At 31.6% G+C, this 144,179-nt stretch overlaps 5 protein-coding genes across 6 annotated transcripts in view; 1 reads left to right on the top strand and 4 right to left on the bottom strand.

The window, feature by feature from the left end:
* Positions 1 to 14,828: 14,828 nt before the first annotated feature.
* On the bottom strand, positions 14,829 to 21,886 carry LOC145312620 (uncharacterized). The gene is made up of 6 exons (XM_080151880.1): positions 21,814 to 21,886; positions 21,097 to 21,370; positions 20,450 to 20,605; positions 18,202 to 18,289; positions 17,289 to 17,413; positions 14,829 to 14,995 (listed from the first exon to the last, which is right to left on the bottom strand). The coding sequence occupies exons 1-6, from the start codon at positions 21,884 to 21,886 to the stop codon at positions 14,950 to 14,952; spliced, it is 762 nt and encodes a 253-aa protein (XP_080008006.1). The 3' UTR covers positions 14,829 to 14,949.
* A 23,349-nt stretch (positions 21,887 to 45,235) lies between these two features.
* Positions 45,236 to 68,812, top strand: LOC145312184 (uncharacterized). Of its 2 annotated transcripts, XM_080151374.1 has the most exons (10): positions 45,237 to 45,313; positions 47,020 to 47,112; positions 60,113 to 60,196; positions 61,107 to 61,227; positions 62,668 to 62,709; positions 66,160 to 66,222; positions 67,312 to 67,412; positions 67,731 to 67,855; positions 68,493 to 68,549; positions 68,613 to 68,812. In XM_080151374.1, exons 2-10 carry the CDS (start codon positions 47,063 to 47,065, stop codon positions 68,681 to 68,683), a joined length of 714 nt encoding a protein of 237 aa, XP_080007500.1. In that variant the 5' UTR covers positions 45,237 to 45,313; positions 47,020 to 47,062; the 3' UTR covers positions 68,684 to 68,812. The 2 variants fall into 2 exon arrangements, with proteins under 2 accessions (XP_080007499.1, XP_080007500.1); XM_080151373.1 differs by having other exon boundaries at positions 45,236 to 45,313; positions 68,493 to 68,812.
* Positions 68,813 to 78,422: 9,610 nt separating this feature from the next.
* On the bottom strand, positions 78,423 to 119,010 carry LOC145312867 (uncharacterized). The gene is made up of 21 exons (XM_080152099.1): positions 118,924 to 119,010; positions 115,370 to 115,420; positions 114,844 to 114,888; positions 114,207 to 114,280; positions 108,768 to 108,799; positions 108,624 to 108,679; positions 106,379 to 106,456; positions 104,709 to 104,778; positions 101,616 to 101,727; positions 100,648 to 100,730; positions 100,010 to 100,087; positions 97,479 to 97,517; positions 86,078 to 86,120; positions 85,532 to 85,606; positions 84,074 to 84,141; positions 83,608 to 83,677; positions 82,762 to 82,900; positions 81,802 to 81,830; positions 80,310 to 80,364; positions 79,814 to 79,863; positions 78,423 to 79,048 (listed from the first exon to the last, which is right to left on the bottom strand). Exons 1-21 carry the CDS (start codon positions 118,988 to 118,990, stop codon positions 78,968 to 78,970), a joined length of 1,395 nt encoding a protein of 464 aa, XP_080008225.1. The 5' UTR covers positions 118,991 to 119,010; the 3' UTR covers positions 78,423 to 78,967.
* Positions 119,011 to 119,394: 384 nt separating this feature from the next.
* LOC145312619 (uncharacterized) lies at positions 119,395 to 128,106 on the bottom strand. The gene is made up of 5 exons (XM_080151879.1): positions 128,093 to 128,106; positions 122,516 to 122,586; positions 122,077 to 122,183; positions 121,368 to 121,541; positions 119,395 to 119,592 (listed from the first exon to the last, which is right to left on the bottom strand). The coding sequence occupies exons 1-5, from the start codon at positions 128,104 to 128,106 to the stop codon at positions 119,395 to 119,397; spliced, it is 564 nt and encodes a 187-aa protein (XP_080008005.1).
* Positions 128,107 to 138,651: 10,545 nt separating this feature from the next.
* LOC145312866 (uncharacterized) overlaps positions 138,652 to 144,179 on the bottom strand; it is an 11,987-nt gene continuing 6,459 nt past the window's right edge. The window contains exons 5-8 of the mRNA XM_080152098.1: positions 143,494 to 143,542; positions 142,909 to 142,957; positions 141,487 to 141,580; positions 138,652 to 139,291 (exon numbers count right to left, since the gene is read on the bottom strand). Of these exons, the coding sequence (XP_080008224.1) occupies positions 139,201 to 139,291; positions 141,487 to 141,580; positions 142,909 to 142,957; positions 143,494 to 143,542 (283 nt within the window). The 3' untranslated portion in view covers positions 138,652 to 139,200. The remainder of the gene's footprint in view (positions 139,292 to 141,486; positions 141,581 to 142,908; positions 142,958 to 143,493; positions 143,543 to 144,179) is intronic.

Below are 144,179 nucleotides of genomic sequence, written 5' to 3'. Positions count from 1 at the left end.
GAATGAGGATAACTTTTTCTCACAAACTTTACTGTTAGCACAATTTACCATAAAACTACTTAATTCCATCGGATTAAATTACAGTTTAGTTACTAATTTTATAGATTTTGTTTTAGGATATAAGGACAATACAAAGTATTTTAGCTGTTAGATAACGTCTGATCTCCATTGTTTAAAAAAAATAATATGATATTTATAAATCAAAATATAACATTATGTTTTAACATGTATATATATAAATATGTTTATAATATGTAATATTATCATATTTAATTTGTCTATGATTTGTCTAATAAGAAGAATAAATCATTTAAAACACACACTAGCTAAAAAGCTTTAAACTTAAAAAAAACAAATTTGAAAATTAAAATTTTCAATGTATAATGCATAAATCGTTCATACATTATATTGCTTTTCCCTTTGCCCGGAGTAGCTGAAAAAAGCTTATTGCAATAGTTGGGTTATCTGTCGTACAACTTCGGAAATTAGGGAACAAATGGGTAATCAATTTTCAGTTGATCCTTACATACACTGTTAAAAATAATCTTTTTTTTTAGCATCAGATAATACTATATATTCTTCACATTAATGTATAGTATCAATCCGTACGTTATAGGAAAAAAACCTTATTACAATACATGGAAGATTCAAATACTGTATTGAGCAATACTTAGTGTTCTATGGAGTAACATGTAGTACTAAATAATGTATTTGTCTGTATAGTATTATCTAATACGCTCTTTGGAATAATATTCAATACGGTAGAAGTAAGTTTTTAATACTCTCCTTTGCAATTTTTGATATCCTCTATCATAATTTTTGATACTCTGTAGAGTATGAAACTGTTTTACTTTGGATGAAAGATCAGTTTATAATATATGATTATTATATGTACATATACATTTTGTTATATCAACAAACATACCAAGCAGAGCAATAAAACATTAATTTAAATGTAAATTTAGTAAAAAAATGACTTTAAAGATGTTTAGGACTAAACATGATCCTTAAAAATAAAAAATATGGTCAGTCATAATTACAAAAATCAAAACTATAAATCTGAGCATAAATAGTAACATTTCATCTTTGTCTAAAACGACCAAACAGAAACACTTCCATGAGAGGTATGCACCAATGGTGTCTGTTTCAATTATTCTTTACAGTACGGATTCGTACCCTAGAACGTATGAATAGTAACTATTTTAATAAACCATTCTCTTGCGTATTGACTGATACGCTACAGCGTATGAAATAGTACTAAATTAAAAAACATTTCTACAGCGTATTTTCCAGTACACTAGAGTCTATCAAATAGTACTATTTTAATAAACATTTCTGTAGCGTATTTTCCAGTATTCTAGAGCGTATCAATCGATACTAAAAAATGTATGGGTTCTGTATAGTAATAATTATTGTGTTATATAGTATTACATAGTGTTATATATTAATTATATAGTTGTAGCGTACTTACGGTTCCAATACTCTCCAGAGTATCAATTGATACTAAATAAAAAAATTATTTTTAACAGTGTAGGGTTAGTGCAATTCAAAGTAACTTTACTTAAAACCTGAAAAATAATTGATAAAAATAAGTACATGCCATAAGTTAGAATGAAAAAAAAATGTTGAACCATTAAACACAAGCGGCTACGATCCTAGAGGACTCTAGGTTGAAGGGGGGGGGGGGGACCATCCCAAATTTTCTTCCTAGGATCTATGATAAGCTATATTGTATAGGAGAACTGTATCGGTTCAGCGGTTAGAGAGATTCTTCGATACAAACACAGAGAGAGACAGAGATCCTTTTACTTTAGTATATGGATAACATTAAGAATTATCAATTAAAAAGTCAAAAATGATAATCTGATATTTTGTTGACCCACGTCTCTTTCCCTTTTGGGCAATCGAAATGCCATGAATTTTAATTTTTTTTCCACGGATAAATATTTATAATACGATATTATAAGAATATATTATAGGATTAAACAAACAATGATTTATTAAACCTGAAAGAAGTTATCCTTGGTTGGAAAAAAATGTAATACCTTGCATTACAATTTGATCATGACAGATGACGTTGCCAATTTTTTGGGTCGGTTAGCTGGTTGGTAATGCACTCTTGATGTCATAAGACTATGTTAACCTTATAGCTTGATAAGAATGGCTGACCCTGTAATTTTTGAATTTGGGTTTTTAATGTTTTAAGCTATGTTATTTTTCGCATCCTATTACAGACAGCTTTCTGTGGATATTAAAATAAATAATTATATGATTAAAACCAGTTTTGTTAGTCCCGATTTTTATTTTAATATTTTTGAACAATTGTCTGTATTACGATAGCTTAGAACCAGTTCTAATCCAGCGGAAATTAATCGGTTTCGAAGCCATACTAAAAAAGATTATTCTTATATTAATGTAGCTAACAAAGAAAGAAAATTTAGTAAGGTGTCAAAGTGTCTCAAAAATAAGCCACGAGACGTCATAAAAATGAGGGAGATAAGAGGAGAAGTCACGTGGCTGATTTTTGAGTCACTTTGTCCTCCTACGAAAATTGACATATAAACATTTGTTTTGATTTTGATACTTTTAATTAAATAAAAAAGCAGGGACAAGGGACTAGGATTCTGAAAAAGAAATCCTAGTAAAAATTTTCCCACAACCCACCTACTTCTTTCCCCCCTTCCTATAGCTCATAGCTTGTCTAAAGCACATTAAAGGCCACAGTAAAAGTGTCTGACTATGACGTCAGAAAAAATTAACAATTAACCAATGAGAAGCCAGTATTCACAATGGTAAAATATATAGCGGCCTCTCATTGGTTAGTTGTTAATTTTTTCTGACGTCATAGTCAGACACTTTTACTGTTTTCCACATTAAATCCAAAGAAAATCTTATTTTTGAAAACCTATCTTAATTCAAACTTATGTAGACCATTGAAATAATTAACAATTCAGAAAATAAATAAAACAAGCTGTACCATTGATTTAGGCCTTGTACAAGAAAAGTAATATTAATCCTAGCTTACTATGGCTTCTAAAATCATGATGTAACAGTATTATTTCAATTCAGTAGTAGTCTTATCTAGGCTTGATAATTACTATGATTCACGGGCTAAAAGAAATTATAGAACCCATCCAAATCTAATCCATTCTGGGATGACTGATGATTGGATCCTGGCTTGTCTTAAAATATGTTTCATTCCTACAGGGCCCCTCAAAACCAAATAAAAACAAGGATAAAAACATTAACACTGTAAGAGTGTCAGAACTGAATAATCAGAATATAAATTTATAAAAGTCGAACAAAATTGTAATTTAATTTGTTGAAAAATGCATAAATACAGGATAATGTTTAAGGACATACTTTCATTTTTTTGGACTTGATTATTGAGATGGTTCGCGTCCGGACGGACGGACCGACCATAATTATAGAAAAGCTTCGCTTTTAAAAATGTAACTTAAATCACCCATTTTATATTTTGAAATTATTGGTATTGAACACTACTAGTGATTATTATATCAGATTATGTGTTATCATAAAAAAAGAAAGAGAATATGCAAAAACTTAAAATCAGGAAACCTTAAAAAAAGATTTATGTCTTTGAAAGTTGTAAAAAGATAGGCAGCTAAAAAGCTGATTAAAAGCAGTCAGACTATAATAGATTTTTATACCTAATGCTGGTGCAAAATAAAGGTAATATTGGCCAGAATTTTCAGCCGTGTATCTTTTGTAGGATCCGAGAAAGTCAGTTGTGAAAAATAAAAGCGGCTAAAAAGCTGCTTAAAAGCAGTCCTCCCCCTATGGATGAATTATACCTAATCATATTACATATTGTTGTGAATGTTGACAAGAAGTTTCAGCTTTCAATCTTTTACAGGAGACGAGAAGATCAGTTGTGAAAAATAAAAGCGGCTAAAAAGCTGCTTAGAAGCAGTCTGACCACAATGGATGTTTTATAGTTAATTATGCTCCTTAATGATGGGAATGTTGTCAAAAGTTTCAGCCTTTTATCTTGAATAAAAACCGAGTTTCCCCCACTTTGTGATTGACGGACAGACGGACATATGGAATTATAAATTAGCTTCTTTACAAAAAATATATGACTATATAATAATTTCTTTAAAGTAAATCATATATTCTGTTACCCTGTATATTGTGTATCCTAATATATTGTACACTGGTAAAAAGTTGGAACTAAGGTGTCAAACAGAAACCTATTATACAAAACAGAACTATGGTCTTAGGACAATTCTTTTTTTAGGATTTTACTAAAATTGCAATCCTATAAAGCCTTTATATTTACTGTTATATATAAGCAACTTTTACACCTAAGAACCAGCTGCAAATATCAGAAATAGGTTGGGTGTTGGTTTAGTTCTAATTTTCTTGATGAATTGTTTAGATATCTGTGTGTGTGTGTGTGTGTGTGTATGGTGTTTGTCTGTGTGTTTGCACAGCTCTGACATAAATAATATCATGATTTATTCTCTAACTAGCGGCTACGCCCCTAGTGGCCTCTAGTGGCACTTTAAATGCTTTTTTTTGGCTCAAGTCTCTACGTAACCTCTTTATGTTGCGTTGGAAGTCTCTAGGCGAACATTTCTCTTGGGAGGGTGGTGGTACCCTCCCCCTAAATAGTTATAAATCTTCCTAGGACCTATGAGAAGCTACCCTGTTAAGGAGAACCCGATCGGTTCAGTGGTTAGCGAGATCCTTTGTTACACACAGACGGACAAACAGACAAACAAATCTAGCTAAAGGAAATTAAAATTTTCTATAGATATTCATTTGTTTATTGTCCCCCTGTAAAACACTAAAACATGGAACATAAAAGTTTATGGGATAAAAAAAAGCCATGTCTCACAAATTATTCAATAGTTTTTAATAACGTTTTAATCTCAGACTGAAAAATATATAAAAAAAAAGATGACATCGATTCATCTATTTAATCAAGTCATAAAATGTAAGTATGCCCTGTAGTAGTATCCTATATTTAAGCAGTTTTTCAATAAATTTACTTAAAATTTACTGACAGTCTACAAATGTAATGTTCGTTTGTCCTACCGTTTCAGAGCTTCGCTTTCATGGATGTTGTCATCCTTGTTCAAATGTAAATTGTCGTATCTTAGTATCGCTGCAAGATATACAAGACAAATTAATGGATATTGTCATCCTTGTTCAAATGTAAATTGTCGTATCGCAGTGTCGCTGCAAGATATACAAGACAAATTAATGTATCACTGTCCTTGGTAAATAAAATCCTTTTACAAATTGAAGACGAAAACCTAAATTCGATTTTTTCTTAGTCTAGCAAGTGGATGATGTAACCCCCACATTATATGATAAAGTTTTAATATGGGGTCAAAGCAGACATCTATATTATAGGCATAAGAAAATGCCTGATAGATTGATGCACATCCCCAATGATGATACATAAAATTACCCCTTTGGTGCATTACAATTACTGCTTGAAACATCTGGACACTTAACTTAATGAACCAACTAATCATAACTCAATAAAAGTCCCCAGAGTTGTTAAGCCAACGAATAAGAAAGCGTTATTATAAAACTTTGGGGACTAGTATAAAAATCAGCCGAATGTCCCCTTCCTTTCCTGGCTTTTCTATCTATTGAAAATCAGAAGAGGTAACCGGGGGGGGGGGGGGGGGCTAAGATAAGATGGGGGTCCCAGTCACAAAATCTTGTAGTTAACCCTCAATCTATTAAACTTCTTGTCAAATACATTTTCTTATTATCGCTTGCAAAGATATAAAGGAACAAAATATATGGTTTATGGTCAAATAACATAAAATATAGATAAACAAGGATGATAACATCCATAAAAGTGAAACTCTAGGATCAGAGAGAAGGACAAACGAAAATTAACTCTTGTAGAGTGTCAGAATATAAAAAGCAGACCATTAATTTGTAAGTCCAAATTAAATTATACAAAGTTGCAAAATTGAGTTAATACAGGATACAATAAAAGAACATACATTTATTTTCAGGATAAAATTTTAACAAAACCTCGCTTATGATATTGTACCTTTTTTATACTAGGAGTCATTTTTCCAATAATCAGATGAATAGGATGATTATATCATAGGCTAAACAGAAAGACATGTAGAAGAAGAGAAAAGAAAGAAAATCTTAATTTTTCCTTAAATAAATGTCTTTTTGTTCCGTTTTAACCCCTTACAGTCGGGCCCCTTGCCGCACCTTAATCGGTCGGGGGGAGGGGGGGGGGGGCGTTCAACGCCCCCCCTAATTATCTCAGTTCTTAATAGAGCTAGAGGGCTAATTTTTTTGTGCAAGTCCCCTGTTTGATAGTGAATTTCCGTCCTTTAATAAGTCTAAGTCAATTTTTGCTTTCTTCACCCTTTTATTTTAAAACCTTTGTTTTTAGGTCCTTTTTTACTAAAAAATTTCAAACGGCTGTAATTTTCTTATTTTTGAAGCTAGAAGATCAATTTTTTTCCAGAAAATGTTTATCTTTATGTAAATTTTACATTAGAAATATCAAAATATTAATTTCAGCGGCCGCAGCTGTACTTGACAGCTGCCAGCCGCCGTAGTCGGCGGTCGGCGGGAAAACGGCGGCGGATCTTTATGAAATTTTAATACGTTATGTAGACATATAAGAAAAGCTTAAGTTTAAAATTTGAAGTCTCTAAGTCAAAAATTGCGGCCACAGGAGCCTTTTAAAGATTTCTGGAGACCTGGAGGATCAGGACCTGCATGATCATACCTGGAACCTGAAAGTGACTTGAACTCCTGTATTTTATATAAGGATGTACTACTAGAGGATATTTTAGTATTTTGGTATGATAAAATGCTTTGTTTTAGTCAAAAAATAATTTTTGCTCTTTACCTGGATGACCCTGCCAGGTTTGCTAGCATCCTGTGCCCGCCAGGATGGAGATATTCGAAAAATTTCAACTCTCAGTTATCTCAACCCATACTTAAAAAGTCACGCAGTTTGGGCTCTTTATCTTTCACACACAGAAAATGAGATAGAAAAAACCTAATGGGGGGGCGTTCAACGCCCCTTCCCCCCCCCCCCCCCCCCGACCGTTAAGGGTTAATGAAAACAGTAAAAGTGTCGAACTATGACGTCAGAAAAAAATAACAATTAACCAATAAGAAGCCAGTAAATATATAAAAAATATGGTAAAATATATAGCGGCCTCTCATTGGTTAATTGTTAATTTTTTCTGTCGTCATAGTTCGACACTTTTAGTGTTTTCGTTTCAATAATCTTACTAGCGTATGCACCCCTAGCATCTAGGACCCTTTATTCGCAGGGCAGAAAAGTAGCCTTAAACCATTGCAAAACTTAAATCTAAAAGTAATAGCCTAAAACCATCCTGAGACCTCTGCCTAGGTTCCATAAATGAAAAGCTCAATCAGCTTAGTAGTTTTTAAAGTCCCAAGCAATGTACAAAACTACCTTACTACTTTATTTATGGGGTTTATTTAGAAAACTTACCACTACGTTGTTTTGAAATTTTGGCAAGGTTTCGTGATTATATAATGTATTTTGGATAAAATTTAAGATAATCAATAAAACACAAACATCCTATATTACTTTCTCGTATTCATTCGAATCCGGTGGATAGGAACCGGTTCTCATCCATACGAAAAAAAACTATGTCTAGCATCGTATTATATACAGCTTTCTACGAATATTAAAATGTACAATCATAAGATTAAAACCAGTTTTTTTTAGCCCGTGCCTTCGGCACCTCGGGGCTAAAAAACTGGTTTTAATATTATAATTGTACGTTCTATATCCGCGGAAAGCCGTTTATAATACGATGAAAGAAATAACTATTATATAATTTAATAATGCATTACATGCTACAGTGAAATGTGAAAAACTATTGAAAGTAATACATATTAAAAATCACATTCTAGTACTTATTTTCAATTTGAAAGCCTAAATAAGGTATCTTGATAAGGAGTCAACCAAACTGACGTTTTAATGTTTCAGTCACGTTCGACCTATATTCAACCTGGTTTCTGCTTTGTTGGTTGTAAATAGATAAATAAGGACAACAACGGCCCATAGTAGCATTTGCATAGCTATTTAAAACTTTGTTTATGAATCTATACCACAGTGCGTATGAAGGTGCTTTGACTTTTGTGTCAGAACCTAAATTGGGACATAGTGCATTTCATCACCCGAGGTTAGGTCACTTCATTTCACTTTTCAATAAAATTTAAAATGCAGCGGTTTTTGTGAAAATTAGATTTGAAAATTTCAAGTTCAATTTTCACCCACTAGGAGTTACCGCATAATCATGACAAGAAAAGCGAAGATTATTTATTTAGAATTTTGAACAATTTTGCTTTTATAAAGTCTGTCATAAAACCTCTCTATAAATGATTTATTTAAGGCTGAATTTCCGTGACTTTAGCAAAGCAACTGATAAAAATGGCCATTAATTAACCCACTTCAGGCGTGATTTTATGAAGAACTTTATAAAAGCAAACTTGTTTAAAATTTTAAATAAATACTCTTTGCTTTTCCTGCCATGATTATGCGGTAACTCCTAGTGGGTGAAAATTGAACTTGAAATTTTCAAATCTAATTTTCTCAAAAACCGCTGCATTTTAAATTTCATTGAAAAGTGAAATATGAAGTTACCTAACCTAGGGTAATGAAATGCACTATGTCCCAATTTAGGTTCTGACAAAAAAGTCAAAGCACCTTCGAAAGAACTGTGATACATTTGTAGTTTCAAAAAATTGTGAAAAAGGTAAAATCAAAAGGTGTCCCAATTACAATAGAGTAAAACGCTAGAGTTGTAAGGGGTTAAAAACTATATTTCCCAATCCCAATGACCTTGTGCCAACTCTCAATTGGGTCTTTGAAAATCAACCAATGGTATTGGAAATATTAACTCAGGCAAGTGGCAGAAAACAATTTGTTAGCAGACGAGGAAGATCATTGGAAAAGGGGGGAGGTAGTAATCTGTATTTACATCCATACTATAGATCTTTGCCAATTACTATGATAAACAGTTCTGGCAGTTCACGCACATTGTTAAATGCGAAGGTTTGTATAAGTTGGTCTTTAACGTCTGTCCGTCAGAATGTCACAGTTAGCTCTTTTCGTTAATTTATGCATTATGCACTTGTCCATTCGATTTCAGAAATTAAATAATGATTCCTCTAAGAGTTAGGTATATTTTAGAAAGCGTAGCCTGTACATTAATTTGAAAATGCCGATTAGACTATAAAAGTTGGAAAGATTTTTAATCAATATAATAGATTTGAAATCTGCATAAAATTTTAAGGATTTTTTTATAAAATTCGTTTTTTTATATAATTCTTTATTTAAAGGCGCAAATACGATTTAAGTTAATAAATTTTGACCAATAGGATAGCTGGATTGGAAACTACCTACGCTCTAATTGGTTGAATGATGTACGTCACTTAAGCTTCTCCAATCAGAGCGCAGATAGTTTTCAATCCACCAATCACAGATCTCAAAATTATTTAACTTAATTTGTATTTGCGCCTTTAAATAAAGAATTATATAAAAAACTAATTTTATAAAAAATCCTTAAAATTTTATGCAGATTTCAAATCTATTATATTGATTAAAAATTAAAAAAACTTTTATAGTCTAATGCCGATTGTTTACGTTTTTGACAATAAACTTTTGTATTATATAATCATCTTATTGATCTATATTTTGGAACATTCCTAGGACAACACGATACAATTTTCTGGGCGAAGCATCTATATAATCTAGACCTATAAATGTACAAATATGTTCCTTTGTTTTACCGTTTGATTTTCGAGCTTCGCTTTTATGGTTGTTGTCATCCTCGTTGGTAAACAGTTTGCTCATTAGATAATCTAATATTCTTACTGTCTAAATTTAACTCTAGGATTACAGGGAAGGATACTATAATGGGTTTATTATTATTTAGATCTTACACTAGTTTATCATACTAATAAAGTGAAACTTGTAGCTGGCTTTAATAATGATCCTCCACATCTACCCCTATTACCCCGTCACTTCCCCTCCTGCTGGATGAACGATTAGACCAATAAATGAAGTCCCCGTTAGCAACCTAAAACAAGAACAATTTTACCCCTGTCATAATATCCAGTCATAGTGGCTGATAAGTTTCACTCAAAATTCATAAGGTATTTTATTGAACATTGTTCTATGCCTGTTTCATTTAGACTAAGAATAACAAACTGTATAAAATTAATTGAATGCTTATTTAAATTCAGACAATCTAGGAATGGTTGAATTACAGCTTTTGAAGTTTACATAAAATGAAGATATCAATGTACTGTAGATTATTGAAATATGTGTCCGTATTGCACCTTCTCTGTTTAGTAACTAAATATTAAATAATCATGATAGATTAAAAATGCATTATTCTTTTGATAAATTTTATTGAAGTTTTTAAATTGCCTATAAAAAATGACATCAAACTGGCCTCATGTTGTTCAATCAAATTTTACACTGGCCTGCAATTGGTAATTAGTCTGTGTATTGGCCTAACATTGGTCATTTGTATTGTATGACGACATTTTTTATAGGGACTATCAAGAGCTTCATTTGGGTGCACCAAAACAAGTACAAATATAATTAAAACTTGACCACTCTGGGCATATTTTAAAGTTTTTTACTGTATATTTTCAAATTGCAGTATCAGTCCTCAAACAGCTTAGCTGAAAAAATCTAAAAATTTTTTTTTCTGCTATAAAGGGGTTTATTGGCTTTATCTATAATACAAAGTAGCTTGATGTCTGTCCGTCTGTCTGTCCCTTAAGATCTCGGTAACCACTGAACCGATTGGATTCTACTCTTCAGGGTATATACCTATTGGTCCTGTGGTGGTTTTAAGCTATTTTCTTGGGGGGTGGGACACCCCCAACCCCCCCAAAAACAAAAAAAATCCCGCCCTTTTTTTTTTGTAAGAAATATCCTTGGTCCTTTGTAGAAGATTTCTTTTGTGGAAGATTTCCTTTGTGGAATATTTTTTTTTTTACAAATTTCACCTTACACTTTTTTTACCATCTCTTGGGGCAAAGCCCCTAGAGGCTAGGGGCGAAGCCGCTAGTATATAATAAAGAAAATGCTTAGTATTTGCCTTATTTAATAAAATTTGTCCCTTTAACTAGAATGTGAGTTAATATATACAAATGTTCCCTATACTTCCATCCTAAATCCACTTTGTTGCTTTGTTCATCTGTTACTTACTACGAGGGTGCTGAGAGGACTTTAAAACAAAGTCATTATAAAAGTACACAAATATAATACGTTATATAATTATGATTGTATATCAGGAAAAAAATACTATATAATAAATATTAATATTGGTAAAATAGGGAAATCATCACACCTTTAAAATCACGCAAAATTATAATCATGAAAACTTAAAAATCTAGGAATCAATCTAGAACCGCAATTAATAGACAAATCTTAATGAAACTTAATGGAAATATGAATAACATGAGCATACTCACTCCCTAATAATTTCAACCGTCAATCCTGAATAGGAATTGAGAAAACCATGAAAACCTAAAAAATCTAGGAATCGATCTAGCACCCCATTTCATAAAAAGATATTGATAAAACTTGGTGAAAATATGTAGAATATAAAATTAATTAATCCCTAAAAATTTCAGCTCTTTATCTTGAAAAGGAGTTGAGAAAATCACGAAAACCTAAAAATCTAGGAATCGATCTAGCACCCAAAATAACAAACAGACGGAAAAAACAATGTATATATTAGATGGGCATATATAGTGGGAATCTTCACTAAAAAATTCAGCTGTCTATCTTGAATAGGAGTCGAGAAAATCACGTTTCCCCCAATTCATTAATTACGGACAGACGGACGGACAGACGGACAGACGGACGAACAGACAGATGGACGGACATTGTGAATTATAGAGTAGCCTCGCTACTAAAAACCGGCATGTTTTACTGCAATAAAACTTATTTTCTTTGGACAAAGTGTTTCCATGGTTAACCTACCTACCCACAAAATTGTCTAAAACTAGCCCTGAAAAAATATTAAAGCTTTTTAGAGCCCTACTCTTAACATTATTAAACAATTACCAATAACAATTCTTTCAGTCCACACGATTTTCATGTTCACTAATACAGTGAAACTCGTAGTGGGCAAATTAATTATATCCACCCCCCTACACTCTATCCCTTCCCCTCCTAGTGGATGAACGAGCTGACCAATAAATTAGTTTCATGTTATCAACCTATATTGACTAAAATTCCCCCCTCCCTGTTATAATATCCATGTATTATATTCTATATTCATTCTATGAGATATTTTATAGTTAAAATGTCGTCTTTTATCTGCAATTTATTTCTTAATTGGCGGATTTTCCACTATGACTACTTACTAAAAGCTTTGCAGCTAGATTCCTCTGAGTTTGTTTTAACTTTATATTTGATGATACTTAGATTTTCTTGATACTCAGTTTAGATGAGGGATAAGACTAATGGATGTAGAGTTTTGGTTTTTCTATTTTCTCCATTGTCCCCTTTCTCTACATTTCTCTGATGTGATAAAAGTACCCAAAGTGTTTGTAAAACTTTGGGTACCAGAATGACTGATTTACTAATAGATGCTAGATACAAAGCCTCTAGTCTAATATAATAAACAGTAATAATAAAACAAGGATGACAACATCCATAAGTAGCGAAGCTTAAAACTTATGGATGGACAATGACATACGGAAAAAATGATACATAGACTAGTTTAATACAAATAAAAAATTAAAATAAAATGAAAACGAAACCTTTTAAGATTTATAATGTTTGAACAAAAATTGAACTTATTCAATCCTTTATTTAAGCCGTCTATCTTGAATAGGAGTTGAGAAAACAATGAAAAATCAAAAATATAGGAATCGATCTAGCACCCCAATTAATTGACATATATTAATGAAACTTGGTGAAAATATGAAGAATGTGAACTTATTTAATCCCTGAAAATTTCAGGCGTCTATATTGAAAATGAACCGAGAAAATCACGTTTTCACAAAAAACGTTTCAGATGGACATACGGAAGGACAGACGTACATTTCAAATTATAGGGTAGCTTCGCTACTAAATATGGTTAGTTTAACAACCATAACTTTATTTGTTATCTATTTTGATACAGTCATTTGGATAAGAGCTCGTATATTAAATGAAAGCAGAGACATGCAGTTTAGAACATAAAAAGCAAGAAAACAAGGATGACAACATCCATAAAAGCGAAGCTCTGAAACGATATGACAGACGAACATTAACTTTTGTTGATTGTCAGAACTGAATATACAAAATATGAAAATGTATGGTTTGACAAAATTATACGTAAATTTGTTGCAAAACTTCTTAAATACAGAATTCTGTTTAAGGACATACTGACATTTTTAATACTTGATTATAGAGATGCTTCGCTCATAATATCGTACCTTATTGTAATAGGAATCAGTAATCAAAAAATCTGATCAATAGGATGATTTTATCACATAAAAAATTGTTGTTAAAAAAGTAAAAAAATCAACATGTTTAAAATGGACGTACGGACATTTTGGTAACGATTATAGAGTTGCTATGCTTTCTAAATCGTACTTAACTACAAATCACCATGCAAAGTTTGAAATCGATAGGACAATTCTAACATGCCTAAATTAACGAATAAAAGCTAACTATCTCGGATGGACGGACGTACGGACGGACGGACGTACGGACCGACCCTAATTATAGAAAAGCTTCGTCTCCAAAGTTTTATATACAAGTTCTCTCGTTTGTTGGCATTAGGGACTATGATCAAATTCTTGTATAAACTAGAAATGAACCAACTTTTCCACTAATAATAATCTTTATAATAAAGTAACAGGATGTGTGTTTGTCTGTGTGTTTGTGTGTCTGTACCGAAGGATCTCGCTAACCGCTGAACCTATCGGGTTCTTCTTAACAGGGTAGCTTCTCATAGGTCCCGGGAAGGTTTAAAACGATTTTGGGGGAGGGTATTACCGCCCTCCCAAGAGAAATCACGAAAAAATCGAAAATTCTATAAATGTTTGAGACACTTGAACTCAACATAAAGGGGTACCGTAGAGAAAAATATTTAAAGTGCCACTAGAGGCTTCTAGTAGGTTTTAAATATAGAAGTAGTAATTTTGTTACAAAAGTATTTGTATCAAATACTAAAAGAGGATATAATAACAGAGATTCAGTTAACTTGAAACTGGGCTAAAACCTGCTCCTACTACCCTTTATCCTGTCAATTTTCTAGAAAACAAGTCCATATCACTAAAATGGGAGGGGGGAAATTACTCGTAATTTTATTTGGGTCAGCAAGTATGTAATGGTTTTAGGATGGGGGGGGGGGGGGGGAGGGGATACTTGGAAATTTACACACCGTGTGGTGGTACTGGTATCAGAGTAAATTAGGACATCAAAGTCTTGGATCTTAATAGATAAGACAATGGTCGATAAATAGATGCGCATTCCCAATTTTGATAAAAAATATTTTTTCCTTAGATCAAAATTATTAATTGAAAAGTTTAGAACAAACCAATCAAGCCTAAGATAAAGTGATCGTAAAATTTTGAGTACCAATATAATTTACAGTCTAATGTCCCCTCCCTACCGGCATGAAAATACTTTTTTTTTATATAAAAATGCACTTTCATTATGAACCTTTGTTTCAGGAGAAAAAAATTTTTAATCCTCTTAAAAACTTAATTTTGTGTCTAAATTTATTTTGTTTAACAGACTATACTATTTGATTTTTATGATTATTCTTTTTGTTATTCAAAAAAAAGTAAATATATGTATATTTATAATTTTATTTACAAAAAAGTAAATATAAGTATAAGTATATAGAGATAGATATATATAAAATAATATGATAATACTGATAGTTTTTCAAAATTTTCATTGATTTCCATTTTCATTTAGAATTCTTTTCTGTAATTGGTTTGTCTTCTTTCTTTCATTCGTCTGAAATAAAAATAAAAAAATTTAAAAAATGGTAAATTTTTGTATATTTTGTACAGAGATTTGGCAGAATTTCTTATTTGAAGTAAAAAATCTGCAAGTTCCTCCTCCTGCTTGATTAGATATATACAAAGCAAATTTGTAATGTTTTAAAAAGCGAAGCTTTTCTATAATTAGGGTCTGTCCGTCCGTACGTCCGTCCGAGATATATAGCTTTTATTCGTTAATTTAGACATGTTAGAATTGTCCTATCGATTTCAAGCTTTATATGATGATTCCTGAAGTAGTTAGGTACGATTTAGAAAGCGTAGCAACTCTATAATTAATAAAAGAATGTCCGTACGTCTATTTTAAACATGTTGATTTTTCTACTTTTTTAACAACAATTTTTTATGTGATCTAATTATTCGTTTGATCTGATTTTTGGTATATTGATTCCTGGGACAACAAAGAACAACATTATAAGCGAAGCAACTCTTTAATCAAGTCCTAAAAATGTAAGTATGTCCATAAACATTATCCTGTATCAAGCAATTTTTCAACAAACTTACTTATAATTTTGCTTCGACTCTTATACTTTTATATTCTGATTATTCAGTTCATACACTATACAAGTGTTAATGTCCGTATGTCCTACCGTTTCAGTGCTTCGCTTTTATGGATGTTGTCATCCTTGTTTTATTGTAATTAATAATAATTCTTGTGGTCAGAATCTTTAAAACGGAGACGGGGTAAATTATTTGTGTACTGCTTGCCAAGAATGGTGTTACCAAAGGATTTAACATATTTGAATGTATGTATACACAATGGATATAGAATATACGTGGATATTATGACAGGGAAAAATTGTAGTCAATTTAGGTTGCTAACATGGAGAACATTTATTGCTCAGCTCATTCAAAAGGAGGGGAGGGGATGGGGTACAGGGAATGGATCGTTATTTTAGCCAGCCACGAGATCCACTTTGAAAGAGTACATGACAATCAGGAGTAAGATCCAATTAATAATAAATCCATTGTACACACATACATTCTACATATGCAATCTTTTGGAAAAACTTTTAAAATTTTAAAAATTCAATAAAAAGTTTGATGGAATGGTCTTAGATTCAACAACTTCCACATTTTTGCTTAAAAGTTGGAGATTTGTGGACAATACCTGCCTTTTTAGGAATTAAGAAATATTAAAGAAATAATAGAAATTTTTCAAAAAGTGTTATTTTTGTTGTTATTTTAAAAATTTAATTTATTTTCTCGTATTCATTCGAATCCGGTGGATAGGAACCGGTTCTCATCAAAACGAAAAAACTATGTCTAGCATCGTATTATAAACCGCTTTCTACGAATATAGAAATGTACAATCATAAGATTAAAACCATTTTTAGCCCGTGCTTTCGGCACCTCGGGGCTAAAAAAACTGGTTTTAATCTAATAAGTGTACATTCTATATCCGCGGAAAGTGGTTTATGATACGATGAAAGAAATAACTATTCTCGTATTCATTCGAATCCGGTGGATAGGAACCGGTTCTCATCCATACGAAAAAACCATGTCTAGCATCGTATTACATTCAGCTTTCTACATATATAGAAATGTACAATCATAAGATTAAAACCAGTTTTTTTAGCCGGTGCCTTCGGCACCTCGGGGCTAAAAAAACTAGTTTTAATCTCATAAGTGTACATTCTATATCCGCGGAAAGCCGTTTATAATACGATGCGAGAAATAACTATTAAAAATTGTAAAAAGACTAATTGTAGAAAAATAAAGTTAATATAACTATTTCCCCTCACAGAGTTTATTTGATGTTTTTATTGTAAAGTTAGAATAAATAAGCTTAATTTCTTACTTTAGATTATCCTGTACTTTAAATCTATTTTGAAATTATAAAATCTGTATCAAGGCTGTAATTTAACTGCTAATATGTTTATTTCAAAACAGTTTTTTTACTCACAAATTGATATATTAAAAAAAATTAAACCAGATACCATCTCTTTACTTTCTTTTAATATAAATAATATTGTCTGGGATATCTAAACTCTATAGGACCCTATTTGAATAATGTTGGTGTTTATTATGCAAATTATGGAGATAGGGAACTCTTAATGGTGTATATGAAAATGACGTCATCCAATACAAATGACCAATGATAGGCCACTATACAGACTAAATTACCAATGGCAGGCCAGTATTCATTTAAATTGACCAATGGTAGGCCAGTATGACGTCATTTTTATAGGCTATATGAAAAGCTTCTGGACATAGATCAAAATATTTTTTTGGAAAAACTGCCCTACCTGACAGAGAACCAGATCTGGATAGTTTGTCTGTCGAGGTTGCACTGCTGGACCAGGCGTCTCTTCAGGCCAGCATCTGGATGCCGAGTGTGGATATACACAAACTCCAACATACTTCGGGTCACCTGACAAATTTAAATATTGATTCAACACTCAACAAAGTGTCTCAAAAATCAGCCATGTGACGGCATTAAAATGAGGGAGGTGAGAGGAGAAGTGGGAAAGAAAAGCCCTGAATAAAATGGATAATCCCTCATTTTTATGACGTTACATGGCTGATTTTGAAACTTTGTAAAGTTACATAAAAACTCAATGGTCAATCCCAAATTGATATTTTTATGTTCATAGTTGGTTATTTGAATTCATTTAAAATTAGATTGTTTTGTGATTTAAAACTTAGATTTCAGACTTTTGTTTGTACAAGAAAAATGGCAATATTCCTCTCAAAGTTCCTGGCGGGCACAGAACCCCTTCTCCTTCCCTTTTGAAATAAATTTAAAATAAATGGGGGTGGGGGGGGGGTTCGTGTATTTTACGTTGGGTTAGGTTAGGTTTTATTGTGTAGAAGGTAGCCCCGCATAGTTAGAGTGATGTATGAAAACTATACACTTCTTTAATAAAAATTTAAAATAAGATGTAAGAGTAGGGTGTTCTTTGCTCGCTAGGCACTTTGAGCGAAAAGATTGTTTTGATTTAAATAAAAGAATAGTTATACTTTCATCGTATTATAAACGGCTTTCCGTGGATATAGAATTTACAATTACACAGGCTAAAAAACTGGTTTTAATCTTATAATTGTACATTTTTATATTCGTAGAAAACTGGATATAATACGATGCTGGACATAGTTTTTTTATGGATGAGAACCGGTTCTTATTTACCGGATTCGAATGAATACGAGAAAATAATTTACCTTGTTCAGTTTTGGTAGTTTTCTGAGTTTGTTTCTGGAACCGTGTCCAATATTTGTGGTACCAACACTGCCAACACAAAACTTTTCCCTGAAAACAAGATAGAGTTTAACTTAAAGTCAAGAAAATAAAACATTATGATAACCGGTTCTACCCCATCCCTTATTATCTTCCCCACTTTCAGATTGAAAGGGTGACGCAAATTTCAGACCCCAGATTTGGCGATTTGAGAAAAATTTATCTTTATATTATAACGAATTAGATAATCTAGCAAGCATCGCTTTTATCTTATAGAGAAAAATAGTAAATCAAACGGCGAAAACTGAGATCTGAAATTTGCGTCACCCATACAATATGACGCAAAACGCATGACCGCTACGACCGTGGCATTATTTTAAACCCAATCAAAAACAAAATTTAATCTTTAAAATTCTTTTCATTTCCTGGATATTGAACACCTACATACTTTTATATAATAGATTTTATAAATTTTTATAGTACAAATTTTACTATGAGAGCATAAAAACACATTATACAGAGGTTTCTAGTGGTAATTATTTGTAAATTAGGGCCTAATCTACATCATGTTTAGAACAAAATTTAAAAAAATTAATTTTACTTTTGTGTACAATTAAATATAATAACCAATTGACTGCTTATGCTGTTAGGTGTATAAATTTTTCCCCATAAACCTATCTGTTATGTCTATTGTATCACTTAATACCTTCTAAAATAGTTTTTACTCCCCGTTAAAGGACATTTATTTGTGTATGTATAAATAAATGTCTAGCCTTGGTGGATACACATAGAATTTACAAGAATGAAATATCAATGTATTCACTAATAACACTTTAGACGCTAAAATCCTTAAAATTGCTTTTAGAAGAATGTTGAGATCTTAAAAAACCCTCATTCCCTAAACCTTATTTTCTTGATAAAATAACCAAAAACAGCCATCCTATTATATAAAGTAGTAAGGTTTTTTTTGTCAGTAGCTTAAGATTTCGATAACTATTGAATATAATCTTCTTATGATTGAAATTCTAAGTAGGGGTTTAAGCAATTCAATTATATTTTTTAAGGTTACAAATTATTTTAATAGACATTTAAATTTAATGTACATTCAATTTGTTTCATACTAAAAAGAAATGTTCCATCTAGTATTTTATTTCATTTCAAAATGATTGTACTTTTATACCTCTTTTATATTTCTAAATGGACAGGACACTTTTCAATTTATCTATTACATTCATTTTTCATTCTTTTTCTATTTTTTCCCATTCTATTTAAGTATTTTTAATAATAAAGTTAAACAAACACAATGTTTAATGATAATGCTTTCTATTGTTGTTTAAATTAAAATTCAATTTTAACGTACTTTTATTCTTTTGCTTTTAGAAACTTTTTTTTTAGTAAAATAGCAATACTGGCTTGCTTTATGTTGATTAAGTTGGACTGGAAAAAGTACCTATAAAGTATTTTTTTTTATCTTCAACCCTTTTTTTTTTTTGAAAAATATGTCTTTTAATCTACTGGATTTAAATCCTTGGCAGCCCTGTTCTATTACTTATATGGTACCTAATTACCTATCCCTGTAACCGTGATTAATGTAAGAAAATGGCTGGTTGACAAAGAATTACCTATCCATGTGACCGTGATTAATGTAAGAAAATGGCTGGTTGACAAAGAATTACCTATCCCTGTAACCGTGATTAATGTAAGAAAATGGCTGGTTGACAAAATTACCTATCCCTGTAACCGTGATTACTGTAAGAAAATGGCTGGTTGACAAAAGAAGTAATTGAAACTTAAATGCCTCTTAACTCCCGGAGAATAAATTATTTCTCCAAAATCCTAAATGTATATATCATTTCATTCAATTTCTGTTTAAACAGAAAAGTGTATTGTCAATGAATTCTGCCTTTTAGGATATTATTAATGACCTACTACAGCTCTAAACATTGAAACAATGAAATTAGAATGTTTTGTAATTGTAATTTTTTCCCAGTTTGGCTTCGAAACTGATTCATATCCGTTGGATTAGAACCAGTTCCCAGATATACTGAAAAATCATGTATAACATTGTATTAAAGACAATTTTCCACGAGCATGAAAATAGAAATAATAATATTAAAACCAGTTTTTTTTAACCTAGACCTTCGATTATTCATTTTATTATCCACGTAAAGCTGTCTATAATACGAAGGGATATATAACTATTACATGTTATTTTTTTAACAATTGTTTTACCTGGGTTTTCCAGAAAGCTCTGGATTATTCAACTTGATATTCTCCTCCTCGCTGTGACTTATCCTTAGTAGATGAGAAGGTCCAGGTATGATGAGGGTCTCCAGGTTCATGGCACTTCTGGAGCTTTCTTTTTCGGTGTCAGGTTCAGATCCTCCACTATTAATATAAAAGTTGTTATAAAAGAAAGTAAAATAATGTAGAGGAGTTCTGAGAGCTTGAGCTTTATAAAATTTCTATATTCTATTCAAGGGTCTTAAGGAATAAGATAATGGACGATAAATTAACATTAATTCATAATTATAATGAGCAAATTTACCCTTCTTTCGCATAAAATTATTAGTTGTAAAGTTTAGGCCCTGCTAATGTGAAGAACAAGATTTTAAAAATTCCTTAAACTTTTTTAGCAAACAATTGTTTTTGCCTAGAAAAAGGTAAATTTGTCTTTGCTAAGAAGCTAGTAAAAGTGGCGGCACGGATAATGACGTCAAAAAAATTAACCAATGAGAGGCCACTATAATTTTTACTATTGGTCAATTACATCGTATACTGGTCTCTCATTGGTTAATTTTTTGACGTCATAATCTGTGCCGCCTCTTTTACTAGCTTCCTTTGTTAATATCAAATAACTTTTTAAAAAAGATGCTTACTTATAGTTAAAAGATCTTGTTGTGGTTATGTTGTGTTCTTGTTGAGATATTTGACTGCTAGTCCTGTAGCCGCTACTCTCACTACCCAAGTCAAGAGATTCTTCATTCCTCCCCTCCTCACCCAGTCTATCATCCATATCAAAAGATTCTTCATTCCTCTCCTCACCCACTCTATCATTGATAGCCATGCTCATAAGGCTGGATGTATCTTTGTGTTTCAGAGTCTCAGTGTCTGTTTCAACAACGTTTTCTTCGCCATTAGACTGGTTTCTTTCTAAAATGATAAAACATATATATAATGCAATTAAATATTTTACTTAAAACTTATCCTAATATATAAAGTAGAAAGCTTATTTTTGTCTGTAGAGAAGGATCTCGCTAACCACTGAACCGATATGGTTATCCTTTATAGGGAAGCTTCTTATAGGTCCTGAGATGGTTTTAGAATACTAAGTTTTCATAGATAAGACTAGTTATGGTTTTAGGCTATTTTTCTTCTCTTTTATGTCCCTTGGCTTCGAATAAAGAGCCCCTAGATGCTAGGGCTTAGCCGCTAATTCATTATATAAAGTAGTAGATTTTTTTGTCTGAAGCCTAAGATATAAATAACTACTGAATCTTGGGATGGTTTTAAGCTTTTTTTCTACCCCTTCTCTGTCCTTTAGAGTCCCTATATATCTTAAAATAGGGTAAAATAATAGTTGTAAAAATTCTTACCGTGTTTGTAAAACTGCATGAATTTAAAAACATTTTCGTTCACTAACTTGAAAGGATCGTACTCAAAAGACATATTAAGCTAACACAAGTGTATAATACAGGCCTGATAATACAGAACTAAATTAAATAATTAATCTGCAGCCCACACAGACACAACTATGAAGGTAGTGAGACTAATATGAGAGATAAGAATAAATTCTAATTCTAATGTCTCAGACACTTAACTTGATTATTTGTTTACTCTAAAATGTTACGCCAGAAATTTATTTTAATCAATAGTCTAATTTTCATATACTTAGCATTTCTTAATTTTGGATGTGTCCGTCCGTCCATCTGTCTAACGGGTAGCTTTTTTAGCGAACGTTTAAATATGCGATTCCTGTAACAATTAGGTTAATGTAAGTGCAGTAACTTTAAAATTAGTAATTTTCAAAGAGTCACTTCGTCAATAATATTATAAATATGTTATTTATGATGATGATGACTTGGACGTTTCAGCAAAAAGTTGTAAGCATCTCTATGATGCTATATAAAAAACTACCGACAATATTTAAAGTTATTGATATTATATTTGTCGATTTTTTTGAACTTCGCTTTCATTGATGATTTTTATCTTTTTTTTCTTAAAATATTTAACTGTATGACTTTTTTTGTACTGGTAATTATTTTAGTAGCGATGCTACTCTATAATTCAAATGTCCGTCCGTCTGTCAGAGACAGAAATGAGGAAACGTGATTTTCAATCAATTAAGGTGCTAGATCGATTCCTACATTATTAAGTTTTAATGATTTTCTAAACTCCTCTTCAAGATAGACAGCTGAAATTTTCAGGGATTGTAAACTATTATCAAGTTTTATTGAGATTTGCCTATTGGTTCGGGTGCTAGTGCTAGTGATTTTCTTTATACAAAGTTTCATTAAGATTTGTTTATTGGTTGAGGTGCTAGATCGATTCCTAGATTTTCACGTTATAAATCTTACAAGGTTGGTGATTTTTTTAGTTAAAGTTTTTTTTTATGAATCTGCTCTATAGTACATTTTTCCGAATATCCATCCATAATGTTTGGGCTTCGCTACTTATTGATGTTATCATCCTTGTTTATTAGCAAATACCTCAAAGTGATATTGCAATAAGGAAAATTATTGTTGAGTTGAAGTATAAAATATTTTAGCTTTTCCAGGGCCCACTTTACATTTGTATTGACAGGGAAGACATAGATAAGTATCCTATAGTAGAAAGTTGTGTGTGTGTATTAAGATCTCTAAACTGATGAACTGAACTCTATTTTTCAGATAAGTTTCGTAATATTTAGGGATCTATCGGGATTAGACAATGGCCAATAAATTTATTCAAATTTCTTATGATGATACACAAAATTACCCTTTCTGTAGATTATAATTAGTGGTTGAATTGTTTGGACACTCAACTTAGTCCCCAAAGTCTAACAAATAATAAAACGTTATTGTAAAACTTATGGGATTAGTGTTATAATTAGCCCAATGTCGCCTCGATCAAGTCAGGTTTGAGGCTGTTTTGCTTGGGGATTGCGACACTCTTTCTAATCTAAGATATATGGTCAGCTATGGTATTTTTCAGAGCCAACCAGCCAAAGTGATTAATTCAGCCGTTTTTGAGATCTTATAGGACATATTAATACATGCAAGCAAAAATCAGTTATACTTTAGTAAACAGGATAAGAATACATTTCTATAACTTTTGTGTGTAGGACAAATATTACACCATTATGTACTTTGTCTAAACCATAAGGTCTAGATAACAGATCTATAGTATAGATGTATATACAGATAACTACCTCCCTTTCTTTTCAATGAACTTTTTCATCTGCTTCTAAGTTATTTTCTGCTACTTGGCTGTGTTAATATAAGTAACACCATTGGTTGATTTTCAATGTTCCTATAGAAAGGTTGCACAAGGTTGATGCAATGGGGAGATACAGTTATTTAACTCTGTCTCCTTCTAGTGTTTTACTCTAATGTCTAGATTTCCTTCTTACAAATTTGAAACTGTTTACTTTGCTTTTACAAAATATGGAATATTGATATCATACACTGTTTGAGGTTACTAAATATAAAAATTATATATCATTATAATTTTGTAATTTTATCACCAATATACAACCAAATAATCCATATTAAGCAAAGTGTCATTTTTTGGCCTTGTGCTTAACCTGATTTTTTAAAAATTTATATTTATTTGACTTATATAAAAGTAAAAAGATCTCTGTATATGTCTGTTTATAACTCTTTTGGGGTAGGGTAACACCACCCTCCCAACAGAAATCACAAAAAATAAAAACAGGGGCGTAGCCGTTATTAAAGACATAGAATGTTTCCTGAAAGTAATGATAATGACACAACTACCTTGGCTAAGAAAATAATTTACAATTCATATTAATAACAGGCAATACAAGCCAATTTCAATATTAGGAAGTAGTATACTTACCCTGAAGATCGCATATATTTTTTACCGTATTTTAAAGCTTCAATTCAATCATAAATTTCTCCTTAAAATATCTTGGATAATAGATTTATTAAAGAATTAGATCTTAACAAACTTAGTCCAGATGTCCAAAAATTGCTTTTCTAGGCTTCAAAATTTAGGCCATTTGCCTAACTTAGTAGCAACCTGAACATTTGTTGCCCTTATAAGAAAGAGCTAGGCTTAAGTTTGATACTTTGAGATATGGAAAGTGTTATTTGTTATGTCATAAAAATATATCTAAATCTATCTCTTTTTTAGTGGTTTCCTTTACCATTTCTTCTCTAACCATTCCCTGTTAAACATATTTTGCATGACGTCATACATGACACTTTCTGTATCTCCATGAAAGTGTCAAATTATAGCTCAGTTTCTTTTTATAAAGGCAAAAAATGCTCTGGCTGCTGCTAAGTTGGGCAAATGGCCTAAATTTTGTAAGTCTAGATAATGCCTTAGCTAACCTGCAACTGTGGCTCAACACATAGCGCATCCGCTCATTGTCAGGAAGGTGATAGGTTCAAATCTCCGACCAACACTGCATCATAACTAAAGACGTTAAAAATGGTTTCTACCGCTGTTATGTCACATGCGCGAACATAAATAGTTGGAGTAGGGGGAACTCGTTACCATGTACAGTTGGGACTTCACAGACAAAGGTCGTGCATCACAGAGAGTTGGTTGTCTGTTGGATGTTACTTAACCTAATATCCTTAGGTGTTCTCCTGGATTCCTGGACCAGGACCTGGACAGTACATCAAGTCGATAAGGTCCTGGACTGCAATCCCGCCCGTACTAGGTAATTGAAGGTAATGCCTTAGCCAATAAATTCAATAATATACAATTTTGAACTTCTAGACTCAGTTTGTTAAGTCTAATATTGGGTAATTCAAATGACTCTTAATAAACCTATTATCCAAGATATTAAAAGAAGAAACTTACAATTTAAGCTTAAAACAAATTTCAAAACAAATTCTTGGGACAATTGAAAATGTAGCGTGCTTGTTTATGAATCAGACACATTTCAGACTTTTATGTAGACAATTGAACATTATCTCAGCTTCGAGTCTTATCTCTAAATTGGCTGGACGGACTTGCGTTTTATTTACAACATTCAGACAATCTTTTCTTACACGCAAAGTGTATTCTAGAAGATTTAAAGAATATGTGCATATTAATTGAACTTTATCTCTACAGAAACGTTTCCAATATAATTCAGGCATATCAATTTATTTAAGAGTAAAATAAACATTTAATTATGTTACTAAATAAATAAGTCGTTTGATATGCAAATACGATCTAATTAAAAACTTATCCTTATTAAGCAATAACCTTTCTTTACTTTTAAAAGTTTTAATGAGCTTTATGTTACATTTAACAAAAAAAACATAAATTTGTTTCCAGTATGGCTTTGAAACCGATTAATATCCGCTGGATTACAACCGGTTCTAAATCATGTAATGAATCGTATTACAGACAATTTCCAAAATATTTTAAAATCCTTGGAAATCTGTCTACAATGAAGATGCGATAAATAACTATTAACTATCTATTTCTTTAGTTAAATAAAATAAGTATTTATGTAAATCAATAATGTCTTGATAATCTAATTTCAGAAAATTATATTATTTTACAATTTATGAATATTATTATTCTTGTTTGAAAATTAAGATTATTGGAAAGCTGAATATTCAATATTATTAGTGTTTTTATTCAAAGTCTCAAGTCTGGATTAGGCACATATTATATTTACTAAGAATAATAATTTATCGCATTGAATTATAGACAGCTTTTCGCGGATATTAATATAAAAATGAACAAGATTAGAACTGTTTTTTAACCTCGAGGGGCCAAAGGCCCCAGCTAACAAAACTGGTATAATTTAAGGATTCTAAAAATATTCTTGAAAAATCGTCTTTAATACGGTGCTATACATGATTTTGAATATGGCCGAGAACTGAGCTGGATCTTTAAATGTGTGGCCGTTGCCGTAGCCGTGGCCATAGTCGTGGCCGTAGTCTTTTCACAACTGATTTTCTCGGCTGCAGTAAAAGATAAAGGGCTGAAACTTCTTGTCACCATTCCCATCAACAAGGAGCATAATTAAGTATGAAACATTCATACCGGTCGGACTGCTTTTAAGCAGCTTTTTAGCCGCTTTTACTTTTTACAACATATTTTCTCGGCTCCTTCAAAAGATATACGGCTGAAACTTCTTGACAATATTCCCTTTATTATGCACCATAATTAGGTATAAAAAAGGTGATACGTTCGAATCTCGGCTCAACACCGCGTCATAACTAAAGACGTAAAAATGGTTCGTACAGCTACTATGTCAGGTGCGCGACATTAATAGTTAGAGTAGGGGGAATGCCTTGGCCCAAAACAGGCGCAACTCATTACCATAAACAGTTAGGACTTCTCAGACAAAGGTCGTGCAATCAAAGGGTTGGCTGTCTGATCGGTGTTACTTAACCTAATACCCCGGTCGTTTGGACAGAAAAGGAGACATTTGGCTCACCTTGGTTATCCTGGGTTGTTGGACCATGGCGTTTCATGTCATGGACAGCATCTCCGCCCGTATGAGGTAATTGACGAGGTATGTATAAAATATCTATGGTAGTCTGCTTTTCTTTTTACAACATTCAAATACATAACCTTATTTTTAAGGTTTCGTGATTTTACGTTTTGCATATTCTTTCTCATTCTTTTCTTTGTTATGATAACAGATTTTCTGCTCTATAACTCACTTTGACCATTTGTCTATTTCACAATAGATTTTGTGCTTCGCTACTTATGGATGTTAATCCTTGTTTTTGTCATAACTTGGAAAACACATAAACTTACCACTGTCGAGTGTGTTATTCAAACATTTGTATTTTAAAGGACTTATTTACTCAGCAGCTATGTAAGATATGCGTCTGATTTTTTTTGTAAAAAGATTAATCTCTTTTTTTATATACTACTCTTAGCCGTATATTAAAGCATAAAATATAAGTTTAACAATGTACTGAGGTGAATTCTTAAAAAAACTTTTGCTCCCACTAAAATCAGTTTGCCCCACTAAATTTTTAGTTTGCCTCACTGATTTTAGTGGAGCAAAAGTTTTTTAAGAATTCACCTCTGGTCTGCCGTAGTTAAATATATAAAGAGTAAATAGGTAGTGTTGTAAAAACAGGGTTCGGTTTACCATTCAATTAAGTTTTTATGAACAAGCAAAGTTTGTTCTTGAAGTAGTTTTTTAAAAGCAAAGCTTTGTATAATTAGGGTTTGCCAGTCCGTCAGCCCGTCAGTTCTGTTTATGTTTTGCTAATTTAATACAAATCTATAGTTTAAATCGATAACTTTCACTTAACATCTTTTTAAATTAGGGTCCAAAGAAAGAAAATGGCTGTCAGAAAAGCATTGAGATAACAAAGGAAACAGGAAGGTAGGGGAATTGAGCTGTTTATTACACTATCCCCAAAAATTTTATAATAAAGGTTTCTTATTAGTTGACTTAACAACTTTGTGGACTTTTGTTAAAGTTTGATGGATTGGTTAATTAAGTTGAGTGTTCAATTGTAATCTACAGAACTGGTAATTTTGTGTATCATCAATGTGAATGTAAATCATTATATTGGCCATAGTCTTATCCCTTTAGATCCTTGCTAAGAAATTGTATTTATGAATCTTGAAATGAATGACAATTTAGCCTTATTATCGCGAGCTGAAAATATTTTATCAAAAGACTTTGTAAAGGTTAAAATGTCTATAAAGAAATTCCTTTTAAAAAAGTGATATCGATAATTGAAAGCACTAAAAATATTGAAATAGTAAGATGTTTAAAATAAGGTTCCTTTATCCCAGAAAAAAATCAATGGGGGTAGAGGGAGGGGGGAGAATACTCCTTTAGAAAAAGACAGAAGAGCTGGATCTTTAAATCATTTCAATGGTGCGCAAAATCGGGGTGCGCTGAATTTCAGCCAATCACAGCGCGGTGTTTTGTAAAATGCTATGCTCTCATTGGTGGAAAGTTGGCTCACCCCGATTTAGCGCACCATTGAAATGATTTAAAGATCCAGCTCAGGAAACAATTCCTTTTTGTTTGTTTCTGGTGTAGATAAGGATAAAATACATAGACACAATTTACAAGGACAGACAGGACCTCCCATTTTCAATTTAAAACATAAGACTTTGGATAAGAAAGATTATTTATCTCAATTATAATAAACTCCTCTAGAGGCGTCTAGGAGAACTTACGATGATATGGGCGGTGTTCAATTTGAACCTAGTAATAGTGTCTAACTTTTTTATCTTTGTGACGTAACAAAAATCGAAGGATGAAAAGGGAGGTGGGAAAGGAAACCCCTAAAAAAGAGATGGATTTTTGTTACGTCACAAAGATAAAAAGTTATACATTATTACTAGGTTCGTTCAATTTAAGTTTTAAAAATAAAATAGAAACATTTTCATAGGGAGTTTGTGGTTTTTTTTTCGTGGGGGGCGATTTCTCTTGGAAAGGTTAATGTGGTACCAACCACCCCATAAGTTTTAGATCGTCCTATAGAAGCTGCAATTTAAAGGAGAACCTTATCGGTTTGGTGGTTTTGTAGAAAAAGACAGATATAGAGACATACCATGTCCATCATTGAATGTTATTCTCATAATGATACTAATCCCTATCCTGGTGTGTAAGTTGGAATAGACAGACATATATAAATCCCCGGCAAAGAAGATAAAGTATAGAATAGAATCCAGGTAGAAGATTCTGCCTGGCTAGCCTGAAATAAAATTGGAACTTTTGAAAGCCCTAAATGGCTACAAGGCTTGTAGTAAAATCACATGATTTCAGATATTATCGAGAAATGATATGAAAAATAAATGCCTTTTTTAATAGTATACTAAAAGCCATACAGCCAATCGTCCAGCCATATTTGTCCTATTCACAATGGACTAAAACCTTATAGTATGAGCAAAACTTTAAACAAAAATTCATTTCAACATGAATTTAGTAAAAAAAATGACTTTAAAAATATTTGGTTAAGAAATAATGATCAAGGCATTTGTATTAGGGTTGCGCATGAATTTGTTTACAAAAAATCCTTAGCAGTTAATTTTTAATTCTTTCAAGGTCTGAGAGTAAAAGATGTTTATATCCAATTATATATTTTTAAGTATTTTAATTTCAATTATTATCATAAATTATTTTATTAATTGTTGAGTTATACGCAAGTTACGTATACATTTCGTAATCGAGTGATTACGCAAGTTGCGTAATAAAGTACATTGACAGTGGTAAAATGTAAACAATATTATATAAACATAAATTTAATTTCTATGCAGTAGAGACATAAAGTTAGAGGAAAAATCTAATACTTTTCGATATATTTTCATTAAAAAGATATTATTTCAGTTTTGTCCCAACTTGACATGTGTACCATTAAAGTTTCATATTATGTTTTTATTGCGCAAGCGCAACTTTTCTTCAATATTCCCTAAAATATTTGAGGTTTTCATTTCTATTCCTCCTTATTCTAAGATCCCCGGGTTAAATTCTACATCATTAAGGCAAGATAACCTTTTTTTTCAAGGTAAATGGATAACAACCAGTAATACAGGGGTAAGACAATCAAAGATAAATTGACATTTTGTTCAATTTTTAAGGAAGGTATTCCTGTTTTATGTTTAGTATTGTCCGTCTATAATGTTTTTGGTCTCCGATTTCCCTTTACTCCTCCGTCACTTCTCTCCCCTTTCCCATCTCTTCTCCTTTTCGTTTTTTTATCTTCCCATCCTCAACACTGACTCCTATAAACATTTTTTAAAAGTGAGAAGTTATTTATAAATATCAAGGGTGTGCAAATTCTTTTGTGCGACTTGTGTTAAAAGAAGAAAAATACTTCTCATACCGTTAGAACTGTTATATACTCTAGTTTTTGGAAATATAAAAATTAGGCAGCTACGTGGTAAAATGTCCCAACTGAGTAAAACTTAAAAGGTCTGCATTTTTTTGCACACTCTTTATTTACATATGTATATTGAAATGTGAATACAATTTTTTGAAAATCATACTTCAGCATATGAAATCATAAATTAAAACTGAATTACAAACAAACCCCATTGAGTAAAATGCATTTTATTTTTTTTTCATTAAATATTAAAAAAAAATATTCTAAAACATGTAAATAGTACATGCAAAACATATATTGATAATATAAGTAAAGTTAAGCGTCGTTTTAACACACCTTGTGGTATACTGATAACCCCCCTCACCCTTATTTTTAAATTAATTGAAAACAAGTATGACAATTGACAACATCCATAAAAGCGAAGCTCTGAAATGGAAGGACAAACGAACATTAACACTTGTAGAGTGTCAGAAACGAATGAAGAATGAGATGAATAGGATAATTCTAACATACAAAAATTTATTGTCAAAAAAGTAATAAATCAGCTTGTTTTAAACGAACGTACGGATTTCAGTTAGAAATTATAGAGTTGCTGCGCTTTCTAAGTCGTACCTAACTGTTACAGAAATCAGCATACAAAGTTTGAAATTGATAGGACAATTCTAACCTGTTTAAATTAACGAAAAGAGCTAACTGTAACGGAGAGGTGGTTGTTCTTTCTTATTACTTTAGGTTGTCAGGTTAATAAGATATTTCCCTCCCTACCAGTATATTCAACTTATTTTTAATATAAGCGAGGGAAGGGTTATCTGTGTTCCACAGGCACTTTTGTGGAAAGCACCAAACATGCTAAACATATGTAAGCAATTATTATATAAATTTACAGTTTCTTTGTTACCTATTTGAGATGTAATTATCAGTTCATGGCAGCCGCTTATTTTAAGTGTGGTATATAGATGTATATACAGACATCTACCTCCCATTCTTTTTTGAAGACCTCCTTTGTCTGCTTCTAGATTATTTTCTGCTACTTGGCTGTGTTAATATAAGTGACACCATTGGTTAATTTTTAATGACCCAATGGTTGCTCAAGTTGGTTGCGATTTAACCCTTTCCCCTTCTAGTGTTTTACTCTAATGGTACAGTTTCGGATACATGATTTGTCAAAAATTTGGCGGTAAAAATGAAGACTGTGGTACTTTTTTTTAATGAAATGTCAAAAAAGAATGTTTTGATGGATGCTGATACTAATATAAGGCCGCGAAGTACTAAACACGCGGCCGAATTTAGCCGCGGCTGTGGATGCCACGATAATAATGACGATGCTGTAATGATGATTCCGTTAATCTTTTTGAGGAGTTAATATAAAACATGTGTAGAGGATATAATTATTCAACACCAATTTATGTATTTGTTTTAGATAAACGGAAAGGTATTGGAACGCTGGAAAGTAACAAGTGCGACGTCTTAAAAAAAATACGTCTAAAAAAAAGGATTGGAGGAGAAGTGGGAAAGGAAACCTCTAAAAAAGATATGGATTTAAAAGTATTTTTATGACGTCACACATGACATTTTTCAGCGCGGCGCTTCGAAGGTAATCTGTATAAAGAATTTCCTTTGATAAGAGTAATGGGAACTCTCTATGTGTGTATGTCTGTCTATAGCAAAGGATCTTGCTAACCACTGAACCAATATGGTTCTCCTTTACAATGTAGCCTCGCATAGGTCCTGAAAATGGAGGGTACAACCCTCCCAAGCAATAGCGTCCCTAGAAAATAGATATCCCTCCCAAAAATTTTATTTACTTTTTCTTGGGGGGTATACCTTTGCCCAAACCCACTTCAAATTACCAAACATGCCTCTAGAGCCCCAACCGCAAGTAATTAAGTGTCTTAAATTTTCAGTCAATTTGCCTATTCCAACAAAACCTGGTTCAGATACCTGTAATTATTGCGTCTTTATATTCAGTACATACTACTTTATTTAAGGATCTAAAGGGATAAGACAATGGCCGATAAATTTATTTACATTCCCAATTATGATATACAAAATTACCCCTTCTCTAGATTTAACTAAATAAACTTAATAAACTATCCAATGCAAATTTAGTAAAAGTCTCCAAAGTTGAAAAGCCTACGAATAGGAAAACGTTATTATAAAGCTTTGGGGACTATTGTAATAAACAGCCATTGTCCCCTCTCTCTCTGACTTTTTTTTAGAAAGGTCTAGTATGAAGCTATTCATAAAGTTATTACTACACCTTACCTTACCACTAACACTTCATTATATCAACAGATCTATAGTAAATATATATATATACAGATTACTACCTCCCTCCCTTTTTAGTCTGCGATGGGGAGGTACAGTTATTTAGCAATTTCTCCCTCTAGTTTTTTACTCTTTAATATTATAACTAGCATAAAAAGGCCTTAAACTCATGCAAAAAACACAAGTTCTTAAAATATACTATAAATCATAAATGAAAATTAGTATGTTTTTTTTACATAGATAAATTCATATCTGTTTAGATTTTCACCTTTATTTAGGTCAGATAAGATTTATGATAAGAGAAGATGTATCATTTGTGATTAATTATACTATACACAATTAAGATAATCGTATAAAAAATTGCGTTTTAGATCATATTTGTTAGATAAAATATATACATGCATAATATATAAAAAGATTTTATGCCTTAAATACACATTCAATGGTATGTATATTAAGAGATATAAGTTTTCCGGAATTTTAATGTAGGGAGTAGATTTGAAATCTGCATCAAATTTTAAGGATTTTTTTTATAAAATTCGTTTTTGTAAAATTCTTTATCTAAAAGCGAAAATACATTTTAAGTTAATTAATTTTGACCAATAGGATAGGTGGATTTTAAACTACCTGCGCTCTAATTGGTTGGATGATATACGACATCCAATCAGAGCGCAGATTTTTTAAATCCACCAATCACAGATGCCAAAATTAATTAACTTAATTTGTATTTCCGCTTTTAGATAAAGAATTATACAAAAAAAGAATTTATAAAAAATCCTTAAAATTTGATGCAGATTTCAAATCTACTCCCTACATTACAATTCCGAAAAACTTATATCTCTTAATGTATATGTTCATTTAGATCTTGCAATCAGCTTGGCTATTGCTTAACAACTAATAGATAATGTAAATTCAGGGTAAACCAACAAGCAAAATAAATCTAAAATAATACTTGGGGGGCAGATTTGAAGGTATTCAATTCTACTATTTGTTGACCCCCCAACGACAGCTAAAAATCACGTATAGGTTTCGTGTTTTTTTGGAATTAATTTCGTTGCTGGTGTAAACTGATATAAATCATATGTATAAAATATATCAATAAAATAAAATAAAATTAAATATGTTAATCTTTTAAGGTTTAAAATTATTAGGTTTATTTACTGTGCCCAGGGGCGTCCAAGCTTTTTTTTTGGGGGGTTAAAATTTTTTTAAGGTGGTGTTAATTTGTTTGAAGCGCGCCGCCAATTTTTTTACCCCTCCCAAAATTTGTAAAATTTGCTTGGGGGGGGGGGTAATTACCTCCCCTGAAATCTGTTGGCAGGGGTAAATTTTGTTTACCCCCCCAAAAAAAATTCACCCCCGGGATAAAATGTTTGGGGGGGGTAATTTAAATTTTATTAGATATTTAGTATTAAAAATACGCGCGAAGCGCGCAAAAATTTTTTTGTTAGAGATTTTTTATTTTAGGGGGGTATAGTTTTTTTTTGGGGGGGGGGGTAAATACCCCCTCCTAAATGGTTGAGGATGCCTACGGCACCCCCAGGTTAGGGGTTATTTTAAATGGGCGGGTAAAATGAAAATTTTTTGGGGGGGGAGGTAATCGCCACTTTACCCCCCCCCCCCCTTGGACGTCTGTGCCTACTCGTAACTTATCTAGCCAAGGAACGTCCAGAAGGGTGATCATCCCCCCCTCTTCCCAACAATCATTCAGAATTTTTGTCACTTGACACTCAAAATGTAGGTTTTTACCCCCAAAAACATTTAGGGTGATCATTTACTAATTACTCCCCCTTTCATTTTCAACCTCTAAGTAAACATTTATGTTTTGTTTTTAGCCCTATATTTACTACCTTTCTCCCTACAAACATAGATCTCCTAGATGCTACAGGCGGAGCCGCAGGTATTTTTAATTTTAAGATAATTTTAAATGAGTGAAAGTTAAATCTATGAATTTTGTGTAACCTTCAAACATTTTTAATTCTTTTAATAATGTAACAGGAGAAGACATGGATCAAGAACACTTTTATCCATAACAGGTTATTTATCAGACTTTTTAAATTATCTTTTGTACAAAGTAGAACGCTTTCTGTCTGTCAAAAGTGCTTTAAAATTTCTCTGATCTTCGGACCTATTTGTTTAGGCTTTAAAGAGGCTAGGACTAGATAAATTTTAAGAAAAGAAAAAAATATAATATATTTTGGTCTAATATAATTCTTAGCGCACATGTCATAGGAAAGGTTTTTTTGTCTATCTTTCTACTATAACTCAAAATTTAGTATATTTTTTTTCTCTAAAGAACGTGTCCTAACTTTTGTGATTTTGTTTTAACCCATTCGTGACGAGCTCCCAAAGTTCAAAGTTTTGATTCACCGGGCTTCAACAAAATAGATTTTTTTTCAATAATTACTCAACAGTAATTCAAAAAGTAAGGTGTCAAATTAAAGTTCTTAAAATTTTTGTTCATAAAGACAATTTTCTTCTTTTTTCATTGCGTTTTAGTACCTTAAACTTATTTATTCTAAAAAAAACTTAAATTTCTTCAAAAATAAGAGGTCTTAAAAAAAACCGATTGCATATCTAAATTATATGGATCATTTTCATCTACTACTTACTAAAAACACCAACTAGCTATTTAAAAAAAATAACAAAAGTTAGGACATGTTCTTTCCCATTTTTTAAAGTCTTTACACAGTTACTCTCAGCACAGCAAACAGTCACTGTGAATACTCTGCACTAATCCTAAAACCTAAGCATAAATGAATACGCTTTGCATGTTAAAATAATAACTATAGACATTTAACATAACATAATTGCAATTAACACCTGTATGATCGTAGTAATCCTTGAAAACAGCTATTTTTTTTGGAGGATTTTTTTTTTCTGCAGGTTTTGATTAATAGTAATTAATTTGCTTACTTTTATCCTATGTTATTTCGGAATATAGGTTTACTTATCCCCAAATTAGGTATACACATCGAAGCTTTTTACACAATTTGGTCTTTGTCTATGACGTCATTATTTATAGGAACTATAAAGAGCTTCTCCATATTTATTAAATATGTAAACGTTAAAAAGTAAAACTATTGCTCAAAAAATAATATAAATATTTGATTTTAGCATAAAGGTATGGACACTTACTATAAATCGATAAAATATGAAACAGTTAGTTGTAACTATTCTACGTATTCCTTTACGCAGCAAGTCTTAATAGAATTACTATCAATAGTATTCAGTATTCAGTAGTAAAAGTGATCTTAATAGTTCATCATGTTTGTGGAATTGAAAATAAAGTTTTTAAAAGCGAAACTTTTCTATAATTAGGGTCGGTCCGTCCGTACGTCCGTCCGAGAAAGATAGCTTTTATTCGTTAATTTAGGCATGTTAGAATTGTCCTATCAATTTCAAACTTTGCATGATGATTCCTCTAGTAGTTAGGTACGATTTAGAAAGCGTATCAACTCTATAATCATTACCAGAATGTCCGTACGTCCATTTTAAGCAGTTGATTTTTCTACTTTTTTAACAACAAATTTGATTCCTGGGACAACAAAGAACGATATTATAAGCGAAGCAACTCTATAATCAAGTCCTAAGAATGTAAGTATGTCCATAAACGTTATCCTATATCAAGCAGTTTTTCAACAATTTTACTTACAAATTTTCTTCGACTATCATACTTTCATATTCTGATTATTCAGTTCAGACACTATACAAGTGTTAGTGTCCGTTTGTCCTACCGTTTCAGTGCTTCGCTTTTATGGATGTTGTCATCCTTGTTCTATAATTATTTGTCTGTCTATAAATGTATAAGTATAGATGTATAATCAAAGCAACTATATGGCCCAAGTGCTAACAAATTGATTTCTGTTCTTTTTTAAAGACTCGACGGCTGTGTTTGCATTTTATACGCTATTTCAAAGACCCAATACAAAATCGAGACAGGGTCCCCGCCCTGTGGGCAGAGTTTCATATATCTCACGTCCCTTCTAATCTTTTACTTTAATTGTCTCTCGACAAAAAAAGATTAGAGCAATGAGGTCGTACTATTTTATGGCTGGTTAAGGGCGTCCAAGCTTTTTCATTTTGGGAAAGGGAAGGGAGTAAAAATTCAAACTTTAACTTTTTTTTTTTTGGGGGGGGGGTTATCACCCTTTTTATATCTATTTGCAATAATATAAAGTTAAATCAAAACAGTTGAACCTAGCTTTAAAAAGGCAACCTATGTATTCAGTAAACAAGGATGACAACATCTATAAAAGCAAAGCTTTGAAACGGTAGGACATACGAACATTATGTTTCATGTTTAAAATGGACGTACGAACATTCTGGTAACGATTATAGAGTTGCTTCGCTTTCTAACTTCTATAGAAATCAATAGGACAATTCTAACATGCCTAAATTAACTAAAAAAAACATTAATAAGGTAGTAAGAGAGGTAATTATTTAATACCTTCAAAATGAAAACCTTCAATTCAATTGCAATACTACAAATACATATTTGTATTTTTTTTCTAGACTTTTAGTAGCGAAGCTACTCTATAATTCCTATGATTTCCACTGTCCGTTGTTAATATACACCTTGTTGAGGTTTTAAAGTTTAACTGATTTTTACTATTTTTCTATTATAAATATGTTCGTAAATTTAAATACTTTGTAAGATTTTCTGAAGGGGAGAAAGCAGCCTTGAATTTTTCTTCAATACACTTGATAGGGTTATTCATTCTAGGCTGATTTATATAGTCCTTAAATCTTTATTTAACAAGGATGATAACATCCATAAAACCGAGACTCTAAAATCAGAAGGAAGGACAAAAACATTAATTCTTGTAGAGTGTTTGTTTGTTTGTTTTAAGTTTTAGGATTTGATTATAGAGATGTCTTTATAATAAAATTGGGGTATAGTCTCTTTCGTGACAATGCCTCTTAAGGGGCGTTTCGTCGTATTTTCACAGTAACTTTTTCCCTATATCTAACATGAAGAATAGTTTTGTTAAAATTATTTAGTAAATAGAATACAATACATATACAATCTGAGTCTGACCAATAGCAAAAACATTTACAATTCTATTTATTATTTTCTGTTCTTTTTGTAACAATAAAATCCAGTGAGGGAGGGGATAATTGAATTTCTCGTATTCATTCGAATCCGGTGGATAAGAACCGGTTCTCATCCACACGAAAAAACTATGTCTAGCATCGTATTATATCCAGTTTTCTACGAATATAGAAATGTACAATCATAAGATTAAAACCAGTTTTTTAGCCCGTGCCTTCGGCATCTCGAACTAAAAAAACTGGTTTTAATCTTGTAATTGTACATTCTATATCCGCGGAAAGCCGTTTATAATACGATGAAATAAATAACTATTAAAGTTTACAAATTAATTATGTCATTTGTTAGCTCTAAAACTAAGGAATAGTTTTGTTTATCATAATTAGGGATTCTATTAATATTAAGTCCATTGCCCAATCCCTTAAAATCCTTGATAAAATCATTAATGTCTGAAGAAAGAAATATAATCTTACAAATCTCCTTTAGTTTTAGATAAAAACATTATTCGATCAGGAGTATGGAATAATCTTAGCAATATTTAACCAAAAAGGGTTGAAGCTCTTTATAGTGCTTTTATAAAAATGACGCCATACAATACAAATGACCTATGATAGGCCAATACACAGACTAAATTACTAATGGCAGGATAGTATACATTTTAATTGACCAATGTTAGGCCAGTAGGCAGTATGAAAAGCTTCTAAGGATTTATTTGTTTGTGTGTACAGTGTATGTCCAGCATGATCACATAAACGGCTAGAATTATTGTTTTACAATTTTCAGTATGATATAGATTTTGGATAGGTTTTTTTTCTGATTTTTAGAGGACGTTTATAAAAAAACCTGATTACTAATATGACCACTTAAAAGTTGTACACTCCCAAAACGTTTTTTCTGTAAATTTAAAGTTGAAACTAGAATCATTTGTTCAAAGACCTAGTCACCTCCCTCCCACACCACCCCCAAGGTGGCTATGGGTAATACTCAGTATTGAATAAGAATCGAATGATTACACTAGTCCCTGAGGTATTATAAAATGTTTTCTTATTCGTTTGCTGAAAAACTTTGGGGACTTTTATTGAGTTTGATTGGTTGGTTCATGAAGTTGAGTTTCATCATTGGGTATATATGTACATAAATGTATCGGCCATTCTCTTGTACCTGTAGATCCATTGAATCGAATATATACTGTAAACCATGGTATAATAATACAAATATAATATAATGCAAGAAATAGAAATATAAAAATTTTATTATGACACATATTAATCAATGAATCAACATTCTGTTATGGATTTTTGAAAATTCTGTAATTGACATTTTGCAGGACACAAATGTTTATTTAGGAAAATCCAAATAATAATTTAATTGATATTCATACTTTAACTTTTCAATGATATGTAATTTTTTACTATCGAGAAATTTAAAAAGAATAAGAATTTGTCTCTTAATTAAGGATTTTTTTTATCCTTCCGTACGCAAATTAGGTATATTTTCATACGCCACTAGAGGTCTCTAAAGGAACTTGAAATGTTTGTTTTCTCTTGTGAGGGTGGTGGTACCCTACCCCAAAATAGTTATAATTCTTCAGGACCTATGTGAAGCTACCCTGTTAAGGAGAACCCGATCGGTTCAGCGGTTAGCAAGATCCTTCGGTATAAACATACAAACTCACAGACAAACAGATAGACATCCAGTTCGTTTAGTATAAAGATAATAGGCGGTTTCACTCAAAGTGCCTGGTCGAGCAAAACGACCCAACCCTTAAATTGAAAATAAGAGAGGGGGGGGGGGGAGGAAATTTTTAAGGAGCTTTTTACTTTGTATCAGATTATGGTGGCCCCGCTGGGTTGAAATCAATAACCCCCCCCCCCTTTATTTTGAATTTATTTGGACGGTAGAAAGTTTAGTTGGCCTTCACTTCTGCCTGTTAAAACATCACTAAGGACAACGCATTTTAACAATCTAAACTATTTTCAGAATCTCAAAAGAAGTAAAAATGTTATCGCAACCAAGACGAAGCGAAGGCGACATCCTAAAATTCAGGAAATCTCTCAAAACCTTAATATTTTATGTCTTTTCTTCAAACAATGACACAATGTAATGTTTTTTTTCTATAAAGTAGTATATTAAAGTAAAACACTAGAGTGGGAAAGGGTTAAATAATTGGGCCATTGAAAATCAACTAATGGTGTGGTGTGTATTAACACAGCCAAGTAGCAAGAAATATTGGTAGCAGACAAATAAGGTCATTGTAATAGGAAAGTAGGTAGTTATCTGTATATACATCTATACTATAGATCTGGTAGTAGTAGTATCAAGGATTGCATAGTACACGGATACTCAAAGTTTAATAAACACAGTTCTTATTCGTTAGATTAAAAAGTTGTGTAATTTTGATTTTTTTGGTTCTAAATTAGTAGTTTAAACTTTGCATGCAATCATCTATACATACCAAAAGGGTGATTTTGATTATAATCATTGGAGATACATATTAATTATCGACCAATGTCTTATCTCCTATAAATATTGGTAATTATCATATTGTTTTATGGTATTTGTATGGGTTTTTTAATTAGTTTTATTACATTTTATTTGTTATGAAGCTTTCTAACACAAATTATCAAATGTGTTGATAAAGTCAAACTGTAACTAAATAGGTTATTACACATTTGATTGTGCAAGCATTCAAATCAGGGAAAATGGATATATTATTACTTGGATCTTAAACCAGATTTTCATGTTGTTTAATATGGTGAAACACGCAGAGAGCTAAGAAACTATATACCCCCCATCCACTGTATTAATCCCATCCCCTACTCTCCAACTGGAAGACGAACTGACCGACAAATGAGTTCCATGATGGCAACCTATATTGATAAAAAAAATTTCCCTGCCATAATATCAACGTATATACTACATCAATTTCATGGATGCATACTTTGAAAAATTGGAATATTATGTTCAATAGAAGCGCAGCTACAACAAGCCACATTTATTTTTTTTTATTTAAAACTTAATATATATGGAAGGATGTTTTGAAAATATTAGGTGAAACTTTGTTTTAACTTGATAAATAAATCAGAAAAAACAGTAACTCTTATCGTAGAAATATTTTGTACTTGATGATACGCTCCTTTGGGGGGGGGGATACCCTCCCCAAAGATAAAAAAGATATAAACCTTCCCGGGACTATGAGATGCTACTCTGCAAAGGAGAACCTGATCGCTTCAGCGGTTACCAAGATCATTCTGTACAAACAAGTACACAGACAAACAGACAAACATCCTGTTATTATAAGGATAGAATTTAAAGGGGGTTACATAAAAACTAGAGATTAAAGAAAACCCAAAATTGTACAACTATTCAACTTTTAAGTACTCTAGTTTTAGTAAGATTGACTCCACTTTTTGATTTTACTAATACTTGTGCCTGGCTTACAGAAGCACCTAAAGAGGTAGTTGCATTTGAATTTAGTGAACTGCATATTTTTTTCTATTCAAAATGGTTTAAACTACATTTATAGGGAATATATAAACTATTTTAATTTTTTACCATGTAGTTTAAAAATATTGAAACTTAAAACTATTATTTTTGTTATATATGCAATTTTTATAGCTGGCTTAGTTTCACAAAAACAGCATGACGACTAATTTAGAGATGTCCAATGGTTTGTTATTTATTGTAATACAAAATTAATATATGTTTAATAGTATACGTGTTTCTTAAGCTTGAAATCATTTTCTGAAATGCACTTCATGCAACTATTCCTTTATGGAATGCATACACACTACACAGAACTATATTAAGTAATAGTAAATCTATATTCTAATAATTATTCTCAATTTATCAACATAGGCGTATATAACAGTTAGTTTGAAACATAAGGTGCCCTAGAATATAAACACTAATATTAAGCGATTTTTCTTTTCAAACTTTTGATTTAAAATAATGACGCAACTGCCAAAAAAGTTTATTATTGCTTTTTTGTTTGTTGTTACTTAAAAATTTTATTGTCAAAGTGGTCCTTTCCTTCATAGTGCCTAGCCAACACAAAACTCCCTCTGTATCTTCAAATAAATTTAAAAATATGGGGGGGGGGGGCTATGCTTTTTTTACCTAACCTGTGGGGTCTATATCAGCAGTGCTCAAACCATGTGGGGCTTCCTTCTACCTAATATAACCTAACCTAAAGTAAATTAAAACAATAACACACGGAATACTAACCACTAAACCTCATTTTCAAAAATTTAAAAAGGTGGGTTCTGTGCTCGAATAGAAACTTAGACAGAACCTGCGTCTTTTACTCCAACTTTAATTTAAATGTCTGTGCACGTCCCTACTAAAACAGTAGCTAGATTTAGACTCATGAATTATTCATATATTGTTAGTTTATGTCATATGCGCAAATAATAGTAGGCTTAGAGTAGTATACAACCTTCGGTTTTTATGTAAAGTTTAAACAAAATTCCATTAAATGTGTTGCAAATTGCTTAGGTACATGCTATTGTTTGATGTCATATTTACATTTTTAAGAGATGCTTCGCTTATATTACTTTACCTTGTTGTCACAGGAGTCATTAATCCATAAATCATATGAGTATTATAATCATATAATACAAAAATTGTTCTTAAAATAGTTAAAAAATCAGGATGTTTTAAATGGACGTACGGACTTTAAGGTAACTATCATAGAGTTGCAATGCTTTTAAATCGTATCTTACATACATAAATATACTTAAGATCAGAGTCAGACTTTTGGAACTAAGGAGTAGCTTTACTACTAGAAAATTTGTAATATACCTTGTTTTTCAACTTATAATTCGGGTCGATGACATCAATCTATTAGTGCAATTTATAAACAAGAGTTATTCAACTAATAATTAAATTAATTTATTGACATTGGACTTATGATATTTTGTTCAAGTGTCTTTTTCAATTAGGACAGTCATGTCTAAAAATAGGACAAAGATAGAAGGATAAAAAAACATATTTGCCAGTTTTTGCAGGAAGAAAAGGACAATAGGCTGTTTTCTTTTATTCGTTGGCATAACAAGTTTGGGGAATTTTTTGAATCATGATTTGTTAATTCATAAAGTTGAGTGTCCAAACGTTTCAACCACTAAGTGTAATTTTTGTATCATTATTGAAGATACACATAAATTTATCAGCCAATGTTTTATCTCTTGAGATCCTAGCAGTCATCCTATTATATAAAGTAGAAGGCTTTTTTGTCTGTAGCGAAGTATCTCGCTAACCGCTGAACCGATATGGTTCTCATTTACAGGAAAGCTTGTTGTCAATATATCGTAATGCTTTTATTAAAGAACAAGGCCTAATGATATATTTTTCTAATTGTCTCAAATTTGATTTTTATGTACTTTATGTACTTTTGTTCCATTTTAAAATTATCAGTCGTGGCATCTCAATTAAGTTAAATAATATTTTATGGCATTTAATTTGTAATTTGACCCCAAAATGGCAAGTAATTAAGTTTTTACTAATAGTATCTAACTATGCATTATATGTACATACAAGCTAACTAGCTGCATCTATGTACAACTAGGAGGGATATTGAAACTGAGATAAAACCTATCTGATTCCATTTTTATTACAGTGGAGCTTCTTAAAAAAGGTTTATAACTTTACTCTTCCGAGAACAGATCTATAGTATAGGTTTATATACAGACAACTACCTCCCTTCCTTTTTCAAAGACCTCTTTCGTCTGCTTATAAATTATTTTCTGCTACTTGGCTGTGTTTACTCTAATCTCCCAAGATAAATTGTCATTTGAAAAGTCCCCCCCCCCCTTTATTAATATTTTTCCTTTTTCCTTTTTAAACTAAACATTTAAAGGAAGGGTTGATTGAACCCACCCCTAGAGGCCTCTAGGGATTCTTGCAATACTATTATTAATAAAATTCAATGACAATGATATATTATACTTTATTATCGTCCTTTTATTTCAATATGTTTTAGTTAAATTTTTTTTAAAGACTACTTATTTCTGTGCCTGCATTTAAATGAATTGAAGTAGATTTTGTAAGTTTAGTTTGCATTGTACAACCCCTTTCCATCATCCTTCCCCTTTCTACATACACCTACTTAGTATATTATCTTACCAACCCCACATTCTAAACTATTAACCCTTTTTATACCATGGTGAGGGGGGGGGGGCATGCCTATCCTTACTCCCTTTATTCTACTGCTGCATCTAAATACGGGATAAAGTTAACTGTAAATTAGCTCATAAGAAGTAAAATTAAAATTATGTCCTTTTATTTTTGTATGCCAAAAATTCACATCCCAAAAATTCCTTTTTGGCTGACAAAATCTTTTATAATACATGATATTGTTAATAACTGAGGATTTATTTACTTTATTTTATATCCTTTAATAGGGAAGCAATATGTTGGTTTTTGGACAATAAAAAATAATATTCTTGAACTGATTATTCTTTTGTTAGCTTTGCATATTTATGCAAAAAAGCCAGGCATTACTAGACTTAACTATGGATGTACGGTTCCAGAACAAACGCAGGAGTCCCAAACGTCGGAGTGGACAAACGTCGAAGTGGACACCTAACCTAACCTATTTTAGACCATCTTTTAGGTTTTTAAAATAACTAACCCCTGCGGGGGGCTTATTTGTACATTCATATCTTAACCTAACCTAATCTGTATAGAAATACTAAATCAAATTTATATTTTAACAATCCTGTGTTTGTCCACTCTAACGTGTGGGACTCCTGCGTTTGTCCTAGAATTAACCGTACATCCATTATGTTTATTTACATATTTATTTTTGCCTGGCCACACCACTTTGCAATTTTCCTTCTTAGTATTCAATTCTAATAAAAGTTGAAAATTTCTTCCTCTACAAATTACTTGCATAAAAAATGGTGAATTTATACAAAGAAAGCATGGATGGTGATAAGGGTTTCTGAAAACAAAAATGAAGCTCTTTATTGTGCCTATAAAAAGGGGGTAATTTTACAATGTATCCCGAATGACGTCATAATAGATAAATGGATTATTCTAATATTACGTCATTCAAAATGTTTCGGCCAAAAGTTTTCAAATTTATACCCATTTTCTGGATAGAGCTTCAACAACAATTTATCAAACGCATGACATTCGATAATACGAGAATTATCGTATGGGAAAAGTGTAAAGTACATTTGTTTGCATTGTTCATAGTTGGTTGTTTTAAAAGAATTAAAATTCTCGTTTATCAAATGCCATTTTATTTACTTTACAGTCAAATCTAAATATATTTTTCCTTGTTGAAGTTTCATTATAATTTGCTGAACGTAAAACGCAAAGAATAAGTCTTTTTCGCGCATGTATGTTAACTGCGAGATAACTGTGGATTTTTGTGTAATGACTGTTCCACATTATTTATAGGCCTTCTTTTGTCGGTTAAAATTATGTTCGAAATTAATTTATACGTTCCAACACCGATTTATCGTTAGCAGCTTTTAAAGATAAATTTTTTTCTTCTTCTAAATTTAGAAACTAAATCTGTTTCACTGGATATTCAAAGAGTTTAATAAAAAGTAAAATATTTCAAGCTTGATATTTTGTAAACAATTGGAATGAAAATGCACATTTCTTACATTTTTAAAACACTTTCTACTCTTTGCATTCGTTGGTCTACAACTTTTCTTTTATAACAGTTTGTAAAACTTTTAATTCTTAAAATAAAAGCAACTTTAAAATATTTTTTTTTATAAAAAGTACAACGAATTATTGTTTTGAGAGAGAAAATTGTGTTGTTTCAAGACCAAGGTATTAATTAGATATTAATAGTTATTTATCACATCGTATGATAGACAGCTTTCCGTGAATAGTAAATTTAAAAGATGTAAAATAACATCCAGTTTTGTTTGCCCGATGGGCCGAAGGCCGTGGCTAACTAAGCTGCTATTAATTTAAAGATTTTTAAATATTCGTGGAAAATTGTCTGTAACACGATATTATGTATTTTAGTATAGCTGAAAACTCGTTCTTATCCAACGGATATTAATCGGTTTCGAAGCCATACTGGAAAAGCGACTCTTTTCTACATAAGGAAATTCGTCAGTCTTTACATCAGAATGGTTTGCACTAGAAAAGTATCAACTTTTTAAAATTATTCATACTAACCATACAAAAAAAAGAATAAATATTTGACATTTTTATCATTTTCTTCTCCCAGTGATTTAATGGAGGATAGTTAATAGTAAATTGATGCAAGCCCTCAATTATTATAAACAAAATTACCCCTTTTTTTATATTAAACCTATGTGTAGAAAATTTTGCATTCTTCTAGTTTTTACGTCCAAATTAATTATTTGATAAAAGTCCCCCAGTTTTGTAAACCTACAAATGAGAAAATGTCCTTAACAGTGCTTAACAGTTCAATGTCAACTCCTTCCGTGTCTTTTTACCCATTTCCCCACCAAAAAAATATTAAACAAACATGATTTGAGGTTTTTCATTTATTTCTGACACTCTACAAGAGTTATTGATTGTTTGTCCTTCCTTCTGATTTTAGAGCTTTCATTTTATGGGTGTTGTCATCCTTGTTTTATTTTATTTTGCAGTCACTTTGGTATGTAAATTAAGACTATTATGCAATACAACTTGGATTGAATCTTACTATTCTAACTATCTAACTTTTTATGTACTTCTTTTACAACCCCATGGTGCTAGTTAAATTTGGTTCAGGATTATTTGATATAAAGTAATTTCTCAGTACTATACCTATCTATGATATAAATTCGAAAAAACACCCTCCCCCCCCCCCTCAAAAAATGTAGTTTAGCATGGTAATACCAAAGCAAACAAAATTTGTTTTTATTTTTAAAGAAATTAAGGCATATTTGAATTATATAATTATATATATATATATGTATCTATTGTCATTTTTAGTTATGTAGATTCTTTTTTAACCAGTTAAAAGTAAATAAGCATGAATTGGATTTAAACAAAGACTCCTGAACCCTACTGTTTAATCTTTACAAGTGAGCTTTACACTTTTATTCTACATTTTAACTGCAAAGAAAAATATTTTAGGCTAAGATTTTTTTCTGATCTACTGTTTTCCATATGAAAAACCTCAAATCATAAGAAAAATGGGGTATAGTCCTTTTCACGACATCCCTCCATAAGGAGCGATTCTTCGTATTTTTCACAGTAGCTTTTCTCCTATTTCTAGCCCCTGCGGGGGGCTCTAACCCTGCGGGGCCAATTACCTAACCCTGTGGGGCAATCACCTAACACAATATAACCTAACCTAACCTAAAATAACCTATAAAAAGCCATTTTAAAAATACGAAGAATCGCTCCTTATGGAGGGATGTCGTGAAAAGGACTATACCCGAAAAATGCGCTAAAACCATTTTTAGATGTTGACACCTAAGTTTTGAATTTTACATTTTACTGTACTTTTTAAACAAAAACTGTAATATTTTTTGTTGTTGTATGTATCTCATTGCCTTTATAATACCCAGATCCAAGGGTCATCAGCCGTTGGCAACATCCAAATCTTTGCCGATGAAACCGTCCAGACAGAATCAAGATTCAAGAAATATTCTGGGAGGCAGGTATGTCAATTCTAAAGTTTTATTTGTTAAACCAGGGCTTGGCAGCCGCGACTAAGCATCAAATTTAAACCTGTTTGAAATCTTTGAAAAATTATTTCATAAAAGGGATTGACTTATCTTAGTCAGGTTTAGACTTCCAAATGATTCTTAGGCTTACAGGCGGCTACTGAGCCCTTTAAAAACTTAGATATTGCGTCATTTTATTTCCCTTTTCAAATTGTTATAATACAATAAAGGTTAAAAATACAAAATAAAGTTTTACGCGTTGTGAAGGTTAAATAAATATAAAACTTATTCCTATTTCCTTAAAAATTGAATAAGAAATAGGGTAGAAAATTTGTGCTAAATTTCTATATTTTGAAAATGCACAAAAAGTTTTCAAAGATAAACATTTGTACTTGGGAATATAAAGCTGTTTAACAAGTGTGATAGCATCCATGAAAGCTCAGTTTAAGCTCATTATAATTGAAATTTAGGGGTTTAAAAATTCGCACTTGTGTAATTTTTTTAACATAGATTATAAAATAAATAGGCAACTGAATATAATTAAGAATAGTTATTTCTCGCATCGTATTATAAACAGCTTTCTTCGGCACCACGGGGCTAAAAAAACTGGTTTTAATCTTATAATTGTACATTTTTATATTCATAGAAAGTTGGATATAATACGATGCTCGACATAGTTTTTTTTCGTATGGATGAGAACCAGTTCCTATCCACCGGATTCGAAGAATATGAGAAATACCAAACTAGAATCTGTTAAGATAACTTGTTTAACTCATTAGCTATACCTATTTTAAGATTACTGTGAGCATATATGTACAATACCTCTATATGATCCAGCTTAAACATTTAAACTTAGCTTAGGTTAGAAGTTTTTGAAAATTTTTAAGACTAACGAAAGGTCTAAGGTTTATTTCTGTAAGAAAAAAATTGGCCCAATTCTATAAAAGCTTTTCAATAGGTGTGTAGTATTGTGTAAAAAGTTTTACTACAATTTTATGAAACTTTCAATCAATGAAAAAATAATAGATCTCTTTGTTTCTTTGTGTTTAGCAAGTAATTTATAACATACCGCTATTATTGTAATTATTGTAACCCCTTTTCTAAAAATTACAACCCTCAAGGACATGGAGGGTTATCTAGAATACAAAGTAGAATGATGTCTGTCCGTCCGTCCATCTGAATCTTAAGATCTCGATAACCACTGAACCGATTGGATTCAATTCTTTAGAATATATACCTATTGGTCCTGTGGTGGTTTTAAGCTAAAAAAATGTTTTCTGGTGAACATTAAACTATGGGCGACAGCACCAGTAGTACTTTTATTTTTTTTATATTTTTTAAAATTATTTCTTGGGGCAAAGCCCCTAGAGGCTAGGGGCGAAGCCGATAGTTATACAAAAAGTGGAGATTATTGATAATCCATTATTCTAATAGGACCTCATTTGGGATAAAAATTTTATTCCCTTTTTTTATAGGCACTTTAAAGAACTTCCTAATTTGATGATGTTGTTTTACACTAAACTTATTAGCATAATAGCTTTACAAATGGGAGAATGTGTTTATAAAACTGTTGACTAAGAAAACATCCAACAGACAACCGACCTTTTAATTAAACGACCTTTTTCTGGATGTCCTAACTTTTCATTAAACAGTATATTTGTTACATATCCACCATGAAAAAAAGAAAGTTTTTTTTCCTTTAAAATCTGTTTTTCTACAAGATCATTATATAAAACTTTTTTTTCAACGTACTTTTTGTTATGAGACAAATGAAAAGTTATTAAAAATGTATCCAGGTCATGGAAATGGAAAATTATGCGGGCTTATATTTATCAAGGGGTTAGGGATAAAGTAAATATTAGTCAATGCAACGAAAAAAATATTGAAATATTTTCTAAGTTTAAGCCTTGAAAATTTTTTCAAGAAATGTAAATTGACTGTTTATCATTAGTACTAGCGACTACGACCCTAGCCTCTAGGGGCTCTAAAGTCTAGAGTCAAAGAGGGGCTATAAAAATAGCTTAAAACAAGCCAAAACTTAAATCAGAAAATAGAATGGCCTAAAACCATCACAGGAGTTATATGAAGCTTACCTGAAAAACATAACTCCATCGGTAGTTATTGAGATCTTAGGTTTCAGACAAAAAAAGCCTTACTACTTTATATAATAGGATACTTTAATATACCTAGCTTTGCTTGGTATAAAGTTATAAAGAAAAAATTATTTGTTTCAATAATGATTCCTAGTGCAATCCTGAATATTCTTATAATAAAGTAACAGAACCTCTATCTGTTTGTTCCGAAGGATCTCGCTAAGCTCTGAACCGAAATGGTTCGAATTTTCAGTGTAGCTTCTTATAGGTCCAGGAAATTACTTTAACTATTTTAAACTCCACCCTTAAAAAATTTACCCCCCCCTCAAATTTAAAAAAAAACTTTTTCTCTAAAAAACTTAAATTGGAATGGGAAAAGGTCGACCACTCGAATTTTACTTTAACTTCAATTTAAGGTTCTAAGGGAGTAGCCGCTTGTATTAAACATGAATTAATAAACACCAGCGGCTTCGCTCCTAGCCTATAAGGGCTTTGCCCCAAGAGGAACTTAGAACAAAATGATATTAGTACGGGAATTATTACGTCTTCTATTACCTTTCTAGCCGAAAAAATTGCAAATGGGTCGCTAGTTTTAGTGAATAAATAGCGAATTCGCAAAATGTATGCGAAAAAAATTGAGGGGGGTATTTTATTTGTTTAAGGGGGTGTCCCACCCTCAAAGAAAATAGCCTAAACCACCATAAAACCAGTAGGTATATTCCCTGAAGAGTAGAATCCAATCGGTTGCTGAAAATTAAGCTAATCTTATTCAGAAAAAGTACAATTTAACAAAGTACAATCATGCAAGGAGGGAGGGGACAATTTGGAGTTTATTACACTAGTCTCCAAAGTTTTAGGATAGCGTTTTCTTGGGACAGCGGAAAGTGCCATGTGTGACGTCATAAAAATACGTCTAAAAAGGAAAGTATGAGAGGTGAAGTTGGAAAGGAAACCACTAATAAACGAGATTGATAATATACGGGTTTTTATGACCTCACATTTAACCTTTTACGCTGTTCCCTTTTTATTATTCTTTGGCTCAACAACTTTGGGGACTTTTATTGAATTATGATTAGTTGGTTCATTAAGTTCATGTCAAAACGTTTCAACTACCGCGCCGATTGGAATCTACAGAAGGGGTAAATTTGAGTATCATCATTGGGGATTTACATAAGTTTATCGGCTATTGTCTTATCCCTTCAGATCCCTGACAATAATGTATTAATTGAGTTTGCTAAAGAGTATGGAATCTTAATAAAAAAATATTTGACTAGCTTTTTAAAGAATATTAATGTTAAAAAAACTGTTTAAATCATTTTTCAATTAATTATTTATTTTGCAAGTTATTTTAAATAGAAAATGTCTTTTAATAATTCCCCAAGTTCAATTTATATTTTCAGGTTTTAGAAGCAGTTGTAGCCGCAAAAGTATAATGAATATAAACTTATGACATATACAGTAAATTAGGATTTTATAAACCTAATGTTAGAGGCAATATATACAATAAGTTTTAAGCAATCAAATCTGGTTTTATAATTTCAGCTATGGATAAAAGATAGTGTCTGAGTTACAGACAGAAAAGTTACGTAGTAGCTTCAATTATAAAAATATTTTAAATACATATTTATCGCGTTATAGACAGCTGTCCTCGGATATTTAAATAAAAATTTTGAGGTAAAAACCAGTTTTGTTAGACAAGAGGGGCCAAAGTATTTTAAAAATATATTCATGGAAAATTGTATGTAACACGGTTCTAATCCAGCGGATATTAATCGGTTTTGAAGCCATAATGGAATAGTTATTTCTCGTATCGTATTAAAAACGGCTTTCCGCGGATATAGAATGTACAATTATAAGATTAAAACTAGTTTTTTTAGCCCCGTGGTGCCGAAGGCACCGGCTAAAAAGACTTGTTTTAATCTTATGATTGTACATTTCTATATTCGTAGAAAACTGGATATAATACGATGCTAGACATAGTTTTTTCGTATTCATGAGAACCGGTTCCTATCCACCGGATTCAAATGAATACGAGAAAAAAAATTATGACTGGATAAAACCTAAAAGACATAGTTTAATCCACGGGCGTATTTAAATTCAAACCAATGTCGGCTGCCCACCCCTGTTTTTATTCCCCCCCAGCATACACACGTAGTAATCTATTCATTGTGGCCTTTTTTAATCACAAAATTATTGCAATAAAATTCATACATTTGTGTGCATTGATACGGGGTGGAAAAGGGGGGCACCAACCCCCAAGAGACTTTTGTGAATAGGAGGGAGTTAGATTTTAAATTCAGATATTATGCGAATTAAAATGCAAAGGAATACTCTTTTGAGGGATATAGTATAATTCATCAAAATAGCTAAAAACCTTCCCTTTCTCTATGAAAGGCTTCACTGTAAAGAATAACCGAATCGATTCAGTAGTCAGCAAGATCCTCCTCTATAGACAACAAGTAACTACGCCATAGAGGCCTATAGGGGCTAATGCAAATAGTTATAAACCTTCCCAGGCCTTATGAGAATCTATATTATAAAGGAGAACCATATCGGTTCAGCGGTTAGCGAGATCCTTCGATACAGATACAAAACAACTTTACTACTTTATAAATTGGAGAAGAATACATTCTGTTACTTTCAAATCAGGATATTTTTTGTGATGGTGAACAAATGTATGTGTACCCTTTAAATTTTTGCTATACAGACAAACGTACTAGGGGGACAAATACACTAGTACGACAAATGTACTAGGTGGACAAACACACTATTGTGACAAACGTACTAGGGGACAAATGTACTAGGGGGACAAACACACTAGTTCGACAAACGTACTAGGGGACAAACACACTAGTATGACAAATGTACTAGGGGGACAACACACTAGTACGACAAATGCACTAGGAGGAAAAACACGATAGTACGACAAACGTACTAGGGGACAAATGTAATATTGCGACAAACATACTAGGGGGACAAATGCACTAGTGTGACAAACGTTCTAGGGGGACAAACGTACTTGTGCAACAAACGTTCTAGGGAAAAAAAACAAACTAGAAGGACAACTCTTAAGTGAAAACTACTAGGATTTTCAAATTTAAAAATCTTCCAAAATTAGAGAAAAAAATGTTCTAATTATCGTTTGTATGTACATATGTGTTGTACCCAATAAAAATTGCGACCACGCCCTTGCAAACATTTATACATTAGTGTGCAAAAAAGAAAGGAAAATTCTCTTTCAATCCAACATTTTCTACTTTGGATTAAAGGAAATAATCCTTTTTCTTTTTATTTTTACCACATTTACTATTTTTATTTGATAGAATTATTTTTGTATTGTTAGGGCTTTAGAATAATGTTAAAAGCGAAGCTTATCTATAATTAGGGTCGGTCGGTCCGTCCGTCCGGAACGAATAGCTCTTTTCGATAATTTAGGCATGTTAGAGTTGTCATATCGATTTCAAAAAGCGTAGCAACTCTATAATAAATACCAGAATACATATAATGAATCCTATTAGCCTTTTTTGAATTAGCCTGAATTATAAAATGGTGATGCATAAGAAGATTAGACACAATATGCTGAGCATCATAACGTAAATTTTCATAAGATAAGCAACCAGTATCTATATCAAAAGCACTGGTATATAGTTCATATCGTTGGTTCGTCCGATTGTTGACCTCTGCTTTTATTAATGTTGTCATTCTTTTTAAATTTTATAAGGATCAAAGATGATTTTTCCGTAAACTTTATCAAAAGTTTTCCAGTATGGCTTCAAAACATATTATTATCCGCTGGATTAGAACCTTTTTCCCAGCCAAACTTAAAAATCATGTTTAGGTCGATAATATTACAGGCAATTTTCCACAAATATCAAAATGAAAATTATAAAATTATTACCAGTGTTGTTAGCTAGTGCCTTCGGCCACTCGGGGCTAACAAAACTGGTTTTAAATCTTATAATTTAAGCTGTCTATAATACAATACGATAAATAACTATTCCTGGATTTAAAAATTTGTCATATTAAGCTTTGAAATGAATAATTGGTTGTTTAATCAACAGTACTAACCAATTAGAAAATATAAATTCAAAATAATAATTAGATTTTGTTCAAGGACAAAAGTATTAAAGTAAATTGAAAATAAGATAAAACGAGGAAAATATGGTAATATCTGATGATCCAAGAGGATTTAAAGTAATGATGGTAGATAATTATGCCAATAATAGGAAATATATTTTTAAGAATAACCTAAAACTATTGTGTTAAGTAATGGTTATTTATTGCATCGTATTATAGACAAGCTTTGTTAAACCCTAGGTTCAGAAGGTCCGGTCTAACAAAACTGGTTTTGTTATTTGTTATTCGCAAAAAATTTCTGTAATACGATACAATACATGATTTTTCAATTTAATTTAAAGTAATAAATGGTAGATAATTGTGTTAATAGTAGGAAATAATAAGTTTTAAGAATAACCTACATAACATTAATGTCAAGTAACAATTGTTTATTCCAGCGCATTATAAAATTTAAAAGCTTTTCATGGATATCAAAATAGAAAATTATAAGAATTAAACCAGAGCTGGATCTTTAAATCATTTAGTGGTGAGCCAGATCGAGGTGAGCCACCCCGATCTGGCTCACAACTAAAATGATTTAAAGATCCAGCTTAGCTTTGTTTATAAACTGGTTTTATTTATTTGTAATTTTATATTATTTGCATAAAATAGTCTGCAATACGATGGGATACATTATTTTTCATTGTGGCTTAGAAACAGATTAAATCCAGCGGATATTAATAAAAATATATATATTAAGTATATTAAACAATTCAATTATTAAAGTAATTATAGTATTTTCTATGCCTTTTAACATTTTATAGGTCCTTACTTTATGTTTTAGATTTACTTTTCTACACTTTAAGTTAAAAAAGTAAGGAAAAAAAACTTTAGTTTATATGAAGTTATGTAAAGAGTTGTTGACAAGGCCAGGCCAGGCTTAATATTCTTATACAATATGCTTTGTTTTGCACACACCAGTGCATAATACCCATACTACACTATATTATAATATAGTCAGAATTACTCTCTGTACTCTATACCTAGATATAATATAGTATATAATACCCATACTACACTATATTATAATATAGTCAGAATTACTCTCTGTACTCTATACCTAGATATAATATAGTATACTAGCGACTACGCCCCTAGAAGCCTATAGGGGCACTTAAGGTAGTAGTGGGAAAAGCCGATCTCATCCCATTTAAAAATTGAGTTTCAAAAGAGTAAAAAAAATTTTTTTGAAGGAGGGGGGTGAAGACACCCTCTCCAAAAATAGTTTAAAACCTTCCCAGGACCTATAAGAATCTTCACTGTAAAGGAGAACAATATCGGTTCAGCGGTTAGCGAGATCCTTCGGGACAGACAAAAAACGCTTTCTACTTTATATAATAGGATAATACCCATACTACACTATATTATAATATAGTCAGAATTACTCTCTGTACTCTATACCTAGATATAATATAGTATATAATACCCAAACTACACTATATTATAATATAGTCAGAATTACTCCCTGTACTCTATACCTATATATAATATTGTAAATAATACCCATACTACACTATATTATAACATAGTCAGAATTACTCCCTATACTCTATACCTAGATATAATATAGTATATAATACCCATACTACACTATATTATAATATAGTCAGAATTACTCCCTGTACTCTATACCTAGATATAATATAGTTATAATACCCATACTACACTATATTATAATATAGTCAGAATTACTCCCTTTACTCTATACCTAGATATGATATAGTATATAATACCCATACTACATTATATTATAATATTGTCAGAATTACTCCTATATTCAGTACCTAGATATAATATAGTATATAATATCCATACTACACTATATTATAATATAGTCAGAATTACTCTCTGTACTCTATACCTAGATATAATATAGTTTATAATACCCATACTACACTATATTATAATATAGTCAGAATAACTCTCTGTACTCTATACCTAGATATAATATAGTATATAATACCCATACTACACTATATTATAATATAGTCAGAATTACTCTCTGTACTCTATACCTAGATATAATATAGTTTATAATACCGATACTACACTATATTATAATATAGTCAGAATTACTCCTATATTCAGTACCTAGATATAATATAGTATATAAAACCCATACTACACTATATTATAATATAGTCAGAATTACTCTCTGTACTCTATACCTAGATATAATATAGTTTATAATACCCATACTACACTATATTATAATATAGTCAGAATTATTCCTATATTCAGTACCTAGATATAATATAGTATATAATACCCATACTACACTATATTATAATATAGTCAGAATTACTCCTATATTCAGTACCTAGATATAATATAGTATATAATATCCATACTACACTATATTATAATATAGTCAGAATTACTCTCTGTACTCTATACCTAGATAAAATATAGTTTATAATACCCATACTACATTATATTATAATATAGTCAGAATAACTCTCTGTACTCTATACCTAGATATAATATAGTATATAATACCCATACTACACTATATTATAATATAGTCAGAATTACTCTCTGTACTCTATACCTAGATATAATATAGTTTATAATACCCATACTACACTATAATATAATATAGTCAGAATTACTCCTATATTCAGTACCTAGATATAATATAGTATATAATACCCACACTACACTATATTATAATATAGTCAGAATTATTCCTATATTCAGTACCTAGATATAATATAGTATATAATACCCACACTACACTATATTATAATATAGTCAGAATTACTCCTATATTCAGTACCTAGATATAATATAGTATATAATACCCATACTACACTATATTATAATATAGTCAGAATTACTCTCTGTACTCTATACCTAGATATAATATAGTTTATAATACCCATACTACACTATATTATAATATAGTCAGAATTACTCCTATATTCAGTACCTAGATATAATATAGTATATAATACCCACACTACACTATATTATAATATAGTCAGAATTATTCCTATATTCAGTACCTAGATATAATATAGTATATAATACCCATACTACACTATATTATAATATAGTCAGAATTACTCCTATATTCAGTACCTAGATATAATATAGTTATAATACCCATACTACACTATATTATAATATAGTCAGAATTACTCTCTGTACTCTATACCTAGATATAATATAGTATATAATACCCATACTACACTATATTATAATATAGTCAGAATTATTCCTATATTCAGTACCTAGATATAATATAGTATATAATACCCACACTACACTATATTATAATATAGTCAGAATTACTCCTATATTCAGTACCTAGATATAATATAGTATATAATACCCATACTACACTATATTATAATATAGTCAGAATTATTCCTATATTCAGTACCTAGATATAATATAGTATATAATACCCACACTACACTATATTATAATATAGTCAGAATTACTCCTATATTCAGTACCTAGATATAATATAGTATATAATACCCATACTACACTATATTATAATATAGTCAGAATTATTCCTATATTCAGTACCTAGATATAATATAGTATATAATACCCACACTACACTATATTATAATATAGTCAGAATTACTCCTATATTCAGTACCTAGATATAATATAGTATATAATACCCATACTACACTATATTATAATATAGTCAGAATTATTCCTATATTCAGTACCTAGATATAATATAGTATATAATACCCACACTACACTATATTATAATATAGTCAGAATTACTCCTATATTCAGTACCTAGATATAATATAGTATATAATACCCATACTACACTATATTATAATATAGTCAGAATTATTCCTATATTCAGTACCTAGATATAATATAGTATATAATACCCACACTACACTATATTATAATATAGTCAGAATTACTCCTATATTCAGTACCTAGATATAATATAGTATATAATACCCATACTACACTATATTATAATATAGTCAGAATTATTCCTATATTCAGTACCTAGATATAATATAGTATATAATACCCACACTACACTATATTATAATATAGTCAGAATTATTCCTATATTCAGTACCTAGATATAATATAGTTTATAATACCGATACTACACTATATTATAATATAGTCAGAATTATTCCTATATTCAGTACCTAGATATAATATAGTTTATAATACCCATACTACTTATGTTTTAAACATATAATTATCATTTCATGATAAGATAGATGTTTTTTTAAAAATTTTGCTAATAAAATTTGCTTTTAATTATTTTATTTAAATTTGAGAAAAAACCTGTATTATTTTGAATATATGTGCACTCAGATATTAAAAGTTTACACTATTTTAGATTTTGGTAATATAAATCCAGGTTTCTACTTATAGAAAAATATAAATTTACACATAAAAATTAACCAATAAACCATTTTTTTTAATCTAAAAGAAAAAAAAAACGTAATTATAGTTTAACAAAAATCTAGACAACTGTTCTATAATAATATTCTTTGATTTATCTGATATCTTCATTCAAGGATGCATCTTTGCCTTACTGCACATTTTCATTCAATAATTCTTAGAATTATGCACAGACAGATATATAACAATATATATTTTTCTCAATATAAGGTTGAATATTGAGAAAATAATAGAGATTATAAAGTGTTTAATATTAGATTATTGGGATGTGTTGTGTATCCAAAGTATATTGGTTAATCTTTTGTTTAATTTTCAGCCAAACACTGTCTCATATCTAAAGACGTTTAAATTGTCAATATGCTAAATTAATTACTAGCGGCTTTGCCCCTAGCCTCTTGGGGCTTTTCCCCAAGAGGTTTGATCAACCTTTTTTGTGTTATTTAAAAAGTAGTTTTAAAAAGAAAAAAAACTTTTTTTTTTTTTGGGGGGGGGGGTTATTTTTCATTTTTTGCGGGGGTTGGGTGTGTACCACTTCCCCCAGAAAAAAGCTTAAAATCATCACAGGACCAGTAGGTATATTCCCTGAAGAGTAGAGCCTAATTGGTTCAGTGGTTACTGAGATCTTAAGCTTCAGACAGACGGACAGACAGATAGACAGACATTGTACTACTATGTATTATAGATGGTAGGGGAAGTGTATTAACTAATATCTGTGTTTGACTATAAAATGTCCTGATCATGTCAGTTTTGTATCTTTGTAATAAAAAGAAATAAATGTAATTAAATACATATATTTCTAAACTTATATAAACTCTACGCCAACTTTCACAAAAAAAGCAATCTGCTCAAGGCTGGAGCAAGGATTTATCTAATCTAAGAATCCAAGGTTTTGCTTGAAATGAAATGAAAAGAATTGACCAAAATGTGCACTTAATATTTTTACAATTTTGCACACTAGTCTGACTGGCTTATCTAAAAGTTAAATTCATTTAATTTTGTTGTAAATGCAATTTTCTTTAAATGACCTTTTTTAGTAGAAAAAGTAAATTTAATTATATAAATCAGATGTGTGTATTTAACTCATCGCAATAATTGTTATAATAAAATTGCAAAAGGGTTTTCTAAACATATGTTTCTGTATTTATCACATTATTTATGTGTATGTTGTGTATTTAAAAAGAATATTTTTAATGTATTGCCTTGAAATAAAATTCCATTCATATAAATTTTGTATTAAAGTATATACTATTCAATTCGTAGTACAAATGTATTGTAGAGGAAAATTGAATTAATACTTTTTCAGTAGGGTATCGAACCTGATAAATATCTGATTCTTGAATAGCATCATATTGCAGACCATTTTCCATGAATATTAAAATTGAAATCATAAGTTTAATTAGCACATTTCTTCGGCCCCTCTGAACTTATAACTGGTTTTAATCTTTAAATATAATATAATGGAAAGCTCTCTATAATCAAGAAAAAGGGAATGTGATTCTGACAAACAATTCTAAGTGAAAATTTTCCCTTAATCCACTTCCATTTTTTCTTACCCATTTACCCACTTCCCTTTTTTAAACAGTTTTACTCAAACTTTACTCCAACAAATTATTTATTTTTTGGCAATTTCAAATTGAATTAATTGTCTGAATTTCCCAAGCTATATATGAAAAAATATAAAAATTAAAATTTTTTAAAAAGAATTCAATATCATGGAGTAAATATTTTTTTATAACAATTTAGTGCATAGTTAAGTATACTGAAGTTATAAACATACTATTTTTGACCACACCATTATAAATATAAATTATTTAGTATTTTCCATGAGACAGTTGTACTTATAGCTATAACTATACTTCTTTGACCACATTATTATAAATATTAATTATTTTAGTATTTTCCATGAGACAGTTGTGCTTATAGCTATAACCATACTTTTTTGACCACATTATTATAAATATAAATTATTTTAGTATATTCCATGAGACAGTTGTGCTTATAGCTATAACTATACTTATTTTGACCACATTATTATAAATTATAATTATCTTAGTATTTTCCATGAGACAGTCGTGCTTTTAGCTATAACTATACTTATTTTGACCACATTATTATAAATTATAATTATCTTAGTATTTTCCATGAGACAGTCGTGCTTTTAGCTATAACTATACTTATTTTGATCACATTATTATAAATATCAATTATTTTAGTATTTTCCATGAGACAGTAGGACTTCTAGCTTTGAATATACTTATTTTGACAACACCAATATAAATATAAATTATTTTAGTATTTTCCATAAGACATTTGTCCTTACATCTATAACTTATATACTTTTTTGACCACAATATTATGAATATCAATTATTTTAGTATTTTCCATGAGACAGTTGGACAAATAGCTGAATATGAGAGAGAAGTTGAAGAAGCTGCGAGAAAAATGGAGTTAATTATCAGGTTATCGCTATTCAAAGAAAAAAAGACTTTTTGGGTACTGGTATGGTCCTTTTCGTGGGTAGTAAGTGTTATTTTCAAAATGGCTTTTTATAGGTTACTTTAGGTTAGGTTAGGTCATGTTGAGTTAGTTGATTGCTTCCACAGGGTTAGGCAATTGGCCCCGCAGGGTTTGAGCCCTACTCAGGGGCTATAAACAGGAGAAAACCTACAATGAAAATACGAAGAAACGTCCCTTAAGAGGCGTTGCCACGAAAGGGACTATACCTGACTTTTTATACTTTAAATATACACTAGTGTTTGCGCCCCTAGCATCAAGGGGTCCTGTTTTTAAATGGTGTAGATAAGGGACTAAAAATAGCCTAAAACGATCCCGTGATCTATGTGAAGCTTCCCTGTAAAGGAGAACTCAATCAGTTTGGTAGATATTGAAATATTAAGCTTCAGACAAAAAAAATAAGTATTAAATATTTAGGAAAGTTTTATTTTTTCTAGTTTTAGTTTTAGTACAACCGTTATGGAAAAGCCAACTTATTTTAACTACATACAAAATATTTTTTTTTAAGTTTAAGTTTTCACTTACTCAGAAAATTTAGCCTGAAATAGCGATTAGATAGGTTAAGTTGAGTTAGGTTTGTAATATTTAGTGAAAGTAAAAAATGATAATAATAAAAATACTCAGGAAGGTTGATTTTAATTGATTCTAGTAGTGTTCAAACTTTTTAACCAATTATTTTGATCTACAGAAGGGGTATATTTGTTCATGACGTGGGATTTACAGTAATTTGTTGTCCATTGTCTAATCCCCTAAGATCCTTTGAAATATCTTAGGATTGGACTCTCCGCAGTTAGGATAAGAATTAGGTGGAATTACATGTTTGTAAGTTCTAATGAAACCATAATTTATACCTAGGAAAGAGAGGCAGGCAATTCAAGATTTTGAGAAAAGATTGGAGGAAGGAGAATCCTCTAAAAAGATGGGAACATTGACAAGATGGATTAGTCTTAAAAGAAAGACAGATAAAAACAACCAGGTAAGATAAAATTAGAAATTATATAAAACATTCTCATTTAAAAAAGTAGGATGTCTGTCAGCCTGTCTGTACTAAAAGATCACGTTCACAGTTCACTCGAAGCGACAGTAAGAGAAAAAAATTTCCCAGACAAAAGGCCAACTGTTTCTAAAATGTCCCAATGAACATATAAATTTAGTGGAAAAGGAAATCCTAAAATGAGTCCTTTTTAATGAAATAAAAGTTTAATTTTCATCCCCTAGGAGTTACCGCATAACCATGACAAGAAAAGCAAAGATTATTGATTTAAAATTTTGAACAACTTTGCTTTTATGAAGTCTTTCATAAAACCTCTATATATATGATTTATTTCCGTGACCTTAGCAAAGCAACTGATAAAAATGGCCATTAAATAACTTCCTTCAGGTGTGGTTTTATGAAGAACTTATAAAAACAAACTTGTGCAAAATTCCAAAGAAATAATCTTTGCTTTTCTTGTAATGTTTATGCGGTAACACCTAGGGGATAAAAATTGAACTTGAAATTTTCAAATCTAATTTTCTCAAAAAGGCCTCATTTTAAGATTTTTGTTTTTTTTATACTAAATTTATATGTTCATTGGGACATTTTAGAAACAGTTTGCTGAGGAATGAGAAACTGTCCCAATTTTGTATAACTTTAGCGGAACAAGTTCCAATTACGTCATATTTTTCTTTCCCGAAAAAGGGAGGGGGGGAAGAAAATCTTTCAAAAGAGATGGGGAAAACCCCCTTTTCTCCCATCTCTTTTTTCTTCCCCCCTTCCCTTTTTTTTCTTTCCCCCTTCTCTTTTTCGGGAAAGAAAAATATGACGTAATTGGAACTTGTTCCGCTAAAGTTATACAAAATTGGGACAGTTTCTCATTCCTCCAGTTTGCTTATTATCTGGAAATTTTTTTTCTCTTACTGTCGCTTTGAGTGAACTGTGCGTTATATGCCCTGGAATGGTATGATTTATATGTTTGTGGGTAGATCATCACCTTAAGATAAAAGGCCCTTGCCAACTGAGAATTAGAGACAAAGTTGGAAGAGGTTGAATTATTAAAATAGGATAAATATTGATGTTCTAATCGATTTTATTCATTTATCTGACCTATCCAAGCTAAGAGCAACAACCCGTTTGGCTTTACTTCTTTAAAGATCCTTATAATAAAGTAACAGGGTGTATGTCTGTCAATCTGTACCAACCACTGAACCAAAATGGTTCTCCCTTAAAGAATAGCTTCTCATAGGTCCTGTGAAGGTTTTAAACTATTTTGTGTGTGGGTACCACCACCCTTTCAAGAGAATTCGCCCCCAGAAAAAATTAACCCTCGGTAAAAAAAAAATTTAATAAATTTTTCTTTTTAAATCTAAAATAAAAATTGAATTGTCAAAATCAACATAGTCACTAGTTTATATATAAAAGATATATGTTATTTAGGCAGCTAAAGAAGATATGAAAAGAGCAGCAGAAGCAATGAAAGTAAGTTCTATAATTGAGTTACAGCACTTGCTAGAAATAGCCTAAAACTATCCAAAGACTAAAATATCCTAAGAGTTAAATCCATTCTGGGATGAAACTATGGAGAACCTAACTAATTCATTAGTTATTGGCAATATATAAGTTGACAAACAATAAATGATTCTTCTTTGAATATTAGTTTTTAAAAGAAAAAATGCAAAAGTAGTGAAGCACACAAAACTCATAGGAATCTTCACTGAAAGTTTCAACCGTCTATTTCCAATTGCAGCCGAGAAAATAGCATTAACCAATAGCGTTATGGAGTGATGGACACTGACAGACAAAGTAAATTATAAATTTATGTACACCCCCAATGATGACACATAAAATTACTCCTTGTGCAGATTAAAATTAGTGGTTGAAACCTTTGAATACTCAACTTAATAAACCAACCAATCAAAATTCATTAAAAGTCCCCATAGTACTCAAGACAACGAATAAGAAAACGTTATTACAAAACTTTGGGGACTTTCTTTGTATTTCACCAATTAAAAATTCTATTATTTGAAGCAAACATTTCCATATCGCTGGTGTATTTGCTAAAACCTTTTCCATTAAAAAGAAAATATGACCAAAATTTGATTTCGTAGACAATCATCGTTGCTTTTTACCAAGTTGGAAAATATATTGAAAATACCATTTATATAAGCGTTTATATTTCTTGTTAACGTCATGACGTGACAAAAAATCATTTTGGAACATTTACTTTTATCTAATATTTTTAAAATATATATATATCATTCTATCTATAATACAAAGTAGAACAATGTCTGTCTGTCTGTTGTTTGTTTGTCTGTTTGTTTGTAGCAAAGGATATCGCAAACCGCTGAACTGATATGATTTTCCTTTACAGGGTAGCTTTTCATAGGTCAAAGGAAGGTTTATAACCATTTTGGGGTAGGGTACCACCACCCTCCCAAGTTAAATCGCCCCAAGAAAAAAATACCCCCACCAATTTTTTAAAATTTTTTTATTTTTCTTCCTAAACCTAAAATAAAAAATGATGGGCAGTCCCCCTCATGTTTCCATTGCGCCTCTAGGGGCGTAGCTGTAAGCAGCTAAACAGATTTTTTTATGTACAACCCTTTTGGGTCCAATACATGTGGTAATACAAAACTAAAGTAATACAAAACTAACTTAAAACTAACTATCCCCAACTCCTTTTATTAAAATTCATTAAATCAATAAGGGAGAGGGGATTCAGTGCACACATTTTGAGGGAAACCTGTGCCTCTAGCTACCCTGTTTTTTCATTTTCGTTGCACTGTATTTAAATCCATGTCTGCTTTGTTCTATACCATTTATTCCTAACAAATTATCCATTCTACAAAGTAGAACGATGTCTGTCTGTCTATTTGTAACGAAGGATCTCGCTAACTGCTAAACCGATTGGGTTCTCCTTAACAGGGTAGCTTCTGATAGGTCCCGGGAAGGTTTATAACTATTTTGGGGGAGGGTACCACCATCCTCCCAAGAAAAATAAAAAAAAAATCGATAAAAAAAATTACTTAACATTAATTAATGTCTGCTTTGTTCTATACCATTTATTCCTAACAAATTATCCATTCTACAAAGTAGAACGATGTCTGTCTGTCTATTTGTAACGAAGGATCTCGCTAACTGCTAAACCGATTGGGTTCTCCTTAACAGGGTAGCTTCTGATAGGTCCCGGGAAGGTTTATAACTATTTTGGGGGAGGGTACCACCATCCTCCCAAGAAAAATAAAAAAAAAATCGATAAAAAAAATTACTTACAGACTTTAACGCATTATAGAAAATAATTACATATTTGAAATAAAAAAAAGTGCCACTAGAGGTCTCTAGGGGCGTATCCGCTAGTATGTTAAGATTATGATAAGACAAAATATATGACAGAGTGTCTATGTTTGATTGAAAGTGTTTGAATATGTTGGATATATTTGACTTAAAGTAGTAAGGGATGGGGCAATTTCTGAAAAAATATTTTAACATTAAAAAAGGAAAAACATTTTTTAATAAGCGGTTAGATCTGCGCCCCTTGTTCGGTGTATGTAACAATTTATACATCCACTAAAAAATATTTGAGGTTATTGGCTAACGTTATGACTTGAAAATTTGGGGTATAGTCCTTTTCGTTAAAACGCCTCTTATGGGGCGTTTCGTCGTATTTTCTTTTGATAGTTTATTTTAGGTTAAGTTAGGTGGTTGCTTCATTGAATTAAGCAATTAGGCCCTGCAGGGTTAGAGCTACCCGCATGGGCCAGATTAAGGGGAAAGCAACTGTGAAAATACGACAAAACGCCCCTTAAGAGGCGTTGTCACGAAAGGGACTATACCCAAAATTTGTAATATCAGATTCATTTCAAATAGCAATACCATGCCTTCGCATAAAATAAGTTCATTCAAATGACAAGTATATGCTTTTTTTTGTTTGTTTGTGCTGGCAGCAGAAATATTTTCATACAAATATGATATCCCTTATAAACTCCAATATTTGACATATTTTCTTATGATAACATACAATACACTTTTTTGCTTGATCAACACAGTTTCCCCCCACTTCACAACACTTCCACAAGTTTCTTAGAAATAATAAAAAAGTCTATAAACTTTGGACCGCTATGATTCTCCTCCAAGGTTTGAACTGCTTTTTATTTGCACATTTGAATCTTTCCCCACAACCATTTGACTGTATTTTTGCTCTGCAAAAAGCAAATATTTAGATAGCTTAACCCTTACAGCTCGGGCCCCAATTCCCACCTTAATAGATCGGGGGGGAAAGGGGGGCTCCAAGAGCCCCCCCCCTCTATCTTGTCTCCTGTTACAGATAAAGACGTAAAATTTTTTTCTGGTGGTTCATGTGTATTTTTAGAGAAAATTACTTTTTCTAGTCATAGCAGCCAGGCCGCTCCTTAGCCGCTTTTTAGCGGCCAGCCGCTAAATTTTAAAACAGCTGTAGAGCGGCCAATTTTGCAGCTAGGATGACCAAATTTTAGGACGAACTTTTATTTTTCATAACAAAAAAATTACTTTTTCTGATCATCGCCAAAAAACGGCAAATAACGAAACCGCCATTTTCGGTTATGACGGAGGGATAGACCGACCATAATTATAGAAAAGCTTCGCTTTTAGAAATAACATACACACACACACCAGTACCCATTTAAAACTAAAGTTTTTCTATATTCAAAAATGTAGATAATGTTCATTTTTTGTAAGTTCTATTAAGCAAAATTTTCTTGTTGAAGTTTGCAAAATCACTCATTTTTATGTACATTCAAATATTGATAAAATACATCCTATATATAAAAATTTCTAGGAACAAAAAAATTATGCTACTTTTGATGATACATTAAAAAATAAGGGCTTTGCACCCTAAAAAATACTTTTTTCGTGGGTCATACTGTGTATAAGGATGATTGCTATTTCTAGGCAGCAGAGGATAAAATTACAAGCATAGAAGATATCTTAGAAGAGGAAGAAAAGCAGCTTCAGGTATGATCAAACAATTATTGTATGCGCAAGTTTTTGCCGCGTTACAATAAACTCCAGGCAAAATTCAATCAATTAAACATTTGAAATATAATTATTGTGCTGCGTTCCTGAACAACCTGAGTAAGCATTGACATAATTATACAATTACAATAAAACAATTTTGAAGCTTTTTTTATAGTTGCTTCAAAAATTAAGCAATACTGGCCTACTATTGGTCATTAAAATTGTTTACTGGCCTGCCCTTGGTAATTTAGTCTGCAGTGTATTGGTCAATTTGTCAGTGTTTCTGTAACAATGTGGCTTTTTTTTATGGATATGGGATAGGGTTGTCAGCCCTAAGCCCAATGATTGCGGTGTAAAGTGTCCATTTGCCCATCAGACAGCCAACCCTTTGATTGCACGACCTTTGTCTGAGAAGTCCTAACTGTGCATTAAGACATATAAGTTTTCCGGAATTTTAATGTTAGGGGGAGATTTGAAATCTGCATCAAATTTTAAGGATTTTTTATAAAATTCGTTTTTTGTATAATTCTTTATCTAAAAGCGGAAATGCATTTTAAGTTAATTAATTTTGACCAATAGGATAGGTGAATTTTAAACTACCTGCGCTCTAATTGGTTGAATGATGTACGCCATCCAATCAGAGCGCAGATTTTTTAAATCCACCAATCACAGATGCCAAAATTAATTAACTTAAATTGCATTTCCGCTTTTAGATAAAGAATTATAGAAAAAACGAATTTTATAAAAAAACCTCAAAATTTGATGCAGATATCAAATCTCCGCCTAACATTAAAATTCCGGAAAACTTATATATCTTACTGTGCATGGTAGTGAGTTGCGCCTGTTTTGGGCCAAGGCATTCCCCCTACTCTAACTATTTATGTCGCGCACCTGACAGAGCAGCAGTAGGAACAATTTTAAACGTCTCTAGTTATTACGCGTTGTCTGACCGAGATCGAACCTATCACCTTCCCGACGACGAGCGGATGATCTATGTGTTGAGCCACGGTCGCGGGTAATTTGTATAGTATGACGTCATTTAGTATAGGCACTAATTTTTCCCTGCCTTACTTTTTTGCACTGTAGGCTAGAGCCATGGCCCTGAGAAGAAAAAGTGAGGATATCTTTAAGCTTGTGGATCACAAAAGTCTTGCCGCCAAAGCTGAAAACAATCCAAATCAACTCAGGTTCATTAATTTTTTGTTATTGTTTTTTTTATTTTGCTTTTTTGCAGGGAGAGAGGGGATATTGGGCTTTTTATTACACTAATTACAGAATAATGTTTTCTTATTCGTTTGCTTTGAGGACTTTCAATGAATTTTGATTGATTGATTCATTAAGTTGAGTGTCCAAACGTTTCAACCACTAATTGTAGCCTACCAAAGGGGTAATTATGTGAATCATCATTGGGGATTTACATTAATTATCGCGGTTATTGTCTTATCCCTTTAGATACCTGATTTTATTGGGTGCTTTCAACTAACCCTTTTTATCAAACTGTTTAGAGGATGTCGGGGTGCTGAGTTGCTACTTCGATCAGGTGATGATGGAGAGGGCCTGCCACCTCTACCCTCCCTCCGACCTCTACCACCAAGAAGACCAAACAGACACTCTATGTTTGTTGAACCAGGAATCAAACTTGTTATCATATCAATAAAACAATTGTGATCATGGGAAAAAAACGAAGTAGCGGGTTTCGACGTATTTTTACAGAAGCTTTTGATAGATTATTTTAGGTAAGGTTAGATAAATGTTAATGATTGCCCCACAGGGTTAGGAAATTAGCCCCACAGGCTAGAAGAAATGCTACTTTACATCATCTAACAATTATCTCGACTAAGAACCATTTGACAAGACATTAAAATGACTAAACCTTCTCTCATGTCAAGTTTTTTAGGAGAAGGGGAAATACTTTGACCCATGAGGGGCATCAACTCATTATTATTGATGGTTAGTGTTTTCAGCAGGACTCGGCATTCGCGCGTCTTGTAATCATCAAGGATACTAACATTTTACAATAATTAATTTCAGCTGGAAGGCAAACCTAATCCATATATGGCAATCCTTCTTTTCAATTTTGTTTCAAAGCATCCAAACATGTTTAAATTTAAAGCTTAGCCGGAGCTGACGCTGGCTGCCGAGCCCTGATTTTTATAAAATGGTAATGCTATTAAAGGTTTACTTGCTTTTTTTAGCACAAAAAAGAGCAAAAACCTAAAGAAAGGTTTTAAATCCCAACTAAAAGTACGTAGAAGGTTTGAGTTCAGAAAAGTTGCGAACAGGCTTCAGTGCAGCAGGAACAGGCTTCAGTGCAGCAGGAACAGGCTTCAGTGCAGCAGGAACAGGCTTCAGTGAAGCAGGAACAGGCTTCAGTGCAGCAGGAACAGGCTTCAGTGCAGCAGCTAACTTACAACAAGCTTCTCCAAGACAGGACAGAGTTGAAATAACAGCTCTATAAATCTTGATTCTCTTAACTTTGTTTCAAAAAGAATTAAAATATTTTGAAGTATAACATTTACTTGTAATTAAAACAATGTTATAACATTCTCATACTTTTAATTGTCTAAAAAAACATTTGTATACACCACTTACATTTTTTAACAGATTATTTTACTCTGATTTTTGTTTTATACATTCAATAATTTGAATTAGTATAAAGAAATTTATTTATTTCATTTTGGCATTTTGTAGTGGTGAATTAATTATTTTCCCAGATGCCTCAGTTTTTAGTATATTCTAGTCAAAATTTTGTGTATGATAAAAATGATTTTCATTAAAAGTTTTAAAGAAGAATTATTTTGAAACAGGATGATAACATCCATAAATATCACAGCATAGAAACAATCACACAAATCTTTTTAGAAAAATAGGGAGTTTACGAGGGAAACATTAAAAAAAGTAATTAGTACCATCTTTCTCATAGCATAAAAGTGTTTTAGATCAGATTTTTATTGGGATTATTGAGAAGCATTGCTAAAAAAATTAATTTAATACAGTGTTTTTTATAGATCGATTCTTTTCTTAATTAAATCTTTATATGTTATATTGTTTTTTTACAGAATATTTTTTCTTCAAGTTTCTATTCTAATTAGTCATAAAATCTAATTGTATAGTTTATTCAGATCTATGTATCAGATTTCATATTGTTTTAACTAAATGTAATTTCATACAATAAATCATTAAATACATTTTGTTTTAAATAGTTAAATTACAGTTTTATTTAATTTCGTGTTTTCTGTTTAAAAACCGTAACATGCAAGGTCGTCCAAGCCTTTTTTTTGGGGGGAAGGGGGGGTAATCTTTACCATATAGGCTAGGACGTCCAAGCTTTTATTTTTTGGGGGGGTAAAAATTCATTTGTTCGGGTTATCACCCCTTTACCCTCCCCCCCCCCCATTGAATGTTCTGATAACATGTTTTTAGTTTCAAGAAACCAGATAAAATTATTTTTGTAATTAATTATAATGCTATGTAATTAAAAGTTTAAATAGCCATTTAAGTTTGGAATATATGTTGTAAAAAATGCTTATATACATCTTTCAGTATTAGAGTTATAAATTTTTATTTGAATTAGTTCTTTAAAGAGACAAAGCACCTCTACAACTTTATCACATTTTTTTGACATGACTAATTAAGCATTAGATTTTTAAAGATTTTAATAAATATTATTTTTATTTATTTTTAAGAAGAAAGAATTTAACTTTCTTGGATGTTTATTTATATAATTAATAATTTTTTTTTGAAACCTTAAAATGTTTATTATTTTTATCTCTTTCTCTGTTTCTACATAATATATCTAGGCCATATTGAATTATAAATAAAGGTTGCATCTTTAATTGTAAAAGTTTCCATTTGCACATCAGTTGACAAAACATTAACAGTTAGCTGATAATAAACATTAGGTGGACCATCTCAAAGTTTGCTCCAAAAAAATATACATTCCAGAATGTGACATGGTCTTAATATGACTCTAAAGAATAGTAATAGTAAAAATTTCATTATGACAAATAAATAATTCACCAAAATTTTGTTTCATGTGTAGTTGCTTCGTCCTTAGCCTAAAGGGAGGTTGGAATGGATTATAAAAATAGGTTAAAACCAACCTAATGTTGCCTCAAAAGCACAGCCAAATCTGACTAACAATTTTCGAAATATTTAGCTTCAAACTGAAAAACCTTATTACTTGATTTTAAAGGATGGTACATAATCCAATTTATTTCCATTGGATAAAAAACCGGATCTGAACCCGACTAAAAGAATAAATAGTATTACATTAAAAACATTTACCACGAAAAATAAAGGATTGTTATAGAATGAAATGAAGTATCTAAAGGGATAAGGCAAAGGCCAACACAATGATGTACAACCTCAATGATGATAAACAAAATACTAATATTATGTATATTACAATTGATGGTTAAAACGTTTGGACACTCAACCCAATGAACAAACCGCTTAAAATTCAATAAAAGTCCCCAAATTTGTTAAGCCAACAAATAATAAGAGGTTATTTTAAACTTTGGGGTATTAAACAGCCCAATGTACCCATAATCCTTGGAATGAAATCCTTTGTTAGCAGTGGCGTTCAGTGGATTTTGCTTCTTAAAAAAACAGTTTATTCGTTTTTATAAAATGGTCAGAAACTTTATTTGACGAATAAAAATGTTATGGACTAATATCGAGTCAGTACCATTGTGTGAGAGTTGGTTGGTCAAGATATAAACTTTCAAACTTTCTCCATGCATCTTTTTAATAGATATAGTACAGTGAGGACTTTGAATAGTATTCTCTTTAATATATACAATACAGTGAGGAGTTTGAATATAATTCTATTTAATAGATATAGTACAGTGAGGAGTTTGAATAGTATTCTTTTTAATAGATATAGTACAGTGAGGACTTTGAATAGTGTTCGTTTTAATAGATATAATACAGTGAGAAGTTTGAATATAATTCTTTTTAATAGATATAGTACAGTGAGGAGTTTGAATAGTATTCTTTTTAATAGATATAGTACAGTGAGGAGTTTGGGTAGAATTATTTTTAATATATATAGTACAGTGAGGAGTTTGGGTAGATATTTTTAAGTTGTAAATGAAGTGTCTCTATAATTAAGTCCTTTAAAGGTAAGTATGTCCTTTAACAGTAACCTTTATTTAAACAAATTTATTTTAAATTTTGCTTAGACTACAGACATTTATATTCTTCTTATCCAGTTCTAACTCTTTACTAGTGTTAATGTTAGTTTGTCATACAGAGCTTCGCTTTTATGGATGTTGCCATCCTTGTTTAGCTTTCTAACTTTGTATTGTTTTTAGTTGAGACAAAATCTATTAATCTTTTTAACCAAAAGTTGACCTAAATACCAAAACAAATTGATAAGCTTGAAAATATTTATTCCCTTTCAATTAAGAATTAAAAAGTATAACAATACGTAAATATTATGGGACTTTACATACTACTGCTATATTTACTCAAAGAGATCTAAAGGGATAAGACAATGGCAGATGAATTGATAATATCCTCAATTGTGATAAAAAAATAGCTTCTTCTGTTAGATTACAGTTAGTTGTTAAAACGTTTGGACACTCAACTTAATGAACAAACCCATCAAAATTCTCGAAAAGTCCCCAAACTCGAAAAGTTGTTAATCTATAGATTAAGAAAGCATCATTATAAAACTTTGGAGACTAGTGTAATAAGCAGCCTATTAAATAATTAATTTATCCTCCCCTTCATATCTCTGAAATTTTTCTTTTTGCTACTAATATAACTTTTTTGACTTATATTAATGTACGTATAGCACAATATTAATAATTAATGAAAGAAAGACAATGACACAATCTTTGTTACGCCTGGGATAATTTCTATTATAATTCTGTACAAAATTATTGGCCTCAGACAAAAGTGTATTATTGGCAGACACAAATCATTCACATTGTTGTTTTTTATCTAATATATACCATATCAATTACATGATCAATTCTAATTTTACTTTCTTGTACACGATATGTATTCATCTTTTTTCTTCAAGGATTTGTCGCATCTTTACTACTCATAAACAAACCTTTTTAAGTTAAATTAAAAATTAACCAGATTTTTAGATTATTTGGTAACATTTTCGGTCCCTTTCGTTGTAACGCCTCTTAAGGGGCGTTTCGTTGATTTTCACAGTAGATTTTGATAGGTTATTTTATGCTAGGTTAGGTTAAGTTGGGTTAGGCAATTGGCCCTATTTGCAAATACGATGAAACACCCCTTAAGAGGCGTTGCCACGTAAGAGAACTTTACCCCATTTTTCTTATCACAAAATTACATCCTAATTATTTCAACCTTTTATTTTAATTATGTGAAAGGTAACTTTATATTATACTTTTTATACTTTTGAAATAGAAAAAATAAGCATATTTTGGAGAATTTAATTTGAACCCAAAGCAAATCCTCTAAATAACACTTTTCCAAGGAACTTTTTCGTCTGCTAGCAAATTATTTTCTGCTATTTTGTTGTGTCATTATTCCCGTTACCATTGGTTGATTTTCAAAGACCCAATTAAGATTCGGCATAAGGTCATTGGGATAGGGGAATACAGTTATTTAACACTGTCTCCCTCTAGTATTTTACTCTAATGGCTCACCGAAGATTTTACATTTTAAATATATTAAAGTTTGGGGAAAATTTCATCCAAAAATGACTAAGGCTGCACAACTTTTAATGCAAGTAATCCAGTACGAAAATTGAACAAGACCTTAAACCAGTTATTGATCCTTATATCAATATGGCTCTCTATTTTTGTTTTCATATATCTGCCTGTACGCATAGAAATAAAGAGTAATGAGGTAATTAATTAAAGCAACAAGATGTATATCTTTTTCTATTTTCGATATAAAGGGTGTTCAAAAAAACAATCGTTTATAATTTAAACCATCTTAAGTACTTCAAATCTTGGAGATAGTTAAGAGTTTTTGATGAGGTATGACCTTTCTATAGACATCTTAACCAGATAGATTTCTAAATCAATACTCGTCAATTTGGCATCAAAAATACAAACCCATGAAACATTAAGACATGACGGTGTTCTCCAGGTCTTTCTAATTTTTGCCAAATTGGCTAGGATTGTGTTAAAAACCTGTTTAAGGTGTCTATAGAATGGTCTTTAATGCCCCAACAAGGGCCTATTTAAAAGGTTTTAAGTTTGGTTTGTTCTTTTTAAAAATAAACAAACTTGTCTTAATTTGTAATAAAATCACAGTGGGATCCAGTGGTACATCCAAAAAATTTAAAATTGACTTTTATCTATCCAAGAATTAATAATGGCTGTAAGTAGACAGCTAGAAAAGAAATTTTTAAAAAATATTCATTTTTGGCGGATTTATGCCATTTTTAAAAAAGGTAGTGAAAAATTTCTTTTCAGTTTTGATGATTTTCCTGATTTTTTTACACATTTTTTTCAAAGCAACAAAAAATACATTTATGTTAAGATAAGATAAGATAAGATTTATTTTCCTCAAAGGTACAACATATTTTTATTTGATATATGGCATTTTAAAGGTTACTATGCTTTGATTGGTTTGGTTCTTCTGGTTTGTTTCTATTGGTTTCGAGTTTGAACAAAAAATAGTATAACGAACTGCATAATAACAATTATTTAGGTATCTAGCATGGAATTGGCCGAACTTCTTCTCCACCTAGTTGCCAAGCCAAGTTCATATAGGATACAAATATCATTTTACAAGAAAAATTCCATGCAACATTGTACCAGATAGTTGGCATAACCCTTTAAGGGTTGTGGAGCCACTGGTGTACTTTGACGCTTGCCAAGCCGATACAATGTTATATGTACAGATACAAATCTTAACAATAGATAAATACGATATCTTGCTGCGTGATTCAGACATCCTCCTACTATTAGTTGCAACTCCTCCAAGCGTAAGTTCGGAACAATTAGGGAACCGAAGCCTTCGTGAGAAGTCGCTATTCCCGTTGTGATCCCTTGGCAACCCTGTCTTGACTGGTTCCTGTATAACAAATTGTTTGATTTTAGTGTGAAATTCTATCCGTGTCTAAGGATAATTTCAATATCCCGACAATGGCGGTCTAACCCCGGAATTCTAACGGAAAAACAAATAAACGAAGATAAAAAACGATAAGAATGAAAACCTAGGTAAGGACCTAGGTGAAAAAGGAGTAGGGTGATAATGGTTTCGATTCCTACGGAATCTGAATTTTTATTCTTGGGAAAGGATATAGAGAATCCTTATGTATATAAATACGAGTCATATGCGATTCCTACGGAATCTGATTTTGGTTTTTTGAGATATAAGGGAAGTACAGCATGACCCTCGAAAAAGTATTTTTAAGCATCTGCAGCCCTTATTTCTCAATGAATTATAAAAAAATGCATATGTCCTTGTACTCCATAATATTCCACATAAGTAGATATAAAAATATTTTTTTTACCTCCATTAACACCGGAGATTTTTAGAGCTAAAGTTTTGAAAAAGTGACTGAGGAAAAGTAACTTTTAACATGAAACGACTTTTTTAGCAAAATTAAGGTAGAAATCCTTTTATTTTTGTTACTAGCAGAAACTTTATACAAAAATGAAATAAAAAATTTAGTTTTTGAGTAAAAAAGCATTTTTTTACACATATTTTTTGAGTCTTTTTAGTTTAATGATATTTTGAAAAACTTACTTATTAGGCAAAATTTTTTAAGATTAAAAAACCAAATAAATCTTTATGAATATAGCAGGAAAATTGTTTTAGTTTCACAATCCTAACTTTAATAACAAAAAAGTTATGAAGAAAATAAAATTAAAACATAATGATTTTTTTGTCTAAAAAGCTTAATTAACCCCCTATTAAATTATTGAGATGTCAGAAAAGTAGGCGGAGCAACTGTCATAATTAATCCTTTTCTCAAATAAGGGTTAATAAATAACCTAAAATTTGCAAATTATCAATTCATTCAGTAGTATTTTTTGCCATAAAAAATTTATATTTTTTGGTGGAATAAAAAAGAAATAATTAGTTAACTTGTTTTTCTTTGTGTATTATTATTCAGTTGCCAGAAAAACATAATATAACCATCCAAAAAATTAGAGAAACAAAAAAAATTCTTTTTCTCAGTCACTTTTTCAAAACTTTAGCTCTAAAAATCTCCGGTGTTAATGGAGGTAAAAAAAATATTTTTATATCTACTTATGTGGAATACTATGGAGAACAAGGACATATGCATTTTTTTTTAATTCATTGAGAAATAAGGGCTGCAGATGCTTAAAAATACTTTTTCGAGGGTCATGCTGTATATCCCTTAGTATGTTTGGGTTCGATTCCTCCGGAATCTGATTTTAGTGTTTTGAGAACTGTTCACAGCGTTGCTGTGATGGTAGGACAGACGGCGGGGGGGGGGGGGTGGGAGAGTGGAGGGTAAAGAGAGCAATGGGGGAGGGGGGGGGGCTCCATAATATACTTAAATGTAAGCTAAAATAAAGTTAAAATTAAGATTAAAATTAGATAAAGAAAAAGACGAGAGAAACTCTCTGGTTAATGTGCACCAGAGAATATTTGCCCTAGAAAAAAAATGTTTTATGGAACTCACTATTTTGTATAGAAGGTAGAAAAAAAGGTGTGGTGAAAGTAGGCCAAGGTAAAAAAAAAGTGAGAGTGAATAAGACTGCGGCGCGTTGGCGCGCACATTGTAGTTTTATAGTCAATCATTTAGTAAAGTCTAAACCTTACTGTTGATTTGATTAAAAATGTTCAGAGAGGAGGAATACCAACAAATGTGGCAGCCGCTGCGTGACCACTTAACTGTGACCCATCAGCAGCTTCTCAGTAAAGTGAGCGGTGATGGTGTCAGTGAGGATGTTCGTCGAGAGGTAGCCAAGCTGCTTTACCAGCAGGGCTACCTCGAGACCGAACTAGTGCTCACTCTGTATAATCCAAATGAGAACATGGAATACCATGTAAGTAAGTTAGACGCTATTGCTCAACAAATTACTGCTCAGGAAGGAGCATGCCTCCAGCTATAGCTCCAGAAAGTGTCCTGTACTGATCCAAGAACCCGTACTGGTCAAATTCTCTGCGACATCCCACACAAGATATCCACAAAAAAAGCATTAGTGAGAGAAAAAAATATTAGATATTAATTTTGTTAATTTTGAAACAACTGTGGCATAAATTAAGTGATATTCATCTTATGAAAATGATTTTTGATTGAGGTACTTTTCAGATACCTGTACCAATGTCTAATTAAAGAAAAATTTTTAAAAAATATTTTTTTGGTGGTGTAAATTGACATTTTGTGAGAAAATTTCACCAAAAATATTAAGATTTTTAACCCCAAAAAATCAGTTTTCTCCATTTTACCCAAAAACGGCCAGGATGCCCTGGGTTTTGCAATAATAATATTAACATGCAACATGTATTGTGTTTAAAACAGTTTTCATAACCTGGGGCCTCCCGGCCGTTTTTGAGTAATTGAGCATTTTACATTGCATGGTTTGAACAATTTCGTTCTTGTTAATTTGAAATTTTTCCTCGTTAGAGGGGCAAGGAGTCATTTTAGAGCCCAAAGTCATCTCTGCAATGTTTTCTAACTTTTTGAGGCGGAACTTTCTTTACTTATGCATTATTTGCCTCCGGCCAACCGTTTCGCCGTTATTTGCCGCCGTAGGTGTGATTTTTAACGATTTTTGCCGTTCTCGCGGTTTTAATGGACATTTAAGGGAACAAAAAAAAGATGACTTATAAATACTTTTATTTTAGCAATTAAATTTGCTAAATTTCATGTGTTCTGAAAACAATTGTATTTCTAACTGGTTTTGGTTCAGCAGAAATTCAAATTCGGGGATTAATTATAATATTGCAAAAACATTATATCTGCATCTGAGAGAAAGAGAGAAAAATACGTTTGAGAGAGAATATAATATAAGCAATTATGTTTATATTCTTATACAAACTTTAAATGAAGATAGCTAGACTTAGAATAAAGGTATTAACACAAAATCAAAAGTGTTTTGAAAATTATGTTATTGTTGTTTATATCTGTAAAAAAAAACATTAGAAAACATGCCTTATTAGTGTCCTATTTTACTTATACTGGACCTACCTAAAAATGCCGGGACTCGAACTGGGTGCACCTGACGCTAGATTCATGTTCACAAACATTGTTTGCATTGAAGAAATATTTACATAGACGTTTATTTTGTTAAAATATTCCTATCCTAACTAAAGTTATGAGGGTATATAAATTTTTTAAAAATAGGGTAGCTTCGCTCCTCCAAAACCGCCAGACGTACTTACCAAATGCACATTAGAAGTTAACAGGAGCAAAATTTATGTTATTTTTGAGTTAAAGCAAAAGAAATTACATCATTTCGTCAAATACAAGCTTTTTTATTGATGTTTACTTTTGTCTACCCTTAATGTCCCGTTTTTTGGCAAAAGATCCCACTGTGTAAAATATGTACTTTTTGGGTAGAGCAAATTTCTCCACAAGGGCTAGGTCTCGAGCTGTAGTGCCTAGAAAAGTTGAGTAGATTCAATTGATTCAATATTGTTTTCTTATTGTCATTTCTCGGGCATATTCTTTATTTGTTTTAGACTAAAACTGTAAGCTTAATATTGAAAAAAGTTTTTTTAACACCCTTTACTAGATAAAAAAGGTTTGAGAAAGTAGGTTTAAAATAAATGTAAAACGTTTTCTTAACAATTAAATCGATACATGTGCAGACTTTCAATTGGGTCTTTGAATAAGGTTCCACAACTGGAACCAGGTATTTATCCAGGTTATACATCTATACTTAATACATTTATTATCCCTAGTGGTATTGTCTATACTAATAATTAATGAATGTATTTATTGCCCTAATTAATGTTTTAGATAATGCACTTGTTATAAAGATAACTACTGTGTGTAGTAATAATATTAAAATCTTTTTAATTTGTATTGTGAAATTTTAGTAGCAATGCTAGGTTTGTTCGACTGCTATTCAAGTTAGATGCTTGTGAAGATTCCTCGTACCAATGAGCATCCAGTATATAATTTGCTTGGTCCGTCGGTTTGTCAGTTATGCTTCTAACATATAAAACAATGTTAAAGATATTTTTTTTTAATATTTATTCTTGATTGATGTCATATGAAAATCATACATTAATTAAGGGTTACTATTGTTGGAAGGTACAAAAAATGATTGATTTTGAAAAGAATTTTATTATTTCAGTTGAGTTTCAATTTACTGTAAAGTCTAATTACAGTTAAACAAATAATTTCATTTACCAAAAACTGTATCTAAGAAAGTATCCCAATCCTCTGCATGACTTTGTCCACTACTATTTGATTTAATAGAAGAGGAAAGTATCCCAATGCTCTGCATGACTTTGTCCACTACTATTTGATTGAATTGAAGAAGAAAGTATCCCAATCTTCTACATGACTTTGTCCACTACTATTTGATTAAATTAAAGAAGAAAGTATCCCAATGCTCTGCATGACTTTGTCCACTACTATTTGATTAAATTAAAGAAGAAAGTATCCCAATGCTCTGCATGACTTTGTTCACTACTATTTGATTGAATTAAAGAAGAAAGTATACCAATCCTCTGCATGACTTTATCCACTACTATTTGATTGAATTAAAGAAGAAAGTATCCCAATCTTATGCATGACTTTGTCCACTATTATTTAATTGAATTAAAGAGGAAAGCATTCCAATCCTTTGCATGACTTTGTCCACTACTATTTGATTGAATTAAGGAAGAAAGTATCCCAATCCTCTGCATGACTTTGTCCACTACTCTCCTCTTTTTCTGTATCCACCTAAATCAATTCAAAATTATCATTATTGTAACAAAATGTTTTTTTTTATCATTGATGGGCTAAAATTATATGCTGTTTAAATAAATATTTTATATTTCTTTTTAGTAGTGAAGCTACTCTATAATTTGAAATGTCCGTCTGTATGTATGTATGTCTGTCTGTAACGTTTTGGGGGAAACGTGATTTTCTCGGCTTCTATAAAAGATAGACAGCTGAAATTTTAAGGGATTAAATAAGTTATTATTCGTCATATTTTCACTAATTTTCATTAATATATGTCAATTAATTTGGGTGCTAGATCGATTTGTAGATTTTTAAGTTTTCATAATGTTCTTGATTCCTATTAAAGATAGAATTCTAAAATTTTAAGGCTTAAATAAATTCAAATTCTGCACACTTCTTTAAAGTTTCAGTGAAATTTGCTCATTGTTTGAGGTGCTAGATCGATTCCTAATTTTTTAAGTGTTAAAGCTTTTTTTTCAACTCCTAGTCCAGATAGACGGCTGAAATTTTCAGGGATTGAATAAGTTTACATTTTACATAATTCCACGAGGTTTCAATAAGATTTACTTATTGGTTGTGGTGTTAGATCGATTCCTAGATATCCACATTATATATCATGAAAGGTTTCGTGATTTTATTTAAATTTTTATTCTGTATTTAAATAATCTATAGTTCATTCTGGATGTTCATCCAGTATTTTTTAACTCCGCTACTTATGGATGTTGTCATCCTTGTTTTTATTATAAAGAATGTGTAGGTTACCTTGGGAGTCATAAGCATTTCATCAAATCTAGGAACATTTGGAATTTTTCCTACAAAGAAAGATAAAATGAATAATGGAAACATAAATATAAATTAGAAATATCAAGGCTTCGATTTGATGGCTTTTAAAAAGTACAAATTTATGCATGAACGTTGATTTCTCTGTGGCAATAGAGATAATCTAGAGATTCACTCTCTAAATGAGCCAATAGGAAAACACTAGAGGAATAATCTGGTCATACTATTGGCTGGGAAGTGTACACAGATTTTTCATTCGCATAACGAGTAAGATACAAAATTAAATATTCGCATTACTTAGGATAAAGCTTTGTTAGTTTAAAATTTTGTCGCTGGGTATTTTTAGAAAGAATCGTGTAAATCAAACATAAATAAAGGAGTCTCCTAAAATTTCCCTTTTAGGTTCAACGAATTTTGGGGCCAGATGGACTTTCACAAAAATCAACTAAGTGGCTTTTAAAGTAATAACTATATGTACCTGTTGAGACAATAACTGATCTTTTCTCAAATGAATGTGTGTCCTGGACAGTAACCTATACAATCAGAAAAAAAGATCACAATTAAAAATTATATATATTCAAAACCTATTTTACCAGTATATAAAGAGTGTAATAAAAAGCTTAGATTTCCTTAATTTATATAAAACTAGCGGCTACGCCCCTAGAGGCCTCTAGGGGCACTTGAATTTGATAACCCAATTTCTTATTTTAGATTTTAAAAGATTTTTTTTATTTTTAATTTTAGTTAAAAAAATGTAAATTTTTTTTTGGGGGGGGGGATATTTTTCATTTTTGGGGGGGTTGGTTGGGGGTGTCCCATCCCCCAAGAAAATAGTTATAAACCTTCTCAGGACTTATGAGAAGCTACCCTGTTAAGGAGAACCCGATCGGTTCAGCAGTTAGCGAGATCCTTTGGTACAGACACACACACAGACAAACATCCTGTTACTTTAGTATATGGATTTACTATTAATTTGTATGTAACTAAACTCTATAGCGGTTATAATAATACAATATTTAAATCTCTTACATTTTTGAATACCATTTTAAAACCACTATTTAATTTAAATTGATATATTTTTTAATTGCACGACTTTTTTCTGGAAGTCCTAACTGTGCAAGCATGGTAAAGAGTTGCGCATGTTTATGGGCCAAGGTATTCCCCCTAATCTTACTATTGATGTCACAGGCTTGAAATAGTGGCAGTAGGTACATAACTTTTTAGTAGCGAAGCTACTCTATAATTCGAAATGTCCGTCTGTATGTTCGTCTGTCCGTCTGTCCGTCTGTCCGTCTGTCCGTCCGTCTGTCCGTCTGAGACAAAGTGGGGGAAACGTGATTTTCTCGGCTCCTATAAAAGATAGAAAGCTGAAATTTTTAGTGAAGATTCTTATAACATATGCACATCTAATCTATACATTGTTTTTTCCATCTGTATGTTATTTGGGGTGCTAGATCGATTCCTACATTTTCATGTTTTTCTGATTTTCTCAACTCCTTTTTTAAGATAATGGGCTGAAATTTTCAGGGATTGCTTAAATTTACATTTTACATATTTTACATAAGTTTTATTACGATTTTTATATTAATAGGGGTGCTAGATCGATTCCTAGATTTTTAGGTTTTCTATTCTTTTCTCAATTCCTATTCAGGATTTGCGGCTAAAATTATCAGGGATTGAATATGCTCATATTCTACATATTTCCATCAAGTTTCATAAAGATTTGTTTATAAATGTGGTGCTAGATCGATTCCTAGATTTTTCATTTTTCGTGCTTGAAAGGTTGCGTGATTTTGAAGTTTTTGTCATTTCCCTATTTCATCAAATATATAGGATGACACTGGTATATTGTAAATATATTCATAATATACATTCATAATTTCTGAGCTTCGCTACTTATGGATGCTGTCATCCTTGTTAATTGTTTAATTTGAAAAAAAAATGTGTTATAAATCAATATAATGAACTACCTCTTCGCTTCCAGATTCTTGTTTGTGTTCTGTAAAAAAAGAATAGTGTTAATGGATATACTATTACTTGGATGTAATACCAGATGATATTCATGTGATCTAAAGGAAGTGCAAAAAAAATGCGGACATTTTTAAAATTGAAATTGCGCGGCTTGTGTTAATAGTAGAAAAAACTACGCATACCTTTAGAACCGCTAAGAAGTCTATTTTTAGGAAATATAAAAACGATTCCTGTGCTACGCATAGTTTAGGAGCTACGTGTTAAAATATCCTAACTGACTTAAAACATGACTTGCGAGTAAATTTTGGGATATTTTACCATCTGGCTCCTAGATTATTTGTAGCACAGGAACCGTTCTCATATTTCCAAAAAAAAAAAAACAGTTCTAACGGTATGCGTAACATTTTTCTACTATCAACACAAGTTGCGCAATTTTAAATTAAAAAATGAACAAATATCTTTTAAAATTCACTCGCAAGTCAAGTTTGACACCAGTTGGGACATTTTAACACGTAGCTCCGTAACTATACGTAGCAGAGGAATCGTTCTTATATTTTCAAAATATACCGGTTCTAACGGTATGCATAACATTCTTCTACTATTAACACAAGCCTCGCAATTTCAATTTTAAAAATGTCCGCATTTTTTTTGCACACCCTTTAATAAGGTGAAGTGAGCAGCGGGCTAAAATAAAGGTTCCCCCCTTCCAACCCCTTGACGAAATATCCTACTTTCCAACTAGATGAAAGAACTGACCAATAAACGAGCTCCATGTTAGCAGGGAAAAGGGAATGTGATGGATATAGAATACGTGGATATTGTTACAGGAGAATTTTTTTGTCGTTAATATAGGTTAATTTAGATTTTTTTATTTGCTCTGGCGTAATAAATAGACAAAAACAAAGTATTTAAAGTTTGTTTGATAATATTTAGTTTTATATAAAAATCTAACAACTCACCTGGGTGTACATGGAATAGATCAATAAAATCAGCCTTCTTAGAACCCGACGGAGAGGAGAATGCAATTATGTCATCATTACGGTCATTTTTGGTTGTAGGATTAGTCATCTTAGAGCCGGAGGGTGACGGGTTCATTACCTAGTAAGTATTTATTTACATATCTAAAGAGTGAATTTTGTAACACGTTTTCTCGCATTCATTCGAAACCGATTAATATCCGGTGGACTAGAACCGGTTCTCATCCATACGAAAAATTATGTCTTTTATCCAGTTTTCTAAGAATATAAAAATGTACAATGATAAGATTAAAACCAGTTTTTTAGCCCGTGCCTTCGGCATCTTAATTGGGGCGAAAAAACTGGTTTTAATCTTAAAATTGTACATAATATTAGAAAGAATCACGTGTATAAAAACATAAATAAAAGTGTTTGTCTGCCAGAATTTTCTTTTTGAAAAAGATGTATTTTGGGGTCAGATGAATCATCTAGATATATTATGTCTATTTATTCCCCCACCCCACTAACAAAAGTAGCACTCATGGAAGGTGGGGGCATTGGGCTGTTTATTACACTAGTCTCCAAAGTCTTTTAATAGCGCTATCTCATATGTTGGCTTAACAAACTTGTAGACTTTTATTGAATTTTGATTAATTAGTTCTTTAAGTTGAGTGTCCAATTGTTTCAACCAGTAATTGTCATATACATCTTTTGTGTATCATAATTGGGGTTGTACATCAATTTATTAGCATTTGTCTTATCCCTTTAGATCCCCGAAAAGCACCATTTTTGATTTGGCCTCTCTCCAGACTATCCTCTACGGTTGTGAGGCATAATTCCAGCATTTACCTGTAAACTTTGACCTATGGTAGTAGTAGGATTTGGTGAATGTTCTGCCTGTTCTGTTAAATGGAACTCACTAGAAATTATTAATTCATGAAAATCAAAAATGAATATAGTATTACTTGGATCGTACACTTTATTTTCATTTTATCAATTGAATTATGGGGCTAAAATAACGAATCCCCTCTCTTTAATCCATTCTCTCGCCTCCTTCTGGATGAACGAACTGACCAATAAACGAGTTCATGTTAGCAAGCTAAATTGTCAACAATTTTTACTTTGTCATAAAATCCAGGTATATTATACATCCATTATATCAATTTAAAAAAAAACTAGATTATTTCACTAAATCAGAACTCATACTATCTTACAAAAACCACCAAAGTATTAGTAGCCTGAGTGCAACTTAAGGTTAGAATTAGCTACTCTAAAATAGCCACTTTTTGATGTGGCCACTCTTATCCTTTTGTACCTGTTTTTGAATGTAAATGACTCTTGAATGTGATTAGATTCTTGTGATCTTTCATCTCTATCCAAGTTCTACAAATATATTTCAACTCATTATAATGCTTAATGGGCCAAATCCTATAAAAATTCATTGGCTAGCCTAAGGGATATGGTTTCCTTTTACACGTACAGGGTGCGCTTCATATAACCGGACTTTTTCTAAATTGAAAAATGAACATAAAATCGTCGATTTTAAAGATTTTATTAAATTTTAAAAACTGGGAAGCAAACTAGGTAAATGACTATTAGCACATTGAATAAAATCAAAGCCAGCATCAATCACTGCCTCTACCCGCCTACTCAACCGCCGACAGGCCCAGGTCAAAATGTACCTGTCCAAGCTGGCAAAGTTCTCCTTGATAGTGGCAATGAGGGAGGTCTTTGTGGCATGGACAAGTCTATTGATGCATGCTTCAAAGTATCCCCAGGCCCAAAATTCCATTAAATTAAGATCGGGCTTCTGGGGGGCCCATTTCCTTAGGAGCGTCAGTAACCGCAGGATCCAAATTCACCAAACTTTCAAGCTACCCTTTGACACAGAGGCCTTTATTTGGACAACAGTTGAGCTAGACCAATATTCTATACCTAAAAATGGCATGAAGATTCAGCTATGGATGTCTGTCTAATAGTTTAATGTGAGTTTTTAAGTTCCATATGGGTCTCTAACGTCGAGAAATTTTCACAATTTTTGATGTTTTTGACATCTCTATATCTGCCACATTTCACTTTGCAGGAGTACTACAGCTAAGCCATTTTAGATAAAGATCTCTAGTCTTTTCTAGTGTCTTACATACTTCTATGAACATAAGTGCAGCCATTTCGGAGTACCAGCCCATCTTTGTTCAAAGATTTTTTTTGTGCTTAAAGGTCATTTCCTAAGCTTTTGATAGTAAGGTGAATTGTCCTGATTGGTCAAAATATTTTGATACTATGGTCATTTAAAAAAAGTCCGGTTATATGTGGCGCACTGTATATGTAATCATTTATATCTATACTAGCGGCTATGCCCCTGGGTTGTTTTCTCTTGTGGTGGTAAACCATCCCATGAACAATGAGAAGCTAAATTGTAAAAGAGAACCATATTAGTTTAGCTGTTACCAAGATCTTTTAGTACAGACTGCTGGACACACATAAATCTTGTTACTTTTTTATGGGATGTATAATGCCTACGAAACACTTGTTGGATATTTCATAGGATTGGCCTAATATTATTCAGATCAAAAAAACTTTCTAAAAATGTAAATTAATTTTATTTTTAAATTAAGTAGTGTCAAAGTGTCTCAAAAATCAGCCATGGGACGTCATAAAAATGAGGGACATGAGAGGAGAAGTGGGAAAGAAAACCCCTAAGAGATGGACAATCCCTTATTTTTATGACGTCACATGACTGATTTTTGAGACCCTTTGTCCACTACCAAATTACCTGATTTTGATCTGATGGGCTAAAATTAGAAATGGCATCTGGTAAGAAACACCAATTTTCAGGATAGGAATCTCTTTACAAAGATTATTTATAATTTGATTAGTTACTAGCAACTCTGCTAACTAATTCTTTATGAAAGAAATTGCACGCTTCAAGTGTTAATTTACCTATTTAGTGACACTAACTTGATTTCAAAAAAAGTGGATGGATACAAAGGGGGGAAAGTGTGGGGGGGATGTATCCACGCAACTGAACACACCTTTGCCCAGTTCACAAATAACTTTGAAAGGTCAAGCGATTTTTTATTTAGGTCAACCTAAACAAGTACAACCCACAAATACCTTTATTAAATCGGTCAACCTAAAGCTTCTATAGGTCGACCTAAAATTTCCAGAGGTCGACCTTTGTATTTTGTGAACTGGGCTCTTTATTGTTTTTTTTTTTATAAATATTTATTATTTTTCTTTGGTAAAGTATATTTTTCCATAATGTTTCAATTGGTTTCTTTTGATAAAAAAAACCCTGAGAAATTAAATAATCTTTCCTGTTAGTTGTACTTTTCTCCTTGGTCCTTCTCTCTTTCTGTCTTCTAAATCATGAAAAAACAAGGATTACAAGTACAGAAACATTTATATTATAATATTTAAATCATTATCCTTATCCTATTATATAAAGTTGTAAGCGTTTTTTGTCTGTCCCGAAGGATCTCGCTAACCGCTGAACCGATATTGTTCTCCTTTACAGTAAAGCTTCTTACAGGTCCTGGGAAGGTTTTAAACTATTTTTCGAAAGGGTGTCTAAACCCCCCTCTCCCCCAAAAAATAATTTTTATAACTCTTTGGAAACTCAAATTTAAAATAGGATGAGGTCGACTTTTCCTTCTCCTACCAGTGCAGTGCCCCTAGAGGCTTCTAGGGGCGTAGCCGCTAGTGTTATATGTAGCTCACTAGCGGATTTTTTTTTGGGGGAAAGGGGTAATTTCTCGTAGGAGGTTAGTGGTACCCTCCACAAAAATAGTTATAAACCCTCCCAGGACCTATTAGAAGCTACCCCGTTAAGGAGAACCCGATCAGTGGTTAGCGAGATCATTTGATACAAACAAACAAACAGACAGAGAGACATTTTGGTCTACTTTGTATTATAGATAAATTCATGACATATAGGCATAGCATTAAAGTATATCAATAAAGGGGGAAGGGGGTAAATAACTGTATATGTCCCCACCTCGTGGACTCTGTGCCGACTTTCAAAAAGGTCTCTACATATCAGCCAATAGCGTCATGTATAATAACATAGCCTTGTTGCTACAAAAAAGCTGAAGGCAAGTTGCTTGCAGACGAAAAAGTTCGCAAGCAAACGATCAAGTTAGTTGTCAGGGTTATTTATCTGTACTTTCGGTGCAAAAATTATAAAGAGGATTCATATGTATGCATGGCATGATCAGTAGATTATACCATATCCTTATACTAAAGTATCTGTGTGTCTGTACCGAAGGATCTCGCTAACCGCTGAACCGATCGGGTTCTCCTTAACAGGGTAGCTTCTCATAGGTCCCGGGAAGGTTTATAACTATTTTCTTGGGGGGTGCGACAACCCCAACACCCCAAAAAAATAAAAATCCCCCCCCCAAATTTTTTTTTTATAATTGTTAAACTAAATTAAAAATGAGAGGGGGAAACCCCCCCCCCCCCAAAAAAAAAATATTTTTCGTCCCCCCATAAATTTTTTAAAACTTTTTCTTTTAAAATCTAAAATAAGAAATTGGGTTATTAAATTCGACTCTCTCCTCCTCAAGTGCCCCTATAGGCCTCTAGGGGCGTAGCCGCTATTGTAATTATAAAGGGCATTGTTTCCCAAATTATACCAAAAAATAGTAAAATATAAGATAGAGCGGACAATCGGCTGTTTATGAAACTAGTCCTCAAAGTTTTATAATAACGTTTTCTCTTTCGTTGACTTTCAACTTTGGGGACTTTTGAATATTGATTGGTTGGCTCAGTAAGTTGAGTGTTAAGACTTTTCCACAGCTAATTTTAATCTACTTAAAGGTTGATTCTGTAAATCTTCATTGGGGATGTATTTCAATTTATCGACCTTTGTCTCATCCCTTTAGATCCCTGACAATATCCCCTCAAAGTACAATATTAAAATTGTTGAATAAAATTGAATAATTGTTAGATTAATTTCTTTTACAACTATTAAAGTGGGTCATAAAATGACTGGGTTAGTCAAGAAAAGGAAATATTTTCTATAAGACAAATTATAGTTAACAAAAATATACGTAGATATTTTTTGAAGAATTAATTTCTTTGTTATTTTAAAACTCAGAACAAAAGCCAGAACTTTATTTTTGTATGTAGAGGTTAAAAATAAAAGAAAGTTGAAATAAAGAAAATATTTCGTAAACATAAAAAGTAAAATGCTTTATGTTTACATTTCGAGTCAGATGGTTAGCAGTATAATGAAAAACAAATTGAAAGAAAAATCATAAATCTATAGCACAGGTGTTTTCGCTTTTAGTCTCTAGGGTCGAAATCTTAACCCTTAGCGGTCGGGAGTGGGGGGGGGGGGGTACGTTGAACGCCCCCCCCCCACTCCCGTTTATCTATCTCATTTTCTGTGGGATAAAGATAGAGAGCCATAACTGAATTACTTTTTAAATATGGATATGACATATAACTGAGAGTTGGAATTTTTTTAATATCTCCATCCTGGCGGTCACAGTATGCCAGCAAACCTGGCAGGGTCATCCAGGAAAAAAACATTTTATGTTACCAAAACACTAAAATATTCTCAAGTAGTATATCCTTGCATGAAATATAGGTCAATTTTAAGTCAATTTCAGGTTCCAGGTATGATCCAGCAAATATGATATAGAAATATTACATAAATAAGATAAAAGAAATAGTTTTGTATATGACTATCCCAATCTATGTAAGAAGTAGCTAAAGACCAGCCATTCATTTCCTCTGTGTTACTTAAATCAAGATTTATAACAGTTTATTTATACATTCCCCCCACATTTTTACTCACGTTTAAGAGAGATTTATAATTTAAATCTTTTTTTAAGTATTGCTTAGAATCCGAAAAATATCCGGTGGATTAGAAACGGTTCTCAGCCATACTGATAAATCATGTAGGGTATAACAAAACGAGAAATAATCTTACAATTTATCGTTTTATTATCCGCAGAAAGCTGTAACTATTAACTAGTATATACTAATGCGATAATTAACTAATAACCAGTAGAATATGGCTGACAAGGACTTAAATAAACAAAGAAACTTTAAAAAAAAAATATGTTTAAGATGAAGAATAAAATTATTACCCTGACGTTCTAGAACATTTAATTCTTTTTTTAATCCTAATTGTTTGGGCCATATTTAAATCTCTAATACTGTTTTATAACATAGTTGGGTTTTTGTACGAAGCTTAAGATCTCAATTACTGCTGAGAAAGCTGGATATAATACGATGCTAGACATAGTTTTTTCGTATGGATGAGAACCGGTTCCTATCCACCGGATTCGAATGAATACGAGAAAAAAAGTTGTAAACTCACAATTAGAGAATGAGTATATTTTTATGGATCACTCTATTCTCTAAAAAATTTTAATATTTTTTTTGTTGCTCTTTCCCTTGAATCTAGAGTTTACTATTTATATTCAAGCATTATATACAAATATTATACTATATGTTTGTGAGAGATAAAAATAATAAGAAAATTACAAATGTATTTATAAAAGCTAATTGAAGATAAACATATGTAATCATGGCTCTTTTTTTCTGTGAAACGCCCCTAGAGGCCTCTAGGGAGTGATTTTTCTTGGGAGGTTGGTGGTACTTTTCCCCAAATAGTTATAAACCAGGACTTATAAGGAGCTACCCTGTAAAGGAGAACTATATCGGTTCAGCAGTTTGGAAGATCCTTCAGTACAGACAGACAGACGCACAGAAAGAGATCCTTTTACTTTACTATAAGGATTATTCATCGCCTCTCTATTAACAGAAACAAAAGATAGAGAAAAGAAAAATACTGGGTAGATTTATGAGCCCGTTGAAACTAAGAACTGTTATAACCCAATATCAAGGACATATATTCTGAAATAAAATTTAGTAGCTGGAAACAGTGTCTAACAAGCACTAAGGATATTCCTCATTTCTATGACGTCATATGGCTTAATTTTGAGACACTTTGTCCAGTTACTAAAATTTATACAGATTAACAAAATTGTAAATAAAAAAAAAACAGAACAACAGTTTGTATCAGTGATCTAAAGGAATAAGACAATGGCCGATAATTGGATGTACAAATGACGATATACAAAATTACCCTTTCTGTAAATTAAAATCAGTGGATGAAATGTTTGTACACTCAACCTTATGAACAAACCAATCAAAATTCAATAAAAGTCCCCTAAGTAGTTAGGCCAACAAATAAGACTAGGTTATTTAAAACTTTGGAGAATTGTGTAATAAACAGCCCAATGTCCCCTCCGTCTATTTTTTTATACTTTTTACTGCTGCTGCTGCTAAATTGGCAGAATATTGCAGACCAGGTAAGTCCTTCAACCACTGCGGGACATTTTGGCCCATTTACCGGCAAAAAATATCGAAGCAGCAAGTAACAATAAATCAGAATCCGCAACAAGCAACCTCAAAATGTCCAGCTATCATTACCTGTTTAAAAATTGATGTATAACTTTTAAAGGGAGCTTTTTGTAGTGACTATAAAAAATGACGCCTTACAATACAAATGACCAATGATAGGCCAATACACAGACTAAATTACCAATGGCAGGCCAGTATATATTTTAATTGACCTGCAATGGTAGGCCACTATGATGTTATTTTCTTATATAGCAACTATAAAGAGTTTCACTTTTAAGTAACACATATCGTTTGGAAAATGTATAATAATTCCTAATATTTGTTTCTATTCTTTGCCCAATAAAGTAAGCTGTAAATTGGTTCTTAAACATAACCATTAGAACGGTCATTTGTATTTAGTAGCTAATATTTTTTATCATTTTCATTCTTTTTTTCAGTGGCTTATAATTTGATATTTAAGATCTTCTGTGGCAGGACCAATGTCATTTCAAATGAGCTCTTTTAAAAAATGTTTATTGTTGAATTTTATTTTAGTTACATTACTATGAATATTGACGTCATAGCTGTTTCATTAATGCTTTCTTCATAAATCTTCATTTATTCTATCTTTTCCCCCCCTAAATGTAGCCTTTTTGCAATTAGTTATATTGTAATTTTTTTTAAATTGCAAAAAAATAATTTACTATAGTTATATAATACTCAATTCTTTTTACTCATCTGAATTGATACTGCTGATCTTCAAAAATGAAACATTATCTTTGTTACAATAAGAAATTACTATTACTTATATTTGAAATACGTGAAGGGCTCGGCAGCCGCGCTTTCATGGTACATAAGTCGCCAACTAAAAAACTAAAATATCTTTTGATACTTAATAAAATTTTCGGGTATAGTTCCTTTCGTGCAACGCCCAATACGGGGTGATTCGTCGTATTTTCAAAATGGCTTTTGATATGTTATTTTAGGTTAGGTTAGGTTATATTGGGTTAGGTGATTGCCCTGCAGGGTTAGGCAATTGACCCCGCAGGATTAGAGCCCCCCACAGGGACTAGAAATAGAAGAAAATCTTTTGTGAAAATTCGAAGAAACGCCCCTGAAGGGGTGTTGCCACGAAAGGGACTATACCCAAATTTTCTATATCGGTGGATTATTATGATAAGAACTGGTTTTCACGTTAGGTTAATATTTAGAGCTTTGATTAGAGGATGACTATCTTTACTTTCCTCTAAACATATGGTACGGGTTTGATATTCACAGTTTTATACACCTTGATATATGTACTTAAATGTACTTTAAATATGCTTCATGAAATGTTATTATAATACAATCAATTTTCTATTTACTGTGCAGTAATAAATAATTATTTGTAAAAAAGTTCACTAAACTGAGACAGCGTAAAGTGGCACGATAAAAATGACGTCATACGATAAAATAATCAATGAGAGGCCAGTATAAATTTTACCATTGCATTGGTAAATTACAGTGTACATTGGCCTCTCATTGGTCAACTTTATTGTATGTAAAAGCGTCTTCCTATCAGATTAGTAAATATGATGTTGTGATGATAACATGAATATGTAATTGAATGAATGTTCAATAATCAATCTAGGACAGATAGGCTAAATAAATATACATTCAATCTATAATCCAAAGTAGAATGATGTCTGTCCGTCCGTCCTTTAAGTACATTGCATAGATTATAACATTATGCCTTAAAAAAAATCGATTGCTTGATTTGCTTTCACTTTAAATTGTACAAATTTTAAATTCATTTTTTAATAATGCTATGAGCATATTTTCAGTGTGTTTTTATCTATACTACAAAGTAGAACGATGTCTGTCTGTCTCTTTGTTTGTACCGAAGGATCTCGCTAACAGTTGAATCGATTGGGTTCTCCTTAACAGGGTATCTCATAGGTTTATAACTATTTTGGTGGAGGGTACCACAACCCTCCAAAGATAAATCGCCCCTTAAAAAAATTTACCCCCCATTAAAAAAAAAATTTAAACTAAAATTAAAAAATTGGTCGGGGAGGGGGGGAACCCCCCTTCCCCCCATAAAATATTTTTTTATTTATTTTTTAAAATCAAAACAAAAAAGTTTTGGGTTTCAAATCCCCCTCCTCAAGTGCTTCTAGAGTCCTCCAGGGGCGAAGCCGCTGGTTTAAATGAAAATTATTTGCCAAGTTAACCCTTGTTACCACTGTTTTATATCAACAAAAAAAATTTCAATAAATTATGTCTAAAAAAAAACATTTTTCTAAAGTACTTTATTTTTTAAATTACTTGATAAAGAGACGAAGCCCAATCTGTCCTACTTTTGAGCAAGACGATTCCCTTTTCTCCTATCTCTTCCCCCCCTTCCCTTTTTCTTTTCCCTTTTTATGACGTCATATAGGAATCGTTTTGCTCAAAAGTGGGACAGATTGAGCTTCGTCGATGAAGAACCTAAAGATGTTTGTATTGACAACATGAATGGAATCTAATGAAGAAAATAAGATATTAATATTTTCTGACAGAGGTAAGTAGATTAAGATCGTTTGTGTTATAGTCTATGGTTAAAACCAAGTTGTAAAGATATTATAAAAATATTTTGTGTGTGTATAAATGTTGAGTTGGAATGAATAATTGCTGCAGATATATAAACGTGGAAGTGGTAGGATCTACCACTAACATTTTATCAATTTATACTATTTGTAATTTGTAAAGATCTACCATTTATATTTGTAAGATTTGATCAGTTTATACTGTTTGTACATTATTAGGATCTACCACTAAAAATTGTAAGATTTGAACAGTTTATACTTTGTTAGGATCTACCATTAATATTTGTAAGATTTGAACAGTTTATACTTTGTTAGGATCTACCATTAATATTTGTAAGATTTGAACAGTTTATACTTTGTTAGGATCTACCTTTTATATTTGCAAGATTTGATCAGTTAATACTTTGTTAGGATCTACCATTAATAGTTGTAAGATTTGAACAGTTTATACTATTTGTAATTTGTAAAGATCTACCATTAATAATTGTAAGATTTGAACAGTTTATACTCTGTTAGGATCTACCATTAATATTTGTATGATTTGATCAGTTAATACTGTTTGTACTTTGTTAAGATCTACCATTAATATTTGTAAGATTTGATCAGTTTATACTGTTTGTACTTTGTTAAGATCTACCATTAATATTTGTAAGATTTGAACAGTTTATACTTTGTTAGGATCTACCACTAATAATTGTAAGATTTGAACAGTTTATACTTTGTTAAGATCTACCATTAATATTTGTAAGATTTGAACAGTTTATACTTTGTTAGGATCTACCATTAATATTTGTAAGATTTGATCAGTTTATACTTTGTTAGGATCTACCATTAATATTTGTAAGATTTGATCAGTTTATACTGTTTGTACTTTAGGATCTACCACTAATAATTGTAAGATTTGATCAGTGTATACTGTTTGTACTTTGTTAGGATATACCACTAATAATTGTAAGATTTGATCAGTTTTTACTGTTTGTACTTGTTAGGATCTACCACTTATAATTGTAAGATTTGATCAGTTTACATTGTTTGTACTTTGTACAGTAGACTAGCCCAAAAATATCACGAATTTCTAAATCTTTTACAAATCAATAACGATGATTAAAGTCCCTCCACAGATTATAACATCATAAGATAGAATAGCCAATGAGAGTCCAGTATACACTGTAATTGATTCATGGTAAAATTATTCTGGCCTCTCATTGGCTATTCTATCGTATGACGTCATAATATGTGGAGAGACTTTAATCATCTTCCAAATCAATCTGGTGAAACCTGGAAATTGTTACTAAATTAAAAGTAGACCCTTTACTGAAAACAAGACCTCTTTATATGCTGGCCTCTCATTGGCTATTCTATCGTATGACGTCATAATCTGTGGTGGGACTTTAATCATCTTCAAAATCAATCTGGTGAAATTGTTACTAAATTAAAAGTAGACCTTTTGTGAAAACAAGACCTCTTTACAATGAAAATTGACCTTTTAATTGACATTTTAATTAAAAAATTTTGACCAAACATTACACATGTGTATTGATCTAGAAATGATGAAAGAACAGCCAACTTCGAATGTTATAACAAGAGTTAAAATATGAAGCAATGAGAAAAAGTCAGCAGAAAACGAAAACCATCTTTAAACATCAATTTTATTTAAAATGATAGTTTTCATAAGAAACTCTAATAAATAGTTTTAGTTATTTTAGTAGGAAATAACAAAACACGATTTAGGACTTCATTTGGGTCCAATTGTTTTACAGTTTAACAAATGTGGAGAAATAGTAGTTTACAATTTGAACAGCATAAAGTAAAAATGTAGTTAATTTCTATAAAATATTTTTTGGTTTTGATGTTGTTGGAGTGAATTTTTTGTTGTTGTTGTTAAACGCTTTGCTAAAGTTAAACTGTCTAAAAAATAACCCAATTTTAACGGAAACCTAAATTTTACTAAAAAATTTCCTTGTGAAAAGAGGTAAGAAACAATAATTTAAAGTTTAAGTCTTTAGTTTTTAGCTGAAGACATTTTGTACAACACATTGAAATGAGTCTTAGCAGCCGTTTGGGTGGGATCTATACTTTCACACAGCCACAGCAGTTAGCTAAAATTTTAGATTATTTCTTTGAAAGATTAAACCTTGCTATCACAGTAAAAGTTCTGTCTAGAGAAGCAGATAACTGTTGTCTAACAACATAATGATTAAATGACGTTAGGAATCACTTTCTATCTTCCTTCAGAGAGAAAGGGGACAATGGACTGTTTATTACACTAGTCCCCAAAGTTTTATACTAAAATTTTCTTATGTGTTGGCTTAACAACTTTGGTCTGTCAAGTTGAGTGTTCAAACGTTTTAACCACTAATTTTACACTACAGAAAGGGTCATTTTTGTATCATCATTGGGGATGTAAATCAATTTATTCACCATTATCTTATCCCTTTAGATTCCTGATCTTCCTTCCTTATACCACTTTTTCTAGTAATTTTTCTTTTTGCCCAAATGTTTGATATTGACAGTATTGCTGCAAGATAAAATTCATATTATAGATCAAACAAATATTTGTGTATGAAAAAGTTTTACTCTTTACAATTATTGAGATATATTTCTGTGATTGTCTTTATCTAGTATATAAGAAATCAAAATAACCTAATGTCTAGTATGGCTTTGAAACAAATTAATATCAGCTGGATTAGAACCAGTTATAAGCCATACTAAAAAAACATGTATCATATTGGGGACGTTGCCGTTCCTGCAACTGGCAGAAATACAGTGGATGTATTTTGTCAAAATTGTTTGTCTGGATGTAAATTCGACAGTAATTTGCTATATATCGTAGGTATGTTGACAAATATACATCTACCACAGGCATTTAAACATTTTTATCAATAATAAACAACAGTTAACTGTATAATAGATATTTATAATACAAGAATATACATCATTAATATATTAACCTATCAAAAACTACTATGAAACGCCACTTGTCACGAGAGTGATTATACCCAAAAATTTTAGTATGACTCGGAACTTATTATATTAACACAGATTCGAAGCCATTATGCAATTTTTTCCCTTTAAATTTCCCATAAACTTGTCCATGTCCTCCTAAAATTGCACACGCGTTGCATGTTACATTTGTTAACTAAGTTATCAGAAATAAACTTTTTTATAATATTGATAAATATGACAAATACACATGAATAAAACGTTTATATAAACAATAGTTTTTTGTTGTTCTATTGCATTTACAAAACAAGGAGAGTTCAGTTCATAGCTAATTAGCTTAGAAACAAACAAAAGTCTTTCAATCAAATGGTTAGCTTTGCTGGTAAGAGGTGCCATTGGAAGTAGCTGATAAAGTGTCTTAAAAATCAGCCATGTGACGTCATAAAAATGAAGGAGATGAGATGAGAAGTGAAAACCCCTAAAAGAGAGATGGATAATCCCTCATTTTTTTGACGTCACAAGGCTGTTTTTTTAGACATTTTGTCCTGCGACCCATTAGAAAATCAAAAATCAAAGTCAGTAGATAATTTTTATATCTGTATATTTGACTTGAACCAATTAGGGTTTCCTTAACTGGAAATCCTCTTACATTTACCAGGCAGGCATTTAGCTATTTATTTTTGGAGGGGTAGGTTAGATCACACATCCATAAAATGATTTTATTATTTGAATTTAAAACAAAACAAAAAATAAAAGAAAATTGGTCGACATGATCACCCTCAACATTACTTTGATAATTACTGATCTAGAAGGATAAGACCATGGCCGATAATTGATGCACATCCCCAATTATAAAACATAAAATTATCGTTTTTGTAAAATATAATCAGTGGTTGAAACGTTAGAACACTCAATTAAATGATCCAACCAAAAAAAATCAAGTTCCCAATGCTGTTAAACCAACGAATAAGAAAACGTTACTATAGATCTTAGGGGACTAGTGTAAAAACAGCCCATTGTCCCATCCATCCTTGCATTTATAGACGAGCCACTAGTAAAGAGGTATCAATGTAGAATTACATAGTAGCTCCACTAAAATACACATTTGGCGAAAAGTTTTCCTTCACTGTAAAGTTTGTTTGCTATTATGCAAAGAATTTGTTTTCCAATTCTTCTTTTACAATATTAGGAATATCGAAGATGCAGTTTATTGACTAAATTATTCTCGTTTTCCTGATAGTACCCTGTAAAATTTTGTGTTCAGGTATTATCATATCATAATATTACATTCTATCGACATAATGTACTTATTAGATTAGCATCAATTGGTAGATTTAGGTTTGCAAAGCTATAGATATACATATATTGGCAAAAATTTCAAAATAAGGGTTTTGCAAATTAACACTGACTACAGTCCTGCTTTTTAAAAATGACAATAGCCGACAAAAAAAACACTTTTTCGTTTTTCAATTTACTAAAACAGGGATTACCCTCCCCAAAGTAGCTATAAACCTTCCAGGGACCTATGAGAAGCTACCTTGCTAAGGAGAACCTGATCGGTTCAGCGGTTAGAGAGATCCTTTGGTATAAACAGAGACACATAGACAAACAGATATACATCCTGTTACTTTATTATAAGGATTAAACATGTATTCAAAAATAGAAAAGTAATTTTGTTCATGAACTAACAATAATCTTATTTTATTTTGATAAGTCTTCTATAATTTTGTTTAAATCGTGTTTTTGTCTATTAGGGATAATAGAAACCTATTAGAAGTTGCAAACTGTATTATTTGGACAGTTGGACAGACGTACACACTAGCTGGCATGTAAAGAATATTAACATACCTGTTAGAAAACCAAACTCTAACAACATCCCTATTCAACCTAGACAACAATAAAAAAATTTATAAACATGTTTTTAAATTTTTCATATTTATTACGTTTTTTGGTTTGGTCCAAATATATCCCTCCTACAGGGGAAAGACAAGTTATCATACTTAAAGTTTGAACTCCGTTAATGTCAAACCGCTTGCTCACCCTACCAACATATTCTATCCTATTATATAAATTACTAAGGTTTTTTGTCTGAAGTTTCAGATTCAATAACTACTGCACCGATTAAGTTCTTCTATATAGTGAAGTTCACATCGCCCCCTAGAAGGTTTTAGGCTCTTATTCTGACATCATCTAATATAGAGCCTCTAAATGCTTGGGGCATAGCTATTAGTTTCATATTTTCTGCCCTTAAATTCATAACTTATTTAACATCTTATTAAACCCAACCTAAATCTTAAAATAAGAGGTAAAGATAAAAATAAACATTTAGGTATTTTTAGTTGAATTTGATAAATACTATATGACTCTATTTAACAATTTTTTTTTGAAAGTTTAATTCAATAAAAAAAAACGTGAAAAAATACATATTTGGATCCAACGTGAAGCTACCCTGGAAACTGGTCAGAATTTTATGCAATATCATCCATATCATATAAGACATATGTTCAATATTAAATCCCTTACAGCGAACACAAAAATTGAATGGGCTTACACATGGAAATAGTGTTAAAACACGTGGACATAGTTGCAGGGGCGTCCAAGCTTTTTTTTTGGGGGGTGGGTAAATTATTTTAAGGGGGGGTAATTCGTTTTTTGGGGGTGCCAAGCGCGCCACAAATTTTTTTTACCCCTACCAAAATTTTTACCCCAGGGGTAAAATTTCTTGGGGGGTTTAATACCCTCCCTGAAATCTGTTGGTAGGGGAAATTTCTTTTAACCCCCCAAAATTTACCCCCGGGATAAATTTTTTTGGGGGAGGTAATTTAAATTTTATTAAATATTTAGTATTAAAAATGCGCAAATTTTTTTTGTTAAGGATTTTTTATTTTGGGGGGGTATTTACCCCTCTAAAATTGTTTGGGGGGGGGGGTAAATATCCACTCCTAAATGGTTGGGTGGGGGGTAATCCCCACTTTACCCCCCCCCCCCCCCTTTAACGTCTTTGCATAGTTGCAGAGGATCCATGGATCTAAAGAGATAAGATAATGGCCGATACATTGATGTACATCTCCAATTATTATACACTAAATTATCCCTTCTGTAGAATAAAAAAATAGTGGTTCAAACGTTTGACACTCTACTAAACGAACTAACCAATCAATATTCATTGGAAGTTTCTAAGGACAAGGCTAATAAGAAAACGTTATTATAATACTTTGGGGACTAGTGTAATAAACAGCCTAATGTCCCCTACCTCCCTGGAAAGGATAACTATAAAAACAGCAACTGCTTTTATAAAGTACTAGCGGCTGCGCCCCTAGCATCTAAGGGGTTCGATTCGAGGGGAAAATAGCTCAAAACCATACCAAGACAAAAATCTTAAAATAAAATAGCCTAAAAATATCTGAAAACTAATTTAATGTCCCGATCAGTTCAGAAGTTATCGATATCTTAAGCAATAAACATAAAACTTTAATGCTTTAAATAATTTACTTATGCAATTGTAGGTGCATAACCAATATTAAATAAAATACTTGGGTTTAAATCAAACTGTTTAGGTTTTAAAAAGGAACACGCTTTGTCAGGGATTTAAAAGATTGGACCTCAAAAAAAAGATTTTTCTCTTCTTTTTGTGTGATTATATGAAAACTGATGTCTATATTACTCTCAGTATTTTGTATTATTTAAAAAAAACTAATTGGGATTCCTATCTTGTAATGTAAATACCCATGAGGTACACTTTTATAGGCAGATACTCCCATATGGGCCTCTAGGGGCACTTATGGGAAATCGGCGGGGTTTTAATTGGTTTTAACGACTATCAAAAACCTTTTTTTGTACGTGGACAAAGTGTCTCAAAAATCAGCCATGTGACGTCATAAAAATGAGACAGATGAAAGGAGAAGTGGGAAAAAAAAACCTAAAAAAAAGATGGATAATCCCTAATTTTTATGACGTCACATGGCTGATATTTAAGACACATTGTCTACTTCCCTTTTTTAGGAAAATCATATACTCACCTCCTATATAAAAATTGTAATTATTGAAACGCTACTTTGGAATATATTCATTCTAATAAATACTTTTTATTAATCTAACTCCTTTCTATCCATGAAATTTTACCAGAGAGAGAGGGACATTGGGCTATTTATTGCACTAGCCCCTAAAGCATTATAACAATGTTTTCTTATTTGTTAACTTTACAACCCTTTTAGACTTTTATAAGATTTTGATTGGTTGTTTCATTAATAAAGTGTTTAAACGTTTCAACCACTAATTATAATCTTCAAAAGGGATAATTTTGTGTATCATCAATGGGGACGAACATCAATTTATCAGCCATTGCATTGTCTTATCCATTTAGATCTCTGAAATTTTACCCAATATTTGCAGAAATAGAGTTCATTTGTTCCAGGGTTGGTTTTGTGCACGTTGTAAATACTGATTCCATATATTGCCTAAATTTAAATTCTCTGCATTAAAGAGGTAGTTTCTTCATGTGGGAGAGCTAGAATAGTTATTTATCGCATCTTATCATAGACAGCTCTCCGCGGATATTAACATGAAATCAAATATATATATGATTAAAACCAGTTTTGTTTGCTTCAAGAGACCAAAGTCCTTGCTAACAAAACTGTTAACTTTATGTTAACTGTGAAAAATTGTCTATAATACGACACGACAAATGATTTTTCAGTATGGGTGAGAACCATTTCTAATACAGTGGATATGAATCGGTTTTAAAGCCATACTGGAAAGTTTTATTTTTCTTTCGTTGCCACGTGACCAATTGAGGCAAGAGTAGGGTTTCAGTTGAACATCCAAATTTCAATTTCCCTCAAAATAGTTATAAACTAATTTTGGACCCATAATGGAGCTTCACTGAAAAGCAGAATTATTTTGGTCAAGCGGTTATTTACGGACAGACAGATATCCTGTTACCTTTAGAGAAGGCTTTGATTTGAAAAATATTTATTGTAGAGGCCTTTAAAGGGTTGTAAAAATATATGTTACTTACTTATGTTGAGTGCTAATTTTAGTTCTTTTCCTGGCATAAAACTTGCTTTGGGAACCTTGCTCAGAATCACTCGACGAATTTACCTAAACATTTAGTTTCTTTAATTGTCCTTTTTGTCGCGAAAAATCTTGGAAACTGCTTGATAGTTTATTAACAACTAGCGGCTACGCCCCTAATAACCTCTAGTGGCCCTTTAAATGTTTTTTTTGTTGCTTTCAAGTTTCTACGATACCTAGCCATGTTACGTAGGAGTCTCTAAACGTAAAAAAATTTCAATTTTTAAAGATTTCTCTTTGGAGGGTAGTGGTACCCCTCCCCTCCCCCCCCCCCAAAGAAAAAAATAGTTATAAACCTTCCCGGGACCTATCAGAAGATACCCTGTAAAGGAGAATCATATCGGTTCAGCGGTTAGCGAGATCCTTCGGTTCAAACATAAAAACAAACAGACAGACATCCTGTTACTTTAGTATAAGGATTTATTTTGTTTTGAACTTTCTGTTTCTCCTTTTGTTATTAAACTATCATCTTTTTTTGTGGGAAATTTTTTAGTATGTATAATAACATATCATCTAGGGCTCTGTATTCTAAGTGATAGACAAGGGCATAAAAATAGCCTAAAACAATCCTAAGATGTTATATCATATCATTTGAAATTTTGACTACTAAAGAAAAGTATGCCAATATTTTATCATTAAAGAATAGCAGTCCAATGTGTCAACATGTTAAGCAGAGTAGGCCATTATTTCGACAAGTATAGCATAGTATACCAGAACAGGGTATTGGCACACTCTGCTTTACATGATCCAAACCTTTTAAATATAGATAATCTCTGTTGCTAAATACCTCAAAACTATTGTAGGCCATTATTTCGACAAGTATAGCATAGTATGCCAGAACAGGATATTGGCACACTCTGCTTTACTTGATCCAAACCGTTTAACTATAGACTATCTATGTTGCTAAATTACCTCAAAACTATTGTGATTGATCATGTCAGGGGCAAGACTTTCCATCCATCTTTGCAGAACTGGTTCAATACGTTGACATTCTTCAATGGGCATCGCCATCGCTTCAAATTTACTTAAAATAAATAAAATAAGGTATAAACAACAAGCGAAATAAATATAAATTAATAATTAGGGGGCAGATAAAAAAGTTCTAATAATTGTTGCTCCCCAACAAATGCTGAAAATATATATATTTTTTAGAACTTAAGAGATTATTCCATTTCATAGTTTTAATAAAAATTGATAAGCAGAAAACTTTATTGATTTTTAAAATCTACTCTTTGTTGAGGCATGCCTGTAGATAAAATTTGTATACCATATCTTAATATCATTTTATGTTAAAAATTCAATAATTAAATTAGGTAACAAATATATATTAACATTATTTTGTATATTGTTAATTATCTATAATACAAAGTAGAACGATGTCTGTCTGAAGCTTAAGATCTCAGTAACCCCTGAACTAATTGGGCTCTACTCTTCAGGAAATATACCTACTGGTCCTGTGATGGTTTTAAGCTATTTTCTTTGGGGGTGGAAAGCCCCCTACTCCCCCAAAAAATAAAAATTCCCCCCGCCTAAAAAATTTCATTTTATAACTAAAATTTAAACAGAGGGAGTCGACTATCGACGAAGCCCATTTTGTTCCGAATTTGTATCACTTTTGAAAAGTGCGACTCCAGTTACGTCATATTTTTCTTTTCCGAAAAAGGGAAGGGGGAAATAAAAAAAAGGGAAGGGGGAAGAAAAAAGAGATGAGAGAAATGGGGTTTTTCCCTATCTCTTTTGAAGAGATTTTCTTCCCCCCTTCCCTTTTTCGGGAAAGAAAAATATGACGTAACTGTAGTCGCACTTTTCAAAAATAATACAAATTCGGAACAAAATGGGCTTCGTCTCGACTATCCCCCCCCCCCTATTTTTTTACTTTTTGTTTATAAATCTAAAATACAAAAAAATTCTATAAAGTATACAGTATATATGGTTGGGTGTGTCCTAAAAGATCTTGTTAACGGCTCTCAGGGAAATATGACAGTTAGGGAGTTGAATCCATTTTTATAGAAGCAAAAATATAATCTATGATTATGGTTTGGACCCTCTAAAACTGTAATCTACCCTTCCACTTTCCTCTCTCTTGGTGAAGATATCTTCAACGCCGATACGATTTTTGAAATATAAGATTCCACTTTTGTCTCTCTTGTTAAAGATATCTTCACCAAGAGAGGCAAAAGTGGAATCTTAAATTTCAAAAATCGTATCGGCGTTGAAGATATCTTCACCAAGAGAGGGGAAAGTGGAAAGGTAGATTACAGTTTTAGAGGGTCCAAACCATAATCATAGATTATATTTCTGCTTCTATAAAAATGGATTCAACTCCCTAACTGTATGAGGGGTTGATATGACATAACACCCCCCCCCCCCTTTAAAAAATCTTTCAAAACAAAATGAAAAATGTGGGGTATAGAGGTACTCCCCACCTCACAACCTGAGTTGAAGTTATATTAGAGGTTAGGGGAGAACCAAAAAAGAATCAATTAAATTAACAAAGAAATTTTATCAGACAAATAAACATAAAAAACATTATTTTCATTTCCTTGAATTTTAAAATTAGTGTTTTTCATGTTTCCTTTATAAATTGTTTTAATGGATTTAAGCAGGGAATATTCAGACTTCTTTCGGGTACAGTGTTTTATATACAGCTTAGATTAGACATTGTGCTTTTTAAATCAGCCAATATCATCGGAAATATAAAAACAGCCGAGCCCTTACAAATAACACAAGACAATTCGCTTGCCAAAGAGAAGGGCCTTCCCCACTTGAAGTTGTCTGTATTATACATTGTTATACATTTATTTTTGTAAAAAAATAAGATAAAATTTGTATTGTTTGATTCTGATGTGGTAAGACAAGCTGGATATAAGTTTGTTTATTACCATAATTTATATCAACCCTTACAATTCGCCTTTAAGTAACAGAGTAATTTATCTATTTCCTCCCAGGGAGGTAGGGGACAGTAGGCTGTTTATTATTGAATTTTGTTTAGTTGGTTTATAAAGTTGAGTTTTCCAACGTTTTAACCTCTAATAGTAATTTATAGATGTAGTTATTTTGGATATCATCTTTGGGGATGTAGAACAATTTATTGACAATTGTCTTATCCCTTTAGATCTCTGATTTCTTCCCCAATTCATACAAGAAATACTTTGTTATAGATAATAGTAATATGTAATAAAAATCGATCTTAATATATTAGATAATGGACGAAAAATGGATATACAAATCTTCAATGATAAACATAATATCCCTTTCTGTAAATTAGTATTATTGTTTAAAAGGTTGAACACTAACAATTTGGAACCAACCAATCACAATTCGTACCTAAAGTTTTGTTGTGAAACTAAAATACCCAATATTATTACCAATTTTTTTGCAGCTACAAGAGATTTCTGAATTAATTTGTAACAAATACCAGTGTCCAAACTTTTCCACCAATGATTTTAATGAACATATCAAATTGAATGATAAATTAATTGATATTGTCATTTTAGAATGTACAAAACCATAGACATCATGTCCAGATCTGGATCTTTAAATCATTTTAGTGGTGAGCCAGATCAGGGTGAGCCGAATTTCAGCCAATCACAGCGCTGCATTTCATAAAATGCTGTGCTCTCATTGGTGGAAAGTTGGCTCACCCCGATCTGGCTCACTACTAAAATAATTTAAAGATCCAGCTCTGTACAATAAGTTGATAAATTAAGTTTTATAGAACATATCTATAATGCAAAGTAGCTTGATGTCTGTCAGTCTGTCTGTCTGTCCGTCCGTCCCTTACGATCTCAATAACCACAGATCCGATCGGATTCTACTCTTCAAGGTATATACCTATTGGTCCTTTGGTAGTTTAAGCTATTTTCTTGGAGGTGGGACACCCCCAACACCCCCAAAAATGAAAATTTTCCCCACCCTAAAAAAAATGTTTTCTGGGGAAACTACTTTACAAAAAATGGCAGAACCAGAAAGCCGCTAGTACTTAATATAATACAATTATTTTACCTTATTGTAAAATCATCTAATTCAGGATTTGTAAGGGCCAGAGCCATTTTTACATCTCCCAAACTGAATCCTTAATAATTAATAAAAAAAGTAAGAAAAACAAACAAAAAGTATCAGTTTCAATAATAAATTAGAAATACAAGAGAGCTGGCTAATTGGATCCCCCCCCCCCATGTTAATCACTTTATTATTGTTATAGTAAAAATTATCGCCATAAAGAGATTTTATCATTACTATAAAATTGATATGGTCTCCAAAATAAATATGTTACTAAATTGAATGAAAGAAAAAACAAAAAAAACTGCATAGAATTCAGATCATAACACAAATATCTGATAAGAGATTAGATCAGAGCTATAAATACAGGTATAAAAAACGAGGGAAATCTGCAATGTATTAAGTGAATCCATAAAATCTAAGAGAGAAGCATATGTATATACAAGTATAGTCGAACAAAGTAAGTTAAAAGAATCTTCAATAATTTTACATCCATTTTAAATATAATTAGCCGTGAAAATCAAATTTTTTATTAAAAAAATGACTCTCATAAAATTAGCGATGGACTGACTGAAAATACTATATATATATAAGAAATTGATGTATATACTATATGTAAAATGAGTCTTCACTAAAAATTGTAATTTCTTTATCTATAATAATTAGTTAGGAACGTTATATATTATTTCAGCAATAAAAAGATACAGAGGAACAAAGTTAAATTAAAATCAAATGGTTATTAAAATTTAGATTTAAAAATCTTACACTGAAGCAATTGATAATTTGTGTTTTGTGATCAACTACACATGATACCTAAAATTTGTAAAGCCCCTGGACCAAGAAGTCTACAATTCTTAAGTTTGGATGGGTACATGCTTGATCTTTCAAAATCTACAAATTTAATTAATGCTATATATTACTCCCGGATAGGTTCTAAGCTATTTCTTATCCACCCCCCCCCCCCCCCAACGCTCATTCCTGTATTGATAATCTTGAGTCAAATGGATTCAGCCGATAAATTTTGCCAGCACAAAAATTGGGTCAGCCTTCGAATAATGGATAAATTTAGAATGGACAAATTTCTATAATTACATTTGCAGATTTTTAAATATTGCAATAAGTAATTTTTTTCAAGTTTTTGAAAAAATCTTTAGATGGATAGGCTTATTTTCACTGCCAATTCAGAAGTGCCATATGAACATAAATGGGCTTAAACACAAAATGAGGTATCCATTTTATACATCCATTATAATTTTCTTGGTGTAAAATGCAACAAAGATATTGGGAATACAATTATATATATATTTATACTGCTCTAGACTTCAAGAGGAAGGGAATACTCATACAACAAAAAGTCGTGCAGGCAAAGATTTGTTGGGAAACCTTGGTAAACAAACAAAAATTTTTAAAACGCTTCTCACTTTCGTTGATATTAGGTAAATCTTACAAGTTAGCTATAAACGTGATATTGAAGTTCACAACAAAATGTATGCTATTTATGCTTTAAATAGGCATGAAAATCATATTAGTGTGAAAATTACATGCAATCTACACGATTGTCTTAATTTCACCAAAACAGCATGAACTTGTTTAATGCACTTTATGCAACTATCCCTTTGATATTAGCTATTTTGTCAACTTGTAGAGTAGATTTGCTTTAAATAGAAAAATACCTGCATTTAACCTTACACTTGAGAACTTATGTATAAACCTCTGTAGATCAACAGCCACAGATTTCAAATAAACATTTTCTAAGTACAAAAAATGGATGTAGAATATACGTGGATGTAATGTCAGAAGAATAATTGTTGTTAATTTAGGTTGCAATATCCCCTCGTATTTATTGGTCGGGCCGTTAACAAGTAGGGTGGGAGTGGTTGGAGTAAAGGAAGGGGATGGGGGTATTGCGTTTTTTTTTAGCCCGCTACAGAGTTTACTTTATAATAGAACATGAAAATCTGGTGTAAGATCCAAGTAATAATAAATCCATTGAACAAAATATATTAACTTTTAAATAGAATTACAACAATAGAAACTATTTGGATTTTTTTTTGTGTGTGGAAAATTTACAGATGAAATCACATTGTCAAAAGATATTGCACTGCAGTCGAACTTATTAAGAAGTTATTAAATTATATGTTTACATATCCTTATAATGAAATAATAGGATGCTTGTCTATCTGTTTGTAACTAAGGATCTTGCCATCCTCCCCCCCTTTCGATTTTTTAAAAATTTTCTAAACCTTATATATAAAATGACGGTTTGTCGCCCCCACTCCCCCAAAAAAATCCTTCCCATTTTTTTACTTTAAAAAAAAATCTAAATTAAAATATTGGGTTATCGAATTTAACTCTCCCCCCCTTAACCCTTACAGATCGGGGGGGGGGGGTCATATTGACCCCCCCCCCCTCTAGTTTTTTCAATGTCATTTTTTTTGTTGGTAAGATGGAGAGCTGTGACTTCATGACTTTTTAAGTTTAGTAATTATGCGTCGGCAAGAGTTGATTTTATTAGGATATCTGGTCTGTGTCGGTCGTGGTGTCCGGTCAAAGTCGGTTGGGTAGCACCAAAATTAAAAAAAAAATTCTAAATAAATCTTAACTTCTACATTATGACTTTTGTGTATAAGGTAGAAACCTTCTAAAGGCCTCTAGGGGCATAGCAGCTAGTTAATTAACAATAATAATAAATCTAAAATGACTATGGGAAGTCAATAGAAATATAAATATTAAAAAAAGTTTTTCTTTGTTACTGTTATTACTCTGTGGTAAAATATAACCCAGGGTGTGCGCTGTATGCACAAAAAATTCAATTCGCAAAAATTAAATCAAGGTTGTTTGCAGTATACACAAAAATTCAATTCGTAAAAATTAAACCCAGGTTGTTCGCAAACACATTCATGGGGGCTTCGAACCATGATGCAGTCGGGTTCTCCCACCCCAATTACAGGTTTTTGTTTACAAAAATAAAAAAATTTAAATTTTGAGATTTTACAAAAAATGAAATAAATTTTTTTTGTGGGGGTGGGGTTTTTAGTTTTTGGAGGGGTTGGGGGTGTTCCACCCCCCCAGAAAAATAGTTTAAAACCATCACAGGACCAGTAGGTATATTCCCTGACGAGTAGAGCCCAATCTGTTCAACGGTTACTGAGATCTTAAGCTTCAGACGGACAGACGGGTGCCAGGGGTGTATACATCTCCCTTCTACACTCTACACACCTCTGGTTAGATTAGATGACGCAGGTTTTTGTAATTTTTATATTTATAAATATTTTAACAAAATTCTTTAAAAGCTATTAGATTAAATACAGTTACTTTCAAGAAATAAATTATTGAATTATGGAAAATATTTTAATTTTTTTTATTTTTGTTAAAATATTTGGTTACAAATATATTTTTGTTTATTTAATAAAAACTTCTAGAGATGAGATTTACAATTATTTGATTGAATTTATGGTTAATAACTAATTTGTATTGTTTAGACTTAAACAAAGTATTTGACTAATGCAACTTGTAGACAACTACTAAACAAGGTAGGTTGACAAATTGTCTCAAAAATCAGCCATGTGACGTCATAAAAATGAGAGGAGAAGATGCAGATGAGAGAAAAAGTGAGAAAGAAAACCCATAAATAAATTTTATGACGTCACAAGACTGATTTTTTGAGACACTTTGTCCAGCTACCTAAAAAAGGTATAAGAAATATTCTCGTATTTATTCGAATCCGGTGGATAGGAACCGGTTTTTATCCATACGAAAAAACGATGTCTAGCATCGTATTATATCCAGCTTTCTACAAATATAAAAATGTACAATTATAAGATTAAAACTAGTTTTTTTTTAGCCCCAAGGTGCTGAGGAAAGCCGTTTATAATACGATGCGAGAAATAACTATTATCAACTATGAAATATACCTACCAATATTATGCAGATTATTTAAAACATCCACCAAATTATTCCTGGCATAAGGTCTCCTGAACAAAAAATTAAAAATCACAAACCAAAGAAATATTAAAATTTTATTAAAGAAAAAAAATATTTTTGAAAATAAAATAATTTTACCTTGGATCATTTATTCTATTGTTCGGAAGAACCTAAAATAAATAGTTATTATTCTTCAACGTCGATTAAAAAAAAACTTGGTTTAGCCATTAGCGAGATATTAATGGTCAAACAAAAAACCTTGCTGCTTTATTTAGTTGGATATCTCATCTAAAGTCTAAAAAAATCATATAACATATTTTAAATCTAAACTCGGAACTCCTGTAAAATTTGAATGTTTGGAATAAGAATAACAACATCCATAAAGCCGAAGCTCTAAAACAGTAGGACAAACGAACATTAACACTTGTAGAGTGTCAGAACTGAATAATCAGAATATAAATGTATAAAAGTCGAAACAAAATTTTGTTGAAAAACTGCTAAAATATAGGTTAATATTTAAGGACAAACATTTCATGTTTTACGACTGTATTATAGAGATACTTTGCTTAGAACATTGTAATTTGTTGTTCTAGTAATCAGTATTTAAAATTCATATCAATCGAATAATTATATCACATTAAAATTTGCTGTTAAAAAGTTAAAATCAAAATTTTTAAAATGAACGTACGGACATTCTGGTAACAATTATAGAGTTGCTACGCTTTCTAAATTGACCTAGCTACTACAATAATTACCATGCAAAGTTTGAAATCGATAGGGAAATTCTAGCATGTTTAAACGGACTGACGGACTGACGGACCGACCCTAATTATAGAAAAGCTACGATTTTAAAAATAAGAAACATAAAATGCATGGATTAATAAGATGGGTTTTAAAGAATTTAATCCCACAGCATGACAGCAAAATTTTAGCTTGTGCTGAACTGCAATTATTTTGTACGGAAAGACTTTGGAAACGTGGTTGTAATTTGAATTATTGTTGACCGCATGTGCAAAGATCAGGGAGGGATTGGGCTGTTTATTACACTAGTCCCCAAAGTCTTATAACAACGTTTTCTCATTAGTTCGCTTAACAAAATTGGGGACTTTTATTGAAGTTTGATTGGATGTTCAATTGAGTGTCCAAACGTTTCAACTACTAATTGTAATCTACAGAAAGGGTAATTTTGTGTATCATCATTTGGAAAAAAATTATCATAAATTTATCGGCCATTGTCTTGTCCCTTTAGATCCCTGTGCAAAGCTACTAAGCAGGTAATAGATACAATATTATAGAGAAATATTTTGGGCTAATTATCTTATCCTAAAGATATTGTATATTGTTGGATTTTTTTATTATTCTGGTGGGTTTATTTGTAAAGGCTTTTCTATAATTAGGGTCGGTCGGTCCGTACGTCGGTCTTGAACGGATAGCTCTTATCGTTGATTTGGTCATGTTAGAATTGTCCTATCGATTTCAAACTTATCATGGTGTTTCTGTTTTTATATGTTATAATTATCCGATTGATCTGATTTTAGAAATACTGATTCCTAGGACAACACAGTACAATGTTATAAGCGAAGCATCTCTATAAATAAGTCCTAAAAATGTAATTATGTTCTTAAACAGTATCCTGTTTTTAAAACATTTTAACAAATTTACTTACAATTTTGTTTTGCTTTTTATAAATTTATATTCTGATTATTCAGATCCGACACTCTACAAGTGTTAATGTTCGTTTGTCCTACCGATTCAGAGCTTAACTTTTATGGATGTTGTGATAATTTTTTTTATTAAAGCTAAACATGCGTTGATTTGTCACTCAGTCTGAGTTAGACAAGCATGACACCTTTCTCCCTATAGAGAACAAAGGTAAGGCAATTAAGGGCAAAAAAACCGCCCCCCATATTAATTTCAATTAATTTTAAAAATGAGGTGAGGGATTGTATAAGCTCGATAGGCACATTGGGGAAAATCCCGATTTTTTTTAATTATTCCGATTTGATAAATAAAAATCTAGTGTTTAAATCTAATGGTTTTTGCACCCTTCATATACAAAAATACTTTTTTCTTCAAAATTTCATGTTCTTTTCTGCATGGGAGTGAAAAGTATTCACGAAACAAAGGTTTAGCAAAATATTTTCTATGACTAAGGTCGTTTTACCGTACATCGAACATCGAAAACATATAGCTTTTTGTTAATTTGAGGATGTTGAATAGTCCTATTGATTTCAAACTTGTAGATATTGCATAAATTGATATCCTTATCCCTGGCCTGTACATGAAGCAAGGAAGCAGAGTAGCATGCAAAAATTTGCAAAATTTTAATTGCACTTGATAACTGTAATAGTGATGATTAAGAGAAACAATGGTTACCATTCTATTTTATGCTTTTAGAGCTGCATCACAAATCTTACATGGATCTGTATTAACAAATCTATGATACAAAGTAGAACGATGCCTGTCTGTTTGTTTGTTTGTAGCGAAGGATCTTGCTAACCGCTGAACCGATCGGGTTCTCCTTTAAAGGTTAGCTTCTCATAGGTCCCGGGAAGGTTTATAGCTATTTTGGGGGAGGGTAAAACTAGAAAAAAACGCCGCTTTGCGGACAAATTTTGCAATTAGCTAAAAACATAACTAACACCATCTTTCGTCGAAATTTTTTTTCGGTAAATAGCTTATTTTAAAATAGATTAAAAAGAAACAATTTTACGTGTCTTTAGAGGCCTCTAGGGGCGTCGCCTCTAGTATAATTAAATAGTATCTAATTCAAAATAAAAATCTATAAATAATTTGTTTTCTTTTGTTTCAATTAATTAAAATTTTTATTATATCAATTGAATGGTTTAAAGTATTTTTCCCTTTAAATAATAGTTTTCAAATTCTGTCCGTCCGTCTATTTATTTCGAACCGTCCTTATGCAGCTTAATTTCTCATTATTCTGCTTTACTATGCATACCTAGGATTCAAGGTATCCCCCACCCCCCTCTCATGACTAATAAACACCCGTTAAATCATTAAATGATGTCGAAGGAAATGACTATAATGTGCTAAGAATAATGTTTTAAAAACAATGAAGCATCAAATGAGTAGATTATCCTCATTTAATCTTAGGACGCATCCCGCAGAAGACAGGTGTGAAGTCAATGACCGTACCAAAAATTATTACTTTTCTCAATATTTACAGCTAGTGGACGCAATTGTCCATGTTTAGAAAACATTTCACCATCCCTGACTTTAAACTGTAATGCCTTGGCTTGGTTTTATGCTTTGCTGAGGAAGGATTATGAAGAAAAGTGGGAATATTAAGATTAACCCTATCCTAACATTAAACAAGCAAGGCATCATTCATAAAAGCAAAGCTCATCAAATAATCAGGCACTTATAATCGTCAATACAGGGAATAAATGTTTTTCTTTCAGAAGTCTGATTCAATAGTAATCTTTGTCAAAAGGATAATTCAATTATTGATTTATCGTTTCTTACTGAAGTTGGTTCTTAAAAAATCAAGCATCGCTGAAACGAAGGTGGTAGCCAGATCCCAACATTTTATTTTGTACAAATTTAGATATAAATTTAGAGAAAAGAGTTCTAGAATCATAAAAGGGTTATTAACATAAGATTTTATTTAGTATTTGTAAATTTTTATATGAATTTGGAGAATTTTTTACAATAATAATTTTGGTGATCTGGCGACCATAGCCGTTTCAGCTATCCTAACTTTATAAAAGTATTCACCTCTGAACTGTTTAAAATAAATTGGAAGATTTAAAAAAAAAACAATACAGGAATAGAGCAACAGTTAAGAACTGTATAGTCAAGTCCAAATGATTCTAATTGCATCAATTGGACCAGACAATATTTAAAAAAAAAACATTGACTTCAATCGATATTTTGCTTGCAATCAAAGGAGGGAGGGACGTCCAAGCCTTTTCTGGGGTAAAATGAGGGGTTTCAAAGGTGTGAGGGTGTTAATATAATGATTTTTTTATTTGGAGGGGTAAACACCCCCTCCTTTGGAAGTCTATGCAAGGACGTATAAAATATTATTTATTATTTAAGTTTTGTTATGATCAAGCAACTTAGAAAAACATTTTTGCATGGACTTAAGGGCCTGTTGACATAATTTACTTGAAGAGTTGCTTCGCATTAAAAAAAAGTTAGTGACGTAATATGTTATGAATGTTAAGATTGCCAAAAGGAAATTGCTATCTTTATTTTTAGAATCATGTTTAGCTTATCTTTCAACAAGAATAAAGGGTTGGGGGGGGGGGGGGGCGTAAATGCAACCGTCTCGTAACCAATGCGCAAATGGCTCTTAGAATCCGAATTTCGTTAGGAAACTTGGCATGAGTAGTCCTTGGTAGGTCTATTTTCCCTAAATTGAATAAAAAGTTGGAAAGGTAGTTGCAGACGGCTTAGCCATTTTGCCGGGTTTTTTTGCTATTTCAAGGGCAAATCTATCATTTATTATATGGGAATCATCTTTTTCATGGTTCTACTTTATTTCATGTTAAATGATACCAATTTCCATTTTTTTCAATTTCTAGCACCTGCGCATACCGGCTAGAACAGGCTGTAAGTGGCTGGGAGCGGCCAAGAGTACGATGTGTGGATAGGGCTTGTGACATTTCTATTGCCAAAAGCCCTTAACCGTTACTTTTCCAACTTTTTTTTTCAATTTAGGGAAAATAGACCAACTAAGGATTAAACATACCAAGTTTCTCGGATTTTAAGTGCCATGTGCGCATTGATTACGAGATGGTTGCAATAACCCCCCCCCCCCCCCCCACTGTTGTACAAAAATAAGACACTAAAATGTAATACATTAATGTTTGAATTAACCATTAGAGTTTTTTCTTTTGTGTAAGATAGAAGGCTTAGGCTATACCTAACTAAACTTTTGAAATGAATTTAGTTATAGAGTAGTAGTACCTCTTAAAAATAAATCTATAAATATAGATGTATAACCTGACAACTAACTGTTGGGGACCTTTTTCGTCTGCTATCAACTTGTTTTCTGCTTTTTTTTTGTAGCGACTTGCCTGTGTTCATATTCCTGACGCTATTGGTTGATTTTCCAAGACCAAATTTAAAGTCGGCACAGGGTCTTCAGGGTTGATACTTACAGTTTCTGTTGTTTTACGTAAAGAACGTGTCCTAACATTTGTGACTTTTTTACCACATTAGTGACGAGCTCCCAAAGTTTTGATTCAACGGGGTTCAAAAAAAGATTTTTTCAATAATTACTCAACAGAATTTAAAAAGTAAGGTGTCAAATTAAAAATCTTACTATTTTTGTTCATAATGGCAATTTTTTTATTGCGTTTTAGTACTTTAAAACCAACTTATTTTTACACTTTTCTTTAATAGCAATTTTCTCCTTTTTTATTGCGTTTTAGTACTTTAAATCCAACTTATCTTTTTAACACTTAAATTACTTCAAAATAAGAGGTTCACAAAAAACCGATTGCATATTCAAATTCTATGGATCATTTTACATCTACTACTTAAAAATCAAAATAGTTAGGACACGTTCTTTCTTAAAAGCGGACCTATTCTAGAAGTTGTAAATACCTGTAGGTTGAACAAAGGTGTATGTGAAGTTTGTACACTTGTCTGGGGCATAAACATTTCATCTTCTCTTTGTCCTAACAAAAGAAAAATATAAAAAAAAAGATTTATTAGTATAAAATCTTAAATAATTGATAGACCAATAAATATGAATGGTTATAAGACATACATTCAAAGAGAGAGGGGACAATGGAATGTTTATGACACTAGTTTCCTCCCATTGTTTTATAATAATGTTCTTATTCGTTGGCTTAACAACTTTCAAGACTTTTGGGAATTTTGATAGTTCGATTCGTTAAGTTGAGTGTTTCAGCGACTAATTATAATCTACAGAAGGGGTAATTTGGTAAATCAGCATTGGGGGAGTACAACAGTTTATCGGCCATTGTCTTATCCCTTTAGATCCCTGCATAAATTTGATGAACACAGTAATAGTGTCTAACTGATTATGACGTAACAAAAAAAATTAGCCAATGAGAGGCCGTTATTGACCAATGGTAAAATTTATAGTGGCCTCTCATTGGCTAATTTTTTTTGTTACGTCATAATCAGTCAAACACTATTACTGTGTTCAAATTTGATTTTATTATAAAATATATATGTATGATTATTTTATACATTGTTAAATGGTTATAATTACCTGTTTGAAAGTTTGGTTTTGAAATTGTAATATTCGGTGGCGCATCTAAAATAATAAAATCATTTATTGAATTTTATTATAGACAACTTTACGCGGATTTTAAAATGATTTTAACTGGGAAGCGAGATCTTTAGGACTAGGTAAAGACAGACAAACATATTGACATCAGGACATTACTGAAATGTTTTTTTTATCTAATTGTATTACCTCTTACAGGTTAAGCTGCTGGGGAGCCAAATCTCTCCTTTTCCGTCCAAGCAACCGGGGTATAAAGTTAGGTAAAACTTATCAGACAACCAACTCTTTTATTGCACGACCTTTGTCTGAAAAGTTCTAATTGTAGATGGTAATGAGTTGCGCCTGTTTTTGGCCAAGGCATTCCCCCACTCTAATTACTTATGTCGCGAACTTGATATAATAGCAGTAACGTCTTTAGTTATGACGCAGTGTTAAGCCGAGATCCGAACCTATGACCTCCCCGATGACGAGGGGATGCGCTACGTGCTACTGATGGGTTCAAGGTTACCATTTTTATCTGAAGGTCTCTCTTCCTCTGGCTCTGGTGAACTTGAACCTCCTGAAATATTATCAATCCAATAATAGATGTAATAAGTAAAGATTTACAACCAAGACAACTAACTGACCCCTGTCTTGGGGACCTTTTTTGTCTGCTATCAAATTAGGTTCTGCTCTTTTGTAGCGACTTGGATGTGTTAATATTTACGATGCTATTGGCTGTTGGTCCAGTTCTTTAGCCCATTCCTCCTCTGTTCTTTTACTCCAAGAAATATAGAAAGTCTAGATGAACAATTCATCAGGAACCAATAGGAATAACAATCCGACAACTTTATTGACATGAAAGTGTAGTTTTTTTTCTATGTATTAAGATGGTTATAACAGTTGAAAATCTGAAGAATAAGCTTTGCTAAAGGACATTAAATAATCAAAAATTTTGTCGCTAGTAAACAAATATTTTCATCTGATATTAAAAAAGTAAATGAACTGATTATTTCATGGTAATAAATAATAAATATATCATTCTTTTTATGTAATTTTGTATATTTTTTTTTGTTCTAACTAAGAGAAGCAGTATTTTAGATATCATAATCTTAAAAAAACTCATTTTGGCCTTAAAGTTAATTTTTCACTTCTTTAACTTTGTATGTATTTTCTCTCACAATGAGAATAATAGTATTAACACTGTTTTTGAATATTTCTATGACAAAATATCACTTTTAAGTTTTTGGTTTCATTTTAACTTTTTTGTAGAGAAGCTACACTATAATCCACTTTGTCTGTACGTCAGTCAGACCGTCAGTCTGTCCGTTCGTCTGTCCGTCAGTCTGTCCGTCAGTCAGTCCGTCAGTCAGTCCATCAGTCAGTCCACCAGTCAGTCCGTCAGTCAGCCAGTCCGTCAGCCAGTCCGTCGGTCAGGCCATCTATCAGTCCGTCAGTCAGTCAGGCCCTCCGACAAGCAGTTTGTTATGATACCTTAACATAACTCACAATGTCAGTTTGTCAATTCCATATTTTTTGTGCTTTGCTATTTATGGATGTTGTCATCCTTGTTGTTTAAAGTATATCAAATATTCACACAATTAGGATAGATTTAAGACTAGCTGAGCAAAAAAATACAGTTTTACAGTACATTACATGACAATTTGAACTAACAAAACTATTTAGGTGTATGTAGAAGAAGGAAAACTATTGAGATGTACCCAGCTAGCTGGGGTGCTGCCACTTTTACCACTAGCAAAAATGTAGCCAATGTGTTTTTGACAAAAAGTGGGTGTGTTTTGTCAATTTCGTTTTTAGCTGTATTTTTGGCAATATTTTTTTATCCACTGTCAAAATTATACCTTTACTACTGTCATAAACACAGTATTATCACTATATTTTTGCTAGTGGCAAATCTGCCATGTATCCAGCTAGCTATGTAGAATAGATGTTTAATTGTTTCCAACTAAATTACATTTACAAACTTATTTACTTACCAGAATAGAGTTGCAGTCAAGCTAAAGTTAAGCCATGGACAAGAGATAAAATTTACGAGAAAAAGAGTTAAAAATATTTTTTTTTTATAGAATACATGTTCTATAACAATGAATATATTATTACTTAGATCTTACTCCAGATTAGCATATACTTAGTAAAGTAAATTTTATAGATGACTCAAGTAACGATGACATGTTCGTTTTTCCGATTATATCTCAAAATCCTGTGCTTGTACCACGGCGGTTGAAGAATATGCACACATTCAAAGCTTGTATTTATCAAGTAGGAATTTTTAAGATGACTTTCCAGTTACATTGAAGTTAAATAAAAAATATATGTATTGGGATTTCTTCTTTAGTTAAAAACAAACTAAATGGGCGAAACTAATATTTTGGTTGGTTCATAAAGTTGAGTGTCCAAACGCTTCAACTATTGAGAGTAATAACTGCTTAACCCTTAACGGTCGGGGGGGGGGGGGCGTTGAAAGCCCCCCCCTCCGGTTTTTTCTATCTCATTTTCTGTGTGTGAAAGATGCCAGCAAACCTGGCAGGGTCATCCAGGTAAAAAAATAGTTTTTTGACTAAAACAAAGCATTTTATCATACCAAAATACTAAAATATCCTCTAGTAGTACATTCTTATATAAAATACAGGTGTTCAAGTCCCTCTCAGGTTCCAGGTATGATCCTGCATGTCCTGATCCTCCAGGTCTCCAGAAATCTTTAAAAGGCTCCTGTGTCTACATAACGTACTAAAATTTCATAAAGATCCGCCGCCGTTTTCCCTCCGACCGCCGACTGCGGCGGCTGGCAGCTGCCAAGTACAGCTGCGGCCGCTGAAATTTATATTTTGATATTTCTAATGTAAAATTTACATAAAGATAAACATTTCTGGAAAAAAAATTTCTTCTAGCTTCAAAAATAAGAAAATTACAGCCGTTTGAAATTTTTAAGTAAAAAAAGACCTAAAAACAAAGGTTGTTAAATAAAAGGGTGAAGGAAGCGAAAATTGACTTAGACTTATAAAAGGTCGGATCTTCATTATCAAACAAAGGACTTGCACAAAAAATTTTGCCCTCTAGCTGTAACAGGAACTGAGATAATAGGGGGGAGGGGAGCGTTCATCGCCCCCCCCTTCCCCCCCGACTGATTAAGGTGCGGCAAGGGGCCCGACTGTAAAGGGTTAAAGAAAGGATGTTTAAGGGCATACTTAAATTTTTAGGACTGGGTTATAGAGATGCTTCGCTTATAACATTGTACTTTGTTGTTCTTGGAATCAGTATTCCAAAAATCAGAACAATCGAATAATAATATTACATAACATTTTTTTTGTCAAAAAAGTTAAAATTAACATGTTTAAAATGAACATACGGACATTCTGGCAACGATTATGGAGTTGCTACGCTTTCTGAATCGAACCTAACTACTACAGGAATCACCATATAATATTTGAAATCAATGGGATATTTCTAACATGCCTAAATTAACAAAAAAAATATATCCGTTGCAGATTGACGGACTGACCCTAATTATAGAAAAGCTTCGCTTTTAAAAAGAGAACAAGCAATTATTATACCCTTTTTTTATTGTGTATTATAGGATATTATAGAGGGCTTTAAGAAAGCTTAAACACAACTAATAAAAAACTCTGGTTACATGTAAAAGTTTTTGTATCTGTCACATATAAAAATGTCAATGTCGTAACCTTATAATATAAGTTTATAATTTTTTTCTTTAAACATTTCTACTTTAATGGGTTTTATAGGAGAGAAAAAAATTAAAAGATTTTAGGAAATATAAAAAAGACTTCTAACCATTTACTTCTCTATAAAGCATACTCGTATTTGATAAATTGCATTTCGGTTCACTTTAATAGTTTTAAATGGCTACTAGCCTCTAGGGGCTCTTGAAGTGGGAAGTTTAACCTTACCTCCTTTTAAATTTTAATTATTATAATAGTTATAAATCTTCTTTGGACTTTTAAGAAGCTACATTGGAAAGGAGAACCATATCATTTCAGCGGTTAGCAAGATCCTTTGGTACAGAGAGACATCCTGTTACTTTTATAAAAAGGATAGATAAATAACCTAAACCGTGTCTTCTATCAGGTATATTTGTATTGACAGAAACAGGTAGAGGTGGGCTGCTAATCATTGTTCTGCCGTGAACAAGGCTTCCTTTTTTTAAAATAGATTATTATATCTAATACAACAATTACAATTCTCAAATATAATCCTTATCCAACATATTATCTGTACAACAAAGTTTTAATTAATTAATGGCAGAACTAGTTCATAATTTTTTTGGGGGGAAGAATCTTTTTTAGTTCTCTCAATCTGTATAACAAAAGAGTAAAGAAATTGTGCTAAATATTATGACACTTTTGTCCACAAACTATCCTTTTGATAACCTTATCCAATTGTATAAAGTAGTAAGTTTTTTTTTGTCTGTAGCTTAAGATTTCAATAACTACTTTATCGATTGAGTTATCGATTTTTAGGAAAGCTTAACATATGTCCTGGGATGGTATTAGGCTGTTTTATATCCAGATTTAAGTCTTAGGGTGGTTTTAGTCTATATTTCCCCCTTCCTAGGTCTCCAAATACATAGCCCCTAAATGTTATGGGCGCAACCGCCAGTAATAAATAATCTAATCCTTGTCCGGGTATGCTATTGAAAGGAGTTTGTCCGCTGCTGGCTGCCAGGCTAGGCCCACGTTCTATGCAAACGTTGGGTGGTGATTTCACGTTCATTATCTAAAATGGGAGATACAGAGTGTCATGAGTGACGTCATTAAAATAGGTCTAAAATCATTTCATTTCCCACTTCTCTTCTCATCCTTCATTTATAGGCGTATTTCTATGACGTCACACATGACACTTTCCTTACATAATCTAAATTGTTATTATGTTCAAGGTCTGATTTTGTAAATCTTTCCTATTTGCCAAGTTTTAATTCGAAATGTCCGTCTGAAATGTTTTTATTTCGGGAGAAACATGAATTTCTCGGTTCCTATTAAAGATAGATTGACGAAATTATGAATAACTCTTTATGATTTAATTTATGTTTATTCTAAAAGTGTTCTATGTTCTATGCGTACAGAAATGGGGTGAATCCACCCCCTGACAACAAAATAACACCCTTCTTGTCATAAGTATTACACCTCCCTCATTTTTTTTGAAGGGTTGGTTTATCGTAAGGGGGATGTTTTGCGCACCCCCACACCTGCAAAACCCTGTACACGCCATTGGTAAATTAGGAGACAGACGGCAGGTAGCTTTCTTCAAATATAATTTTTAATCAATTTTTCAGATTAATAAGCTTATACTATTTAGTTTTCTTCTGTAATATATATTTTAATATTTTTGTGCTTTGCTGCTTATGGATGTTGTCATCCTTGTTTAATGGTTATACAGCTTTGTACAATTTGTTAACTAAAATATCTTTACTATTAGCTAAATAACTTACAAAAAAAAACTATAAAATATAAATCGATCTCAACAATTAACTTAGTAACTACTGCTGCAATATAACCAAATATATTTCAAATTTCAATTTCATCACGATCTTGCAGAACTAAATTAAGCAATATTATCTTGGTGTAGCTGTCTATAGTGCCCTAGCAAAATTGAAATAGATGTCACTGTTTTTGGCCTACCTATTCTAATGACGTCAGGAAATACCTTATATCCCATCTCTTTTCTAGGGGGTTTCTTTTCCCATCCCCTTTCTCTTTCCCTCAACTATGACCTCAATAGGTAGGCCAAAAGCGGTGACATCTATCCCTATTTTCCTAGGGCACTAAACACAGCTACTGCCTCGTGTCCAAATATTTTTCTTTTTGAAGGTGCATTACACAATCTGTATAAATCTTAATCTTGTATATTTATGAACAACTTAGAAGAGCATATTTTAAAATTGTATTCATGTTTTGATATTGAATATTCTCAAGCCTTTTCACAAGGTATTCACCAATAAAGTTGGTTAAAAATGAGATTTAAATAAATAAAATTAAAGTAATTTTTCAATGTCTCCTTTCCTTGAGTAAAAGCTTTCTCGTATTCATTCGAAACCGATAATATCCGGTGGATTAGAACCGGTTCTCATCCATAAGAAAAAATAATGTCCAGCATCGTATTATATCCAGTTTTCTACGAATATAAAAATTGTACAATAATAAGATTAAAACCAGTTTTTTTAGCCAATGACTTTGGCATCTCGGGAATAAAAAAACTGGTTTTAATCTTATAACTGTACATTTTTATATCCAAGGAAAGCTGTTTATGATACGATGTGAGAAATAACTATTAAAATATCAATAACTTTGTCACTGATGCAATGAATACTGCTGCTTGTCTGATTTTTGAACGTTATACCTTGCAATCAAAAGGGAGGAATGAATTGGCCAACAAAAAGCCTATGGATCAATAATTCAATTGTTTACATTTAGAAGGATATAGTGACACTGAAATCTATTGTGTTTATATTTACTATTTCTTAACTTTTATGTATCCAACCGTTTGATGTATACCTTAGAAAAGTTAGTGACAGTATGATGGTGTTGTTGTATACTCTGAGTGTTGGCACTGCTGATGCCACTGGTCAAGTTTGCTGTTGCTGCCACACTGTTGTTGGTCCCATTGTATACTGATGAGGTACATTGTTGGACAGGCATTGTGCTATTTCCAACTATATTTACACTACCCTAAAATTTATATACACGTTTTAATATTTATATTTCAGATTTACAGGGATAGGCTAATGTAATTTAGTATACTATTTATCTATCTATTTAAGAAAGTTTTTTGTTTGTTGTTTAGGGCTTGATTGTCATAGGAAACAATTTTCTAGTATGGCTTCGAAACCGATTGTTATTCAGTGAATGAGAACCGGTTCTAAGCCAGACGAAAAAATCGTGTGTAGCATCAAATTACAGACAATTTTCAACGAATATCAAAATAAAAAAACCTTGAAATTTATACCAGTTTTGTTAGCACGAGTCTTTGGCCGATCATGTCTCACAAAACTGGTTTAGATCTTATAATTTTTCATTTTAATATCCACTTATTGCTGTTATAATACGATGCAATAGATAACTATTCCAAAGTTTACATGATAACTGTAGTAAAAAAGCATAAAATTGCCTTTTTTCATGGACATACAAGCATTCTGGAAATTAGTTTAGGAATCATCATTGCAAAACTATGAACCAACACTTTGTGTAAAAAACTGAGAATTACCTGTATTGGTTTTGATTCTGAAGTTTGTAGTACCTCTGTTATATTATTAGCAGGATACATCTGGTTAACAGGTGGCAAGGGTAAATTGGGGTGGTTGGATTCCGTTCCTAAAAATAATAACAAATTTTTTGACTTTCAGTATGACCATATATCCAGTACTTTTGGTGTTCATCTCATTTGTATTTTCTTAAATTTGTTTTAGATTGATAACAAGAACAACAAAATAAATGCTCTAAAACAATAAAACCACATATTTTCATTGGGTTTGAACACTAATCTAATAAACCAACCAATCAAAATTCAGTAAATGTCAACGAAGTTGTTCAGCCAACAAATAAAAAAACGTTACTATAAAACTTTGGAGACTAGTGTAATAAACAGTTCATTGTCTCATCTCACTTTCTGGTCGAATTGCAATGATAAATCAATATTTATTTACCTTTGTTGGAAACATGGGTTAAGAGCAAGTTTTGAGCTGTGCCATGATTTGGTTGTGCTGCTGTTTCATTTCTGTAACAAAATAATATTAAGCTTTTTTGGTAGGCAGAAAAAGAGAGTTAAACACTGGGAAGGGGTTAAATAACCCTATCCTACATCGCAATGACCCTATGCCGAATACAAATCAACCCATGGTGAACACAGCCATGTAGCAGAAATTAATTTGGTAGCAGACGAAAAAAGTCCTTGGAATGTAGTTATCTGTATCTATACTATAGATCTATTGAAAGTAAGATAGATTAACCCAATAGACATAATAAATCTAGATAATCTTTGTGAACCCAAAATTCTTAAAACTTATAACGAAATTCCGTAGCAGACACACACCTTTGTTTAGTTTTTTTAGGATCTACTGCAGTTCACGGTAAAATATTGCTGGTAACGAATATTGCCAAAAATCTATGAATTTTAAAGGCTGCTAGCTGCCAAACGGCTGAACGTACGGATCATGACCGCACACTGTTTTAAGCGGCATAAGAAGGCCTACAAATAATCTGTAATAGCCTTAATTCAATAATGCATAATTATCTCGCAGTGCAGAAAGAGATGCGCGAAAAAGGCCTATTTTAAGCGTTTTTTCTTCAGTGAAGCTTTCCCTGTGCATCATTGGATCTTGGCTATTTCAGATTATTTGTAGGCCTTCTTATACCGCTTAAAATGGTGTACGGGTATGATCTGTAAGTTCAGCCGTTTGACAGCTAGCAGCCTTTAAAATTCATAGATTTTTGGCAATATTCGTTACCAGCAATATTTTACCGTGAACTGCAGTAGATCCGTTTTTTTGCATTTATGTTATACATGCGATTATATATTTGGAGTATATAATTTCTAAGAAATCAAACTTAATCCAAGATTGGATTTACATGGATTTTGAATGGCTCCTAGTGCCGCATAGGTGGATTGGTCTAAATTAATTTATAACAAAAGATGCAAATTTGTATCATTTTAATTTTTAAACTGTACCTATATATTTCCCAAGAAGCCTTAAGTATTGTATCTTACATACATATATTTTCTTTGAAAAACTATTTTCAAAGTATACAAATTCTTTGAGTATAATATTTAAATTTCAAGGGTTGATGACAAATATTCGAGTAAAGAAAACATAACTTAGAATCAGGGCGTCCGTCACGTTTAAGCCTCAGTAAAATCGTCATATTAACATATTAACTCAGCTGGGTGACTAATCCTGTTTCTAAACAGACAATTCATCATTTGGAATTTTATTTTGCACACAAAAGGGTTATGAGCGGCTGCCGAGCACTGATTCGAAAGGAAGTTTAAAATTGAAAGTATGGCTGTTGTGTCAGGCGCATTCTCGTTCCTCCTAGACTAGTCACAGAAAACACAGCAAAATTTTACCCATAAATTAAAAACAAGTTCTTAAATTTTTTTGAGAATTTTTCTATGTTTCTTCATGAAAGTTTTTCATATTCAAAATTGTTGCAGAGAATTGTTGCCTAAAGATCAAGGACGTGAATATGGAACACAGTTAAACAGGATAGCTGCGATAGCAAGATAATTTTCTATTTAAAAATAAAATTAGGTAGATGGACAAAGTGTCTCAACAAAAATCAGCCATGTGACGTCATAAAAAATGAGAGATTATCCATCTCTTTTTTTGTGTTTTTTCCCCCACTTCTACTCTCATCTCCCTCATGTTTATGACGTCACATGGCTGATTTTTGACACTTTGTTCGACCACCAAAAATAGAAATGTTGACAAAAAAATACTTTTTTACTTAAAAATCGCAATAAAAGTTATGGAAAGACAAATGGACAAAGTTAATTATCAAGCAAAGATTTAGTTGTCATAAAAGAGAGAAAGAACACAGAAATGGAAAATATTAAAAGGATTAATATTCAATATTAGAAAACCAGGAAACATGCATAAGAAACATTAATTCGTCTTTGTTGCCTGACCGACAGGCAAAGTAAGTTGTCTACTAGATGATCTGTAAGAAGAATTTTTGGGGGTGCGTGTAAAAGACTTATTTTTGGGTGTGAAGTGTGACGTCATAAAAATGAGAGAGATGAGAAGAGAAGTTGAAAAAAAACATCTAGAAAAGAGACGGATAATCACTCATTTTTAGGACGTCACATGGCTGATTTTTAAGTCACTTTGTTCCTTTACTTGTGCGAAGCAGAAAAAAAATTGGGTGTTTGTCAGAGGTTTGGGGCGGTGGTAGAGATTTTTCTGGCCCCCAAAATTTTACAGTTGAGTATCAGAGATCTAACAGGAAACTACAAGGGCCAATAAATTAATGTACTGTACATCCCCAATGATGAACCACAAAATTACCCTTTCTGTAGATTAAAATTAAAATTTTATTACAAAACGTTGGGGACAAGTGTAATAAACAGCCCATTATCCCCTCTCTCTCTCTCTGGATGAAAATATTTTCTGTACTGGAAACTTTGTGTATGAAAAGTTATAATCCTTTGGTATAAAAGTATTATTGGTAAAATCATTAATCCTGCGGGGCCTCGCCTAAATTCGTGGAGATGGGTAAGTATTCTATAATCTATTAGTTAAAAGCTTGTTCTCTTTACAATACAGTTATTAGACGTAGTTGCTACTCTAATTTTGCGCATACATAATAGAGGTGAAGCGTTTCAACCCCTAATTGGCTTTTGTCTGAGGGATCTTTGTAAGGAGATAGAACACCTGATATCATATCTAAATTTGGCTTGCAGCGAATCTTCTCTGGGAAACGACAGTCTGTCGGTCTACCACACACACACTAGTATAATGTTCCTTTTAGCTGGATAATACATAAATAACCAATATCCACCTCCTTTATCCCATTCCCTCTTCTCCTACAATAGGAACGAACTGCCCAAAAAATGAGTACCAATGTAGCAACCTTAATTGACGACAAAATCTCCCTTGTCATAATTTTCACGTATTCTATATATACATTGTATAACTAACTGACTAACGAAGAAAGTGTCTAAAAATTCTAAGAAATAAAAAAGAAGATACATTAGTGAAAATTAATTGTTTTAGAATACATATGCATATCTCAAGTTAATCTTCAAAATTTAATATACTAAAAAAGGAATATTTTTCCATAAGGAAAACCCTTGCTGATAAATTTATGAATATTTTTCTCATTTGTTATGAGTTACGTTTGAGGCATATGCAGAATTAATGAATTAGAAGTTACAAATTAATGAACGTACTTTCTCTTTATCTATATAGATAGATGCAAGACATACTCATGAATAAAGAGAATGTGATCTATATCTTCATTAAACACTAGTGGCTACGCCTCCTAAAAGCCTCTAGGGGCACTTATGGTGAGGTTCCCCCCCCTCCCATTACTTTTCAATTTTGGTTAAAATTTTTTAAAAAATTAGGAGGACGGTTTTATCTTGGGAGAGTGGAGATAACATCCCCCAAAATAGTTATAAACCCTGGTCCTTTAAGAAGATTCACTGTAAAGGAGAACCATATGAGTTATGCTGTACACAAGATCCTTCGCTACAGACAAAAAAAGCTTACTTATTTATAAAATAGGATTGGGTTCCTTGCAGTGGTATATAGAATCACTCACCTAGTATTTAGTATATTTATACTCCTAATAACTATCCCTATTATCCCTGCAGGGTATATAATTACTCACCTAGTATTTAGTATATTTATATTCCTAATAACTATCCCTATTATCCTTGCAGGGTATATAATCACTCACCTAGTATTTAGTAAATTCATACTCCTAATAACTATCCCTATTATCCCTGCAAGGTATATAATCAATCACCTAGTATTTAGTATATTTATACTCCTAATAACTATCCCTATTATCCCTGCAGGGTATATAATCACTCACCTAGTATTTAGTATATTTATACTTCTAATAACTATCCCTATTATCCCTGCAGGGTATATAATTACTCACCTAGTATTTAGTATATTTATATTCCTAATAACTATCCCTATTATCTCTGCAGGGTATATAATCACTCTTCTAGTATTTAGTATATTTATACTCCTAATAACTATCCCTATTATCCCAGCAAGGTATATAATGTTAATCACTCACCTAGTATTTATTATATTTATATTCTTAATAACTATCCCTATTATCCCTGCAGGGTATATAATCACTCACCTAGTATTTAGTATATTTATACTCCTAATAACTATCCCTATTATCCCTGCAGGGGTATATAATCACTCACCTAGTATTTAGTATATTTATACTCCTAATAACTATCCCTATTATCCCTGCAGGGTATATAATTACTCACCTAGTATTTAGTATATTTATATTCCTAATAACTATCCCTATTATCCCTGCAGGGTATATAATCACTCACCTAGTATTTAGTATATTTATACTCCTAATAACTATCCCTATTATACCTGCAGGGTATATAATCACTCACCTAGTATTTAGTATATTTATACTCCTAATAACTATCCCTATTATCCCTGCAGGTTATATTATCACTTACCTAGTATTTAGTATATTTATACTCCTAATAACTATCCCTATTATCCCTGCAGAGTATATAATCACTCACCTAGTATTTAGTATATTTATACTCCTAATAACTATCCCTATTATCCCTGCAGGGTATATAATCACTCACATAGTATTTAGTATATTTATACTCCTAATAACTATCCCTATTATCCCTGCAGGGTATATAATCACTCACCTGGTATTTAGTATATTTATACTCCTAATAACTATCCCTATTATCCCTGCAAGGTATATAATCACTCACCTGGTATTTAGTATATTTATACTCCTAATAACTATCCCTATTATCCCTGCAGGGTATATAATCACTCACCTAGTATTTAGTATATTTATACTCCTAATGTCACTCGGATTATAATCGTAAGACATGTTTATTCACAACTAACATTTCTTAGGTATGGATGATTAGAGCCCAGACTAAAGCACAAAGTTATTATACAAAAGTAGGTTTCTGAAAAGATAAGAAATCAATTAGATATTAATGTTTTGTTAAAAAGTATGTTCATTCTACCTATAGAAATGTGTGTACTGCTTACCCGAACAAAATTTTTATATAATGTCCTTTTTGAAATTATAGTATGCATTTATTTTTCCCGAAACACAGAGTAATTTAAAACATCCCGCCGTTTTGGGATATTGCAAAAAAAAGTGAATTAAAAAATGCTTTAGAGCATGAGAAAAATAAATCAACTATTATCCAAAAATATGCACCTTTTTGACTTTTTTCTACTGTTATCGCAGATTTAGGTAACGTTGAGGTTGTTACGGCGGTAAAATCTTTCTGTTTTTCATATCGAGCTACTTTTATTTTTGGTTAGTTTTTTGATATATTAAATTTACGAGATTATAGAAGGACATTTAGGGATTTTCGAGAGCTAACCGGAATATGGTAAACTATTTTTAACCTTTAGATGCTATTAAAGAGTGTACCTTTACATAACAGTGTGTGTAAACGCTTTTTTAATTAGGATACTCTAAAACAAACACTTTTGCAATGACTATAAAAACTTAATAAGATATACCTGAAAGGAGTCATTTATACATAACGTTTAAATAAGTAGCTGTAAATGTAGACTGGTCCAGATTAAAAAACATCATGCTACTTTAGGAGATACTAGCAATGATGCCCCTAAAGGCCTCTAAGCACACTTGAGGTGCTTGGGGTTTAAATTCTCACCCTCCCTCCAATTTTTATTTTAGTTTTAAGTAGAAAAATAAAAGAAAAATTGGGATAGGAGGAATTTTTTCTAGGGCTTATTTATATGTGGAGGGTGGTGGTATTATCCCCGCAAATAGTTATAAACTTTCCTAGGACCTATGAGAATCTACATTTTAGTAAAGGAGCACCATTTCGGTTCAGCTATAAGCGTGATCTTTCTGTGATCCTATTACTTTTATATATTGATGATTGTCTTCATGAAATATTGTAGATATGTGATCAATAATTTTCAATAGGTATTGGGTTTTAAAATTAATATTCTTTAATTTCTCCTTTAGTATTTTTTACTTAGAACTAAAGTGATTTTAGTATATGTATAATGTATTTAGACGAAAAGATAAGACATTTTCTTCAATATTATACTTCTTACAGACAAACACTTTAAGTAAATTTTTGTTTCTACTTTGGTATATTTCTATTATGAGATTATTTATACGTCTTTATAATTTGCTTGATATTAAAGTCGACATTATAGCGCCATTAAGAAATACTATATTTACGTTATTCAGGTGATGCAATTATTGCTATTGGATGTCTTTTGACATGAAGTCCCGGTTTGTTTAAGCGGCATATTCAGAAAGAAGGTGTCTTAACTTTTATTTTTATAGCTAGTCGGTGTTTTTTTTAGTAAGTAGTAGATGTAAAATTTTCCATAGAATTTAGATATGCAATCGTTTTTTTTTGTAATTTAAGTTTTTGAAAAAAAATCAAGTCTGCTTTTTGAATTCTGTCATGTAATTATTGAAAAAATCGATTTTTTAAAACCTCGGTTTAATCAAAATTTAAACATAAATATATTCTAACACAGGCATAAAAAATATGGGTTCATATATACTTTTAGAGTTAGAAAAATATTATGAATCAATTGTAAGCAAAATTGAAAAGTTAAAAAAATATAAAAAATAAAAAATGTCCTAACATATTATATTGTACAGGCAACACTTTATTCACCCTCTCTTACCCCCTTCCCATTTTTACTCTCAAACATGGATTTAAGATGATTGCCTGTATAATATAATATAATATTTTTGTATAATTTATATTATTGTAGTTTATTTACTATTTTGTAAACTTTTTATTTAAATTTTGCTTAGAATTTTTTGTAATATTTTTATTTTGTTTGTATAAACACCTATTTTTTATGCCGGTGTAATTATATATTTAAGTTCAAAGTTTTTATTCTCCTGAGTTTAAAAAAGTGATTTTTTTCAATAATTACTCAACAGAATTAAAAAGTAAGGTGTCAAATTAAAGATCTTACTAATTTTGTTCATAATGACAATTTTCTTCTTTTTGTTGTTGTTGCGTTTTAGTACCTTAAAACTGACTTAATTTAAAAAAACTTAAATTACTTAAAAAATAAGAGGTCTACAAAAACTTATTGCATATCTAAATTCTATGGAAAATTTTACATATACTACTTACTAAAAACACCGACTAGCTATAAAAATAAAAGTTAAGACACCTTCTTTAGAAATTGAATTTTACCACCATTTTTATTTATATGAAATTTAAAATGGCAGTTCCCCTTTAAGTGCTAATCGATCAAAGAACATCCAAGAACCAAGAGAGGGGGGGGGGTGAGTAGTCATTCTTGTATTAGTTCATATTGGCACAGGGTAATCCCGCAGAGTTAGCGCCCTTCGCAGGGTTGTAATCGCCATGTAGTTTGAGGGAAAGCATCATTTATAGAAAAGAACTTTCATTTTATTTTTAAGAGTAGGGCCTAAGTTTGAACTCAGAGATAACAAAGGCCCGGCATCTGCTAGTAAGCTTTTACAATCTTAAAACCATCTGGAAATCTAGCTTGACCCAAATATAACAATCCCTCTTTCCAAATAGATTTTAAAGGTTTCAAACGGGTTTGAGGCTTAGTCAAGGCTGACGCGCGACCGCCGCGCAGCTGCCGAGCCCCGGAGATAACGTACTATAAGTACAAACAAATACACAGTAATCAACATAAACATACAAATAGACTCAAGAAACTATTTATTTACAAATATTATTATTTATCTAAATTAAATATATCAAGTTTTGGTAAATTATTTCTAACTAGATTATAGCAATGTATTTCTCATTACTTTCTATATGGAGCTTGAACTTAAAATTTGTAAATTTACTTTTGAAAAATCCGCCAAAAAGAAGGCTGCTTTACACACCCCACCCGAAGGCGTGTTAGGTTAGAAAAAAAACCCCGCAGAAACGGTTTACACAGGATGTACTGGGACCTTATGGTGGTTTCAGAACATGCTTTCTCTAAATTGAGTTAGTAGCTTCCGATAGTAGAAAATTTTAAAATTACTTTTGGTGATCAAATATTACTTTTATTTTTAGACTACCTTCACCTAACCTGCTTTATTGTCTTATTTTGTCTTTCGTGTTTATCATTCAAATTCGCTGACATTGCAGTTGAAATGACAGATATTGGAGCTTTCTAAAAAGGTCTCAAACATTTTTCTAGCTCTAATGCTTTTTGAGATATCTTATTTCAAAGTATTGCTGTAAAATCATCTTTTACACAGCAAAAAGTTGAAATATAAAATTAGTTATTTTAGAGTAAATTACATGTATCTTCATATAAATCACTCTAATTTTGCTCCAAATTGACCAAATTGGACAGTTAAGGTGCCTAAAACTATCTACATTCAATGGACAATCCAAATCCACACTTTTTGAGACTTTAAAAGTCAACAGGAGAAGGCTAAATTGAAATATCAAAGAAACAAATGTAATTTAATTTTAATTAAAAATCACTATTAAGGCATTTTTAATAATGTAAAAGGAGTTTTAAGGTACAATAAACTCATAATTAATTATGATTTATTATTTTTAAAAATCTCAGCACTAGTTTAGAGTACTTAATAGTGTTTATCAACAAAAAAAAATGTGGCCTAAATATAAATTGTTTTTTTTTTAATATATGTGAGATCATCCATAAAAGTCTTTTAATTACTATGTTTTTTTAGTTAAGGTGGCAAAAACTAATTTTGTTTCATAAGGTTATAAAAAATCTAAAAAGCCAATCAACTTTTCTTATAAAAAATGACTAGAGTTAGTAGATTACATTTATAACCTACTTAGAAATGATTAAAATTCTAACCGATTTTTGGTTTATTTTCAATGTTTATGTCTATTTTTCTTAAGATATGTTTCTATTGGTTCAAAATATTAGATGATTGTGTTTTATTGGCTTTCTAATTACAAAGTGACAACTTTATAAACCATAACTTACCTTAAAATCTTTTCTAAAGTCGATTAAATTTCAATTTTTTTTTAAAAATAGGAAATATTTTTTCCTTTAGCATTTTTAAAAATCACTTCAGCATGCTCCTATTAGCTTATATAGTCTTACAAACTATGTATTTGGATTGTCCATTGAAAGTAGATAGTTTTAGGCACCTTAACTGTCCAATTTGGTCAATTTGGAGCAATATTAGAAAGATTTACATGAAGATACTTGTAATTTTCTCTAAAATAACTAATTTTATATTTCAACTTTTGCTGTATAAAAGATGATTTTACAGCAATACTTTGAAATAAGATATCTAAAAAAGTATTAGAGCTAGAAAAATGTTAGAGACCTTTTTAGAAAGCTCCAATATCTGTCATTTCAACTGCAATGTCAGCGAATTTGCATGATAAACACGAAAGACAAAATAAGACAATAAAGCAGGTTAGGTGAAGGTAGTCTAAAAATAAAAGTAATATTTGATCACCAAAAGTAATTTTAAAATTTTCTACTATGGGAAGCTACTAACTCAATTTAGGGAAAGCATGTTCTGAAACCACCATAAGGTCCCAGTACATCCTGTGTAAACCGTTTCTGCGGGGGGTTTTTTCTAACCTAACATGCCTTTCGGGTGGGGTGTGTTTAAGATAAGAAAATAAAAATAATTTTTGTGCGTCCAAATCCATTTCCAATAATGTGGGCTTTCTTGGGCTTTAAGGTAATGGATCTTATACCATTTACATCTCAAGCAAAATTTAAACAAGTTTTGGAATATTTATTTATCGCATTGTATTATAGACATTTGTCCAATGATATTAAATTGGAAAATTATAAGATTCAAACTAGTTTTGTTAGACCTTAGGGGCCGAAGGAACGGGCTAACAACTAATATTAATTTTATGATTTTTCAGTATGGCTGAGAACTGGTTCTAATCCACACCGGCTATTAATCGGTTTCGAAGTTATACTGGTAATAAATTACAATAGAACTACTTCCAAAAACATCGCATATTTACAAAACCAATGATTTATAGGCAGAAAAATAATTAAATTAATAAATGTATAGTGAAAATTAGCAAATTTGCAAGAAAATTATTTTAGAAACCTTAAAATATTATTCATATTTGTGTAATTTGCAGAATATGATCAGTAAAAGAGACTCTACAAAGTGTCCGAAAAAAAAGGAGCCGTGTGACGTCAATATATCTATCTCTTTTTAAGGGGTTTCCTTTCCCACTTTTCCTCTCCTCTCTCCCTTTAATGACGTCACACGGTTAATTTTTTCGGACTTTTTGTGAAGTCTCTCAGTAAAATTACTTTATGCAAAATAGTCAATGTTTTAGTGACGTTCTTTTTGTATATACTATACATATATACCTACATTTTTGCAAAGAAAAGGTTTGCTTCCAAGCAAGTTTGAATTAAAGAAAACTAAGAAATGTTTGTTTCCAATTTTGTAAAAGTTTTATGGAAGAGACAATAAATTTTCCTTTATTCTAATTAGATTTTAGTTTTCATCGGGGGACTATGAATTTCTTTCCTGCTCTTTTTAGTCAGGGATCTAAAGGGATAAGACAATGGACGATATATTCCTGTTCATATGACGATACACAAAATTCCCCCTTTTGTAGATAACAGTTAGCGGTTGAATTTAATGAACCAACCAATCATAATTCGATAAAATCCCAAAAGTAATGAATCAACGAATAAAAAAACATTATTACAAATTTTGGGTACTAGTGTAATAAACTGCTAAATTTCCCCTCATCCCTGCTACTCTATAACTATGGTTAGTCCGTCCGTCCAAGTACATTAACAAACATTAGATTTACTTAGAGACTATAAAAGGTCAAATTTTTTTAGTGTATATTATCCTTGGCATCATTTTTGGTTGGGGTTGTACATAAGGTTGCCCTAATTATTGGCACTCTTATATGAATAAGGAGCATGGATGAGGGAAAGCATTCTTATAGCTGCCTACTTGATCGAAGGTAGAAGGCTAACTTTATTAAAGGTAGTTATCATAAGTAGGAATTAATAAAGATGCCGAAAGATTTATAATATACTTGAAACAGGGCTGAAGGTTAAATTTATGATGAATTCACAATTTTATTTAGAACCGTGTAATTTTATATATTGGATTCTTATTATTGTAGCTAATCTTCATATATTCAATCTTCAATATTTCAGCCGTCTATCTTGAATAGTATTTGATAAATGACAATAATCCATAGCATTACAGACTGATGGACAGACAAACAAAATGAACTATTGGGTTGATTCGCTTCTAAAAATAAGTTATATTAGGCTTGAAAGACACAGCAGTGTCCAGTACCCATTATTATTTTTAAAGTTATGTATAACCAAAAATTCCATCAGATATTCATTAGAATCTACGAGGCAGAAAATTTAGTAGCCATAGGGAGCGTAGCTTCTATGTAAATATGTATATTCATTTAATCTAACCTGCAAATATCAGCAAAAATTGAAAATAAAGTTAAGAGGTGGTTTATATGGATAAAACAATTGGAGAAAAAATCTATAAACATTAAATAAATGATTAACACAATAACCCTTTCTGAAAACTAAACTTGTTGATTGAGAAGTTTGGAATAATATGAAATAAATTTGAAAAACAAAATAACATATAATTTTAATGCTTGAAAACCCTAAAGTAGTTACAATTTTACAACTACGAAACCTATTGACAATTTTATTTTTATGCATTAATATTGCTATATAATGTACAGTACATTGTGTATACTATTTTGAAATCTAAATATAAATCATTATGTTGTTGTAGCCATGTGACGTCATAAAAATAAGTGATTATCTATCTCTTTTATAGTGGTTTTCTTTCCCACTTCTCCGCTTATCTCCCTCTAATTTTCTGACGTCATATGGCTCATTTTTGAGACACCTTGTCCCACTACTCTTTTATATTTGAAATTTATTTCCTTACTTAATTCTTATCATCCCTTACAGAATATCAATTTTATTTTTACCTGGTTGACAGATTTCTCTTCAAATTTTCCTTCTTTTTTTTCTTGGTGGAAGAGGGATATTAAGCTGATTATTACACTTGTCTCCAAAGGTTTAAATTAACGTTTTTTATGCGTTGGTTTCACAGCTTTCGGGACCATTATTGAATTTTGATTTGTTGATTTATTAAATTGAGTGTCCAAACGTTTCAATCTCTATTTGTAATCTACAGATGGGGTAATTTTTTTATGATCATTGGGGATGTACAATATTGTCATATAAAAGCTTTCCTACATTTTGTTTAGGTTCGTATGTTGAATCACTTTAAAAAATAATTTTAGATTTTTCAATAGTCGTATATACAATTCAAACTTATTTTTAACTAGGGTGAAGTTTTACTAGTATAGAGGTTGCTATCGCTGTTTAATTCTAATTGGCTGATGTTCTAGTCTGCATGAGGTTAACTTAAGCTTGATGGTGCGGTAGTTATTCCTATATCTTAAACTAGCAGCTACGCATTTAAGGCCTCTTTAGGAAAGAGGTGGTGAAATTAATATTTCAAAATATATTTTAATATTGCTTCAAAACCATTTAATATCCCCTGAATTTGAACAGGTTCTTAGCATGTGTAGCATCTTATTACATAAAATTTTCCACTGAAAATAAAATAAAAATCATAAAATTGATACTAGTTATGTTAGTCTTGGACTTCGTTTACAAAACTGGTTTAATCATATGATTTTTAAATTTTAATATCCATGGAATGCTGTCAATAATACGATGCATTAAATAACTATAATACATTGCTGAACATGATTATTGTTTTAAGCATAAATAACAGGAACTAAATCAAAACAAAGTGAAGTATGTCAGTCAATGTATTGATAATTTCTTTGTTGTTTTTAAAAATATGACGTAAGCAAAAATTGATACGCATTTCCGTGCATACGCAAATTGAATGGACACGTGAGTACCTGCAGTTATTTTCTATAAGTCTTCAAGTCCCTCCAAAGTGTGTATTTGCTTATCTATAATACAAAGTAGCTTGATGTCTGTCCGTCCGTCTGTCCGTCCGTCTGAAGCTTAAGATCTCGGTAAACACTGAACCAATTGGATTCTACTCTTCAGGGTATATACCTATCGGTCCTGTGGTGGGTTTAAGCTATTTTCTTGGGGGGTGGGACACCCCCAACCCTCCAAAAATGAAAATTTACCCTACCCCCCCCCCAAAAAAAAAATAATTTTCTTGAGAACACATTAGACTATGAGCAGCACCAGTAGTAATTTTCTTGAAAACACATTAGACTATTTTTTTACGAATTTTGCGAATTCGTTATTTAAACGAGAAAATGTTTTCCTGCTGGGTAGGTGCGAAAATTTGCGATCTGTTCTGCTGGGTAAGTAATAGAAGATGTAATTATACCTCTTGGGGCAAAGCCCCTAGATGCTAGGGGCGAAGCCGCTAGTAATATGTATTGTGTCAAATACTGTACTTAAATGTAGGCGATTTCCCACAAAGCACAACCCCGCCCCCCCAACTTTACTTCTTTTTAGTCTGTTTGTTTTTGACTCCAGGTCAGGTTTGTTAAGGTTATATTGTCTGGTACTGAGTGCAGGTTTTGACCACACAGATTTATCAACGGATGTTAGTCTGGTAAAAACTTACCCCTCCCCAACACCTATAATTTTAAAGTTATTTCAACTTTTGTTCTTGACTGAACTATGATGGAAACCAATGTTTTTTCTGTATTTGCCCCTTTGGGTTAAAATAAATTATGTCTAACTCATTCTTTGAAAATGTAATTATAAAAGGTAAAATAAAAATACTTCTTATTGGTCAGTTACCCACTTCCAAGCAACTTTTTATGTATATCATTGCTGTCTCAAATAAGCGATCCTTGTTGCAAATGCTTAAAAGAATAGCAATAACATTTATGACAAATATTTAAAAAAATAAATATCTTTATCATTGTTTGTAAACTTGTATTTTATTCATTTAAAAAACTTAAGTTCAAAATTTAAAAAAAGAAAATTAATTATAATAGGAAAGAAAATTTCAAATATACAAATATTTCAACTTATGTTTTGTCTTATCTTTTTATCTAACTCAATAATTCATTGGTCAGTGTGTTATTCAGTAGAAGGGGGGATGGGGTAAATGGGTTAGATGGGACATAATTATGTTATCCAGCTACCATGTTTATTTATTACAGTACATGATAATCTGATGTAAGCTCCAAGTAATAATAAATCTAATTTTGCTGGTATCTTGTGTTATTCACACTTCTTAACCCTTACAGATCGGGCCCAAATTTCCACCTTAATAGATCAGGGGGGGGGGGGGGAAACTCTATCTCGGCTCCTGTTATAGATAGAGTTTTTTTGCAGCCAGCAGCTAAATATCAAAACTGCTGTAGAGCGGTGAATTTTAAAGCTAGGATTACCAAATTTTAGGACGAACTTTTATTTTTCATAGCAAAAAAATGCTTTTTCTGACCATCGCTTAAAAACGGCAAATAACAGAAACCGCCATTTTCAGCGGTTACGGCAAAAATGGTAAAATGGCGGTTGGCGGCGCCAATTAATAGTTTTATCTGTTTCTTATCACAATAAAAGAAAATAGGTCAAAAATCAGTCAAGAAGTGGTCAGATGGGCATGACCTTACTATTCACGGAAGTTTATTATTGCTCAAGGATTTATCATGACAATTTTTAGGTCTCTAGCTGTAATATAAGCCCCGATATTCATGATATATGTCTATAGTAAAAGCTTGACAAAAAAATCGGTCATAAATCGGTCATGGAGCGGTCAAACGGTCATAACACCACTTTTCTTAGATGTTTATTGATATCTAGGTATTTACCCAACCAAAAAATTAGGTCTCTACCTTATACACAAAAGTCAAAATGTAGAAATTAAGATTTGTATAGAATTTTTCTAATTTTTGTGCCACCTAACCGACTTTGACCGGACACCATGACCGACACAGACCATATATCCTTATAAAATCAACTCTTGCCGACGTATAATTACTAAACTTAAAAAGTCATGGAGTCACAGCTCTCTATCTTACCTACAAAAAAATGACATTGAAAAAACTAGAGGGGGGGGGGACTTGTTTAGCCCCCCCCCCCCGATCTGTAAGGGTTAATGTATATCTACTACACTAACTAAAAAAAGCAAGTTAAAACTTTTCTACTATAAATAAAAGAAAAGAGTAAATAGGATAAGGGCGTTTTCTCCCACTTTTCTTAACTTATATTTAATGTTACTAAAGATCCTAGCTAGAATAAAACTATCTCGAAAAAAAGCTCACGCTTTGTTATCCTAATGGATGTAAAATATACGTGGATGATATAACAGGAGAACAAATTGTCGTCAATTTAGATTGCAATTTCCCCCCGCCTTAATTTTTCAAGCCGTTTATCAAGTTGGAGGAAAGAGGATGGGGTAAAGGATAGGAAAGGTTGTTATTTTAGCCCGCTACAGAGTTCACTTTATGACAAAACATAAAAATCTTGTGTAACATCCAATTAATTATAAATCCATTGTTATCCTCGTAAAAATGTAACAAAATGTACATAAATATAACTGACTAAAATACTATAAGTTAATCCTTTTCCATTAATCTCAAGACTGGTTTTAGGGTCACTATATGAGAATTTTATTACATCAAAGTAGCACAGCAAACACACGTGATAATTGTCTGTCACACAAGAATAAAAAAAAATCCAGGAACTAGTGTCAATCTATAAGCAGTGAGCTGGAAATCATATGTGTAGGACTTGGCTATGCCTTTCAATGAAACAGAAAGTAGGCTTCAATTAACTATTTTGTTTTTTATTATAATAAAACAGGTAAAATATGATGTCATAAAAAAGAGGGAGATTGGAGGAGAAATGGGAAATAAAACCTCTAAAAAGAGATGGATAATCCCTCATTTTTATGACGTCACATGGCTGATTTTTGAGACACTTTGTAAAGTTACAAAACAGGTTTTTAAGGTTTTAAACATTTATCAGATATTTGCTTTGATTTCTTAAACAATGTATAAACTTCATTTGTTATTTATGTTGTTTTATAAATCCACCAATGTTTTTTTTTTATAAAAAAGCTTAATACCCAGGAACTGTCACAAATATAAAAAGTATTTATTTTCTTTTTATATTTACTATCATATAATCTTCGACATATAAATTAATATTATAATATTTGTACTTAAACAAATGGATATACAAAGATATATTGACAGGAGAAAATCTGCGTCAATTCAGGTTGATAATATGGACCTCATTTATTGGTCAACTCGTTCAACCTGTTGAGTGAGACAGGTTAACTATTATGTAATATATTTTCAAAGAGAAATTTCTTTTGTAATTTTGACGGCATAAATTTAATGTGTAATACAATTAAAATCATATTCTAATTTCATAAAGGGAATGTAAGCTTTAGCAATATTACGTCAAATTGTGAGCAAGCTTCCAGTCAAATGCGCTTATTAGGTCAAATTGTTTTTAAATATGTATTTTATTATACTATGCGTTTGGTCAACATTAAGAACAGCTAGACTTAATAAGTGCATTTGACTGGAAGCATGCTCACAATTCTATGGAATATTGCAAAAGCTACTATTCAATTTATTCTTTTATTATTATTATTAGTGCAGCTACTCTAAAACTATGTATAATACAAATGAACTTTATGGACAAGGCATGAAAGCAAACACATCTACAACAGTTAGTAATTGTTTTTCTAGAGCCAAACTTGCGCTGATCTTTCTTCCTCCAACCCTGAAAAAAAAATATTTTATTAATCACTAGCGGCTACGCCCCCTAGAGGCATCTAGCAGCATTGGAAGTAGGGGGGGGGGGGTGATTTCGGCAACCCACTTATTTATTGTAGATTATTAAAAAAAAAGTTTGTTTCATTCCAGATGTTCAAACATGCTATTATAGGATAAAATCAGCCTTGTTATTAAAAAAAAAATTATTTAACTATTGTTATTATCTATAATACAAGTTAGAAGATGTTTCTCAGTTCTTCTGAAGCTTAAGATCCCACCTAAGGAGGCTACGGTAGAAGTAAATGGTTAATTTTCATAGTAATTCAAAAAATATCAATAAGCTTTAAATAGCATTTTTAATAATTTCATTAATGAACATTAAATTTTTAACTTGAATATAATAATAGTTATTTCTCGCATCGTATTTTAAACGGCTTTCCGCGGATATAGAATGTACAATTATAAGATTAAAACTAGTTTTTTTTTAGCCCCGAGTTGCCTAAGGCACAGGCTAAAAAGCTGTTTATAACACGATGCTAGACATAGTTTTTTCGTATTGATGGGAACCGGTTCCTATCCAACGGATTCGAATTAATCAAGAAAAGAATTTAAGACATTTATACACATATTGATTTAGAAAAACATCTCTCCTTTAGTCTTTCAAGTGTCAAATTAATCTGTTATTTTTTTCTGTAAAGAAAAATAACAAGTTTCTTATTTTTCTTTTCACAGAAAGATGTGAGCAACCAAATTTATTTTATTTGCCAAAACTTATGTTTTACTTAATCCCCTTGTTTTTTTCCACCATTCAATATTCCTTTTTTGTGGATACTAGACCACTCTTTATTATTTTCTAGCGGCTAGGGTAATTTTTGTCTATGGTGATTTTTCTTGGGAGTAGTTAAAAAACCTTCCCAGGTGCTTTGAAAAGTTACCCTGTAAATGAGAACCACAACGGTTCAGCGATTAGCGAGATCCTTCGGTGCAAACAAAAAACAGATAGAATTCCTGTTAATTCATTATAAGGATTCATTTGAAGTAAACAATATTTTTCCAGTATGACTTCACAACCAATTAATATCCGATGGATTGAAACCGGTTATCAGTCAAACTAGAAAAGTATGTATAGCATCGTCTTACATATTTTTTTTACGAATATCAAAATTGAATAATAAAACAGTTTTGTTAGCGTTCGGTTTTAACTAGTGTGAAACTTATAATTATTAATTTTAATATCCGTGGAAACCTGTCTATAATACGATGCGATAAAAAAAACCTATTACTTCATTCTAATCGTGTACTTTGGTGACTTAATCACATTAGAAAAAATAAGAGGGGGGGGGGGCATACGAAGGGGGCCAAACAACTTTAGCCGTTTTTTTTGTATTTAAAAACAATTTGTATACAGGGCTAGGGAAAAATACAGAAAAAACTAATCGACAAACTGGTCTGGATTTACTTTATTTGTTTTGTTCAAATTTCATATGATTTTAAGTTTAAAATTTACTAATATATTATAATAATTGTGCCAAAAAATCTGTACACAAAGCTGGAAAAAAGGTAGAATTTACTAAATTCCTATTCTACTATATGAAATTAAGAATACCTGAACCTTATACCCTAAGTAAATTCAACTAAAAGTCTGCAAAAACAAAAAAAAGTTTTGTTGCAAATCGGCTTAAGATAGATTAATTATTATATAAAGAAAAATCTTGTCTCTGCATTTTGTAAAAGCTTGAAAATAGTTTAGTTTATGAGTAAAAAATACATTTTGAATTCATATAGTTGCCGCTAGTTTTTTCCTATTTCTTATAATTTCTTTAATTTTTTATTAAAATAGGTTAATTTATGCAAATGAAGCTACTCTGAAAAATGTAGATAAATCCAGGGATCTAAAGGGATAAGACAATGGCCGATAAATTTATGTACACCCTGAAGGATGATACATAAGATATCCCTAGTGTAAATTACAATTAGCGGTTGAAACGTTTGGACACTCAACTAAATTAACCAACTAATCAAAATCCGTTAAAGTATCAGAGTTGTTAATTGCCAAAGAATAAGAAAACGTTATTTTAAGACTTTGGGGACTAGTGTAAAAAACAGCACAATGTTCCCTCCCTCTCTTACTTAAATCAATAATGCTGTTTTAGCAAATGAAATAGACAAACAAACCTCCCTCTACTTAAGTGTGATGGTTACCTTCCAGGTAGAACAGGTCTCGGTGCTTGTGTATTGCTTGCCCAGTGATACAGAATAGCTAGTTTGTTACACTTATTACCTCCTGGAGTTACACCTAATATTAGTTACATAATTATAATAAAAATACTGGTCTAGGTGCTGGTATATTACTTGCCCAGTGATACAGAATAGCTAGTTTGTTACACTTATTACCTCCTGGAGTTACACCTAATATTAGAAACATAATTATAATAAAAATACTGGTCTAGGTGCTTGTATATTACTTGCCAAGTGATACAGAATAGCTAGTTTGTTACACTTATTACCTCCTGGAGTTACACCTAATATTAGATACATAATTATAATAAAAATACTGGTCTAGGTGCTTGTATATTACTTGCCCAGTGATACAGAATAGCTAGTTTGTTACACTTATTTCCTCCTGGAGTTACACCTAATATTAGATACATAATTGTAATAAAACTACTGGTCTGGGTGCTGTCATATTACTTGCCCAGTGATACAGAATAGCTAGTTTGTTACACTTATTACCTCCTGGAGTTACACCTGATATTAGATACATAATTATAATAAAAGCACTGGTCTGGGTGCTTGTATATTACTTGCCCAGTGATACAGAATAGCTAGTTTGTTACACTTATTACCTCCTGGAGTTACACCTAATATTAGATACATAATTATAATAAGAATACTGATTTAGGTGCTGGTATATTACTTGCCCAGTGATACAGAATAGCTAGTTTGTTACACTTATTACCTCCTGGAGTTACACCTAATATTAGATACATAATTATAATAAGAATACTGATTTAGGTGATTGTATATTACTTGCCCAGTGATACAGAATAGCTAGTTTGTTACACTTATTACATCCTGGAGTTACACTAATATTAGATACATAATTATAATAAAAACACTGGTCTGGGTGCTGGTATATTACTAGCCCAGTGATACAGAATAGCTAGTTTGTTACACTTATTACCTCCTGGAGTTACACCTAATATTAGATACATAATTATAATAAAAATACTGATTTAGGTGATTGTATATTACTTGCCCAGTGATACAGAATAGCTAGTTTGTTACACTTATTTCCTCCTGGAGTTACACCTAATATTAGATACATAATTATAATAAAAATACTGATTTAGGTGATTGTATATTACTTGTCCAGTGATACAGAATAGCTAGTTTGTTACACTTATTTCCTCCTGTAGTTACAACTGATATTAGATACATAATTTTAATAAAAACACTGGTCTAGGTGTTTTTCCAGAGGCGATTTCTCTTATTTAAAATTTAAATTTTCCATGTCCTACATTGCATTGTAAAGGAGAACCATATCAGTTCTGCTGTTAGCTAGATCCTTAAGTCCAGACAGATACACACAGACACATATCCTGTTACTTATAGATGTTTTACCTATAGGTGGGTCACTTCCAGGTAGAGAGGTCATTGAAATCAACAATATCTACAATTTTTGAAATATTTAATAATCAAAATCATTCATATATTTTATCTCTATTTTGAAAGTCTAAGTGTGATTTTACACTAAATGGCCCAACTAACCCCATTTTTCTTCAAAATCAAAAAGGGAACTTTTGCAGACAGTAACTAATGTTTACATTTTAAGATACAGACGAAGAAATTTGAGATGAATTTATTCGGCGATATGATTTTTAAAAAGCTAACTTTATTAAACAAAATTCATAACTTGACATTAGACAAGGGAAGAAATTTTTACAAGAATTAAATTACCCAGGAGAAGCTTAATCCTATGATATGTGACAATTTATAGCTGACTCATTATGCGAATGAAATGAGAAAAAATATGCCCTTACGTACCAAGATCTGTAAAATTTTTCAACTAATTAGATCTTAGTATTCTTCTATCAACCATCTTTAGACAATAAGTCTTTTGAGTAACTCTTTTATAATTTACTAAGCAAATAACCCGCCAAACTTGATGCCCATAAACCATGTTTATAAAAATAACATTGAATTTACCTTTGCAGAGGGTCTGTTAGGACAGGTTACAATTAATGTTTCATCATCTCTAAACAAATATAATATATTAATACTAGCGGCTTTGCCCCTAGCCTCTAGGGGCTTTGCCCCATGAGGTAGTTTTTAAAAAATAAAAAAAAATTCGGGTGCCCCGAACCTTATCCCCCCCCCATTTTTTTTGAGGGGGGGAATTTCATTTTTTTGGGGGTTAGGGGTGTCCCACTCCCCAAGAAAATAGTTTAAAACCACCACAGGACTAATAGGTATGTGCCCTGAAGAGTAGAATCCGATCGGTTCAGTGGTTACCGAGATCTTAGGCTGCAGACGGAAAGACATCAAGCTACTTTGTATTATAGATTAAATGATTTATGTAACTCATCTAATAAAATTACTTTTACATATTAGAAAAATACATACTAAGTCAGTTAATGTCTTTCAAAAATTTACAAATCAAATTAAAAATACACTTTGAAATTGCCCTGAACATCAAACCTTTAATATTTCAAATTTAGCCTGTTTTTTGAGGAATAATTTCCAAATAAATGAATAAAATAAAGTATTAATGATTAACTCATGCTAAGGGTTAAATTAAGCAATACTTCTTATGTTAAAAAAACTGAGTATATATTCAAAGAAAAAAATGAGATATAGATTTACGACTATTTTCTGTATGTTAAGAAGGTTAT

This window comes from Acartia tonsa, chromosome 2, assembly GCF_053477335.1.
Source record: "Acartia tonsa isolate MP-2025a chromosome 2, ASM5347733v1, whole genome shotgun sequence".
In the NCBI taxonomy this organism is placed as follows: Eukaryota; Metazoa; Arthropoda; class Copepoda; order Calanoida; family Acartiidae; genus Acartia; species Acartia tonsa.
Note: the sequence above shows the minus strand (reverse complement) of the source record. Positions and strands in the feature narration are given on the sequence as shown.

Excerpts from the sequence above, each read along its gene's own strand:
- LOC145312620 (XM_080151880.1), bottom strand. The coding sequence starts at position 21,886 with ATGTCTTTTGAGTACGATCCTTTCAAGTTAGTGAACGAAAATGTTTTT. Across the intron at positions 21,371-21,813 it reads CATGCAGTTTTACAAACACG|AAAGAAACCAGTCTAATGGC; the intron begins GTAAGAATTTTT and ends TTATCATTTTAG. Across the intron at positions 18,290-20,449 it reads GAGCTTTCTGGAAAACCCAG|GGAAAAGTTTTGTGTTGGCA; the intron begins GTAAAACAATTG and ends TCTTGTTTTCAG.
- LOC145312184 (XM_080151373.1), top strand. The coding sequence starts at position 47,063 with ATGAAACCGTCCAGACAGAATCAAGATTCAAGAAATATTCTGGGAGGC. Across the intron at positions 60,197-61,106 it reads AAAATGGAGTTAATTATCAG|GAAAGAGAGGCAGGCAATTC; the intron begins GTTATCGCTATT and ends ATTTATACCTAG. Across the intron at positions 66,223-67,311 it reads AGGAAGAAAAGCAGCTTCAG|GCTAGAGCCATGGCCCTGAG; the intron begins GTATGATCAAAC and ends TTTGCACTGTAG.
- LOC145312867 (XM_080152099.1), bottom strand. The coding sequence starts at position 118,990 with ATGATTAGCAGCCCACCTCTACCTGTTTCTGTCAATACAAATATACCT. Across the intron at positions 86,121-97,478 it reads AGAGTTTGGTTTTCTAACAG|AAGACAGAAAGAGAGAAGGA; the intron begins GTATGTTAATAT and ends TTCATGATTTAG. Across the intron at positions 83,678-84,073 it reads TCATTTACATTCAAAAACAG|TGAGTTCCATTTAACAGAAC; the intron begins GTACAAAAGGAT and ends AATAATTTCTAG.
- LOC145312619 (XM_080151879.1), bottom strand. Across the intron at positions 122,184-122,515 it reads AACCCATGTTTCCAACAAAG|GAACGGAATCCAACCACCCC; the intron begins GTAAATAAATAT and ends TATTATTTTTAG. Across the intron at positions 119,593-121,367 it reads CTGTCACTAACTTTTCTAAG|ATAATGAACGTGAAATCACC; the intron begins GTATACATCAAA and ends CTCCCATTTTAG.